The sequence below is a fragment of the Prionailurus viverrinus genome, chromosome A2, assembly GCF_022837055.1.
Source record: "Prionailurus viverrinus isolate Anna chromosome A2, UM_Priviv_1.0, whole genome shotgun sequence".
Classification (NCBI taxonomy): Eukaryota; Metazoa; Chordata; class Mammalia; order Carnivora; family Felidae; genus Prionailurus; species Prionailurus viverrinus.
The window spans coordinates 6,080,690-6,182,156 of NC_062562.1; the positions used below are offsets into that span (position 1 = coordinate 6,080,690).

Here is a 101,467-nt window from a genome sequence, read left to right on the forward strand (position 1 = left end):
TGTTTAATAAAGTTTCTAATTCTAAAATTTGTGAAGCATTGTTTCCTTATCAAATCAACCCTCTTATTTACAGTCAAGGTTTTACAACCAGGGGAAATCCCAAAGCTATGTCTGAAATCCAGTCTTCTTAACCCTAATTAAGAACTTACACTTCTTAAATCAGCTCCCTGAAGGCAACTTGGACCTCCTGGCAGGTAACAATGTGATTGGAGAAAAATGCAAAAGACCAAAGTACAGAGAATAATATTATAAAAACCTGAATCATTTCTTCATGTATAAGATGGGGACAAAATGGAACTACCTTAGGGGCGCTTGGGTGGCTCAGTCGGTTGAGCATCCAACTTCCACTCAGGTCATGATCTCTGGGTTTGTGAGTTGGAGACCCACATCGGGTTCACTGCTGTCAGTGCAGAACCTGTTTCGGATCCCCCCCCACACTCACTCTGCCCCTCCCCAGCTCACTCACTCTTTCAAAAATAAATGAACACTTTTTAAAAAATGGACATACAGGCCCCCTGGATGGGTCAGTTGGTTAAGTGTCCAACTTTGGCTCAGGTCATGATCTCACAGTTCATGGGTTCAAGCCCTGCATCTGGCTCTTGGCTGACAGAGCAGAACCTGCTTTGGATCATCTGTCTCCCTCTGTCTCTGCTCCTCCCCCACTTGCTTGCTGGTACTCTCTCTCTCAAAAATAAATAAACACTTAAAAAAGGAAATGGAACTACCTTACAGTGCTGTTGTAAAAAATTAAATTTTTTTTAACGCTTATTTATTATTGAGAGACAGAGAGAGACAGACCGTGAGCAGGGGAGGGGCAGAGAGAGATGGAGACAGAGAATCCGAAGCAGGCCCCAGGCTCCAAGCTGTCAGCACAGACTCCAACACGGGGCTCGAACTCACAAACCGTGAGATCATGACCTGAGCCGAAGTTGGATGCTTAACCAACTGAGCCACCCAGACACCCCATAAAAATTAAATTTAAAAGGTGGGTAGGAGAGGGGGGAATACTAAGTGGATTAAGAGTACACTTATCTTGATGAGCACGGAGAAATGTATAGATTGTTGAACCATTATATTGGACACCTGAAACTAATATAACACTGTATGTTAATTATACTGTAATAAAAGTATTAAAAAATGAAATCACACAATAAAAAAATTAAATAATAAAGTGCTTAGGCCAGTGGGTCTCACTCCTCATTGACCATTGTAATTACCTGTATATCTTTTAAAATACCCTGAATAATACAGGAGTACTGATGCATAGGGGCACTTGTACCTCAATGTTCATAGCAGCACTCTCAACAATAGCCAAATTATGGAAAGAGCCTAAATATCCATCAACTGATGAATGGATAAAGAAAGTGTGGTTTATATACACAATGGAATACTATGTGGCAATGAGAAAAAATGAAATATGGCCTTTTGTAGCAACGTGGATGGAACTGGAGAGTGTGATGCTAAGTGAAACAAGCCATACAGAGAAAGACAGATACCATATGGTTTCACTCTTATGTGGATCCTGAGAAACTTAACAGGAACCCATGGGGGAGGGGAAGGAAAAAAAAAAAAGAGGTTAGAGTAGGAGAGAGCCAAAGCATAAGAGACTGTTAAAAACTGAGAACTGAGGGTTGATGGGGGGTGGGAGGGAGGAGAGGGTGGGTGATGGGTATTGAGGAGGGCACCTTTTGGGATGAGCACTGGGTGTTGTATGGAAACCAATTTGTCAATAAATTTCATATATAAAAATAAATAAATAAATAAATAAATAAATAAATAAATAAATAAATAAATAAATAAAATACCCTGAATAGCATGGCTACAGGTTAAATCAGTTAGAACTAGAACCAGTTAAGTAAGAATCTCTACATGTGAGTCTGTTGTAATTGTATAGACTGTTACTATAATTGTAACATAGAGCCACAGTTGAGAATCTTTGCCTTAGAATATTACCACTTGGTAAATGCCCCATTAATTTTATCTACTAATATTAATACCCACTCACTATATTAAAAATGTAAACATTCAGGGGCACCTGGCTGGCTCAGTCGGAAAAGAATGTGACTCTTGATCTCTGGGTTATGACTCTTGATCTCTGGGTTATGAGCCCCGTGTTGCATGTAGAGATTACTTAAATAAATAAAACTTTTAAAAAATGTGAACATTCAGGGGCACGTGGGTGGCTCAGTCCGTTAAGCATCTGACTTGGGCTCAGGTCATGATCTGACAGTTTGTGGGATCGGTCCCTGCATCAGGCTCCATGCTGATAATGTGGAGCCTGCTTGGGTTTCTCTCTCCCCTCTCTCTCTCTGCCCTTATCCCCCACTATCTCTGTCTCTAAGTAAACAAACTTAAAAAAAAAAACATATTTATACAGATTTGCAATATTACCAATAAAATTTCAGTTTTCTTACTCTCCCTTCATGACCTTGTTCCTGGGCATACTTATCCCACAAAGGCAACCACTGTCATGAATTTGGCAGGTATATTTTTCCTGCCAATGTTTCCATGGTGTTAGGATTGAGTTCATATCCATAAACAGTCTTCCTGAAAACATAGCTGAAAAGTATCATACTACACATGTTGTCCCTGAAATATTCTCATTAAACTTTAAATGTTTCTGTGAAAGACTTCTGTGACCTATCTGGTTCAAACACTTTAGTGATGCATAGTTCTGCCAGAGGAATAGACTTATTTTTATTTTTCAATTCCTTCCTATGAAAATTCTGTGTAATTATCAAAATGGGGTGTCTGAATTCTTTAGCCACTTGAATCAGATTTACTTTTGTAAGTGATACTTTTCTGTTACCTGGATGGATTTTGTATCCATTATATTCTAACCTGTAACTTATATCAATTTACCATCTGTTGCCATTAAAAAAGTGTTCATAGGGGCATCTAGGTAGCTCAGTTGGTTAAGGCTGACTCTTGATTTAGGCTCAGGTCATGATCTCACGGTTCGTGAGTTTGAACCCTTCACGAGGCTCCATGATGACACTGTGGAGCCTACTTGAGATTCTCTCTCTCTCTCTCTCTCTCTCTCTCCCTCTGTGCCCCTCCCAGGCTCGCTCGCTCTCTCTCTCTCGCTCTCTCTCAAAATAAATAAACTTAAAAAAAAATTGTAAGTGTTCATAATGCCAAAAAAAACCCCATTCTTTTACTTCTCCATTATCACACAACTGAGAATATCTATAATAGATACATATATACATACATATTCATATATATATGAAGTATAGTTGTTTGCATTGTACAAATCAGTGCACATTTAATTTTCCTATTTGGTGCCTACATTTTTACTTCTGAGATATAGAATCAGGAATATCCCTAAAGTCTATCTAGTAATCTCATTCCATGATAGCTCACATGAAATTCTCAACTTGTAGAGGAAACAATATTTGCACATCTCAGATTTTCATAGTGAGATGGAAATAACATTACTCTTCATAGAAAATCCTATTAACTACAATATTCATGCCAGAAAGACCTCTATGAACCACTTAGCGCATTCTGCTAATTCACAGATAACCTCACTGAGTCATAAGATGAGAAACCAATGGTTCTGTCTCCATTTGTTCCTCTGGGACAAAGCAAGCTTGAAAAAATATATATTTATTCAGCTTTAATGTAAGAGACATAGCCCTGAGACAGGAGTCAGGAGACCAAAGTCTGAGCCCCACATCTTTCACACACTAAATTTGGAGTATGCATAAATGTCTCAACCTCTTTCTGATAGCATTCTTTACCAGAAATGGGGAAAATGATATTTCCGGAAGTTTGGCTTTTAATATTCAGTTATGGTATTTTAATCAGTATTAAGTGACTTTTCAGTAGCTGGTTTGATGAAATTTAATCTTGAGAAATATTTAATAACTTTTATTTAATGACATGACAGAGAGGTCAAAGCTTTTCTTGTCCGAGGGAACTTGAGCGTGGTATGATCCTATATCCTAAATGTGAAATCCTAAAAGTGTCTCTGTTCATAAAGTAAAATTTATCTTCTCTTTCTCCCTCTTTTAAACCTTTCATTGTTTAAAATACCCACAAATTTTTGATAACTGAATGATGTATATATTACAAAAAGAAAATAAGAGGTTCATAGAAAGTCCATGCCGTGGAAACACATAAGCCTACTCTATCTTGTCTGTAGTCCTGTGGGATATTGCTGAAAAAGATAAACGCCCAGGCAAGAAAGCATCCAGTGGGTATAAACCATAATCGCCGACTCTACGTTCATGTGAACTAAGGGGCTATGTAATGTTTAACAGAGATTTTTATTTGTTTTTGTTGCCAGTTCTGTGCTAAAGACCAAAAATCAGAAATGAGACTCGAGTCATTTCCCTTCACTCAGTATACTCAGTATACTTGTACAAGGACAAAATAAAATGCCGTGTCAGATACCCAGGGAAATCCGTACCTTGAGATTACAGGATATTTTAATAAAATAGTATGAAACTAGCCTGTTAATCATAAGAATATCTAAACTTTATTTTGACGTTTCTATACACATTCATCACATATACAGTTTCTAATATACCATTTAATCCTTGCAACTAGCACAAAGGAGGAAGATAGTTTAAGGAAAATCTAGGAGCAGGGACAAGAGAGCGAGCTTCCCTGAATAACAAGCAGCTGATCCTTCTATGATCCCTACCTTGATCTCAGCTATCTTTCCTACAGCTTGTTACTATAGTCTAGCTGGTGCAGCAAGGGGTACCTATTACTCTCCCCTTAGGTCTACTGGAAACCACCAAAGGGAAAAGCACTGGGGGGGGGGGGGGGGGGAGGCTCTGCCTGAAGTGATCCAGCAAGTAAAATGACAGACTGGGTTAGTAGGAGGGAATAATGGCTAGGTGTCCTATGTCTGGAGTCTGGATGTGAGGATTCAAATCTGAATTCATACCCATTTTATTTCATGGCTTAATACAAGTTACATTTAAATACCGTGTCCTCTTATTTATCTGTAAAATGATAATGTGTGTTCCTGTTTCTTGGGGCGTCGTTATACAGATGCAATGAAACAATCTACACAAAACACTTAGCTCACAGCCTGCCGCTTAGGAAACCAATGAAAATTAATATCATACTTACTGTCTTCATCATCATCATCACTTTGTGATTTTGGAGTACTCAAGGGACAGTTTAGAAAGACCTGATCATGCCATGTGGGAGTAATGCCTATGGGAGCTAGAACCAGTGTGGGAGGAAGGCAGAACACTGAATGAGAGTAAACCTCATATTGCTTGGAGTGGAAACTTTGCATGTTGGTGCCCTAACATCTGTCTAACCCAAATGTCCTGCTTGTCCTGACAATAAGGAAACTATGCTCCCCCAGTGCCTCCTCCATCCACTATCTGTCATGGCACTCACTGGCTACGCTGTGACTTTGCTGGTGCATGACCAAGGAGGGACAGTGTGCTGCCCCTCTCCTGCCTGGTGAGTGGTAATGGCAGAGGGTTTGTCCCCAGGACTGGCAGACAGACAGACTCCAGCCAGGCCTCCTGATGGAGATTACTACTCTGCGAGGAGATACAGGTATGAAGCCCACTAGACAGGGACTAGCAACCTGAAAGATTGGAGACACAGGCTGATTATGGTATTGTGGCCTTGAGAGCTGGATGCAGAGCTCATAATTAGCTGAAGTGGTTCACGAACTCCATTCCCTGTAGACTTCACAATCCTGGACAACCAGAGGAGAAAACGTGTCCTTGGTCCAGCTCAATTACTTCTGAGTCCCACCTCTTCCCAGGGGAAGTTCATCTGGCCTCCTCTAGTCATATACCCACAAGGAAGGCTCTTCCTGTAAAGACTTTTTCCACTTAAAATTTCCATTGCAATTTTGATTTATTGAACATTGATGATGAAATGATACCAGGAATATTGGCATCTTTATTGTTAACATTTCCCATGCTAGAACCTGAAAACATCTCTATATTTGAACGTATCTTTTTTTAATTTAAACTGTTTCTTTCCATTATCTAGCACTCTTGTTTATTCTGAGTGTTTCTAGTTGTTTGAGTAGAATTATTTTATCTGAAATTACTCATCACTGTGAACAGTAAACACATTACAGCTATAAGGTGTTTCAAGTAGTATCTGATGTAATTACCCAATAAACCTTTTAGTTAAATCAAGCTGTCAATATTTATATAATGCTAACAATGTGCCACATGTTTTCAAAGATAAAGCAAGGTTGGTCTTTCACATTTTATGAATTGGATTCTCTCCTTCCCTTATAACCACACTCCTTCCATAACATGGGGAGCTCATGTCATATGGATGGCTGAGAAGATACTTGGTGCTTGCCTAAAAGATGTCAAGTGAGGTTTACACTAGAATGTTGCTCTCAGCCCCATCTGACCCCAATAGCTGTCTAGACTCTTCAAAACTCTTTGGTCTCTGGAGGCAGTATAGTTTAGTATTAAAAATCATGGGTTCTGGATTCAAACATAGTTCTACCACATACCATGTAATTCCAGGCAATTAATGAGCTCATTTGTAACTCTATTTCACCATGTATATTATGTTGATAATAGGTACCCAACTCATGAAATCTTTGTGATCAAATAAGTTAATACATGGAAGTTAAAACAGTGAATGACACAGAATAAAAGCTCACTAAAGGTTAAATACTTCCTTTTACCTCTTCTCTTTTCATAAAACCAGGGCAGCCCCTTCTCTTCAAGTCATCTCTGAAACAAATCTTTGTCCTTTAAACTCTTCCAGAGTCTAAAAACGTGGGGGCAGTGAAGGAAGTGTTTCTGATCCAACAGAATGGATGTGATCCCTGCTCCATCCAAGCCACTCGACCAGTACTTTCTATCTGTATCTCTTATGTTGCTGAATGGCTTTGGTTTATGGCCAATGTTGATAATATATCTGCCTTAGACTAAACACAAAAACTTGTTTCTTGTTCCTTGCCTATTTTTAACACCTTACAGATTTAATATATTAGCCTTAAAATAGATTTCATAATTGAGAAAGTAACAGAAAAGCAACTATTAGTAAACTGAATCCACCAATCACCATGACTGGAGATGTCGTCCAGATGTGCAAGACTGGTCCATTATTTGAAAATCAGTGTGATCTACTGCATCGACTAGGCTAGGATATCAGTTGATACAGAAAAGGCATCTGACAAAATCCAAAACCTATATTCATGATTAAAAAAAAAAAAACCTCTGCAAACTAGGAAGAGGAGAACTTAATTTGATGAAAAGCAAACACACTGTTAGCAATAAAAAAGGACACAGCTTCACACAACTTGGATGGATCTCAAAGGGATTATGCTGAGTGAAAAAAAGTCTATCTCCAGAAGGTTACATACTGTATGATTTCATTTATATAATATTCTTGAAAAAACAAGATTACACAGATGGAGAACATATTGTACTTGTTGAGGCTAGTGATGTAGAGGTTTGGGTCTGAATACAAAGTAGTTTAAAGGAGTTCTTTTGTGCTGATGAAACAGTTCTGTATCTTGACTGTGGTAGTAGGTCCATTCATCTACACAAGTGCTCAAACTGCAAAGAAACACACACACACACACACACACACACACACACACACACTCCATTCATATTGGTGAAATCTGAATAAGCTCTTGGATTTCTACTGGGGAAAACTGAGTGAGGGATACATGGGATTTTCCCATACATATTTTTTTTTTTACTTTGAATCTATAATTATTTCAGTAAAAAAGAATTTATACACACATACCCCAAACTCAGGATGAGAAAGCTTAAGTGGCTTTTTAAAAGTCATAGAGGTAGGGTCGAAAATTGAATACTAGGAATTAGGTGTCTGCATTCCCCAGTCCAGTTTTCTTTCCATTCCACCAAGGAAGACCCAGGACCTTAGGATAACAGACACATAAACAGTATTTTTCTGCACATATCTCAAACATATTGCTACTGATAATGTTAATGGTAGAAAGTTCTGACTGGATAGGCTTATAAGTAGACTGGGCATAGCAGAAGACAGGCCCTGATACAAGTATCTATCTCAAAAAACTAGAATTAAATTAAACCCAAATATAATAGAAGGGAATAAAACCAGAAATTAAAGAATCAGAAAGAAGAGTAAAGTTCTCCTTTCTTTGAAAAAATTAATATATCTTAAGTTTCTTTGAAAAAATATCTAAATCCCTAACAGGATGAAGAAAAAGGAAGAAAACACACATATTACCACCATCAGAAATGAAAAGGGGATAGAATTACAGCTTTCAGACATTAAAAAGGAATTAAAGGCTATTATCAACAAATTTATGTCAACATGTTTGAAAAGTTATGAAATGGACAGATACAATTTGGCAAAACTAACACAAAAACAAATAAAAAAACCTGAATAACCTTTGTCATATATAAATAATTTGGTGTAATTCATCAGTGAAACTATCTTAAGAAAACTTTTGTGAAGAAAACCCAAAAGATTCACTGGTGAATTATTCCAAACATAAAAGGCCTAACAGGTCCAATTTTACACAAAGTGTTTCAGAACAGTTTCTAGCTCCTTTTAAGAGGCAATATAAATCTGATATAAAACACAGACAAGTATATTAAAAGAAACTACAAGATAAGCCTCTAATTACCAGACATAACTAATTCTAGCAAAGTGAAAAGGCTAATTGGCTAATATATACCACGTCCAAGTGTGGCTCATTCCAGATACACATGTTATTTTACCATCTGAAAATCAAGGAATGTAGTTAATTCACCATATTAATAAACTGAAGGATTTTTGTTGTTGTTGTTAAGACCATGATTCATGCAGAAAAGGCACTGGATAAATATCAATATTCACTCACAACAATAAGAAAATACTCGACAAATTGGGGATAAAATGAAATCGCCTTCATTATTATTTTTTGAAAGACATTCTTTTTTTTTTTTTTTAACATTTTTGTTTAAGTAATCTCTACACCCAACGTGGGGCTCAAACTCATGACCCTGAGACCAAGAGTCAGATGCTCTTATGGTCAGAGGAGGAGCCAAGATGGCAGAACAGCATGGAAGCTTTTTTTGCATCTCACGTCCATGAAATGCAGCCAGATCAACACTGAACCATCCTGCACACCTAGAAAACTGATTTGAGGATTAACACAATAATCCACACAATCTGAACCACAGAACTCAGCAGGTATGTGGCACGGAGAGGTGAACTGGGGGAGAGAGAAGCCACAGAAAGCAGGGAGCTGTTTTTGCTTATGCAGAGAGGACACAGATGTGGGGAGTATGGGAAAAGCACCCTTCCCCCCAAAGCAGCTGCAGAGAAAGTGGAAAAGTGGAAACAGCCACAGGGGCTGAACTAAAAAGGGAGAAAGGAGAAAGGAGAGGGTTTAAATTCCACTAAAACTCTACAAACAGGGAGCGCAGAGTCTGAAACTCTCCAGTTCCATACCTGGGGGTGCTCTGGTGGGAAGGGCGAGTCCCCAGGAGCAGAGTGGATTCCGGGGGGGCTTCGGGCCACACGGGGAGAGGCGGTTCCCCTGCTGGGAGGACAGCTGGTAGAGGCTGTGTGGCCCCCACAAGGCAAAGGTGCCAGCAGACCGGAGAACAACATTTGCTGGTGCTGGAACAAGGGCGTTAAGGGGGAAGCCCGGTGCCAGACGCGTGCTGCGATTTCCCATAATCCCTGAAACAGGAACTTTTTCTGGGGCGGGTGGGCACCCGGCCACAGTCTCTGAGCATCGGCGGCAGCACAGTCCCTCGAATGTTCCTGGGTGCTGCTAGGACCCGCCATTGTTCGGTGAGACCCTCCCCCTGAAGGTCTGAGTGGGGGGGAGGGGGAGCCGCATTCCTTCATAAGTAAGGGGTCTGGAAACACAGCCGCGTCTGGGATAAAACTCAGTAGGGAGGTGCCTCCTGGCAACCTGATGGCTTGCTCACGGACAGTGTAAAAGCAGGGAGTGGACGGAAGCCAGAGACAAAGGACAGGTACACGATTGCTGGTTGGGTAGAACAGAGTTCTGATACTAGTCTGACTAGCTGGATGACGCCATTTTCACCCCGCTCGCGCATGTGCATACACACCTACAGGCGCCACAACAAACGACCCTAGTAAATTAAGCAGCGCCACCTAGTGGAGAACAGAGCCTTTACACTAAACCCCGCCCAACCGGGCCAACCTCGCTCTTCAGAAACACCACAAGTCTCTCTGCCCGCTTAGTTTACATACTGTAAATTGCTTCATAGTTTGATGTTAGGGGAAAATGATGTAATTTAAATTGTATTTCTATCTGTTTGCTGGTCCACCTATTCAATTTTTTTCTTCTTTTTCATTTCTTTTTCTTTAATACAGAAACAGAAAAATTTTATTTTCAATTTTTATTAAAAATATTTTTCTTTAACTTTTTCTACTATATTTTTTACATTTTTGTAAATTTTTCAAAATCTATTTTACTTCCATCATTTCACTTTATCCTATTTTATTGAATTCATTTTTTTCAAATTTTCAGGTTTTCCCTCCCCCCACCCCCTTTTTCTCTAATCTATCAAGCTCCTTTCAACAACCAGACCAAAACACATCTAGGATCTAGCAACATTTATTTGACTTGTGTGTGTGTGTGTTTTTAAATTTTTATCTTATTAACTTCACCATTCTAAATGATGAAGTAAAGGAATTTACCCCCAAAAGAAAGAGCAGGAAGAAACAAGACCCAGGGACTTAACCAACACAGGTACAAGCAAGATATCCAAACCAGAACTTAGAATCATAATAGTAAGAATACTAGCTGGGGCCGATAATAGATTAGAATGCCTCTCTGCAGAGATAAAAGAAGTAAAAGCTAGCCAGGATGAAATAAAAAATGCTATAACTGAGCTGCACTTTCCAATGGATACCATGGTGGCAAGGATAGAGGAGTCAGAGCAGCAAATCAGCCATACAGAAAACAAACTTATGGAGAATAATGAAGCAAAAAAAAAAAAAAAAAAAAAAAAAAAAGAGGAGACAAGGCCAAAGAACACAATTAAAGACTGACAGAAATCAGTGACTCATTAAAAAGGAATAACATCAGGGGGCGCCTGGGTGGCGCAGTCGGTTAAGCGTCCGACTTCAGCCAGGTCACGATCTCGCGGTCTGTGAGTTCGAGCCCCGCGTCAGGCTCTGGGCTGATGGCTCAGAGCCTGGAGCCTGTTTCCGATTCTGTGTCTCCCTCTCTCTGCCCCTCCCCCATTCATGCTCTGTCTTTCTCTGTCCCCAAAATAAATAAACGTTGAAAAAAAAAAATTTTAAAAAGGAATAACATCAGAATCACAGGGGTCCCAGAAGATGAAGAGACAGTAAAAGGGGTAGAGGGTTATGTGAGAAAATCATGCAGAAAACTTTCCTAACCCAGGGAAAGACAGACATCAAATTCCAGAAAGCACAGAAGAGCCCTATTAGATTCAACAAAAACTGACCATCAGCTAGGTATATGATAGTCAAACAAAATACTCAGGCAAGGAAAGAATCATGAAAGCAGCAAGGGAAAAACAGTCCCTAACCTACAAGGGAAGACAGTTCAGGTTTGCAGCAGACCTATCCACAGAAAATTGGCAGGCCAGAAAGGAGAAGCAGGATATATTCAATGTGCTGAATCGGAAAAATATGCAGCCAAGAATTCTTCATCCAGCAATGCAGTCATTCAAAATAGAAGAGATTAAAAATTTCCCAAACAAAAATTAAAGGGGTTTGTGACCACTAAACCAGCACTGCAAGAAATTTTAAGGGGGAGAGAAGACGGGAAGAGGGGAGAAACGATGGGGGAAAAAAAAAAAGGACCAAAAGCAAAAAAGACTAAAAAGGACCAGAGAACACCAGAAACTCCAACTCTACAAGAAACATAATGGTAATAAACTCTATCTTTAGTACTCACTCTAAACATCAATGGACTAAATGCTCCAATCAAAACACACAGGGTAACAGAATGGATGAGAAAACAAGATCCATCTATATGCTGTTTACAAGACACCCATTTTAGACCTAAAGACACCTTCAGATTGAAAGGGGACGAAGAACCATCTATCATGCTAATGTCACCAAAAGAAAGCTGGAGTAGCCATACTTATATCAGACAATCTAGACTTTAAAATAAGGACTTTAACAAGAGATGAAGAAGGGTATTATATCATAATTAAGGGGACTAAGAAGACCTAACAATTTTAAATATTTATGCTCTAAATGTGAAGCGCCCAAATATATAAATCAATCACAAACATAAACAAACTCATTGATGATAATACCATAATAGTAGGGACTTCAACACCTCACTTACAGCAATGGACAGATATCTAAACAGAAAATCAACAGGAAACAATGGCTTTGAATGACACACTGGACCAGATGGACTTAACAGATATATTCAGAACATTTCATCCTAAAGCAAGGGAATATACATTCTTCTGCAGTGTACATGGAACGTTCTCCAGAATAGATCACATACTGGGACACAAACAAGCCCTCAACAAGTACAAAAGGATCAAGATCACACTGTGCATATCTTCAGACCACAAAGCTATGAAACTCAAAATCAGCCAGAAGAAAAAATTTGGAAAAACAAACACTTGTAGACTAAAGAACATCCTAGTAAAGAATGAATGGGCTAAACAAGAAATTAAAGAGGAAATTAAAAAGTACATGGAAGCCAATGAAAATGATAACACCACAGCCCAAAACCTCTGGGATGCAACAAAGGCATCATAAGAGGGAAGTATATAGCAATCCAGGCCTTCCTAAAGAAAGAAGAAAGGTCTCAATGTACGACCTAACCTTACACCCTAAAGAGCTGGAAAAAGAACAGCAAATAAAACCCCAAACCAGCAGATGACAGGAAATAATAAAGATTAGAGCAGAAATCAATGCTTTTGAAACCAAAACAAAAAACAAAACAAAACAAAAAAACAAAACAAAAAAAAACAGTACAACAGATCAACGAAACCAGAAGCTGGTTCTTTGAAAGAATTAAAAAAATTGATAACCCCCTAGCAAGTTTGAGCAAAAAAAAAAAAAAAAGGGGGAAAGGACCCAAATAAATAAAATCAAGAATGAAAGAGGAGAGATCACAACAAACACTGCAGATAATAATAATAAACAATAATAGAATATTATACGAGCAACTATACGCCAATAAAATGGGCAATCTAGAAGAAATTGACAAATTCCTAGAAACCTATAAACTACCAAAACTGAAACAAGAAGAAATAGAAAATTTGAATTGACCCATAAACAGTAAAGAAATCAAATTAGTAATCAAAAATCTTCCAAAAAACAAGAGTCCAGGGCCAGATGGCTTTCCAGAGGAATTCTACCAAACATTCAAGCAAGAGTTAACACTTCTTCTCTTGAAGCTGTACCAAGAAATAGAAATGGAAGGAAAACTTCCAAACTCATTCTATGAAGCCAGCATTACCTTGATTCCAAAACCAGACAAAGATTCCACTAAAAAAAGAACTATAGACCAATTTCCCTGATGAACATAGATTCAAAATTTCTCAACAAGATATTAACCAACCGGATCCTACATTAAAAAAATGATTTACCACAACCAAGTGGGATTTATATCTGGGTTGCAGGACTGGTTCAATATCCACAAAACAATCAACGTGATTCATCATATCAATAAAACAAAGGACAAGAACCACATGATCCTCTCAATAGATGCAGAGAAAGCATTTGACCAAATACAGCATTATTACTTGATAAAAACCCTCAAGAAAGTAGGGATAGAAGGATCATATCTCAAGATCATAAAAGCCATATATGAGAGAACAACTGCTAATATCATCCTCAATGGGGAAAAACTGAGAGCTTTCCCCCTAAGGTCAGGAACAAGACAGGGATGTCCATTCTCGCCACTGTTATTCAACATAGTATTGGAAGTCTTAGCCTCAGCAATCAGACAACGCAAAAAAATAAAAGGCATCCAAATCAGCCAGGAGGAGGTCAAATTTTCACTCTTCACAGATGACATGATACTTTATGTGGAAACCCAAAAGATTCCACAAAAAAACCTGCTAGAACTGATCCATGAATTCAGTACAGTCTCAGGATATAAAATCAATGTACAGAAATCGGTTGCATTCCTATACACCAATAATGAAGCAACAGAAAGAGAAAGCAAGGAATCGATCCCATTTACCATTGCACCAAAAACCATAAAATATGTAGGAATAAATCTAACCAAAGAGGTAAAAAATCTATACACTGAAAACCATAGAAAGGTTATGACAGAAATTGAAGAAGACACAAAAAAAGGAAAAATATTCCATGCTCCTGGATAGGAAGAACAAATATTGTTAAAATGTCAATACCACCCAAAGCAATATGCATATTTAATGCAATACCTATCAAAATAACACCAGCATTCTTCACAGAGCTAGAACAAACAATCCTAAAATGTGTGTGGAACCAGCAAAGACCCTGAATAGCCACAGCAATCTTGAAAAAAAAAAAAAAAAAAAAAAAAAAAAAACCCCAAAGCAGAAGGCATCACAATCCCGGACTTCAAGCTGTATTACAAAGCTGTAATCATCAAGAAACTATGGTACTGGCACAAAAACACTCAATGGAACAGAACAGAAAACCCAGAAATGGACCCACAAACGTATGGCCAACTAATCTTTGATTTGGCAGGAAAGAATATCCAATGGAATAAAGACAGTCCCTTCAGCAAGTGGCGCTGGGAAAATAAACTCAAAATGGATGAAAGACCTAAACATAAGACAGGAAGCCATCAAAATCTCAAAGAGAAAGCAGGCAAAAACCTCTTTGACCTTGGCTGCAGCAACTTCTTACTCAACACGTCTCCAGATGCAAAGGAAACAAAAGCAAAAATGAACTATTGGGACCTCATCAAAATAAAAAGCTTCTGCACAGTGAAGGAAACATCAGCAAAACTAAAAGGCAACCGACGGAATGGGAGAAGATATTTGCAAATGACATATCAGATAAAGGGTTAGTATCCAAAATCTATTAAGAACTTCTCAAACTCAACACCCAAAAAACAACTAATCCAGTGAAGAAATGGGCAAAAGACATGAATAGACACTTCTCCAAAGAAGACATCCTTGGCCTTGTCATCCATGGCCAACTGACACATGAAAAAATGGTCAACATGACTCATCATCAGGAAAATAGAAATCAAAATCACAATGAGATACCACCTCACACCTGTCAGAATGGCTAACATTAACAACTCAGGCAACAAAAGTTGTTGGCGAGATGCAGAGAAAGATGATCTCTTTTGCACTGCTGGTGGGAATGCAAACTGGTGCAGCCAATCTGGGAAACAGTATGGAATTTCCTCAAAAAATTAAAAATAGAACTACCCTTTGACCCAGCCACTGCACTAATAGGTATTCATCCAAGGGACACAGATATGCTGTTTTGAAGGGACACATGCACCCCAATGTTTATAGCAGCACTATCAACAATAACCAAAGTATGAAAAGAGCCCAAATGTCCATCGACAGATGAATGGATGAAGATGTGGTATATATATAGACAATGGAGTATTACTCAGCAATCAAAAAGAATGAAATCTTGCCATTTGCAACTATGTGGATGAAACTAGAAGGTATTATGGTAAGCAAAATTAGAGAAAAACAAGTATCATATGACTTCACTCATATGAGAACTTTATGATACAAAACAGATGGACATAAGAGAAGGGAAGCAAAAATCATATAGAAACAGAGAGGGGGACAAAACATAAGAGACTCTTAAATATGGAGAAAAAACTGAGGGTTATTGGAGGGGTTGTGGGAGGGGGTATGGGCTAAATGGGTAAGGGGCATTAAGGAATCTACTGAAATCATTGTTGCCTTATCTGATAACTAATGAATGTAAATTTAAAAAAAATAATAAATTAATAAAATTAATCTATGAAAACTATAGTTATTATTTTTTTTAATTTTTTAACGTTTTTTATTTATTTTTGAGACAAGGAGAGACAGAGCATGAACAGGGGAGGGTCAGAGAGAGGGAGACACAGAATCTGAAACAGGATCCAGGCTCTGAGCTGTCAGCACAGAGCCCGACGCGGGGCTCGAACTCACGGACCGCGAGATCATGACCTGAGCCGAAGTCGGCCGCTCAACCGACTGAGCCACCCAGGCGCCCCTGAAAACTATAGTTATTATTATACTTCTGAAATATGGCACATTTCCCCCTAAGATCAGGAACAGGACAAAGATGCTCATATTCATCATTTCTATTCATCATTATAAAGCAATGAGGTGAAAAGAAAAAAACCCACAAAGTTTAGAAACCAAGTTAAGACGTTTTGGGGTGCCTGGATGGCTCAGTCAGTTAAGCATCCAACTCTTGATCTCAAGGTCATGAGTTGAATCCCTGCGTTGGGCTCCACACTGGGCGTGGAGCCTACTTAAAAAAAGAAAAGGGAGGGGGAGAATCAAGTAAGACTTTCTTTCGTAACTGACAGGATTGTATACACAGAAAATCCAAAATAATCCACAAACTATTTGAATAATATTTCAAATAATAATTTAATTTATGAATGTCATTGGATAAAAAGATCAAAGTACAAAAAGAAATTGCAATTCGCGCTAGCTGAAAAATCAAAAAGGAAATAAATAAAAATATTTACAAAGCAAAACATACCACATACCTAGAAATAAATTAAAAATATTCAAGACCTCTACAATTAAACCATGAAATACTGTTAAGAGAAATTACAGACAACCTTGGTAAATGGATGATTATATTATGTTCAATTGGAAGACTCAGTATCATAAAGATGTCAATTTCATTCAGGTTATTGCATCAAGTCAATGCCAATTCCAAGCATACTCTCAGCGTATTTGTGAAAATTGATAAGGAAATTCTAAAAATATAGAAACAAATGAAGAATAAAAAAATTGTGTCTCACTCCCAGATTTCCCTACATACTACAAAGCAACATAGAGATTGAGAAGCCATCTTTAGCAATCTAAAGATATGTTAACAGATGGCATCTAACCTTTATGAAAGGATTTCTACAATTACTTAGCCCTTGTTGAGTTACCAGACTTCAGTTCGCCACTATTGCTAAGACCACAGTAAGCACAACATGCTAGCAGACAAGATTACCTCTATTCCCATATCCGCACTTGCCCACTGCTGCCTCCTCCCCTCTCTGTATACATGACAACTGTCAGGACTCTGACTCAGTGCAGACTCTACTCTGGTTTCTGGATGAGCATGGGAGCCTGCCTTAAACAAATCGGGACACTGCACTGTGACTCGATAACAATTAGCAAGTGAGCCAGTCAGATTCTATTATAATCAACATATTGGAGTTATTCAAAAAAGGCCATCGATTCTTTTCTCCCTGAGACTTCAACATGGAAAGAAAGAGCCTGGATCTTCTGGGACCTACAGCAGAGAGAAATAGCCTGCCAGGAAGAATAGCTAACCCAAAATGCACAGTCAAGACACACAGACAGAATTCGTCAAGATAATAAACTCTTTATAGCTTACAAAAATGAGAAGAGTGAAAAGAGAAGCCAGAGACTGGGAAATGTTATTTGTAATATATGTATATATAATATACATAACATATATACACACACATATATAAAGGTTTTATATATGTATGTACATGTACTTAGATATAGAGATACACATACATACAATCAAGGATAAATACCTAGAAACCCTTCAAATAAAAAAGGAACCAAGCATGGGTGAAATGCTTCAACAGGATGCCCTCATAAAAGGTATCCAACAAGCACGTAAAACGTACTTCTCATCCTTACATATCAGGTAACTGCAAACTAAAACCAAAGCAGGATGTTACCATATCCTCTGCTGGATGGCTGAAATTAGAAAGTTTGGCCAGCTAAATGGAATAACCGCAATTTCCACACATTGCTTTTAGGATGATAGGTGTAATCTGCCTTTTTGAAAAACTGCAGTAACTATCGAAACTAAAGATAAAGTCTACCCAGTGATCTCATTCCTACATACAAAACGTATATCAAGAGAAATGAGTGTTAAGTCTGTGAAAGGAGCAATTAAAACGTAAACCAGACACCACACTAAGAAACCAAACACGTAATTGTACATATTGTATTTAAGCACTTAGATAAAGATCAAGAAAATCAAGAATAAGCAAACCTAATAAATTGAATGAAAAGTCAAAATTGTGGTTTCCTTTGTGGAACAATTATTGACAAGGCAGATAAATAAACTTTCTGGAATCCTGGGAATATTCTGATTATCAGGGTGTGTACATAAGAAAAATTTCATCAAGTTATACACTTAGGAGTAGCACACTTCATGCATATTGGTATATATATGTTTTACTAAAAGAGCAGAAAATGATAAAGAGAAAGCGCCATAGGTATACTTTCAGAAATAAAGTGGAAATGTAACGGAAGGGAGAAGTATAGCTAAATGTACCTGAAGAAGCATAAACTAAAGAACTCCTCTTTCTCAAAAAAGCAGAAAAATGTTTGAAGGTGTCAAATATACATCTTCCTCCAGTAAAATAGGATGACACCCTGTCTGATGCTTACAATTATAACTAATCTTCCCTGCCGTCCACAGCTCTTCTCACTTGAGGTCCCAGGGGATTTACATAGCTGTCTTTCCCCTTGAGCAAAGTGACATGATGGATTGGACCACAGATAACAATCCTGCTCCAAAATGGCGCCAATTCTACATATTCAGTTGATGTGCCAGAGGGACTATAGTATCAGCAAAATGACAGTGCTGGAACTTGCCAGAAAATCTAAGAAGCTGTGTATGACCATGATGGAGGAACTCATGGAGAGGTCTACAGAGCTGCTGTCTCTGAGGTTACTGAAGTGAAAACATATAATGTTCTGTTTCAAGCTAGAATTGATTGGTGGGTCCAGTAATCAGGAAAATGAGCCGGAAACTGAAGCCCACCTGGCCCCTATGCATCTGTCTTCATTGGATGGCTCCACTAAATGAAGAATAATGGCTTCTTCTGCCTTCCCATTTCATGCAAACTACTTTCAACAACTCTAACCTGGAACTGGATGAAGGGAATGACTTTGAGAAATGAAGTCCCAACCATGTCCAACACATACAAGCCAGCTCAACCAACTTTACTCTAGCTTTCTTCTCACAAGGTCTCTTTTTAAACTCAAAACACTGGGTCCAACTCCCAGCCTTGAGTAAGGACAAAGAACAACATACAAAAACAAGGTTATCAGAGGCGACTCTTCTTTGGAGAACTTCGCACTTATTAATTTCTGCTGAAATTGCGTATTAGACAGGAAAAGCTTTTAATAGTAAAAACCGATAACATCAAAAACTAGAAGTTCTTAGTTAAAAAAAAAAGAAAGAAAGAAAGAAAGAAAGAAAGAAAGAAAGAAAGAAAGAAAGAAAAAGAAAAGGAGCACCTGAGTGGCTCAGTCCGTTAAACATCTGACTTCAGCTCAGATCATCATCTCAAGGGTTGTGGGTTCAAGCCCCACATCGGGCTCACAGCTGTCAGCCGGTCAGCACAAAGCCCGCTTCAGATACTCTATTCTCCTTCTCTGTGCCCCTCCCCCACTTGCGCTCTCCCCAAAATAAATAAGTATGAAAAAAGAAAAAAGAGAAAAGAAAAAAATACCGAGTAGGCAATTTCCAGTATCTACCATGCTGGATCAAAATGAAACTACCAATTACAAGAAAAAAATTACAAAAGAAATCACAAATACCAAAGTGTTGATACCATAATGTTCGTATACTTGGAGAACAATGAGCATTAATTAGAAACTAATTAAAAAAAAAAAAAAACACTCCTGCCTGCCTATGAAAAACACCTCAAATCCCCTTATGGGTCCAAAAGATTTTGTTATGAAGAACATTTACGTCTCAGCCCAAATAAAAGTACCTCACAATTTAAGCATGGTTAGAGCTGAAAAAGTATTAGAGGAAAACTTATCACTTTAAATATTCACACCAGAAAACAGAAAGTGAAAATCAATGAGCCAGCAGTCCACTTTCAAGGTGAGTCACTGATCTGCGCTTCTAGTTAAGCTTCCTTATCCAGTTAAGTGATGTTCATTGAAGGTATTACCACAAGGTTTACATACACAGGTTTCTCTCAGCTGTGAGTTCTCGAGTCTTCAAACAGATAAGCAACAACTTCCTGCTTTCTTACATTCATAGGGTATCTCCGCAATGTTAGACGGAGGATGTGAAAATGCCTTGAAGACACTCCCATATTTCTGACATTTATGTATTTTCTCTGCTGTGAGTTTTCACATGTCTTCGAAAGTAGGCAGGGCACACAAAGGCTTTCCCACATTCCTTACATTCATAGGGTTTCTCTCCAGTGTGGCTTCTTACATGTCTTCGAAAGGATGAGGGACAACTGAAGGCTTTCCCACACTCCAGACATTCAAAGGGCTTCTCTCCAGTGTGCATTCTTGCATGGACAGTAAGGTATGAAGAATGGCGAAAGGCTTTCCCACATTCCTTACATTCATAGGGCTTCTCCCCAGTGTGTGTTCTCATGTGGATCCTAAGGGCTGAGGGATAAATGAAGGCTTTTCCACATTTCTTACATTCATAAGGTTTCTCTCCAGTGTGAGTTCTTATATGTACTGTAAGGTGGGAGGAACTAATAAAGGCTTTCCCACATTCCTTACATTCATAAGGCTTCTCTCCACTGTGAGTTCTTAAATGTTCCGTGAGGGATGAAGAACGGCTAAAGGCCTTCCCACATTCCTTACATTCATATTGTATCTTTCCAGTGTGATCTCTCACGTGTGCTCTGAAGGATGAGGGACAACTGAAGGCTTTTCCACATTCCTTACATTCATAGGGTTTCTCTCTACTTTGATTTTTCACGTGTGTATTCAGGGAAGTGGGAAGATAGAAGGCTTTTCCACATTCCAGACATTCATAGGGTTTCTCTCCAGTGTGTTTTCTCATGTGGATACTTAAGGAGGAGGGACAATTGTAGGCTTTCCCACATTCCTTACATTTATATGGTTTGTCTCCTGTGTGTGTTCTGACGTGGACAGTGAGTTTTGAGGACTCACTGAAGGCCTTCCCACACTCTTTACATTCGTAAGGCTTCTCTCCAGTATGAATTCTTATGTGTATTATAAGGTGAGAGGAAGAACTAAAGGCCTTCCCACATTCCTTACATTCATATGGCTTATCTCCACTATGAATCCTCTTGTGTTTGGAGAGTGAGGAGGAACAACTAAAGGCCTTCCCACATTCCCGACATTCATAAGGCTTATCTCCACTATGAATCCTTTTGTGTTCCGTGAGGGATGAAGAACAGCTAAAGGTCTTTCCACATTCCTTACATTCATAGTTGGTCTTTCCAGTGTGAATCTTCATATGTGCCCTAAAGAATGAAGAACAAGCGAAGGCTTTCATACACTCCTTACATTCATAGGGTTTCCCTTCAGTGGGAGTTTTCACATGCTTCTTAAAACAAGCAAGAAAATGAAAAGCTTTCCCACATTCTTTACACTGATAGGGTTTGCTTCCGGCGTGAGACCTGATGTGATTTTTAAGGGATAAATGATCTGCGAAGGCCGTTTTACACTCGCGGCATTCATAGGACTTTACTTCAGTAGTTCTCTTCAGTATATTCAGATGTGAGATTTGGCCGAAGGTTTGTCCACGCCGATTTTCTTCACTGTGTTCATTGACGTTCTCCACCACGGGGCTTCTTTTAAAAATAAAAAGCACACTATTAGTGGTAAATAAATTTTTACCATTTTCAGGGATTATGTACATTTTCTGCCCCATCAAATTACAAGTTCAAAGTTCTCCCAGAGGGCTCTACCATAGCCAATATTATCAATGAGTTGTTTTGACTTATATAATTTTTCTGATAATTGCTTACAACTGAACTATGTGTCAAATAGTGAAGATCTCAATGTAATTTTCAAAAAAAAAATCTTGGAAAAATTCTTTATGAATTCACAATTTTTGACCAAGTTCTATATACATGTTTTTTTAAGTTTTATGACATTTTAAGATCCTCTCCTCAGGCACTACTTTTTCTTACTTACCTCAAATGTCTCTCACGGTTTTTGTTCTGATAATAAATACCCCGGTATTCCCCGTTTTTGTGTAAAATGGATGACGAAGAATCATTCCTTTTGAATCTAACTATCTTCTGTTCATTGGATATTTTTTGTCCATAAGTATCTTGTGGAGTAACTGATTCTCTAGTTTTAAGTTGAGTCTCAAAACCTGAAACAAAAAAGTAAAGGCACCTATAAGCAAAGGACTTCTGGAAGTGTGGCTGTTTCAGGACTTTGGTAATAATATGCACAATGGTCAAAATGGTATGCAACTAAGAAATGATTCTATGAAGACTAGGACTGATAGTGACACAAATAGAGAATTATTAGGAGAACAAAACACAAAGGAACCGGATAAAGTGCACATGGCCAAATACTAACTTACAAGAGGAAATACAGATCTGTCCAAGAACAAGGACACTGTGAGAATACTGATAAAAAATCAAAACAAGGAATCTGGAAGATCAGACCCCTCAAACAAAACAAAATTTTGCTCTGCTTTTATTTGATTTTTCCAAACGTAATATCCCCCCAACCAGGATGGTTTCTCCCAAGGATTCTTGCCTTCCTGGTGCTCCCCCTGGATAGGTCCTCTTTCCACTGTTTCCAGGTCCTCCTCTTGTTTCCACTGGGAGATCAGATACGGAGTGTGGAGTGGATACCCTAGTAATGCAGAAAGGCTTATCATGATGGAAAACAATGACGAACCATGAACATTTCCATGACAGTCAAAATTTTGCTCTTCTGATACTCTATGGGCAAGGTAAATTTAATTTCAACAAGACGTCAAAAAAGTTTTTCAAGTGGGGGCATGGTAGGGGGGGTTGACAGTGACAGAGACAATGACACAGCCTCTGATTTCTAGAACCAATGTGACAATCATATCTAAACTTCAATATTAGAAGCTGGTCTGATACTCAGGACCCTTTGTTCTCCTGTTGAATATAAAAATCTCACAGAATACCAATCTTAAACAAGGTTATGCTGAGACCATGATAAAATTAAGCAAAACAAGGCCACTATGTAATTTAATCTAAGGGTGACCCCCCCCACCCCCGCAATACACACACACTACTCCATAATAAAATTTCTACCTCTTTTTGTCAGCACCCAATCTAAAGTGACCACCTGTGGACTGAACAGTGTCCCTTGAAAATTTATGTCCAAACAGGTCAATGAAACAGAACAGAGAGCCCAGAAATAGACCTACATAAACAGTCAACTGATCTTTGACAAAGGAGCAAAGGTAATAGAGAAGATAGTCTTTTCAACAAAGACTGAAACAACTAGACCTCAACATGGAAAAAAATTAACCTAGACACAGACTTTTACACTTTTCACAAAAATCAACTCAAAAAGGGATCACATGGATCAAAGACCTAAATGTAAAATGCAAAACTATGAAATACCTGGAAGAAAACATAGGAGAAAATCTAGATGACCTAGGGTCTGGAGATGACTTCTTAGATACAACACCAAAGGCATGACCCATAAGAGAAATTCACAAGCTGGACTACATTAAAATTAAAAAAGTATTGCTCTGCAAAAGACACTGGCAAGAGAATGAAAAGATAAGCCACAGACTGGGAGAAAACATCTAGAAAAGACACATCTGATAAAGGACTGTTATCCAAAATAAATAATTTTTTAAAAGTTTATTTATTAAAGTAATCTCTACACCCATGTGGGACTCAAACTCACAACCCCGAGATCAAGAGCCACATGCTCTACTGACTAAGCCAGCCAGGCACCCCCATAAACAAAGAACTCTTAAAATTCAACAATAAGAAAACAAACAACCTGAGTAAAAAGCAGGCCAAAGACCTCAACAGACACCTCACCAAAGAAGAGATACAGATGACAAATAAACATATGAAAATATAGTTCAAAATGTCATCAGGAAAACACAAATTGAAACATGAGATACTACCACACGCTTATGAGAACAGCTAATATCCAGAACACTGACACCAACAAACGCTGGCAAGGAACTCTCTCTCATTCGTTGCTGGAGGGAATGCAAATAGGGACACCCACTTTGGAAGATAGTATGATAGGGCAATCACACTTCTTGGAATTTACCCAAAGGAGATGAAAACATGTCCACACAAAAACCTGCACACACAGGTTTACCGCAGCTTTATTCAAAACTGCCCAAGCATCAAAACAATTAAGATGTCCTTCATGGGCTCCTGGGTTGCTCAGTCGGTTGAGCATCCGACTTCGGCTCAGGTTATGATCTCGCAGTTCATGAGTTCGAGCCCCGAGTCGGGCTCTGTGCTGACAGCTTGGAGCCTGGAGCCTGCTTCCGATTCTGTGTCTCCCTCTCTCTGCCCCTTCCCCACTCATGCTCTGTCTCTCTCTGTTTCTCAAAGATGAATAAACGTTAAAAAAAATAAAATTAAATAAAAATTTAAAAAAAGATGTCATTCAGTGGGTGGATGGATAACTAAAACTGTGGTACATCCAGACAATGAAATATCATTCAGAACTAAAAAGAAATGAACTATCAAGCCACAAAAAGACATGGAAGAATCATAAAGGCATATTACTAAGTGAAAGAAGCCATGGGAAAACTGATACGATTTGGTCCATATGATTCCAACTACATGACATTCTGGAAAAGCCAAAACTATGAAGACAGTAAAAAGATCAGTGGCTGCCACAGGTTAGAGGGGAAGAAGAGATGAACTGACAAAGCAAAGAGAATTTTAAGGCAGTTAAACCACTCTGTATGATACTATAATGATTGATGTATATACCATTATGTATTTGTCCAAACCACATAATGTATAACACCAAGAGTGAATCCTAATGTAAACTATGGATGCAGGGTGATGATGATGTGTCAATTCAGGTTTATCAGTTGTAACAAACGTACCACTCTGGTAGATGTTGACAGCAGAAGACACACTGTACCTGTACAGGGGCAGGGCATATATGAGAAATCTCTGCATCTACTGCTCCATTCTGCTGTGAATCTACAACTGCTCTAAAAAAAAAGTGTCTTAAAACAAAATGTCAGGGACACCTGGGTGGCTCAGTCGGTTAAGTGACTCTTGATTTCAGCTCAGGTCAGGATCCCAGCCAGGGTCATGGGATCAGGCCTCTCGTCAGGCTCCTCGCTGAGCATGGAGCCTGCTTAAGATTTTCTCTCCCTCTCCCTCTCCCCCGCCCCTTCCTCTCCCCCACTAGCGTGCGTTCTGTCTAAAATTTAAAAAAAAAAGTCATGTTCACTTGAAACCTCAGAATGTTACTTTGGAAATAGGGTCTTTGTAGATATAATCAAGTAAAGATGAAGTTACACTGGATTGAAGTGGGTCTTCAATCCATTGACTAGTGTCCTTATAAGGATTAACATAAAAAGGGAAAAAGGCCATGTGAAGATAAAGGCAAAGATTAGAGGGGCACGTGGGTTGCTCAGTCGATTGAATGTCCGACTTTGGCTCAGGTCATGATCTCACAGTTCATGAGTTCGAGCCCCACATAGGGCTCTCTGCTGTCAGCACAAAGCCTGCTTTGGACCCTATTTCCCTCTTTCCCTCTGTACCTCCCCAGCTCCTGCTCTGTCTCTCTCTTAAAAATTAATAAACATTTTCTTTTAAAAAAGGCAAAGATTAGAATGAGAGAGCTGCATGGGGCACCTGGCTGGCTCAGTTGGTGGAGCATGCAACTTTTGATCATGGGGTTATGGGTCTGAGCCCCACATTGGGTGGAGAGATTATTTAAAAAAAAAAATCTTAAAAAAAAAAAAAAAAAGATATGCTGTGTACCAAGAAACACCCAGGATTGCTGGCAACCACCAGAAGCTGGGAAGAGACAGGAGAAATTTTCCCATAGAGCCTTCAAAAGGAGTCTGGCCTTATACTTCCAGTGTCCAGAAATATGAAATAAGTCTCTGCTGTTTTTAGCCACAGTTTGTGGTACTTTGTTATGAAAGGCCTAGGAAACTAATACAGCCAGCTTCCACAGGCCCATCCCCAAATCACTCAACCAAAGCACAAACCCTATAATATGTACTTTTAACACCTTTCTGAGACATACCACAGCTCCCCAGGTCACTGAGTAATAAACCCCACTTGTTTACAGGTATGTTCCTGGTAGTCTCTGAGTAAAGAACACTGACATCAATAAAATTATCCTAAGGACCGAAACCACAAACCTCCCTAAGACCCAAAGGGATGCCCGAAGTCTATGCCCACACTTTCAACACGTAATAAGCATCAATGCTTTTAACCACAAGAAAAAGACAGTTCACTACACAGATGTTTATTTTCATGATGAAACCACTAGACGCAGTAAGTTCCTTGGGGTCAGTGAGTGTCTGTCGTATTTACCACTATATTCTAATTCCTCAGTCCAAATCCTAGAACAAGGTCAATTAGTAAAATTGTTTTCTCAACAACTAAATGAAGGAATGTTGCCACTCTTACCTAATGAGGCCAGGTTCTGGAAGTTTTCCAGCATCACATCTCTGTAGAGGTTCCTCTGAGCAAGATCCAGCAAAGCCCACTCCTCCTGGGTAAAGTCCACAGCCACATCCTCAAAGACCACTGAGTCCTAAAACACACCACACATATTCTCTTCAGGAAGGTACCAACTCTCCCCATATATGCAGAACTGATGAGGTTGATAACACTGGGGAACTGAGAACTAACTAACTCACAGTAAGTTCTGAAGATACTATGGTCTCCTGACATCTACCCCAGAATGCAGTCATCAGATCTTTTGCTCTCCCCGTAACTCTCTTCCTAACTGATCCAATCCTGTCTCCCGCATCTCACTACACTTCTAAAATGTTAAATTTATCTCTTCCACAGTTTGATGGTGACCAATTCCAGTCTTATAATAATCCAGAACAGTCCAGAGCATATGGCTGAAATGAAATGCTCTAGAAATGAAATAAATTCCACATTGACACCAGCAATTACTTGTCACAGAAACAATTTCACCTGCTTCCTTCTTTCCCACCATAGCACTGAGCACAACATGAAACACTGGGTCATATCGGAATGAGGTTTAAATGCATAAAACACACCGAGGAACAGAGAGCCCTTCTTTTTTTCACTAACCTGAGACCCAGGGGACTGCAGAAATACAACTTTCATCTCAGGCCCACAGCTAGCCCTATTTTCTTGTCCTCTAGGCCAGGGGTCAGCAAACTACAGCACATGGGCTAAATCCAGCCTACTACTTGCTTGCGTACGTAAAGTTTTCCTGGACCACAATAAAACATTTAAGTACCGTCTGGGGCTGCTTTAGGCTAAATTGGCAGTTCAATTGCAATAGAGACTCTATAGCCTTCAGAGCCTAAAATAGTTACTATGCGGCCCAACAGAAAAGCAGACTGCTGACCACTGCTCCACACAATTAGGAGGTCAATGACCTGGCGGAATGGAAAATTCTTTTGGCGAATTATTAGCCCCTACTTACCTGCGTCATATTTTTCTGCAACTCAGCAGCGCTTTCTTCTTTCATGTTCCCTTCATGAAGAAAGCCAGAGTACTGAGAAGTTAGAGCTGAAGCAAGAGAAAGAAGACACGAGAATCCAGATCTCCCCACAACTCACGAGGCGAGATGCTACGGCAGGTCCATTATGAGGAACCACTCCCCTCAAAACAAACACACGCGCACAGCCCCAAGATACCCAACCAAACACACACTGATCTGCTAAGAAGGTGAAGTAATCTTATCTCCTCTAGAGCTAGAAACTCTTTAGAGCTAGAAACCACTGCTGTGGTCCATGTTGATCATTAAAAAAAAAAAAGAAAAAGGTTAATCGTCCCATTTTGTAAGTTAATTGAAATTTTTAAAAGTTTAGCTGTCAATTTTCCCATGATAATGAAAAGCAAAACCTATGACACGATGCCTTCAACCATAAAAATACACATGGTGTCAAATCCAAAACAGCACTTATATATCCAACTTCTGGGGGCTCCACTCCCGACATTTCTTCTGCACTCCTGGCAGGCTAACAGGCATTGCTCCCCAGCCTCTGACCACCGAATCCTCCCTCCAGGGGCTGCAGGGTCTCTGAAACTTGGTTTTTGAGAAAGAGCATCAACCGACTCAATTCCACGTGTCGGAGGCAGTGAAGACTGCCATGCTTGACTCTCTTGCTAAAGTTTGCCTGTACAGAGGACCGCAGCAGCAGGGCAAGAACACCGAAAGTTAGCAAAATACGTCATCTCCGATGGCGTTCTCTGCAGCTGTTACGCAAACTTAAAATAACAAAAACGCAACCGTTTTGTCCGTGCAGTGGATCCAGCAGTATGTTTTAAATCTAGTAAAAACTGCAACATCCTTTACTACATTAGTAATGTGCCATTTGAGCAACCATGATGTGAGCATGACTTTGCCAAGAGCTTTCCTCTCATAGAAGCTCTGCAAACCAGATATTACAACTAGTTTAGAGTTGAGAAATCTTAGCATCAATTAACCACATACTCAATGCTACTCAGTCAGAAAGGGCGTATATACTACATATACAGGCGTGTGAATGCAGGCCTATTTTCCTTCAGAGCCTAAAATCCCAATGAGCGTATTTCTGAACACAGACCTTACAATTTAGTTGTTAATGAGGCTGTTATTACTAACATTACCAGAGTCTGGCCTGGAACCCTGCTGTGCACTCTGGAGAGTACACAAACGAAGTATTCTACTGAAATGTTTTATCTTCGTGAGCTCCTTCTCTTGACTAAGCCTCCTGTCTTGAGCAAGGACACTTCCCTTAAGGCCCTTACCTCTTGCTTCTTTATTTCATATTTACTTAGGTAATATTTACCCTGATCCCACTACATACAGTCACAGGGGATATAGCACTAAACAGAACAGAAAAGTCCTGAACCACAGGGATGTTATAATCTTTTAAGGGAGGGGAATAAACAGAGAAACATATCAGGTAGTGGTACATGATACATAATAATGTAGCCAGCACATTATAGGGATGGAGAGGCACACACATATTTATCTTTAGTGAGTCAGGACTACTTTTGTGGCAGGGAAGAAGGAGAAAATTAAAAGAAGTGTTTCAGGTGCACCTGGGTGGCTCAGTGGGTTAAGCTTGCAACTCTTAATTTTGGCTCAGGTCATGATCTCACAGTTGTGAGATGAAGCCTCACATGCGGGCTCGACGCTAAGCGTGGAGCAGGCTTAGGATTCTCTTTCTCCCTTTCTGCCCCTCTCGCTCATGCTCGCTCTCTCTAAATAAACATTAAAAAAAAAAAAAAAAAGAAGTGTTTCAGAGAACACTGGAAATCCACAGCTGGTGTGATTTATATATTTATAAATATCATCAACTCCAGACGAAAAAAAATCAGTAATGGTGGGCTAATGATTAATCTAAAGGTTGGAAAAAGAACAGCACAAACGTTCAGAAAAATGAAAATAAGACAAAATTAATGATATGTTTTAAAATTAATAAAAAGAGGGGCGCCTGGGTGGCTCAGTCAGTTAAGTGTCCAACTTCAGCTCAGGTCATGATCTCAGGGTCCGTGAGCTCAAGCCCCATGTCAGACTCTGTGCTGACAACTCGGAGCCTGCTTCAGATTCTGTGTCTCCCTCTCTCTCTGCCCCTCCCCCACTCACGCTCTGTCTCTCAAAAATAAATAAACGCTAAAAAAATTTTTTTTAATAAAAAGAATAAAAACTAAAAATGTGCCCTTTGAAAACTAATGAAATCAACATACCTTTAGCAATTTTAATAGAATTATGAATGGGTCACAACCACAGATGTTGCAGGGAGAATATAACCAAAATATTAAGGAAACATATATGAAAATGTAAGACATGAATGAATTTCTAAAAGAAGTATAACTTTCTGGCGACATTCTTTTTTTTTTTTTAAACGTTTATTTATTAATGAGAAACAGAGATACAGAGCATGAGCAGGGGAGGGGTAGAGAGATGGGGAGACACAGAATCTGAAGTAGGCTCCAGGCTCCAAGCTGTCAGCACAGAGCCCGCGACGCGGGGCTCGAACTCACGAACTGGGAGATCATGACCTGAGCCGAGGTTGGTCACCTAACCAACTGAGCCACCCAGGCGCCCCTTTCTGGCAACATTCTAAAATAAATACAAAACTTGATTACAACCAGCCCTTAATTAAACAAAACAGTAGTTTAAAACATGCCCCACAAAGGAAATATAAATTACAAATTGTTTCACAGGCAAGTTCACCAAATAAGTAAAGGGTTCCTAATTCCATTGCAGGGGTGGAAAATACGATTTTCCTGAATGTTTCCAAGACCAGAAAAGTACAACTCAAAACAAAATAGGCAAGATCTCATTCATACATATGAATGCAAGGTAATATAAAAATATTAGTGCAGTCAAGAAATGAATAGTGGTTAAAAACTGAATCTTCAATTAATGTAATCATCACATTAACAGAAAACCATGACTATTCCTCTTAGATACAAAATAGTCACTGATCTCTATGAATATCCATTGGTGATAATTTAACCCATCAAAATTAGAGAACAGCTTTAGTTGGAAAAAAATAATTATTATCTACAAACATCTACAGCAAACATCCTATTTAACTGCTGAAATGATAGAATAAGTCTGGGATCAGGAACAAAGCAAGGATGCAAATTATACACTATTCTAGTACTGTCTGTCTACCGTAGTGGAAGTCCTAGCAAATACCCTAAAGAAATAAAAGGAAGGGGCGCCTGGGTGGCTCAGTCGGTTAAGCCACTGGCTCTAGATTTCCGCTGAGGTCATGATCTCAGGGATGGGGAGATCCAGATCCGGCCCCTACGTTGAGAGCAAAGAGTCTGCTTGGGATATTCTCTGTCTCTGTCTCTCTCTCTCTCTCTCTGCCCCTCACCTGTTCGTGCTTTCTCTCTCAAACAAATAAACATTAAAAAGAAAGAAGGAAAGAAAGAAAGAAAAAGGAATGCAAGGTACAAGAATAAAAGAGAAAATGCTGAGAATGGCACAAGACCGCACTCTCGGTATGAAATTCAAAACAATCTACAGATAAATGATTAAAATTTATAGCTGCATTCCACGAGGGAGGGGTAACAGGGATAGTAAGTAATCAGTTCACATTTATGTACCTGGATATAATGTATCAAATTGATGCCCACAGGCAAGGTAAAGTTCACCGATCAAATATCTCCTGCCCCAGGAGGGGAGAGATGGGAACGGAGTTGAAGCAAATGTCACCACCCCGTGCTCACCGAACACGCTGAAATCCAGACCACCGTACAGACGAGGTGGAGGCGCTCGTCCCCGTAACCCGAATGGCAGGGATGCTTTTACTTTCTGAGAAGACACCAAAAGATGCTTTGAAAGGCCGATTAAATACGAAGGTGGTTCTCTAACTCTAACCTACAGCCGACTCACCCCGGCTGCTGGACGCAGCCCAGAGCTCCGGATTCAGTGAGTTCGGGACGAACGGCGGCCTGCCGCTGGGTTCCAGCGGGGATAGGAGGCACGGCCGAGAGGCCGTCCTGTAAATGCCGACCTCTCCGCCTCCAGCGGGTCGGACCTGGCGCTGGCCAGGGGCAGCCGGGAAGGACACGAACCGAGGTAATTAACTACCTCAGACTCGAGACTGGGACCGAAGAGATATGGCCGCCAGCTCGCGCAGGCGCATGAGTCCACTTCTGCTTCCGGTTTCTGGGCCTCGCACAGCGTAAGGGGCGGAGCCTCGGTAGCTGAGCCGTAAGATTACGAGGGGTGGTCGGGCGGGAGGCGTCTCTTTCTCGGGCCGCGAGTGGAAGAGAAATGCTAGTTTTCTTCTGGGGAGAGAGGCGGTTTGGCCCTGGGGGCGAATCAGCGCAGGATTTGGAACTGGACGGGACTGGGGGGACATCAGGTCCGTGGCGGGGTTTGGTTGACTAGGACTGTGGGGCGGAGCTGGGTCGAGACAACGCCTAGGGGCGTGGCTTAGTTGACTATTCCGAAGGGCACGGTTTACGGTGGAACCAGGTGGAGGGGCGAGACTTGGTTGGCAATTCTTGGGGAGCTGAGGTCTAGGGGGCGGGGCTGCGGGGATAGGGTTAGGGGCTCCCATTCAGGCTCCGAAGCCAGACATCTGGATGCTCAATTGCGTTTTTTTGAATTTATACCCTTCTCCACTTTGTTATGCACAGAACACGGTAGTTATAACTTTAAGCCTATACCACTTCCTAAGATCTCCCTTCCATTAATTCAGTCCTTTCTTAGGTCTTTAGTTTTCCCTTTCATTGTTTTATTGATTACTGCTCTTGTAGAGAAAGGCGATTGATAATTGTTTATGCAAGTCCAGTTACCTGGAAACCTGGCTCTCCTCTAATAGTTGTCATTACATTATTTGATTTTCCGTATAAATACAGTTTTCTGTCCCTGTTTTTTTCTTGTTCTAATACTACCTCGTTTCTTTGTGCAGGACCTCTCAAACTGTTGTAAAGTCAGAAAGAAATCAAGCATTCTTGTCTTGGTCGGTAATGATTATCAAGGATGCTAGGTAAGCTATTTGCTGTAGATTGTGTTTGTTTTTTTTTTTTTTTTACACGCTTATGCATCGAGATGTATTCATTCATCCATCATTCTATTTAAAATAGATTTTACAGGGGCGCCTGGGTGGCGCAGTCGGTTAAGCGTCTGACTTCAGCCAGGTCACGATCTCGCGGTTCGTGAGTTCGAGCCCCGCGTCGGGCTCTGGGCTGATGGCTCAGAGCCTGGAGCCTGTTTCCGATTCTGTGTCTCCCTCTCTCTGCCCCTGCCCCATTCATGCTCTGTCTCTCTCCCAAAAATAAATAAACGTTGAAAAAAAAAATTTTTTTTAAATAGATTTTACATAAAATTGACAAATTTTGAAACTTACAACAAACTGAAGCTGTGAAAAGAAGTTGAAGAGCTACATAGTCCTGAATCTATTAAAGGAAGTATATTTACAGTTTCCCTTGACTTTACAATGGGGCTATGCCCTGACAAACCCATCCCAGGTAGAAAATACCATTAAGTCTAGAATGCATTTAATACACCTAACCTAGCTAACATCATAGCTTAGCCTAGCCTACTTGGAGCGTGCCTAGAATACCTACATTAGCCTACAGTTGGGCAAAATTATCTAACACAAAGCTTATTTTATCTTTTATAAAGTGTTAAGTATCTCGTGCAATTTATTAAGCAGTGTACTGAACTTGAACAACAGAAAGGGTATATGGACATAGAATGGTTTTAAGTGTACTGGTGGTTTATTCTCATGATCTCATGGCTGACTGGGGTTGCAGCTGGCTACCCCCGCCCAGCATCAAAAGAGAGTATCATACCACCTATCAGTAGCCTGGGATGTGATCAAAATTAAAAATTCAAAGTATGGTTTCTACTGAATGCATATTACTTTCACACCATCATAAAGTCAAAAAACTTTAAATCTAACATCTTAAGCCAGGAACCATCTGTATCCCTGCTGGATTCTGTGGTTCAGGTTGTGCAGATCGTTGTGTTAATCCTCAGATCAGTTTTCTAGGTGTGCAGGATGGTTTAGTATTGGTCTGGCTGTACTTCATGGACATGAGACACAAAAAACTCAGATTGTGTTCTTTATGTTTTGTGTCTTTAAGTTAATGAAGTACCTTTTAAAATCTGGTTTATGAAGATGTATTATCAGTTTTTGATCAATGTAATCAAATGTTCATGCATCTATTAACTGATAACATAACTTTGCTTCTTTAACTTTATGATGTCATATCTGTATACAATATTTAATTTTACATAACCCAATAGTCTATACTTTTGAGTCTATACTTTTTTGTTTAATGTTTATTTATTTTTTGAGAGAGACAGAGTACAAGTGGGGAGGGGAAGGGAGAGAGGGAGACCCAGAATCTGAAGCAGGCTCCAGGCTCTGAGCCCTGACTTGGGGCTCAAACCCACAACCGTGAGATCATGACCAGAGCCAAAGTCAGATGTTTAACTGACTGAGCCACTCAGGCACCCCGAGTCTATACTTTTTTTTTTTTTAATGTTTATTTAATTTTGAGAGAGAGAGAGAGAGAGAGAATGAGCAGTAAGGAGGGAGCATAAGGCAAGCTGACAGGCTGCAAACACCCCAGGTAGGATATGTGTGATATTCCTCCGACACTCCTGGCTGCCCAAGAACAAAGGAAAAGGAAAAACAAATGGTTATCTGATAGAGATCATAGTCCTGCAGGACCTAAGTCTCCATCACTCCTCCATAGTAAAGTGGTAAACAAAGGCAGAAGGAAATGGCAGATAGAAATAAATTTCCCTATAACCTCCAGCCCATTGACAAATACTTGAGGCCGGCAGATTAAAATGTTTCTACAGGAACTCCATGGGGCGCCTGGGTGGCGCAGTCGGTTAAGCGTCCGACTTCAGCCAGGTCACGATCTCGCGGTCCGTGAGTTCGAGCCCCGCGTCGGGCTCAGGGCTGGTGGCTCAGAGCCTGGAGCCTGTTTCCGATTCTGTGTCTCCCTCTCTCTCTACCCCTCCCCCGTTCATGCTCTGTCTCTCTCTGTCCCAAAAATAAATAAACGTTGAAAAAAAAAATGTTTCTACAGGAACTCCTTATGGTCTTAATGCTAATGCTTTGCTAGAGGGAAAAACAACCCTAGCTTGACAATGGCTGGGCCTCCACTATTCTGTGAGTCTTCTTTAGCCTATGAAAATCTCACTGAAAACTTCCCCTGGACTTTACCTCTCCCAACCCCATAGTATATAACCAGTCTCTCCCCATGGTCCCTGGGCAGCTCTTCCTGCCCATGGGTCCTGTTCCCGTGCTTCAATAAAATCACCTTTTTGCACCAAAAACGTCTTCAAAATTTCTTTCTTTCTTGGTCATCAAACCTGGATCCCACAAGCCCCACTATCACCCCCAAAAAACCTCACGAAGCGGGAGAGGGCAGAGAGAAAGTGAGAATCCCAAGCAGGCTCCACTCTGACAGTGCAGAGCCTGATGTAGGGCTCAAACTCATGAACTGTGAGATCATGACCTGAGCCAAAATCAGGAATCTGGAGCTTAACCTACTGAGCCACTCAGGCGCCCAAGCCTATACTTTTTAAAGAATGTTTTCGGGGCGCCTGGGTGGCGCAGTCGGTTAAGCGTCCGACTTCAGCCAGGTCACGATCTCGCGGTCCGTGAGTTCGAGCCCCGCGTCGGGCTCTGGGCTGATGGCTCAGAGCCTGGAGCTTGTTTCTGATTCTGTGTCTCCCTCTCTCTCTGCCCCTCCCCCGTTCATGCTCTGTCTCTCTCTGTCCCAAAAATAAATAAACGTTGAAAAAAAAAATTTTTTAAAAAAAGAATGTTTTCTGGGTTTCCTAGGTTGCTTTTTTTTTTTTCGCTCTTTTTTTTTTTTTGCTTTTTTTTTTAAGCAGGGGGGCCTTGAACTCACAACCCTGAGATCAAGACCTGAGCTGAGATCAAGAGTCAGAGGCTTAACCAACTGGCCCACCCAGGTGCCCTTCCTAGCTTGCTTTTAAATCTTCCTAAACTCTAGAGTATAAAAGTTATTTTCCTAATTTTCTTCCACATTTTATTATTTTTAAAACTTCTCAATGTTTACTCCTCAAGGAATTCATTTTAGTGTGTAGTGTGAGATAAAGGTCTGTTATGCTAATAAGCCACTCTGTGTATTGGCCTTTGGGTTGTTTATTTCTTCACTGTGACCCATTAACTCAAAAGCCCTCTGGGGCCAAACTCAAACTTTTGCATATCCAACTTTTAAAATAGCCCAACAAGCATATTTTTAGCCATTCAGAGCCTCCCTGCTTTGGATACTGTGAAAATGTCACCCAGCATCTACTGAACACTGATAAGACATAGAGCCTAGTAAAACACCAAGCTGCTGTGGCCTTTCAGAGCTCTCTGACTCCTCCATTGTGCTGAGCAAAGTCACCTAGACAGTAAGACCACTCCCAGATGCCCTTTTCCCCCAGGGGTTCCCTTGCCCTCCTCCCCTTCTGGATGGTGGCTTCTGTGCCCTAAGCCTTTGGATGGTCTCATGTTGGGACTTCCCCTGTCACACAACCCTGTCCAAGAGCCACCCTGTTGAAGAAAAACAGTGGTGGACTTAAAGTGGTAAAACCGATTTTATTCAGCACTATCACAACAGGGGAAAAGAGACCTTAGTATAAAAGCAGGTTCAAATCCAAGTATCTTATGGGTAAATGACAATTTATCAGCAAGAGGTACGGTGGATGGTACAGTGGATGGTAAATCTTTGTCAACCCAGTAAAGGTCATTGGATTTTCTACCTCTTGTGGTCCTGTCTTCTCCCTAGATCAGTCCTCAAATCTCTCAAATTCCCTCCAGGTGATCAGGATGCGACTGAGGTAATCAGGAAATAGATAATAGGGACCACCAGTCAACAGGACAATCGATTGACAAAACTATACTGGACAGTTTCAAGCGGTTGAAACTCTAAAATACCTGTGTGTCAGTTTGACATGGTGTTGTTCTGTGCTGTTTTGCTCTGCGTGTTTTGTTATTTTTTGAAGTTTATTTGTTTTGAGAGAGCAAGCAAGCAGGGGAGTGGCAGAGAGCTAGGGAGAGGGAGTCCTATGTGGGCTCCAAGTAGACAGCACAGAGCCCAATGCAAGGCTTGAACACTTGAACTGTGAGATCATGACCTAAGATGAAATCAAGAGCTGGTTGCTTAACCGACTAAGCCACGCAGGCACCCCTTGCTCTGTATATTTTTTGGGATCTCCCACTATGTCTCATTAGCCTCAACAAGTGGTAGCCTCAACAAGATGCAGGCAGGGTGGGCCCAGGGACCTAGAGGAGGGTACCACAGGACCAGTGAAGGGGGCCTTTGGCTTCTCACAGGATTGAAATCAAATGGAAGCCAGAGAAAGTAAAAACAGAGTTTCTTGAATAATTGCATCGGTGATGGAGAATGGCAGACCGAGTGTCTGGGAGACTAGGAAAGGAAAAGAGAATTGGGGTTAGGGATTTATATTGGAAAAGGGCCTAGAGTACATTTTTCTTCAGGAATCCAGGGTAGGGTCCAGTCAAAGGAAAGTGTCAGGTGAGCAGTAGACTCCACAAATTACTAAAGGTAGGGGTATTGATGCCATTATCAACCAAGGCTTGTTCAAAGCTAATGTCCTGGAACATGTTTGGGATCTGGCTCTTCTTAGGTGTTATCAGGTATTTGGGGCCTAGGATGAAACTCAAAGAATGATTAACTCTCTTGCCTTCCCCCTGAATGGGAACATAGCTTTTTTGTCTTATTCAGAGGCAAAATATTGAACATGAGTAAATGGGGCCAAGCAGAAAAACAGCAGAGATGAGGTCATTCTCAAATGGAGTCCTGGGGCTCCTGGGGCACTCAGTCAGTTAAGTGTCCAACTTAGCTCAGGTCATGATCTCATGATTCATGAGTTCCAGCCCCGTGTCAGGCTCTGTGCTGACGGCTCAGTGCCTGGAGCCTGCTTTGGATTCTGTCTCCCTCTCTCTCTGCCCCTCCCCCACTCGTGCTCTCCCTCTCAAAAATAAATAAAAACATTTTTAAACATTTATAAATATAAATAAATAAAATGGAGTCCCTTCAGCTTCCCTACCTCATAGGTATTTGAGTGAACATCATTGGAACTGACTTTTGGGGTCAGAGGTGCAGCAGCTTGGGGAGAGAGGTAAGCCTGCCTGCTTGGTCCCCCACTAAGCAGCTCTGGACCCTGTAAGACTTCCGGGCCCAAGCAGGAAAAGGGGAGAAGTGCCTAAGTCTGGACCAAGGGTGGGCTGCCTCTGACCCCATCATGGGCTGTAGCGAGAGGAGGTCCCCATGGCCAACTGGCGTTTTGGGATACTCTGAGACTAGACAAGTCCCTAGGAATTGCTACAACAGGTTCATAAGCCCATAAGGCAGGGATGGCAGGTCTCCTAAGCACAGTTGGGGGAGGTCCCTTTGTCCACAGCCAGCAGGCTTTAGCTGTAGTCCCACTCAGATCTACTGTTGAAAAGAACAGCTTTTAATCCAAATGACTGCCCTGCCTTAGTTTAAAGCTAAAGTTCTCTTTTCTGCTTATTATAGATCTTTTTTTTTTAATTTTTTTTCAATGTTTATTTATTTTTGGGACAGAAAGAGACAGAGCATGAACGGGGAAGGGGCAGAGAGAGAGGGAGACACAGAATCAGAAACAGGCTCCAGGCTCTGAGCCATCAGCCCAGAGCCCGACGCGGGGCTCAAACTCACGGACCTCGAGATCGTGACCTGGCTGAAGTCGGACGCTTAACCGACTGCGCCACCCAGGCGCCCCTATTATAGATCTTTGATAAGAAATACAATTGCTGAGAAGTCTGTTTTGCTTGCTGTTTGCTACGAGCATTGTAAAACCTTTCCTGAATGTGAAACCTTTCCTGAATGTAACCCGCTGTGTAATAGAATGGATTGTAAACCTACCTAAATGTAATCTGATATGTGATAAAATGAGTAATTGCACATAAACTAACCGGCATTTCTCGCTTCTGTAAACCTGCTTGCTTAACACATTCCTCACCTACCCTACCCCCTTCCCCCTTCCCCCTTTCTCCTCCCACCACAAGTAATGGACAAAGCCTTCCCGCCAAAGGACAGACAAAGGACGCCCAATCAGAGAACAACAAATGTCCTTACTTTAAAATCAACCAATCAGGCACCTCATAATTTAAAACCTCCCCTGTGCTACTTGTCTCTGTCCATAAAAGCGCTGTACCAACCCTGATCGTGGCCTCTTGCGTTACCTGCGACGAGTGCGCAGAGGACCAGGTTCGAACCTGCAATAAACGACCCTTGCCGCTTGGCTTTGACTTACAACTCTGGTGGACTTTTGTGGGAGGATTCGGAACTTCGGGCATTACATTTGGAGGTCCCACCGAGATCTGCCCCGAGCCCACCAGACTTCTGGTCAACAGGTCCTTTCTGATTCCGATCAGTAAGTAAGCCGGCTCTAACGTTCTTCCTTTTCTCTCTGATCTGTGTTTCTTCCCTGGAGAACCGGTTCTGTCTGGAAGCTGGTGTGACCCTGGCGGACGCGCTATAGGGCACCCAGCCAGGGTCAGTTGGAGACGTCCACTGACATCTGGGGGCCTTCTTGGCCCATCTGGGGGCCTTCTTGGCCCATCAGGGGACCTTCTTGGTCCATCGGGGGGCCTTTTTTGGCCCATCAGGATTCTTTTCTGTGGGCTGCTTACGCCCAACGCGCCTGCGAACTAAGTACTTTCATTTTCTCTATGAACTTCCAGAGTGCTAAAGAAATATCTCTAGGCGTCTAAAAAAAAAAAAAAAAAAACAAAAAACATCTAGGCATGCCAATTGTTACTCATATTTTGATGTAATGTGTGTCTGTGTGTCTGTCTGTTAAATCGACTGGAATGATTGTTGGGAGTCAGGGGCACGCGCCTGACTTCCCCTATGTGTAGTCCCACGGCATAAGCTACGGGATTCGAGTGGGCTCTAACCCGACTTCCACAGTGATCCTCATACGGCTTAAGGTGGTCAAAATTTATTTTGATCCAAGCAGGGGGTTTATACCTGCCCGCCCATGCTAAGAGGCACCTAAGTTCCCGCGAGGGACGCGGACGGGCGAGTACGCGAGTGCTTCTATGTCAGTCTAAATGTATTGTCACCCCTGGGCCCTTGTAATTACCGCCGTTCTAACCATAACCCTTTCTGTTGGGCTGGCCGAGACGGCACCAGAAAGTTGGAACCGCTACGAAAGATTCTTGTTAGTTCTTGTTTTTCTTTCATGGGTCGGATGTTTTGTTGGAATTAAGTGTTTCCTCCGCTGATCAGAATTAATTATTCCATCCTTTGTTCTTCTCTCCTCCTTCCTCAGCTCCCTGCGGCTTTCCCTCCCGCCCCCTGGCCAGCAGCGCCCCCTCCCCCACGTCCGTGCTGCCCGCGCCCCCCCTCTCTTCTCCTCTTCCTCAGAATCATAACATGGGCCAAACACAGAGCACCCCTCTCTCCCTCCTTCTCGCCAACTTCAGGGACGTAAAAGCTAGAGGACACAACTTAAGCCTAGACATTCGCAAAGGGAAGTTGATCACCTATTGCCGCTCTGAATGGCCCACCTTTGGGGTTAATTGGCCTATGGAGGGAACCTTCTGCCTCCCTGTGGTCCTTAAAGTAAAATCAAAGATTTTCCTATCAGGGAAAGAAGGCCCCCCGGATCAGATTCCCTACATTTTAGTATGGCAAGATCTAGTAGAAAACCCACCTCCCTGGATGGCCTCCTTCGTAACAACAGGGCCATGCAACATTCTGGCGGCTAAACCTATCAACCCTCCCAAGCCACCAACTCCAACTGCACCCTCTGTCCTCCCCGACAGCCAAGACTTACTTTCCCTTGACCCTCCCCCTTACCAGGTTCCCCCTCTTATTCCGCAAGCTGCCCCTATCCCTGCCGCGCCGGCAGAGCCTCCCGTAGCTCAGCCCATAGGAGGACTAGAAGATAGGGAGGCTCAACCCGTGCCCATGCCTAGTGGGGGCGAAATCCAAGGGCCAGCTGGACGTACCCGTAGGCGAGCCCCACATGAGTCAGGGCTCCACCTTCCTGACTCCACCATAGCTCTACCCTTACGAGAAATAGGGCCTCCCGACGATACGGGGAACCCCCGACTTCAATACTGGCCCTTCTCTACCAGTGATCTATATAACTGGAAAACCCAAAATGCCCGATTTTCTGACAACCCTAAAGATTTAATAAGTCTCTTAGACAGTGTTATGTTTACCCACCAACCCACCTGGGATGATTGTCAGCAGCTCCTCCGAATCCTGTTCACCACCGAGGAGTGAGAAAGAATTTAATTGGAAGCAAGAAAGCTGGTTCCTGGAGACGATGGCCAACCCACTGCTAACCTTGATCTCATTAATGCAGCTTTTCCCTTGACTTGACCCCCACAGGATGGCTGGGATTACAACACGGCAGAAGGTAGGGGACAGCTGCGCATTTATCACCAGACTCTAATGGCGGGTCTCCGGGCTGCTGCACGCAAGCCCACTAATTTGGCAAAAGTGTATTCAGTAATACAAGGTAAGACAGAGAGCCCTGCCGCTTATTTAGAAAGATTAATGAAAACCTTCAGACAGTATACCCCCATGGACCCTGAGGCCCCCTAAAACCAAGCTGCTGTTGTAATGGCCTTTGTAAATCAGGCAGCCACTGATATTAAAAAGAAACTCCAGAAATTAGAGGACCTGGAGGGAGAACAGATTCAGGACTTACTCCGCATTACCCAGCGTGTCTATAATAATAGAGAGACTCCAGAGGACAGGCAACTTAAAGTCACCAAGGAAATGACCAAAGTCCTGGCCTCTGTTGTCCAAAAGCCCCTGGATAAACAAAAGCCCCTAGATAAGGACCAATGTGCCTATTGCAAAGAAAAAGGCCATTGGGCCCGAGAATGCCCTAAAAAGAAAAAGCCACGTCATGATCAAAAACCGTGGCAGCCGGGGCGCCTGGGTGGCGCAGTCGGTTAAGCGTCCGACTTCAGCCAGGTCACGATCTCGAGGTCCGTGAGTTCGAGCCCCGCGTCAGGCTCTGGGCTGATGGCTCAGAGCCTGGAGCCTGTTTCCGATTCTGTGTCTCCCTCTCTCTCTGCCCCTCCCCCGTTCATACTCTGTCTCTCTCTGTCCCAAAAATAAATAAACGTTGAAAAAAAAAATTAAAAAAAAAAAAAAACCGTGGCAGCCAAAAACCACACCTGCCCTCTTCACTCAAGATGCAGAATAGGGGAGACGGGGTTTGGATCCCCTCCCCGAACCTAGGGTAACGCTACAAGTGGAGGGGAACCCAGTTCAATTCCTAGTCAACACAGGGGCACAACATTCGGTCTTGATCAGACCCCATGGAAAAATTTCTAAAAAATCTTCCTGGGTCCAAGGGGCTACCAGGATAAAAAAAATATCCCTGGACCACCCAGAGGACTGTGGACCTAGGAAATGGAAAGGTCACCCATTCCTTCCTAGTCATCCCCAACAGCCCATGCCCCTTATTAGGAAGAGACTTACTCACTAAAATGGGGGCCCAGATTCATTTTACGCCAGGGGGCCCCCAAGTGACTGGCCCTCACAACCAACCCATTACCATACTTACTCTAAGATTAGAAGATGAATATCGACTCCATCAGGGGCCACCCTCACAAAGTCAAAACATAGAGCCCTGGCTCCAGCAGTTTCCAGAAGCATGGGCTGAAACCGGAGGTATGGGGTTGGCTAAACCGCCCAGCTCTATTCATAGAGCTGAAACCAGGGGCAGATCCAGTTCGGGTCCGACAATACCCGATGTCAATGGAGGCCAGAAATGGCATCACGCCACATATCCGTCGCCTCCTAGACTTAGGCATTTGTGCCCCTGCCATTCAGCCTGGAACACCCCCCTGCTGCCTGTACGAAAACCTAACAGTACGGACTACCATCCGGTACAAGATTTGAGAGAAGTTAACCGCCGAGTCATGGACATACACCCAACAGTACCCAACCCCTATACCCTCCTAAGTGCCCTCAGCCCAGAAAGACAATGATATACTGTCCTTGATTTAAAAGATGCTTTTTTCAGCCTGCCTCTGGCCCCCAAAAGCCAAGAGCTCTTCGCCTTCGAGTGGTCCGACCCTGAGAGAGGCATAAATGGGCAACTCACCTGGACCTGGCTCCCCCAAGGATTTAAAAACTCACCCACCTTGTTCGATGAGGCACTTCACGAAGATCTGGGTGAGTACCGGAATCAAAACCCCAAAGTAACTCTCTTGCAGTACGTTGATGATCTTTTAATCGCCGCTGAGACTGCTGAAGCTTGCTTACAAGGCACCAAAAACCTCCTCCGGACACTTGGTGCCCTGGGGTACCGGGCTTCAGCAAAGAAAGCCCAAATTTGCAAATCCGAGGTAACCTACTTGGGGTATCTGTTAAGAGAAGGCCAGCGATGGCTCACTGATGCACGGAAGGAAACCGTCCTCCGCATCCCCCCACCCACAACGCGAAGGCAGGTAAGAGAATTCCTGGGATCGGCCGGGTTCTGCCGCTTGTGGATACGTCAGTTCGCCGAGATGGCTAAGCCTCTTTACCTGGTCACCCGAGAACAAGTGCCCTTTGAATGGACAGAGGAAACTGAGCAGGCTTTCCAGCAAATTAAACTCGCCCTGTTGTCGGCACCAGCCTTAGGGCTCCCCGATGTCTCCAAACCCTTTCATCTCTTCGTAGATGAAAATAAAGGGGTAGCCAAAGCAGTGCTGACGCAACTCCTTGGCCCATGGCCCAGGCCCATTGCCTATCTTTCAAAAAGACTGGACCCAGTAGCGGCTGGCTGGCCTCCTTGCCTCCGTATGATCGCTGCTACAGCTCTAATGGTAAAGGATGCTGATAAGTTAACTATGGGACAAGAGTTACATGTTACAACCCCTCATGCCATCGAGGGAGTCCTCAAACAACCTCCTGACCGATGGATAAGTAACGCCCGACTGGTTCACTACCAGGGACTATTACTAAATCCCCTCAGAACACTAAACCCTGCCTCCCTGTTACCAGACCCGGACTTGGATACCCCCCTCCATGACTGCGCTGAGATATTGGCACAGGTTCATGGAGTTCGGGAAGATTTACAGGATCACCCGCTACCAGATGCCAAAGTTACCTGGTTCACTGACGGCAGTAGCTTTGTACATCAGGGTCAAAGGTATGCGGGGGCAGCAGTCACAACTGAAACTGAGACTGTTTGGGCAGAGCCTTTGCCAGCTGGCACCTCTGCCCAACGGGCTGAACTTGTGGCCTTAACCAAGGCACTGACTTTGGGAAAAGGCAAAAGACTAAACGTGTATACCAATAGCAGATATGCTTTTGCTACAGCCCACATACATGGAGCTATATACAGAGAGAGGGGACTGTTAACTGCAGAGGGGAAAACTATCAAAAACAAAGAAGAAATATTAGCTCTTTTAAAAGCACTCTGGCTGCCTAAACGACTAGCCATCATACATTGCCCAGGCCACCAAAAACCGGTCACACCGGTGGCCAGAGGAAATAATTTGGCTGACCAAGTAGCCCGAGAGGTAGCCCTACAGGTGGACTGTGCTTTAATGACCACCCTACCAGACCCCGGTTCAGCTAGTTTACCAGAAAGTCCCACCTACACTAAAGAAGACCTAAACTGGATCCAAAAATTGCCTATGACTCAGTGCCTTAACGGATGGTGGAGAGCAGCAGACTGTAGCATAATCCTCCCAGAAGAAATGGGAAATAAAGTCTTATCCAAGATGCACCGAGCCACTCATATGGGCACAAGAAAAATGCGAGACTTAATAAGACATGCTAAGATCACCATTAAAAACTCTAAGACAAAAATTGAACAGATAGTTACTAGCTGTAAAGCTTGCCAACTAACTAACGCCACCAACCACGGGGAAAACCCTGGCTCCAGAACCCGCGGAACCAGGCCGGGAGCCTATTGGGAAGTAGACTTCACCGAGGTAAAGCCTGGAAAATATGGATACAAATATTTGTTAGTGTTTATAGATACCTTTTCAGGATGGACGGAGGCCTTCCCCACCAAGCATGAGACTGCGCAGGTAGTAGCAAAGAAAATGTTAGAAGACATCATGCCCAGGTACGGATTCCCTACCCTAATAGGATCAGACAACAGACCAGCATTCATTTCAAAGGTAATACAAGGGATAGCGCAGTTTATTGGGGCCGATTGGAAACTACATTGTGCATATAGACCCCAAAGCTCAGGACAGGTAGAAAGAATGAATAGAACCCTAAAAGAGACCCTAACCAAATTGACCACGGAGACTGGCGCTAACTGGGTAGTCTTACTCCCCTACGCTCCTGTTCAGGGTGTGGAACTCCCCTTACAAACTGGGATTAACCCCCTTTGAAATCATGTATGGAGTGCCCCCCCCCTATAATTCCCAACCTACAGTCTAATGTGTTAACTGAATTTGATGATCATAAACTTCTTATTTCCCTGAGGGAACTCCAGCACGCCCACCAGGAAGTTTGGCCCAGGTTGAGAGCCATTTATGAAAACGGGCCCCCTCCTGAGCCGCATCACTACCGACCCAGAGATTGGGTATACGTGCAGAGACACAAGCAAGAGACCCTCCAACCACGGTGGAAGGAACCCTACATTGTGATCCTGACTACGCCCACTGCTCTCAAAGTCGACGGGATTGCTACCTGGATCCATTACACCCACGCCCGACCAGCTGATCCCTTTGCAATTCGAGAAGACTTCGTGCCAGAAGCCAACACCGCCTGGACGGTTGACCTGAGTGAGACCCACCCTTTAAAATTAACTCTGCGTCGAAAACGACCCCAGAGACCAAACCCGCAACCTTAGCCCCCCCACCCCCAACCTAATCTCGCACCATACTCTCCTTAAACATGATCAGGGTATTAATCTCTATTCTGCTGGCCCTAAACTTCAGACCCTTAAAAGGAGGACTAAATGCCCCCGTTGACAAACGGAAATTATATGAAGCTCTGTATGGAAGGCCCTGTGATTGCAGAGGTGGCATAGTTAAAATCCTTACCCTGCCACATGGTAAAAGACTAAAAACCATAGCCGGCTCTAAAGGAAAGGGTGGTCACTATCAGCAAATATATACTCAAACCCAAGACTGTGGGACCACAATTGCTCACTTAACCCGGACCTATGACATCACAGGACCCCAAAAACAGCAATGGATATGTGTTAACAAACCTAAACCCCTGCCCCCCACAGCAAAATGCCCTTGCTCTACTTTCCAGGAATCGATGCATAGCTCTTGTTATGACTCCTATCAGCAATGTATGGGGCCAGACAATTCCACAACCTACTTTACAGCTATCTTACAGAGTACCAGGGCCGCAAAAGTTAGTGATAATAATATGCAACTTCAAGCTGGCTGCCATGGTTTAGTTGGAGAAGCCGTCTGCTGGAACCCTCGAGCCCCTATACATGTGTCTGACGGCGGAGGACCCCAAGACACTGCCAGACAGATAGAAACACAAGCGAAACTTGAAAAAATTGCAAAACATATGTATCCACAGCTTAACTACCACCCCCTAATTCTCCCTAAGCACAGCCCTTACGAGTTAGACCCTCAGACGATGTCTGTCCTAGAAACCACTCTCTCGCTCTTAAACACCACTAACCCAATTTTAGCCCAAGATTGCTGGCTGTGCCTACCCCAACAAGCTCCCCGACCCATCGCCATCCCCGCCATACTTAATATTAGTATAACCGACGACTGCTTCCCTTCCTCCTTACCTCCACCTTTCCCTGTTCAGTTTATCAGTCCATTCAACACTTCTTGCTTCATAAACAACTTTACCTCTCAGAACAACAGCATAGATGTAGGAATCACGTCCCTTGCCCAATGCCACCAGTACATCACTATCAACTCCTCCCTATGCAGTACTAATACTACTGTATTCGTCTGCGGGAACAACCTAGCTTACACCTACCTTCCCCATAATTGGACCGGAATATGTGTCCTAGCCACCTTGCTACCCGATATCGACTTGGTTGCAGGAGAAACCCCCATGCCCATTCCTAGCCTGGATTTTGTAGCTGGCAGATCCAAACGAGCTGTAACTATTATTCCCCTCCTGGCAGGTCTGGGAATTACAGGCACTCTAGCTGCAGGGACAGCAGGGTTAGGAGTCTCTATACACTCCTATCAGCAACTCTCCCAACAGCTAATCAACGATGTCGAGACCTTGTCAGGGACAATCCAAGATCTGCAAGATCAGCTAGATTCCCTGGCAGAGGTAATGTTACAGAACAGGAGGGGATTAGATCTGCTAACCGCAGAACAAGGTGGCATTTGCTTAGCCCTGCAAGAAAAATGTTGCTTTTATGCCAATAAATCGGGAATAGTTCGAACCAAAATCAAACAGCTCCAAGAGGACCTCGCACGCCGACGGAAAGAAATGGCCGAAAACCCACTGTGGTCAGCACTCCATGGGTTTCTACCTTACCTTCTCCCCCTTCTAGGCCCCCTACTAGGTCTTCTCCTCCTTCTTGCCGTCGGCCCTATTATATTCAACAAAATAATGAACTTTATCAGAGATAGACTAAACGCCATTCAGGTTATGGTCCTTAGGCCGCAATATCAACTCCTAGATATAAAAAGCGAGCTCAATTAAATAACGCTGGAGGGCCCAAGATTGGGTCCCCAGGTACTTGAGACAGGGGGGAATGAAAAGAACAGCTTTTAATCCAAATGACTGCCCTGCCTTAGTTTAAAGCTAAAGTTCTCTTTTCTGCTTATTATAGATCTTTTTTTTTTTAATTTTTTTTTCAATGTTTATTTATTTTTGGGACAGAAATAGACAGAGCATGAATGGGGAAGGGGCAGAGAGAGAGGGAGACACAGAATCGGAAACAGGCTCCAGGCTCTGAGCCATCAGCCCAGAGCCCGACGCGGGGCTCAAACTCCCCGCGAGATCGTGACCTGGCTGAAGTCGGACGCTTAACCGACTGCGCCACCCAGGCGCCCCTATTGTAGATCTTTGATAAGAAATACAATTGCTGAGAAGTCTGTTTTGCTTGCTGTTTGCTACGAGCATTGTAAAACCTTTCCTGAATGTGAAACCTTTCCTGAATGTAACCCGCTGTGTAATAGAATGGATTGTAAACCTACCTAAATGTAATCTGATATGTGATAAAATGAGTAATTGCACATAAACTAACCGGCATTTCTCGCTTCTGTAAACCTGCTTGCTTAACACATTCCTCACCTACCCTACCCCCTTCCCCCTTCCCCCTTTCTCCTCCCGCCACAAGTAATGGACAAAGCCTTCCCGCCAAAGGACAGATAAAGGACGCCCAATCAGAGAACAACAAATGTCCTTACTTTAAAATCAACCAATCAGGCACCTCATAATTTAAAACCTCCCCTGTGCTACTTGTCTCTGTCCATAAAAGCGCTGTACCAACCCTGATCGTGGCCTCTTGGCGTTACCTGCGACGAGTGCGCAGAGGACCAGGTTCGAACCTGCAATAAACGACCCTTGCCACTTGGCTTTGACTTACAACTCTGGTGGACTTTTGTGGGAGGATTCGGAACTTCGGGCATTACACTGTCTAGGATGGCATTCCAGCCCCTCCCCAGAGGGCCATTGAGACCCCCAACTCTTGGGCCCAGCCAGCCAAAACATTAAAGTAACTAAAGTCAAAGAAGTTTATATCCTTGCCTTTCCCAGGAGCCCAAAGAAGGTGGCTGTTTTACTGAAAAAATGTTCTGAACCACGAGATGGGTGTTGCGTCCTGCTTATCACAACTTCATACCACCCAGAGGAGGAAAGAGCCCAAGCTCCTGGGGGAAATGAGACAGGACAGAGTGAAGGATCCTGGGGGGAAAAAAAATGACTGACATTCTCTGCTAGAAAAAAAATGCAGTGTCACCACTGTAAGAACGAAGACATTTTATCCTCCACTTTGCCAGTGACCATCCAAAAACTTGTAAAAGACCAAAAGGCAAAAGGGGAAGGCAAAAAAAAAAAAAAAAAAAAAAAAAAAGGGTTGACTCTTGGAGGAAGTAATACGCATCATCTCTCTTCTTAAGGGCCTAACCCTTTCCCCAGCCCCAGGAAGTGAATACCTTGGGAGGAGGATTAACAAAAAGGGCAGGAACCAACTTAACTGTTAAAATCGGGCACTTTGGCTACAAGATTCTGTCCTGGGTGTTCCAGACAATCACCTTTTCCCATGATTAGAATGGGACCTGCTGAGCCACCCTCATGAAATGAGCCTAAAGCTTTTTGCTGTTGGTGGGCACCAGCTGTTAAGAACCAGTTAACCAGTGGAGGTTGGTGGTCAATATGCTGCAATAATTACTGGCCAAGCAAAGGCTCTGAAAGGGTATAGATTCCTGCCATTTCACCTTTTAATTCCCTGGTCGGCCTGTGCTTAGAGCCACTAAGCATCAATGAGGCTGACGGTAGACTATAGTTAAACATGATTATTCCCTTCATTAGAGCACCCCTCCCAGATATCACCGCCTAGATGGATGACATTTGATTTGAAGTTCTACATTTGGCTAAAATGTTCTGTTGTGTAAAAGTTTCACAGGAGAGACAGGCAAGTACCCGGGAAGTAGAACTCATGCCTTCAGACTACACAGATAACATCATTTTGGCATACTCCCCGGGGGCAGGGTGGGGAGGTTCCTCTACTGGCGGACACAGAGACCATCAACTTTAACCTGTACTCTTTGTGCCGCTTCCCCATAGCTGAAGAGCCCAATCTAGACTGCGACCAAGCAGTTTTACGTTCTACACTTCTGTTCTGAATGGGGCAGGGCAAAAAACTCCCTTACTTCCTCAGAACCTAAGAGGCAAGGAGAAACTGTCCTCTGACAGTTTCCCAGGGGAGGTAAGTGGGAGGTGGCCTCATAGTAGCTCCTTACTTCCAGGCCTCCCATCCCTCATGTTCTGGGAAGATCGCAGGGCGTTCTGCCGACACTCAGATTTGCCACGGTCAGGCCCTTTGCCTGCATGGCCTATGTGGATAGATACAAAGTCTCAAGGGCACTGTGGCAGAGCCATTTCTCTACAACTCTGGCCCCTGATTTTTCGTGTATCTAGCCAAGAATTCTTTGTAGATGCTTTGTGCGGTAGGCAGAGTAATGCCCCTGCCAAAGATGTCCATGCCCTAATCCCCAGAACCTGTGAATATATTCCTTTGTATGCCAAAGGGGACTATGCAGGTGTGGCTAAATTAAGGTTCTTGAGATGGGGGGGGGGCACCCCAGGTTATTAAGGTGGGCTGAGTGTAATCACAGGGACCTTTCTAAGCAAAAGTGGGAGGCTGTAGGGTCAGAGTCAGAGGAAGAGATGTGAGAATGGAAGCAGTGATCAGAGTGATTTATGGCCACAAGCCAGGGAATGGAGACAGCCTCTGGATGCTGGAAAGACAAGGAAATGAATTCTCCCCTACAGCCTCCAGAAAAAACACAGCCTGTGGATACCCTGAATGTACCCCAGTGAGACCCATTTCAGATGCCTGACCTTCACAATTACGAGACCGTACATTTGTTTTGTTTTAAGCTACTAAGTTTCTGGTAACTTGTTACAGCAGCAAGAGGAGACTAACACAGATATTGTAATTAACTGTAGCCATAGGGGCTTATACCAAATTGATTCTGTTCTTTTAGGGAACTTCAGACAAGACTGACCAGGACCATGACTCCCGGCAGGGTAATGAGGGGGACATGGCTTCAGCTAGGCTCCCCATGCAGACCCAAGCCAATTAAATCAGTAAGCCGGGTACAGCAAGATGTGTCAGCAGCGAAACATACCCTGCTTCAGCTGGCCAGCAGGAGGTCCAGGGTAACACAGTTGTTCATTACCACTCACACTAGAGTGTTTAGAACATTGTCATCACCTGTGGGAAATGTACAAAATAAGCCAATAATAATAGGATGAGGCCAAAGGGAATCATATAGTGTCCAGAAAGTTAATTTTGTGCTGTTAATTCAAGTTCAGTATCAAGGGAACTGCTTCTCCCTGGAGGTTCTTTGAAGTGTCTAAATGTCTTCATTTCAGAGGTTATCTTGAGGCACAGAGAGAAAGTTTATGGATTGACACCTTGTTAAAGTTCATTACAATTCAGCCTCATTTTGCTGCAGTTAAACTCACATTTTCCTGTTTCCAGAAATCCTGGAGACCAAAACATTGGCCGGATCTCATAAAGATTTGTTTCCCTACAGAGTTTCTGTTTGGGATGGTGAAAATTTTTTGGAGATGGACAGTGGGGATCGTCGGACAACTTTCTAAATGTACTGAATGCCACTGAGTTGTACACTTAAAGATGGCTAAAGTGGTTAATTTTATGTATATTTTACTGCATTTTAAAAACATTTGTTGTCCTTCACGCCTTACCTCATTGTGTGCATTTTTCTCTGACCAGTGTGTTGGCTACACACGCTCTTTCTGATCTCCCAAGTAGGAGAAAAGGGAGGAGCTGGGGACAGTGTACGAAGGTTTTTTTGGGAATAGCAGAGAATTGTAATTTGGGACAAGCAACCTACAGCAAAAACCATAGGCTAGTTCAACAAAGAGGAGGAACATTATTTTATGGAGCAGGAGAAAGTTGGGAGGGGTTGTTTCCAACGGGTCCATTGGAGAAAAGGAAGAGTTCAGGTTGATGATGGTTTCTCATTGGCTAAATTGCTGGGGTAGTCTATTTCTTGTAGGAGATGTACATCTGTTGGGGGCTGTAATTTCCTATTGCAGTTCTTCTTTTGGGGGGGCCTATAATTGATAATTCTTACTGTGATTAAGGAGTGGTACCCTGTGAGAGTTCCCCCTCTGGCCTCCTGACTGCATTTTAGTAAGGTTCCTTTTCCCACAAGACAAAGTTTCTGAGAATAAATTACAATTCTGTCAGACCAGCAGGTTCACTACCTAGTCCATGACATATCCCTGGGAAGCAAATCCCTGAAACCAAGAAAAATTACAGCCATTCAAAATTCCCTCCCCTTTCACTAAAAGATAATGTAGAGGATTCCTAAGACTTATTGTAGACCGTCCATTGCCAACTTAATGATTTATCTGCCTCCTTCTAGGAAATGACTAATGACACCCCTGAAGCTCTGCCATAGGAGGTCACTGTAGCCTTAGCCTTAAGGCCAACTCAAGGCTAATAATAGGGAGAACTCTCCCACTCTGGGTCTCCCAAATGGTAAGCCGTTTCCTTTTAGTTGGTACCTGAAAGGGATGGCCAAGCTCTTAAAACTTTTTAACTCAAAATCATAATGGAAATCAGAGGCTCATGAGGCATAACAGTTGCTCTCCTAACCCAGTAAAGAAGACATGTAGCATCAGCCACACATCTAGACAAGCCATTTCATTTAAACTTAGGTCACCTCTTCACCTCCAGTGTAGTGTCAGCGACTTCAGACTGAGACGCTGTAGCGTTTCTCCCTCTTGTCTCAAGTGTAGTTTGCAGCTCCCTTCACAAACAGGAGGCTGAACTACATTGAAAAAATGAATCACGCATAGTGCCCTAGGAAAAGGTCAAGTGCAGCTATGTAGCGATTGTATTCATGATCTCCGCGGGGAACGTGCAGGCACAGTTGTGCAATGAAGAGGACGGTTCACGTATGCACCAAAATTTGAAAGCAACTGTCATCCAGGTAAGACGGGTTAGAGCACCGCGCCGGCCCAGGACCACAACCCCACCTTCCGCTCCAGCTCCTTCCGAGCGGCTCCCCGCCTCCCGGCAGGAGGAAAACTGCCTCTCTCAGCTAGCGGGCGCGAGAAGAGGCGTCGGCGCGGCCCGCCCAGCTTCCGAGGCCCCGCCCCTCGCGCCGTTTGCGGAGACCGGAAAAGCGCGTGCGCGGGGCGGCGGCCATCTTGGCCGCGCGCCACTCCCGCGTCGGAGGGAGAGTCATTGCTTGTCGCCGCCCGGCCTCTGAGTGGATACGTAGGAAGGGGGGAGCCCAAGAGAGAGGCGCGGAGTCAAAAGCCCCTTCCTCCGAGAGCCTGGGCCGGCTGGGCCCCCGAGGCGGGGAGCAGCCCCGGGGGAGGCGTGGGAGCCAGGCCTTTCCTGGTCGCGGCGACTCCGGCCCCGACGTCCCCGCCCCCCCCCCCCCCCCCCCAGCGTGGCGGTTGTGTCGCATCCTGGCGGGCACGCGGTGCTCTTGGCGTTGTCAGTTATCGACGTTAAACGCCTTGAGTGAGTGAATTCGCGTTAAGTTAGAAAACTCAGCGCGGCAGAGCCTTGCAAATGCCCGAAGCTTCGACTGTAGCAGAGCGCAAAGACGCGGCGGGCCGGTTGCCGTTAGCTGGAATTGAATTCACCCTAAGTAGGGTGAAGTTTTGACAGGTAGGTTTTTCTTTCGGGTGTCCGTGTAGAAATTCTTCCTTAAAATCTGCAGCGCCGCTATAACGAACATCCGTGGAACCTTCATCCACGTTCGCTAATTGTTAAGATTTTGTCTCTAGTCCTGTGTATTCTTAACGATGAGCCGTTTAATGGTAAATTGCAGACATTCGCTTCACCTTTTAATCGTAAGCGTGCATCCTCTGAGAATCAGGACAGTCTTCTAACATCAAAACTCCACTGTCCGTCCAAGAAAGTAGACTTTCTCCAGTTTTCCGAAAGTATCTATTACAGTTGTCGGGGTTTTTGGAGCTAGAACCCGAACAAGATTGCAAAATGCACATTGCATTTTGCTTTCGCTCTCTCGTCCCTAAAACAGTTGCCTGCATTTAAAGCTGAAATTAATTTTGGTTCTTGAAGGCTCCAGGAAAGTTATATCGTAAAATGTTGGCATTCAGATACGATGTTGTTCTCTTATGGTTTTATTTAATTATCTAATTAACTTGACTGTTCCTTGTAAAGTGGTCGTTGGGTCTAGAGACGTACTGTCTCCTAGAAATATAAGGTGAGGTACAGATGTAATTTTTTATAATTCTTAATAGCCAAGTAAAAACTTTAAATGTACCTGGGAAATCATTTCTAATATGTTTTGTTTAACCCAATTTATCCAGCTATCAGTTTCAAATTAGTGGAATTAATGACAAATGCAGCTAATAGGGAATTCTTAATGAGAAATTTTATGTTTCTTTTGTAATAAGTTGCTGGAATCTGGCGTGTATGCCGGATCTCCGTGTGGATGCTGAATTTTCATTGGGAATTCTTGATCTGTATTTAGCTTTTACTGTTTTACTGTTGAAAAAGGTCTCCAAACCGAGATTGTTGGAACATACTGAAAAGTGGTGGTTTTTTTTTTTTTTTAAGTAACTGAATCAATTTTATTTCTAAAATCTAATTAATTAAAAGTAAATAAAGTTGAGAATGTAGCTTCTCAGTCACACTAGCCACGTTACATGTTCATGGTAGCCACAGAGAACCCCCCAGTGGCTCCTGGGTTAGACGGCAAGTTTAGACACTGGAACGTTTCTGTGTACTTTGTATTGTATTCCATTCAGGAAGCACGTCCCATTAGGAGGGATGAGAAGCATTTAGTTAAGGTGCCCTTCTGTCTCATATAGGCACACTTTTTTTTTTTTTTTTTTTTTTTTTGTAATCCTTGGGTAATACTTGGCAACAGAGGGATATTCTGTTCCCCAACAGCCTTTCATCTAAGGGTTTCAACATCACTTGTCAATCTTTGCCTCAACCTATTTTTACATGGCGGGCATGGGGGGGAGGTTACAAAGTGATGTTTTTGCTAATTGTGTCAATCCTTCTCCATTCTTTAGCTGAGCAGCTTTCCGTCCCCACTTCCCCTGCCCTCTATACTTTTTTTCTTTTTGGAGTATCACAACATATTCTTGGGCTTTTCTTTCATTCACTATTTTATAATCAATTCCTGTCATTTATTTTGATGCTCCAGCTGCCCCACATTTGCCTTTTGAATCAGTGTCCGTTCAACATGAATCCTATTAGCCTTTAAACACAACCCTATTAGTCTTTAAGTGTAAAACAAAGCCTCAGTTCACTTTGTACTTTCTTGTTACAAAGCTGTAACCAATGATTTCTCCAGAAAGCCTGTTTCCTCTTAGACACCAAGGTTGGTGTGATAATGGGCTCCGTGCTACTTGGGTATAATCCTGTCTAGGCCTTTCAGTGGATGTCTAAAGTACATGTTTCCTTACTCGTAAATTTGTACTCATTCCCAGTAAAAATTTAATATGGGATTTTTTTTGTTTGCTTTATCTTATTTTATACTCGTACCTCTTTTCTGTTATAATAAACACTAGCATTAATATATTGTTTTATGCTACAGTATGTGTATAGTGGTTTCAAAAAGTGTAATACCAATGTTACTATCAACTGTAGACTTAGTAAACTATTAAATTTATTTGCATTTCTTTTTGTCCTTATAGCTTATATTAAGGATATAAAGTTCAGAGTACTCTGCTCAAATATTTGCATGTACTCTGAGTCTTTTCTCTGCATGGTTAGGTGATCAATTTGATACACTTCAGAGGTGAAGGCAAATTGCAGCTGAGAGGCTATTTAAATAGGCACTGAACAGCAGAAACATGTTAGCCCAGTCTGTAAGAGCAAAATATTTACTGGTTGTTGATTGGATGGAGCCAGGATTTTTAATAATATTGAATGTTGGGTACGGGGGCCCTAATTGGATGGAACCACAGTGTTACAGTTCTCGTAATACATCATAAGGCACCTTTTATTTTCTCCAGGTTTAAGAAGAGGCAAAATTGGGCTGTCAAATGGAAAAGTTGTTGCAAATAATCACCCCTTTATTAATTAGGTTTTATATCATGAGTTTCCCCCCTTGAAGACCCTCTTTTAAATTACATTGGTCCTATTAACTATTTTACCTGGGGGTCCATGGGATTACATTTTAATAAGCCAATCCATGACTGCTAAAGATTGAATTTTAATTTATCATTCATTATGTTAGAGCATCTGTCTAATATGGAATGTTTTAGGGCACTGGGTATTATGACTAGGGGAGATTTAGGCAAGGTGTTCAAGAAAAAAATATTCAGTGACATTTGTTAAAGATGGTAAGGCAAACTTTTCTTGGGGCATTGAGATAGGTGTAGGAATCACTGCAATGGGAATTTACAGCGTGGGTGAGAGCTCGGGCTCTACTCCAACTGAGTACCGCATAAGTGGAAATCTATAGCCAGGGACCGGAATCTATAGCCAGGTTAAAGAATAGAAAATTATTAAGAGGAAACATCTGAGGTAAAGGGGATTCTGGCTAAAATGACCTAACATGGTTCTTACTGAAGACAGATCAGCGGGTGCCTGGGTGGCTCAGTCGGTTAAGTATCTGACCCTTGATTTTGGCTCAGGTCAAACCTCACAGTTTCATGGGTTCAAGCCCTGCATCGGGCTCTGCGCTAGCAGCGTGGAACCTGCTTGAGATTCATTCTCTCCCCCCGCCCCCCTGCCAGTCCTCCACCCATGCTGTCTCTGTCTCAAAATAAATAAACTTAAAAACAAAAGACAGGGGGACCTGGGTGAATCAGTTGGTTAAGCATCTGACTTCAGCTCAGGTCATGATCTCACCCCGGTCAGGCTGTGTGCTGACAGCCGGGAGCCTGGAGCCTGCTTCAGATTTTAACTGCCTCTCCCTGCCCTTCCTCTTGCGTGTGTGCGTTCGCACCTGCGCTGTCTGTGTGTCTGTCTGTCTGTCTCTCTCTGTCATATAAATAAACATTAAAAATAAATAATAAATAAAGGAGTGATCAGACATCACCTGGGAAATGGTAGAGGATTGGGAACTTGATCAGATATTGAGGGTGATCATGTAATTAAACTGACTTAATTAGGGTTCTTGCTAAAACTAGATTTTACAAGGAAGTGCACAGATAGTCCTAGGACACTGAATGGCAAATGCTAGACACAAATTAATGCACACCATATGATTTGATATGAAGTTCAAAAACAGGCAGAGTTACAGTTTTATAAGGCAGAATAGTGCTTCCATTTGGAGAGGAGAAAGGAGTAATTTAGATGAGGCATATGAGTGCTTCGGGTCAAGAAATTCATGATAGTGTACGGTACACTTATAATTCTGAACTTGTTTGAATGTATAATTCAAAATGTTTGAAAAAGGAACTCAACTGTAATTTCTAAATGTTTGAAAGGACCAACGAAATGAACATAAAGCATAGGTAAAGAAGGAATAAAAAAGGCAAAATATAATGGAAAAAAAAGTGAGGTTTTTTTCAAAAAATTAATACATAAATAAACTTTGGGCAAAGTCTGATTTAGCACTCCACCTACTCCATCCATCTTATACCTGTAAGACCTAGGGGAGAGGGTCACATCTTTTATGTGAGGGGTTTCTAAGCTGATTGATTCCCCATTGAAGTAGAGCAGTATTTGAAATGTATTCTGAGTTTATTTTGTTTATTTTGTTTGTTTGAATTATGCTAGTGCTTTAGATCAAAAGTTGAATCTCACTTTTTAGGCAAGTCAGATGTTAGTTTTCAAGAGTTTTCTGAAAAATGATTGTTTTCCTGTTCTGTCTTTATCTTTCCCAGAGCTAGTCCTAAGTTTGATAAGAAAAATCCTTGGGTGTATGTGTATGTGTTGGGGGAGGCAGAGGATAATATTCCTGATCTGTTCATATTTTTTCCCTAGCACTTATCACCAGCTGATAGAATACAAATTTATGTGTTTATTATCTGCTTGGCCCTTGGAAAGTGATAAAAAATCTAAGGTATGGGGCATTTTCTGTTCACTGCTCTCTCCTCATTGCCTACTGTGTTATGTTGCAAAGAGAAGGACCTTCAAGATACTTGGCATAATGAATGAAGGCATAGGCTGATGTAAGGATTTGAAGGCAACTGGGGCTAGGTGGTTTTGCCAGCTGGATGAGCTCAAAGATGTCTGAATTAAATAAACCATTTGTGCTGGGGATCCTCAAGAACACCCTTACGCTCTGCAATGCAGTAGGATGCACAAGACTCCTGCTGTTAAACCCGTTATGGTTTATTACAACCAAAGGATACAGATTAGAATCAGCAAAGGGATAAGTAAGACACAGGATTAATTCCAGGACAAACCAGGCACAAGCATCCAGGTGTCTTTTCCCAGTGCAGTCAAATGGGCATTGCTTAATATTCCTAGTAATAATAAATTACCAAGGAAGCTCACCTGATACAGTAGGCTGTTCAGTTGGGCTGTGGTACCAAAAATATAGATTGGGTGGCTTGTCAACAACAGAAGTTTCTCACAGTTCTGAAGGCTGGGAAAACTCAAGATCAAGATGCCAGCAGATGTGGTGTCAGGTTAGGGCCTACTTACTGATTAATGAAGGCAGTCTTCTCACTGTGTCATCACATGGCAGAAGGGGCAAGGTAGCTCTTTGGGGTCTCTCACAAAGGCACTAATCCCATAATTACCTCTCAGAGTCTTCACCTCCACAAACTGTCACACTGGGGATTAGGTTTCAATATATGAAGATGCAGGGAGGTGCAAACATTCAGTCTATAGCACCTGAGCTCTGGGGTCCTAAGGTTTTATCATGGGTCAGTCCTGTAGGCCTACACCACCTGCATGACTGACTTCAGCCACTTAAGCTCCAGCCTGAGTTCAAACTGTTAGAACATTGCCCAAAGCCTCAGGCGTATAAAAACATGTTTACCATAAATCACGTTGTTAGCCTAAACTATCTGGAATTCACCCAGACTGGTATTATGTGACCCAAGGCCTCAGGCATACAAAAACATTCTTACCAGGCAGGATAGTCCATGGATGTCTCCCACAAGCCCAGCCTAGAGTAGGTCTGAAGACAGGCCTTTCTCAGGAAAGTGCAGGATTTGAGCAACCCAGACCTGGGTTAATCATTTTTGCACATCACCTTGTCACGGTCATCCAGGTATGTTAGAGAGTAACAGTAACCTCAGGAGTTCAGGCTTTTGAGGTAGAGTAACCTGTATTCAGACTCTGGCTCTTCCTAATTGGTGATCTTGGGTCAGTGGCTACTCCTGTCTCAATGTAGGTTGCCTCAGCTGTTAAATGGCAGTAATAGTAACTATGTTGGTAATCCTTTGAGCTACCACTGCTTGTGGCACAGAATAGGTACTCCGTAAATGGCGATTGTTATGTATATTTCTGTAGTATACTACTCTACAGTTTCTAACGGCTTTTATGTAATACAGCTTTATCTTTTGCAGAGAGCTGACTAATGAATAATGCTGCATGATAGCTGAGTGATGCCTGTTGCTTAAAGATTGATGGTACGTGGCGAGAATCCACTGGTACTTAATCAAGAGGAATTGAGATTGACCTCTCTGCTAAATTCAGACACCATCTTGAGGGACTTTGGGAACGAGAAGGGTTCAGTCAGATTTTACTGTCACACCCACAGGATGCCAGCCATTGATCTTTTCTCCTGTGGTAAGTCCTTTTTGATGCTCCTGTCAGGGACTGGTTTAAACTGGCCTGTGAACGGCCTGTCTTGTCAAGGTCTAAGCAGTCCTGTTTCTGTGCTAAGAGAGGGCTTAAGTAGATAAGAACATCCTGATGTCTGAATCCTTAGATTGGGAAGGAGGGATAAGGATGTGGGAGATGTTCTGCTTAATCAACATGAGATTCTTTTTTTTACGTGAGATTCATTATTGTTGGCCAAAGAAAACAACAACTTTGGGGCACCTGGGTGGTCCAACTTCAGCTCAGGTCATAATCTCACAGTTCATGAGTTCAAGCCCCACGTTGGGATTCTCTCTCTCTCCCTCTCTCTGCCCCTGCCCCACTTCTGCTCTCTATCTCTGTCTCTGTCTCTCTCAAAATAAATAAATAAACTTAGAAAAGAAAACAACATCTTTACCTGTCTAAACTTTAAATTTCATTGTCTGTAAAATGGGAATATTAAACTCTTCCTCCCAAAGCCCAAACCCCCCTCTGGTTTCAGATGAGGCAGGCTGCTTAGCATGTGTGTCAACTCTGGAGTGGCTTCTAGGCTTGAGTAGAAACTTTGGGTAGCCTGGGTTCTCAGGTTTTATTTCTTCCTAAGGTCATCTTTTTCAAGATTTTTTCTGTCTTCATGAGGAGAAATCAGAGGGAGAAAGGACAGTGTCTAGGTGTCTGACAAATTATTCTCAGGTAAGTAGGAAGTTTATTCTTTTATAAAAGTACATGTTCTTCCTGCCAGATAGACATGTTTTTTTCTAATAGAACACAGAGTTTCTTTGTGCATATAGGGCCTGCATAGGGACTGAATACCCAGCTAAATTTCCTCAGGTTTCAGGATATTTTATATGGTTGACAGATGACATAAGGAGATGATACTATTATCGCAGTATCTACTCATTCAGTCCAACTCTCATTCATGTTGATTGTGTGCTCTTGTCTTGCTTTGATACTCTATGAGGGAGTGGACATGTGTTTTTCAGAATTTGTGCTGTCCCTGGAGGAATGATTCATTCATTGCCAGCATTTATTGTGTCTGTAATGTACTCAGACCATGGTAAATCCTGTCATTAGAGAAAAATAAGATTAGAAAAGAGTACAATGTAGCTGTGGTGAGATACCTGCAGTCAGGTGAATGAGGTGCTCTTAAAACTACATGACTGGGGCGCCTGGGTGGCGCAGTCGGTTAAGCGTCCGACTTCAGCCAGGTCACGATCTCACGGTCCGTGAGTTCGAGCCCCGCGTCAGGCTCTGGGCGGATGGCTCGGAGCCTGGAGCCTGTTTCCGATTCTGTGTCTCCCTCTCTCTCTGCCCCTCCCCCGTTCATGCTCTGTCTCTCTCTGTCCCAAAAATAAATTAAAAAAAAAAAAAAAAAAAAAAAAAAAAAACTACATGACTGGATGAGCTCACCAGTGAATATGTCCAGGTAGAGAGGAGAATGGGCATGAGGACCATCAAGCCCTGGAAGAGATGATGGGAGAACATGGAAACCTGTCTAAGCTTTGGGTCTCCCATTCTCTTTCTCCAGTGAACATTGGTTTAGATGGCAATTGCTTGATGCCAGAATGTTTGTGATGGTTTAGGATCTGGTGATCCTTGAGGATGTGGCTGTGGAATTCACCCAGGAGGAGTGGACTTTGCTGGATCCAACTCAGAGAAACCTGTACAGAGATGTGATGCTGGGGAACCACAAGAATCTGGTTGCAGTAGGTAAGGCTGATACCATTTCTTCATTTAGCTTTTTCTGGAAGAAATCTTTACTTTTTTTTTTTTTTTTTTTTTTTTTTTTTTAAAGGTAGGCTCCAGGCCCATTGTGGGGCTTAAACTCAAGACCCTGAGATCAAGGGTCGCATGCTCTACCGACTGAGCCAGCCAGGCCCCCCTTGCTTAACTGTGTCCTAGTGTCTGTGCTGACTACTGGCAATGCAGTGGTAAAAAGAGCAGATGTTGTTTCTGCTCTCACTGACCTTACCTTGAAGTGACTTCCTCTTGAAAACGAAGATCTATTCATTGTACTGGCCTTATTGTCTGTATGGATTGAAAGGCTTAGGACTTAAAAAACTTGTATACAAGTTTGAGCCTGGGTTTTAGGGGAAAGATCGACACCTCTTTTGGTGAGCAATGAGGAAGTGTGTGCTTGTATTTTAGTTTCATTTGAAAGTTTATTGGTTTGAAAAAAAAAAAAGTTTATTGGTTTGATAAAGTTGGCACAAACATTTTGTTTCTCAAGTTCTACCTGACCGTATCTGGTGTCCCTGCAGAGCAGAATCTTGGTCCTGGTTTGTGGAACTATTTGTCATCCCTTGCATGTTCTTCTTACATCAAGTGTCTTCTTCTGAGAGCCAGGTGCTAGCTATGCAGACCTGTTCTGATCTTTCAGGTGGAACAAGAAGGAAAGCTGAGGATAGTGGGAGAAGTTCTGCAAAGTAAGGGAAAAGGGAGATGTGATTCTTTATGAAAAACAGCAGGAATCCATGAGAGCTGCAGTCCATTTGGAAATGTTAAACAGGAAGCTTTTTTTTTTTTTTTTTAATTTTTTTTTTCAACGTTTTTATTTATTTTTGGGACAGAGAGAGAGCATGAACGGTGGGGGGGGCAGAGAGAGAGGGAGACACAGAATCGGAAACAGGCTCCAGGCTCCAAGCCATCAGCCCAGAGCCTGACGCGGGGCTCGAACTCACGGACCGCGAGATCGTGACCTGGCTGAAGTCGGACGCTTAACCGACTGCGCCACCCAGGCGCCCCTTAAACAGGAAGCTTTTGAAGATGGATTTTTCCTGAGAATGCTGGTGCCTTTGGTTTCTGAGGTTCCTTGGGTCCTTCAAACTTCTCTTTAACTTTTCATCTACTTTCTGAAATTTCCTTTTGACCTGACAGTAAGATCTATTTCTTCTTTAAATTCTGCATTTAGTTCTTCATTCATTTTCTTTCAACTTTGTTTTCCCGGTTATGCTGCTCTCTGTTCACCATCAGTCTCGACATGTATAGAATCGTTTCTTAGAGAATCACCTACCAGTTTGACCAGCACCCTTTTTCTTTGCCAAACTCTTAATATAGTCAGACTTTTCAATCTCTATATGTTCATGTCTTTTTTATTTTGTAATCTATATTAAGTCAGTCTTTGAAAATAAATAGGCATTGGTCTTTATTTTTAATAACTTCTTTCCATCATTTATTCCTCCAAGACCTTAATTTTTTTTTAAATCTTATTTCAGATGGGGAGATTTGTCTTAATACCAAATGGTCAGCACCTCAGCAGAATATTTTGCAGGGGAAAACACCCAATGGGTAGAAATGGTAAAATTCACAGTGTGTAATTCCTTGCCTTCCACAACAGTGGAAGTTTGGAAATTCCATAAGATAGAAAAGCAGCACAAAACCATAACAGACACTTGGGGCTAGTGTTATTCATCCTAAATGAAACTGTTTCTCATAGAGTCTCTGAGCATTATGAATTTGACAAGTACTTTAAACACTCCCCAAAATACATTCACACATTGTTAGCTCAATATTTCATATATAGAACTCAGATAAGTAATTTCATCTTGATCAGTTATCAGCTAAATGCTATAAGAATCCCTGTGAAAGTAAAGACTACAAAAGGAAAAAAAAAGACTACAAAAGAACTTTTTAGCAGAATGGTCTCTTCATTCTGCTTGAAAGCACTCAGGTCTGGAACCATGCGTTGCATACAGTGAAAATGGAAGAGAAAACAAAAAACTTTAGTCATACTGATTGGTTTCCTCTATAGTATAACAATTCAAGGCAGAGGGGAGGATCTCTGAATGTAATAAAGCTGGAAAACTTTTATAAGACCTCACCAATCTGTTCATCAACAGGAGAGAAACACATTGGAGAGGAATTGTTTAACCATTGGGAAGAAACCTTGAGTGAACACTGCTGCTTTAAGACTTACAAGAGAGCTCACAATAGAAAGAAAACTTGTGTGATCAGTGTGTAAAAGCCTTTACAAAGAACTCTGCCTTTAATCCATACAACAAAACTGATAATGGAGAGAACCCTCCTAACTGTAATCAGTGTGAAACACCTTAAGCCAAAATGCACATCTGGTTCACAAGAAACCTTGTACTCCAAAGAAACCTTATAAATGCACTGTCAGAAAGGAATTCCTTCTTCCTCACACCTTAGAGAATATGTAAGAATTCGTAGTGAAGAGAGGCCATTTACCTTTAAGAAATGTGGGAAAGCTATTTATCATTGTACAAGCCTTTTTGTACATGTGCAGATTTGCAATAGAAAAAAGGTCCTATAAATCTAAAGAATGTGGGAAAACCTTTAGTTGATCTTCATATCTTCTTCAACATTTAAGAACTCAAAGTGAATTAATGCCTGTGGAATGTAAGAAATTTGACAAAGCTTTTTCTTGTTCCCTAGATCTTGCTAAATGTGTACAATTTTATACTAGAGAGTAACATTATGTTTGCAAAGAGTGTAGTAAAGAGTTTACTTGTTTATCAAAACTGAATACTCACATGCGAAATCACACTGGAGAAAAACCACAAGTGTAGTAAATGTGAGAAAACCTTCACTGATTCTTCAGGTCTTAAAAAACACAGAGGAACTTGCACTGGAGAGAAGCCTTATCAATGTGAGGAATGTGGAGAAGCGTTTGTTAGGTCATCACACTTTACTGTACATATAAGAACTCACACTGGTGAGAAGCCTTATCAATGTAAGGAATGTGGGAAAGAAAGCCTTTAGTAACTCATCTTGCTTTGAAAATCCCATGCAAACTCACCCTGAAATGAAACCCTATGATTGTAAGCAGTGTGGTAAAGCCTTTATTTGATCCTCCTTTCTTATTCAGCATCTAAAAATTCACAGTGTAGAAAGACATTTTGAGTGTGAGGAATGTGGGAAATCACTTAGATATTCCTCATACGTTAGTCAACATGAAAGAACACATACTGGAGAGAAGCCATATGAATGTAAAAAATGTGGGAGAGCCTTCACTGTTTCATCAGGCCTCACAGTACGTGTGAGAACTCACACTGGTGAACGACCTTTTGAATGTAAGGAATGTGGGAAAGCCTTTACTCAACCCACATATCTTATTTGACATTTAAGAACTCACAGTGGGGAAAAGCCATATATAGATGAGGAATGTGGGGAAACGTTTAGTACTTCATGCCTTACTAAACGCATAAGAATTCACGCTTGAGAGAAGCTTATGCTTGCAGAGAATGTGGGAAAGCCTTAAATACTTTCTCTTTTTAACTTGTACTAATTCATTATAAAGGTAACCTTATTATGAGGAATGTAGGAAGCCTTTAGCTCTGTCTTGTATTTTACTGTTCAGCTATGATTTCACAGTTGTGAAAAATCTTACAAATGTAAGAAGGGTAGGGGTTTTTGTTTTGTTTTGTTTTGTTTGTTTGTTTTTTAGTTTTATCCTTCATTTGGGGGAAATATGAAAGCACACATTTGGTTTGAAAATGTGTACACACATTTGAAAGCACACATAGGATTTGAAGAGATCCTGTGACTGAAAGAGATAGAGGAATGTCTTTGATCTTTGTTATTAGGAAACACAACTCACTGGACAGGAATGGTAAATTATAAATGTAGGGAATGTGGAAAAAGGCTTTGTTAATTTTATTTTACATGTAGTAAGTCATGTTAGATTATGAATGTAAAAGCAATACTTTCAGTAAATAACTTACATATATTTTTATAAAAATTGAAATCCTAAAAGGGTTTTTAAAATGAAAAGCCTTTGCTACAATGGGTTTTTAAACAAAATCTAAGAGTATAAAAATTTTGGTAAAGTATAGAGTACAAATTTTCACTTACTGCATATAAGAAAATTGATACTTGAAAAGAAAACCAAGAAAAGCATTTTTATTTAAATGAGTTGTCTTTCTGTGTGTATGTCTTTTTTTCAAAGTAGACCCACAGTTTTAAAGACTAATGATGTTGAACATCTTTTCATGTACTTATCATCCATTCATTGTTGATGAAGTGTATGTTCAATATCTTTTTTCTTGTTAGAGTCTTTGGTTATTATTAAGTTTGGTTTTCTTAACAGGTTTATTGAGGTATAATTGCCATGCAACAGATTGCACATATTTTAAGTGTACAGTTTAAGTTTTAATGCATGCACATATCCATGAAACCATCAGTTGTTTTCCTGTACACTAACAATGAACAAATAGAATTTGAAATTGCAAACACAATACTGTTCACACAACAAAATATGTACTAGATCTCTCTAGATCTAGAGGAATACTGCAAAATTCTGATGAACAAAATCAAAGAACTGAATGAATGGAGAGATATTTAATGTTCATGGATATATTCAGTAATTGTCAAGGTGTTAGTTCTTCCCAATCTCACTAATGGGTTCAATCCAGACAAAATTCCAGCAACTTATTTTGTGGGTATTGACAAGCTGATTCTGATGTTTATATGAAGAAGCAAAAGACCCAGAATAGCTAACACAGCATTGAAAGAGAAGAACAAAGTTGGAGGGCTGAAACTGCCTGCCTTCAAGACTTACTATAAACCTTGGGGCAGCTGGCTGCTTCACTAAGAAGAATGTGATCTTGGGGTCATGAGTTTGAGCCCCACGTTGGGTGTAGAGATTACTTAAGATTAAAAAACTAGATTTACTATAAATCTACATTAATTAAAACAGTGTGGTATTGATAAAAGAATAGATCAATGGAACAGAACAGAGAGCTCAAATAGGCCACATAAATAGTCAACTGATCTCTGACAGAGGAGCAAAGGCAGTGGAATGGAGTAAAGATAATTCTTTCCAACATATGGTGCTGGAACAACCAGAAATCCACATGCAAAACCATGAATCTTTGCAGTCTGTATTTATAAAGATTAATTCAAGATGCATTATAGACTTAAGTAGAAAACACAAAACTATGAACTCCTAGAAGATAACATAGGAGAAAACCTGGATGTCCTTGGGTGTGGCAATCCTTTTAAAATATAACACCAAAATAAATAAGTAAATAAACAAACAAGCAAAACAAAACACCAAAGGCATGATCCATAAAAAGAAATAATTGATAAACTGGACTTTATTAAAATTTAATATGCTCTGTGAAAGACATTGTCAAGCAAGTGAGAAGATGCACAGGTTGGGAGAAAATATTTGCAAAAGACGTATTTGAGTAAAGGACTGTTATCCAAAGTATACAAAGAATATTAAAACAACAGTGAGAAAATAGCCTATTGGGGCGCCTGGGTGGCGCAGTCGGTTAAGCGTCCGACTTCAGCCAGGTCACGATCTCGCGGTCCGTGAGTTCGAGCCCCGCGTCAGGCTCTGGGCTGATGGCTCAGAGCCTGGAGCCTGTTTCCGATTCTGTGTCTCCCTCTCTCTCTGCCCCTCCCCCGTTCATGCTCTGTCTCTCTCTGTCCCCCCCCAAAAAAATAAACGTTGAAAAAAAAAAAGAAAAGAAAAGAAAATAGCCTATTAATAATTGGTCAAAGACCTTAACAGACACTTCTCCACAGAAGATGGCAAATAAGCATTTATGAAAAGAGGCTCCACACCATCTGTCACCAGAAAAATACAAGTTAAAAGGAGATCCCACTACACGTCTATGAGAATGGCCAAAATCTGGAACACTAACAGCGCCAAATGCTTTGCTGGTGGGAATACAAAATCGTACAGCCAGTTTGGAATAGTTTGGTGGTTTCTTATAAAACTAAACATACTCTTACCAAATGATCCAGTATCTAGGGTCCTTGGTATTTCCCCAGAGAAGTTGAAAACTTCTGTCCGTTCAGAAACCAGCACATGCATGGTGTTGGATTTTTTTTGTTTTGTTTGGTCATGGATGTTTATAGCAGTTCTATTCCTAATTGCCAAAACTTCAGTAGGCAAATGAATATCTTCAGTAGGTAAATAAACTGGTGCATCCAGACAATGGAATATCCAGCATTTGAAAGGAATGAACTATCAGGATTTGTAAAGACCTGGACGCACCTTTCATACACATTACTAAATGAAAGAAGCCAATCTGGAAAGGTTATATCCTTTATGATTCCAACTCTATGACATCCTGGAAAAGGCAAACTTGGAGATCAGTGGTTGTCAAGAGTGGAGGAAGGTGGCTGGGGGTATGAATGGGCAAAGCACCTGGGATTTTGAAGGCAGTGAAAATACCTTGTATGATGCTATAGTGGTGAATATGTCATTCTATATTTGTCGAAACCATAGAATGCACACCAAAAGTGAACCCCAGGGGACTGCCTGATTATGACATGTCAATGTTGGCTCATCAGTTGTATCAAATTAACCACTCAGGTATGAGATGTTAGTAATGGTAGAGGTTATGCATGTGTGGGGGCAGGGGTATTTGGGAAATCTGTGTACCTTGCCCAGTTTCACTGAACCTAAAACTTGTTTTAAAAAAAAGTCTTAAAGTGAATAGAGATCTTGAACCCCCAAACTGTGGGCAGGGAGCAAGATGAAATAGGTCTCTAAAACTCCTCAGTTAAAAATATGGTCCTACAGGAAAGCAAGTATGATTCAGGTAGCAGAACTCTGCAAAGAATCAATCATTCCTGTGGCTCAGTAGTGCCCCTTAAGGAATAGGCAAGATGTTCCTGTTTGACTTTCAGAATTGCTATGGACCATTGGCTGCAGTGGGTCTTCCATTCTTCCCACCGACTCACCCCCTTTCTTTCTATGATAAGCAGCCAGCATTTTATTATTTTTTTTAAGTTTATTATTTTTTTTCAGTCTTCTCTTCCCCTAGTGGGGCTCAAACTCCCGACCCCAAGATCAAGAGTCATGTGCTCTTCCAACTGAGTTAGCCAGGTGCCTCCCACCCATTTCTTATATGAATATCTCTTCTGATTATCCTTTCCTTCTCTCACAATTATATGTTGAGTGTGTGGGGAGTAAATAGCTTGTCTCTTTACTTCACAAATCTTGAAACTGAGAATAACATACTCAAGCCAAACCTTTTAAAATAGCCTTTTCCAGATTGGCCCTGACTTGGATGTTAAGATTCTGGACATAGAACTTGAGTCTGATACTATAGGCACAAGATTTTGGCATGGTTTTAATAGGCAATGACTATTGTATGTGTGGAGGTACATACAAAATTTGTGGCAGATTGATGGTTTTAAAACATGGCCCACAAATTCTTTGACATTGTTGCCTTCCCTTGACTTTTACCTAGAGGAGTACAATATAAATGATGCCATATAATTTCCCAGTCTAGGCCATAAGGGGCCATGCAATTCCCTCCTGGTTATCTTCGCATGTTCTCTTTTGGGATACTCCCAGTTAGTATTCTTCCCTTGGAAACAGGGAGTTATACTGTAACATGGAGGGGCTACATGGAGATGCTTCTCTCAGCCGTCCAGCTGCTCTCAGCCTTCTAGCCATTTCAAGGAAGGCACCAGATGCATGTATGAGTCCCCAGATGACTCCAGCCCTTGGCTTGAGCTGTGTGAGTCTTCCCAGGTAAGGAAGGCCCTGGTCATTGTAGGGCAGAGACAAGCCATTCATTCATTCCCACTGCATCTTGTCCAAATTCCTGACCTATGATCTGTGAAAATAACAGAATGGTGGTGGTTCCACACCAGCACTTTTCAAACTTTTTGGCTTCAGGACTTCTTTATACTCTAAAATTGAGCATCTTTATTTTATGGGCATTGTATCTATGAGTATTTGACATATTAGAAAATAAGACATGTTTTAAATTTTTATAACTAATTTCATAGTGTACCTAACATTTATGAATAACTTTTTCAAAATGATAACAAATGTGAGAAGTGAGAATCTCTTCTTGTCCAAACTTCAGGGAGGGTCCTGAACCTTCTCCTGGGTCCATCCGTGCACTTCCTTGTAAAATCCAATTATAGCAAGAACCATGCTAACTCAGCAAGAGTTTCCCATTTTCCATTAATGAGCATTCTTGATACCTAGTTGGGTTCCTCATCCTCCACCATCCTTCAGGTGGTTTCTAATCACCCAGGCCTGTCTTCAGCAAAGATTCTGTTAGGTCAGTTCAGCCAGAATCCCCCTTACCCCTGATCTTTTCTCAATAATTTTCCACCCACCTGTGTATCCTGTTCCTTGGCTGTAAGTTCCAACTTACCCATGCTGTATTCAGACCTAAGCCCAATCACTCCCCCTCCCCCTCACTGCAAAGTCTTGTTGCAGTGGTCCCTATACCTGTCTCAATGGTTGAAAAAAGTCCACTTTACCATCTTTAACAGGTGTTAAGTATTTTTTCTTCCTTACCAGATGAGTGACAAGTTTTACAAAAAAATTTTATAAATCATTTTGCCTAGCTTAATGACAATTGGAGTCTCGTACCTGCTTCTGAATTCAATTTTTTCCCGTAAGTTGTTTCAGGTGAAGTATATATAGAAAATTCGGTTTCAGTGAGATATATAATCGGAAAAAAGAAGTATTTTCAGATAATTTTGGATATTTGGTACTTCACCAAAACTCAACGAATGTAGTTTCTTAAAGATTAGTTGCACTGTGGAGTATGAAGTTCTGTCAGTGAATTCTTCCTGTTCTGTTACATTAAAGTCCATTGATTTTTCTTGTATTTTGAATCAATATTTTACCCACACGCGACCTTGTGCCATCACGTGTTAGTCATATGGGAAATAGTTCACTACATTATGCATATTTTTCAAATGTTGGCCTATTTTATTATCCAGCATCAAGCATCATACACTAATACAATTATTGATCATAGCAGAAAGGTTTGTAAATGTTAAGAAACAGCCAACATCATGGTCCCAGGTATATATTTTCTAAATTTTCTGTTGCCTCAAGGACATTTTTAAGGAAAACTGGATTTTTTATTTCTCATGAATATGTGGCAATAAGGAATACAATGTGGCACTTGCCGCCACTGCCTTGATTTCTGCTAAGGTGCCAGCACTTTTACCCACCATTGCTTTTATATCATCAATACAAATGTCAACACGATGAAAAGGTAAATAATAGAACTATTTTAACAATAGTCTTGGCCTCACAGACTGAAAGTGTCTGGGGTCCCTCAGCAGGCTGGTAATTGCATTTTGAGACCCGCTCTTATGTATGACCATGTTTGGAGTGGTTTGTTATACTGCAGAAATAACTATAACAGCCTTAACTCTCTTCTTCATTATTAGTCTCTTCAGTGGTCTAAACTATTAACTGGGAAAATCCCAGGGTTCCAGTGTGCTTCAGAAATTGGCTTTCTTTTTGCCCAAGTAGAGTATGTGTGTTACGGGCTCAGTCTGGAGCCTGACTAGAGCTGGAGTGTGGGTCCTCTCCCTTGTTGCTTTTGAGCTGTGTGTTTGGGGTACTTCCTTAGCCTCTCCTAAGCCCCATTTCCCTTTGTTAAATGAGATCATTAATACGTCAGATGCTTTTGTTACTAAATGCCACAGAAACAGATTTCTAACAGTCTTGACTTAAAAGGGCTGGTGAGAGCTCACAGTTATTTTGCACTTACTGTATGCCCTGAAAGCTTTCCATGGATTGAGTCACTTCATCACAGCTCTCTGAGGGAGCCTCTGTTCTTATTCTATATGATTTATATGACATGAAGTATCCTCTATCATTTCTGTTGGATTCTAGTTCATTGTTTCACTTTAAATCATGCAGTTTTTAGAGCTAACAGGAACCCTAGTCACTGACTCCAGGCTTTGTGGCCTCACCCAGAATTAACAATAGCCAAATTGTGTTCCTCCAGGTTCTATATTACAAGTGGACAGATTTTCAGAATTATTGTGTTCCTCTGGGCAGAGAACTCACAATTAGAACACAGGTATCTCCACACAGAAACCCATTGTTGATGTTGCAGCTGACCCAGAACTGCCAGCAGAACTGAATCTGCCCTTGCTTTCAAGATGTGGCCAACAACTGATTGTAAAGAATGTGAAACACGCATTTTGACGAAAGTGAATAGTTAGGACAGTAGACAGTCGTAGGCTGGGTCTTGACAGGAATGAAGACAAGCCCGTGGTTTTGCAGCTGTGAATGAATAATTTTTATGAGTTTTTTTTAATAGTTTTAATAATTTTTATCTCCCTATTTTACTCCTCCCGTTTATTTCCCCTCTCTTATTGTGGAAATTACACAGCAAATTTCATCCATTTGATTTCACATCATGTACAGTCTTTTTGTTGTTTTTCTAAGTTTATTTTGAGAGAGAGAGAGACAATGTGAGTGGGGGAGAGGCAGAGAGCAAGGAGGAGAGAATCCCAAGCAGGCTCCCTTCTGTCAGCGCAGAGCCCGATGTGGGTCTCCATCTCTATGAAACTGAGATCATGACCTGAGCCTAAACCAAGAGTCGGACCCTCAACCAACCGAGCCACCCACATGTCCCTATACGGTCTTGTTAGACATCAAATATTTCAGAATATGAGTATGACAATAATTAAGGACATGATTTTATTATTATTAAACAAGGACATTACTATTATTAAGCCACTTACTCACTAGATCCCAAGATAAACCTGAAAACTCCCCCCAGTGGTTGGTCGCAGAGACCTATTAAGTCAGAGTAAAATCATATCAGAACAAGACTGACCTTTTTGCTTCTTAGTAGTTGTTCAGATTTAGAGCCACAAAAACTCCAGGAGAAATAAAAGGGATGTATATTTTCTCCTTTGTTTTGGCACTAGTAACAGTACAAATGATTTAATTTCAGGTTATCCCAGTTATATGTGTTGATTTTCAGGAATCTCAAGAAAATGAAAAATTTGTTACTGTCATCAAGAGTACATGTGTCTATTATAAAAAAAAACTTAGCATTTGACAAGGGAAGGTAGATAATTTTAAAGTATACATGAGCATTTAATGAAGCCAGAAGTTTTAGTTTTGGAATCCTGAAATCCCTCATGTTTAGTTTCTGGAAATTTGTATTGAAATACGTCTCCGGGGGCGCCTGGGTGGCGCAGTCGGTTAAGCGTCCAACTTCAGCCAGGTCACGATCTCGCGGTCCATGAGTTCGAGCCCCGCGTCAGGCTCTGGGCTGATGGCTTGGAGCCTGGAGCCTGTTTCCGATTCTGTGTCTCCCTCTCTGTCTGCCCCTCCCCTGTTCATGCTCTGTCTCTCTCTGTCCCCAAAAATAAATAAATGTTGAAGAAAAAAAATTTTTTAAAGAAAATTCTAAAGTAGAATTTTTTTTTTTTTTGATCTGAAAATTTGGTCAGTAATAATGCACAGATTGGAAATGCAGAGGTTTCTAATCAAAGAAGAGTTACCCATTGAGATTGAAGGCTTGTTTTCAGTTTGAGGTCCTTTTTTTTTTTTTTTTTTTTTTTTTTAAAGAGATCAAAGATTCTAGGCAAATGCATGGCAAAGTGTTCCTGGATTTGTAGGAGCCTATGGTGGGTTGGTATAAATGCAGTTATTCTAACATGACTTTTACAAATGCTTGTGAGGAAATCTCCAGCATTTCTACACTGCTTATTACCCCAAACCTAACTGGACTGTCAAAGCCCATAAGGTTCCCAGTAAGAGAAGCCTATGTCATTAGTTCTCAAATGAGATTCATACAAATGGGAAATTCACATCTGGTGCAGTAGTTTTATGCCAACCCCATTCATGTCCCCAGGTTCTGCTTGGCACTTTGAAGCCATCTTGTGTGGGTTCCCTCCACTTACCTTTGACATAAAAATTGGTGCAACACCCCACACCCACTCCCCTGCCCCAAATGTTTGCATCCATGGGAGGTGGGGTCAGCCCTTGGTAGTCTTTTGAGTAGAAGAACATTGAGGTGAGGGTCCAGGATTGTTCACTGTAGCAGAAGGGAGCAGAGCAGGCAGTGAGAAGAGACATTTCACTGAATTTCTGGACCATTTGGTTCTCTGGAATTTCCTTCCTCCCCGCCCCCCCTCAGAAAAAGTTAAATCAAGGAAGCCGATTTCATTAGTGAACTCTTACCTAGCTGTATTTTTATGAATAAACAGCCTGACCTCTGCATCTGCAGGTGCACCTCTGTCACGACCTCTAGAAATGAGAGGTCCTGGGTTTCCAGTGCAGTGCATAAACACAGATGGTCAGGATAGAGTTACTGGCCAAAGCTGTGTGTTGGCGGGGAGCTCATGAGGGCTAGGGCATTTTACTTCTGTCACAAAATATTCTCTGTCCACAGAACAAAGCCAAGAATCAGTGATCAGTAAATGTGTGTAAGCATCCTCATAGTTCACCTAACAGTACCGTGTCTCACTATGCTCATTATGTAGTGAAGAAAAGAACCTAGCCTCTTCAAAATCTTTTTTTGGGGGGGGGGGGTGGGGGGGTGGGGGGGTGGAATGTAGGTTGAAAATTTTCCTTTTTTTTTTTAAAGATTTAAAAACTTTTGAAGTTTAAATAATCTCTATACCCACCGAGGTGCTTGACTTTACAACTTCGAGATTGAGTCACATGCTCCACTGACTGAGCCTGCCAGGCTCCAGAAAACTTGCCATTTTAAAAACATGGTTCTGATCTGTAAGCTTAATATTAGTAATAGAGTCCCTGGCGCTTAAAGGGCCTTCAGTTTACTGGCAGGTATTTTCTGGAGCTGGTCTGCCTGAGAAGCACAGCCCACCAGGAGGTATTGAGATTTCTTTTAACCACAGATCTCTACTTCTAGGTACCACCATTAAATAATATTAACAATAGTCCTCTTAATTATTCTTAAATCCTTCTGTGTCCAGGCAGATGTTCTATTCATGGGGGTGTCAAGAAAAGGCTCAACAAGGGGCTATGGAGGTTTTTATAAATCCTGAGTTTGGAGTGTCTAAATGTAGTAATAACCCCAAAGCACCTTAAAAATGTATCCTTTTCTCTACTACCAGATTGGGATTTTTTTTACTTTTAAGTGTTTATTATTTTTGAAAGAGCACAAGCATGAGAGGGCCAGAAAGTGGGTGACAGAGGATCTGAAATGGGCCTGACTACAGTGAACCCTATGTGGGGTTTGAATTCATGAACCCCGAGATCATGACCTCAGCTGAAGATGCTCAACCAAGTGAGCCACCCAATGCCCCGGGATTTTCACTTTTGGATCATAGTCTCTGATTATGCAGATTTAAATCAATCCTCAGTCCTCACGCCCCTGATAAAATACCATTTCTTGGGGTTGTAAAGCACTGATTGAGACCCAAAGTTTACAGCGTTATTTTAAGTCTAGTTTTAAGATACATGCTTTTAAATGTTTATTTTTGAGAAGGGGGGGGGGGGGGGAGGCGGAGAGCGATGGAGACAGCATTCCAAGCAGGCTTCATGGTGTTAATGCAGAGTCCGAGGTGGGGCTTGATCTCACGAACATGACCTGGGCCAAAATCAAGAGCCCAAGGCTTAACCAACTGAGCCATCCAGGCCCCTCCGCCCCCCGCCTTTTTGGTTTTTAATTTTTGCTTTTTGTTTTAAAATACCACTGTATAAATTGTTCAGATTGAATCTAGACAAAAAGGTCTCTGACCTTGATGGGGACTTTTGACTTCAGTGGGACTTTATTTTGGTTAGGAAGATAGGGGCAGTGGCCTCTTAAGAAACTCCATAGTGGTTTAGAAATGAGGTTTAGACTCATTTTCCTTTGCAGCTGCTAAATCCCTTTTTCAAAGTCTTGGGGCACTCCTACTTTTTCCTTTTGGGGAGACCGTATGGCGTCAAAGAAGGTTCGAGTTCCTGTTTTATCTCTGTGATCAAGAGCAAGTTGCTCCACTCTTCAAGTTGCCTTCAAGTTTCCTCTTTTTAAGTCAAAAGCTGCTTTCCTGCATTCGGCCTACCCCACAGCTTCTGCTTCGACCACGCCCCCCAGCCCTGCCCCCCCCCCCCCCCAGCCCTGCCACCACCGCCCCCCCTCCAGCCCTGCCACCACCGCCCCCCCTCCAGCCCTGCCACCACCCACCCCCCCACACAGTGCGTCCGCCTATTGCAGGGCCCCAGGGCAGGGCAGCTGGAGACCGGAAGCGGAAAAGCGGCCGGGGCGGTGTTCTTCCGGTGTTACTGCGGAAGCTGAGGACACGTTTTTCATTCCTTGGCGGCCTTCCCCTTCCAGCTGTAGCCCAGGTGTCAGCGAGTCCAAGAGAGCTGTGTGGGGTTGGGGAGCGGTCAAGGGCACGGTTCCCAGCGCCAGCCGCTCCCGGACCTCGGCACCTCCCGACGGTTTCGCGCGTGTCCACGCTGAGGGCCTCCAGCCGTCCCGGCCTTTTGTCTCAGGGCCCAGACCCCCTTCATGCGTGGGTCCTCGCGTTCCGGCCACTCGGGACGTCGGGCCCCGGGAGGAGGCAGATCAGGAGATGCGCTCAGGAGGGTCGGCGAGGCCTTAAAATTATGCCCTGTACACCTCTTCAAAATTCTCTCCCGAGTTTGCTTTTCCACAAGAAAATTGCCTTTCCTGTACCTCACATCCATCCTGAAATACTCATCAGTTCACTCGAAGCCACGTCGGCTTAGAGTTGTTGTTATGCGGATGCACTCTAGTCCCCTATGGACAGACAATTGAGTTGTTCCCTCTATGGACTTGTGCATGTTTCTTCCCATTTCTGGACCAGGGTCGTGTGCGATATTCTTAGATCTTGCCAACCGCCCGGTCGGTGGGGCTTGTTCTGTTTTGAACCTTCAGTGTGTTTATTTTGTATCCAACAAGCTGCAGACCTCTTTTGGTTTTCAAATAATTCATTTGTAGATTCTTCTGATTTAAAAAAAAAATTTTTTTAACGTTCATTTATTCTTGAGACACAGAGCGGGAGCAGAGGAGGGTAGGCATAGACTCTGAAGTAGGCTCCAGGCCCTGAGCTGTCAGCACAGAGCCTGACGCCGGGCTCGAACTCACAAGCTGCGAGAACTCACAAACTGCGAGATCATGACCAGAGCCGAAGTCGGTGGCTTAACCAACTGAGCCACCCAGGCGCCCTTACCTGTAGATTCTTTTAAATGTTTACATAATGGTCCTATCATCTATGAATAGTGGCAGGTGTATTTTTCCTCTGTAATCTTCCAAGCTATAATGTCTCTCTATCCTTGTCTCCCCATCCCACCCCCAAATCTCTTCCCAGCCCTCCCCGTTACAAGACACTGGCCAAGACTTCCAAACCTGATTGCAGGAGTCACCTTGGTCTTATTCCATGTCTCAAAGTAAAGGCCTTCATAGTAAGATGTTTGCTCTACATTTTTGATAACATTTTCTGGTTAAAGACATTCCTTTCTATTTTTTCTTTTCTGTGTTTACTAAGATTGTTTTTTATAATAGATTAATTGACATGTAATTCGCATGGAACTCTTCCATTAAAAATATACAAGTCAGTGGATTTTAGTAATTATAGGAGCATCAGAATTTAATTTAGTACTTCTGTGTTACTCCCCAAAAAAGCAAACCCATTAGAATTCACTCTCCATTCCTCCCTCCCTTCCAGACTCAGGTGACCACTAATCTTTTTTTGACTTTATAGATTTGTCCATTCTGGATATTTCATATAAATGGAATCACACAATATGTGGTCTTTTGCCCCTGTCTTCTTAAACGTACCATAATGTTTTCAAGGTTCATCTATGTTGTAGTTTATATCAGTATTTAATTTCTTTTTGTGGCTAAGTAATATTCCGTTATATGGCTATATCACATTTTATCTACTCATCATTTGATGCACATTTGGGTTATTTCCACTTTTTGGATATTATAAATAATGCTCCTGTGAACATTCATGTATAAGTTTCTGTGTGGACTTTTCATTTCTCTTGAATATATAACTGGAAGTAGAATGGCTGGTTCATATGATAACCGTATATTTAATGTTTTGAAGAACTGCAGACTTTTCTAAAGTGGCTTATATCACTATACTTAACCCATTAGCAAGTATGAGTTCTGATTTTTCCATATCCTCACTAATTGTTATTTGTCCTTTTATAACTATCAAAATGGGTCTCAAGTGGCATTCACTTGTGTCTTTTTTTTAACTTTTTAGAAATATATTTATTTTTAAATGTTTATTTTTGAGAGAGACCAGGGGGGTGGTGAGGAGACAGAGGATCCCGAGCAGTCTTTGCACTGACAGCAGAGAGCCCAGTGTGGGTTCTGAACTCACCAAGAGATCATGAACCATGAGATCATGACCTGAACTGAAGTCTGCCACTTAACTACTGAGCCACACAGGTGCCCCATTTCTTTGTGGTTTTGATTTGCATTTCTGTAGTGGCTAATGATAGGCATGTTTTCATATATGCTTAATGGCCATTTGTATTTTCTTCAGACAAATTTGCATTCAGATCTTTTGCCCATTTTTTTTTACTTGAATTGTGTTTTTTAATAGAGTTGGTTAAGATTATTTTGGGTTGGTTATGTGAGATGTTGAGTATTAAATAACACTTTTACTGTGTCATTGAGATGATCACACTGTTTTATCCTTTGATCTATTAATAAAATAAATTTTAATAATTGATTTTCTTTTTTAAGTTTATTTTGAGAGAGTGTGGCCAGGGGAGGGTCAGAGAGAGACAGTGAGAGAGAGAGAGAGAGAGAGAGAGAGAGAGAGAGAGAGAGAGAATGAATCTCAAGCAGGCTGCACATTGTCAGCACAGAGCCCCATGCTGGACTCAAAAATTGTGAGGGTATGACCTGAGCTGAAATCAAAAGTGAGACCCTTAACTGACTAAGCATTCAGGCGCCCCTATATTAATTGATTCTCTAATAAGCCTCTGTGGTATTCCTGGATAAACTCAGGTTGGTTCTGATGTATTAATGTCTTCATTTACTGATATATTTGGTTTGAACTTTAGGTTATTTATATTTGTGTTTATTAATGAGATTTGCCTGTTATTTTGTTTCTTATCGTGGCTGTGTCACATCTGATGTCAATATTCTACCAATCACACAGAACTTTCTTCTTCCCTTTATACCCTTAGACAAGGTAATCCCTTTCATAAGTCAAACCATTTTGTAAACTTGTTATAAAAGTGGCACGTCCATCTCCTCATTTCTCCCCTGTGCTAATTGCATAAGGTATTAGAATAATCGGAATGTAAACATGATGTTTTGGATCATACACAATTCTGGAGTTTTGCATGATGGCAAAATTCATAAATAAAACCTTCCAAATATGTAATGCTTCCTTATAAATTCAATAAATTATTTCTACTAATGTTTAGTAATACGCAAATATGTGGCAAACACACTGAAGTATAGTTTAAGTAACCAAAGTCGTCTTTTCTTTTTTTTTTTTTTTTAATTTTTTTTCCACGTTTTTATTTATTTTTGGGACAGAGAGAGACAGAGCATGAACGGGGGAGGGGCAGAGAGAGAGGGAGACACAGAATCGGAAACAGGCTCCAGGCTCCGAGCCATCAGCCCAGAGCCCGACGCGGGGCTCGAACTCACGGACCGCGAGATCGTGACCTGGCTGAAGTCGGACGCTTAACCGACTGCGCCACCCAGGCGCCCCAGTAACCAAAGTCTTTATAAGTTTGTCTAATCCCTGGAAAATTTTGAGTCAGTTTGGATTTTTCTCTCTTCTTTGAATGGCAGAACTGACTTATACAACCCATGTCTGGTGCTTTCTTTGTGGGGAAATTTAAACACCTAGTTCTTTATTTTTGTTTTGTTTTGTTTTGTTTTGTTTTTGTTTTGTTTTGTGAAAGGAATCTATCCTGGCAGTAATTGGGGCTGAGGAGACCTGGAATCTCTCTGAGAAGGTCAACAGCTCCAGATTATTTTGGGGTTTTCTGCATTTTTTTTTTTTTTTTTTTTGAGAGAGAGAATGAGAGAGTACATATGTGCACCAGTGGGAGAGGGGCAGAGAGAGAGAGAGAGAGAGAGAGAGAGAGAGAGAGAGAGAATCCTAAGCAGGCTCTGCATTGTCAGCACAGAGCCTGAATCAGGGCTTGATTTCATGAACCATGAGATTGTGACCTGAGCCGAAATCAAGAGTCAGTCATTTAATCAACTGAGCCACCCAGGCACCCCAGCTTTTTTTTTTATTGTGATAAATATATATATCACATAAAATGTGCCATTGTAACTATTTTTAAACGTACAATTCAGGGGTGTTACTCACATTCACATTGTGATGCGACCATCACCATCTAGTTCATTTTTTGTAACTTTAGGACTACTCGGTTTGTTTATTTCTGTAGTCATTTTTTGTAAGTGTTATTTCTCCAGAAACTGATCTGTTTCCTGTGAGTTTTTGACCTTGATTGACATAAAGTTAATCATAATGTCTTACATGTTTAATCTCTGCAGCATCTGTAATTCTGGGTGTTTTTTTCTTAATTTTCTTTGAGCCTCCTCCCTTCTTGAATAATCTTGCATAACTTTTTCCTGTTTTATCAATTTCAAAGAACCAGGCTTTTTTTTGCTTGGTCAATCTCTATTTTTTGTTTTCTAGTTCATCATTTATTTGGGTTTTTTTTTTCTCTAAAATCTTTAACTGGGAACTTAGATTGATTTTTAACTTCATTTTTTCTCTAATATAAGTATATGAAGTTTACTTTTTTCCCCTAAGGACTACATTAGCTGCAGCTTACTTACAAGTTTTGGTACTTAGAACTGATCAATAGCCATAGTATTATGTATATTCTAACTTCCAATTTAATTTATTAATTATATATTTTATTCATTAGTTATTCATAAAAGTGATGGTCTCTAAACTCCAAATGTATGGCCTTTGTCTTTTAGATTGAACCATATGAAACTGCCAACTTTCCACCATTTTTTGACCTAAAGAAATGGTAGTGTCATGTGGCTCAACGTTATAGTTTTCTTTTGTTATATAACTTAATTTCATTTTGGTCAAGGAGTGTTTCTGTGTATAAATTCTTTGAAAGCCTTAAGACTAGATGTATAGTATAGGAAGAGAGCTAGTTTTTGAAAAACTCCACATGTGCTTGGAAAAAAATACATGTATTCTTCATTTATTGAGTGAAGGGTCTGTGTTTTAGGTGAAGCTTGTTCATTTTACTATTCAATTCTTTATATATCCTCTTTTTTCCCCTCTGATTTCTGCATAGCTGACAGTAGTTTGTGAAAGTCTCTCGTGCTGATGGTGATTTGTCTATTTCTCCTTTAATTCTGTTAGCTTTCATGAGGCTATGAGTGTACACAACTTCAGAATTTTTGTATCTTCCTAGTGAATTGAACCTTATATGCTAACATAGTTGTCTTTTGTAATGCCTTTTGTTTAAAAATATGTGAGGGTGCCTGGATGACTCAGTTAGTTAAGCATCTGGCTCTTGATTTCAGCTCATATCATGATCTCATGGTTTGTGAGATCAAGCCCCGCTTCGGGCTCCACAGTGAGCTCGGAGCCTACTTGGGATTCTCTCTCCCCACTTCCCACTCCCATGCATACATGCCCTTGTGCACGCTCGCTCGCCCTCCCTCCCTCTCTGTCTCTCAAAATAAACATTTAAAAATAAATAAAATGTGTGGGATCAGTTATGGTTTTATTTGCCTGGTATATCATTTTTATTTTTTAGATTCAGCTCTACTGTGTTATTTTGGTTGTTAATGCTTCTCATGGAAGAGCACAGAGCTGGAATTGATCTTACTCTCTAACATGTCAGTCTTTGCTTTTAAATTGTAGAATGGGCATTTACCGGTGCATTCATTGGGACTATTGATACAATATTTTCTGCCATCTTGCATTGTGCTCTTTATTTTACCTGCTGCTTTTTGTTTCTTTTCCCCACTTAGCTGTCTTGCTTTTAGAATAATTGACTTTTTCTTTCTCATTCCTTTCTTTCTTATAGACAGTGAGTTAAAACCCACGGAGTCCATTCCTTCAGTGGTCACCTTAGCTATCCTAGCAGGCATAAAGTCAAAAGCTAATCAACGTTTTTTTATTTTTCCTTTTAATTCTAGTTAGTTAACATACAGTGCATATTTGTTTCAGGAGTAGAATTCAGTGATTCCTCAGCTACATACAACACGCAGTGCTCAACACAACAACTACCCTCCTTAATACCCATCCCCTGTCTAGCCCATCCCCACCCACCTCCCTCCATTAACCCTCAGTTTATTCTCTGTATTTAAGAGTCTATTATGGTTTGTTTACCTCCCTCTTTTTTTCTTTTTCCCCCCTCCCATATGTCCATCTGTTTCTTAAAATCCACATAGGAGTGAAATCATATGATATTTGTCTTTCTCTGACTTACTTCACTTAACATAATACATACTAGCTCTATCCACGTCATTGCAAATGACAAGATTTCATTCATTTTTATGGCTGAGTAATATTCCATTATGATGGACATTTGGGCTTTTTCCATAATTTGATTATTGTAGATAATGCTGTTATAAACATTGGGGTGCATGTATCCCTTCAAATCTGTATTTTGTATCCTTTGGGTAAATACATAGTACTGCAGTTGTTGAATCATAAGGCTAATTAACGTCTTTATTCCCTCCTGGAAAAATACAAGGAACATACAACTACAATCACCTCCCTCCCAGTTTATGTATTTTTATTATTCAGTATTAGGATTCTAGCCTGCTATCCCATCTCACGAGTTAGATATTATCATTACCATTTTATATGATCAAGGTCCATTTAGTTTTACCCATTTGATTTTTGTTCATTCTCCTTCTTTAACATATTAGGTGTACAAATTTCAATTTCATGGGATACTGAGAATTTACTTTAGTGATGATCTTTTGATGGGTAAACTCTCTCAAGTCTTTACTTAAAAATGTCTTTGGGGCGCCTGGGTGGTTCAGTCGGTGAAACGTCCAACTCTTGATTTCTTCTCAGGTCATGATTTCATGTTTCGTGAGTTTGAGCCCCGCTAACAGTGTGGAGCCTGCTTGGGATTCTCTCACTCTCTCGCTCTTTCGCGCGCTCTCTCTCTCTCTCTCTCTCTCTCTCTCTCTCTCTCTCAAGTAAATAAACATTTTTAAAATGCCTTTATTTTACCTTCTTTTACATTTTTAAGCTTTTCATATGGGAATTTTGAAGCACACACAAAAATAGTATAGTGCATCCTCCAGTCATCAACACTCAGCTGTGACAATTACCAATATTTTACCAATCTCGGATCATCTTGACCTGACTGTATAATACACTATACACTTGTGGCTATTTAATTTTTTTGAGATTTTATTTTTGAGTAATCTCTACACCTAATGTGGGGCTCAAACTTGCAACCCCAAGATCAAGAGTCACACGCTCCACCGACAGACCCAGCAGGGCACCCCTTTGGCTATTTAAGTTAAAATATCAATTACTTAAATCGCACTAGCCTCATTTCAAGGGCTCAAAGCCGTATGTGACTGGTGGCTACTGTATTAGGGCAGGTAATCATGTTGGACAGTGCTGGTAACCTGTCCACCTGCTTTTTCTTATTTCTGGAGATTTAAAAAAAAATTTTTTTAAGCAAATTTCAGAAATCATGTCCTTTCATCAGTACTATGCATCTGTTTTCTCATCTGGCAAACTCCAAATTTCCCTGATTGTATCCAGAATATCTTTTTACAGTCGGTTTATTCAAATCAGGATGGTATCAGGGCCACCACATTTTTTCATTTAAATTCAAGTTACTTAACATATAGTGTAGTATTGGTTTCAGGGGTAGATTCATCACTTACATTTACATAAGTGCCCTCCTTAATGCCCGTCACCCATTTAGTCCATCCCCCAAACCATCTCCCCTCCAGGAACCCTCAGTTCTCTGTAGTTAAGAGTCTCTTATGGTTTGCTTCCCTCTCTCTTTTTATCTTCTTTTTTTCCTTCCTTTCCCCTATGTTCATCTGTTGTGTTTCTTAAATTCCATATATGAGGGAAATTATATATTTGTCTTTCTCTGACTGACTGATTTCACTTAGCATTATACTCTAGTTCCATCTATGTTGTTGTAAATGGAAAGATTTCAAATTTTTTTGACTGCTAAGTAATATTCCACTGTATGCACATACCACATCTTCTTTATCCATTCACCCATCGATGGACATTTGGACTCTTTCCATCCTTTCGCTATTGTTGATAGTGCTGGTATAAACACTGGGGTGCATGTGCCCCTTCGAAACAGCATAGCTGTATCCCTTGGATAAATACCTAGTAGCGCAATTGCTGGGTCAATTCAATAGGGTAGTTCTATTTTTAATTTTTTGAGGAACCTCCATACTGTTCTCCAGAGTGACTGCACCAGTTTGCATTCCCACCAACAGTGCAAAAGGATTCCACTTTCTCCGAATCCTTTCCAACATCTGTTGCTCCTTGAGTTGTTAATTTTAGCCATTCTGACAGGTATGAGGTGATATCTCATTGTGGTTTTGATTTGTATTTCCCTGATGATGACTGATGTTGAACATCTCTTCATGTGTCTGTTGTAGCATCTGGATTCTTCTTTGGAAAAGTGTCTGTTTATGTCTTCTGCCCATTTCTTCACTGGATTATTTGTTTTCTGGGTGTTGAATTTCTTAAATTCTTTATACACTTTGGATACTAACCCTTTATCCAATTTGTCATTTGCAAATATTTTCTTCTATTCCATAGGTTGCCTTTTAGTTTTGTTGATTGTTTCTTTCCCTGTGCAAAAGTTTTTTGTCTTGATGAGATCCCAATAGTTCATTTTTACTTTTGTTTCCCTTGCCTCCTGAGACTTGTCTAGTGAGAAGTTGCTGTGGCTGAGGTCAAAGAGGTTGCTGCCTATGTTCTCCCCTAGGATTTTGATGGTTTCCTGTCTCATATTTAGGTCTTTCATCCATTTTGAATTTATTTTTGTGTATGATGTAAGAGCGTGGTCCAGTTTCATTCTTCTGCATGTCTCAGTCCAGTTTTCCCAGCACCATTTGCTGAAGAGACTGTCTTTTTTCCATTAGATATTTCTTTCCTGCTTTGTCAAAGATTAGTTGGGGGGGCGCCTGGGTGGCGCAGTCGGTTGAGCGTCCGACTTCAGCCAGGTCACAATCTCGCGGTCCGGGAGTTCGAGCCCCGCGTCAGGCTCTGGGCTGATGGCTCAGAGCCTGGAGCCTGTTTCCGAATCTGTGTCTCCCTCTCTCTCTGCCCCTCGCCCATTCATGCTCTGTATCTCTCTGTCCCAAAAATGAATAAATGTTGTAAAAAAAAAAAAAAAGAAAAGAAAAGAAAAAAAAAAAGATTAGTTGGGCATACATTTCTGGGTTCTCTATTCTGTTCTTGATCTCTGTGTCTCATTTTATGCTACTACTATACTGTCTTGATAATTATAGCTTTATAATACAGCTTGAAGACCAGAATTATGATGCCTCCAGCTTTGGTTTTCTTTTTCATCATTACTTGACTATTTGGGGTCTTTTGTGGTTCCATACAAATTTTAGAATTGTTTGTTCTAGCTCTGTGAAGAATCCTGGTGTTATTTTGATAGGGATTGCATTGAGTGTGTAGATTGCTTTGGGTAGTATTGGGATTTTAACAATATTTGTTATTCTAATCCATGAGCATGGAATGTTTTTGTTTTTTTTTTTTTTTTCATTTCTTTGTGTCTCCTTCAGTTTCTTTCATAAGCTTTCTATAGTTTTCAGCATACAGCTCTTGTACCTCTTTGGTTAGGTTTATTCCCAAGTATCTTTCGGTTTTTGATGTAATTGTAAATGGGATCAATTCCTTGATTTCTCTTTCTGCTGCTCTATTATTGGTGTATAGAAATGCAGGTGATTTCTGTAGACTGATTTTATAGTCTGCGACTTTAGTGAATTAATGTATCAGCTCTTGCAGTCTTTTGGTGGAGTCTTTCGAGCTTCCCATGTAGAGTATCATGTCATCTGCAGAGTGAAAGTTTGACTTCTTGGCTGCCAATTAGATGCCTTTTATTTCTTTTTGTTGTCTGATTGCTGAGGCTAGGACTTCCAGTACTATGTTGAACAACAGTGGTGAAAGTGGATATCCCTGTCGTGTTCCTGACCTTAGAGGGAAAGCTCTCAGTTTTTCCCCATTCAGGATGATATTAACTGTGGGTCTTTCATATATTGCCTTTATGCTCTTAATGTATGTTCCTTCTATCCCTACTCTCTTGAGGGTTTTTATCAAGAAAGGATGTTGTATTTTGTCAAATGCTTTTTCTGCATCTATTGAGAGAATCATGTTTCTTATCCTTTCTTTTATTAATGTGGTGTATCACTTTGATTGACTTGCAAATACTGAATCAGTCCTGCAGCCCAGGAATAAACCCCACTTGATCATGGTGTGGATAATTAATTTAATGTACTGTTGAATTTATTTTGTTAGTATCTTGTCAAGAATTTTTGCACCCAGGATCATCAGGGATATTGGCCTGTAATTCTCCTTTTCAGTGGGGTCTAAGTCTGGTTTTGGAATCAAGATAATGCTGGTTTCATAGAATGAATTTGGAAGCTTTCTTTCCATTTCTGTTTTTGGAACCGTTTAAGAATAGGTATTAACTCTGCTTTAAATGTCTGATAGAATTCCCCTGGGAAGCCATCTGGCCCAGGACTCTTGTTTGTTGGGAGATTTTAGATAACTAATTCATTTATTTTCTGGTTATGGGCCTGTTCAAATTTTCTATTTCTTCCTGTTTCAGTTTTGATAGTTTGTATGTTTCTAGGAATTTGTCCATTTCTTCCAGATTGCCCAGTTTGTTGGCATATAATTTTTCATAGTGTTCTCTTATAATTGTTTGTATTTCTGTGGTGTTGTTTGTGATCTCTCCTCTTTCACTTCTGATTTTGTCAATTTGGGTCCTTTCTCATTTTGAGAAGTCTGGCTAGGAGTTTATCAATTTTGTTGATTCTTTCTTTTTTTTTTTTTAATTTTTAAATTAAAAAAAATTTTTTTAATTTATTTTTGAAGGAGAGAGAGACAGAGCATGAGCGAGGGAAGGGCAGAGAGAGAGAGGGAGACACAGAATTCGAAGCAGGCTCCAGGCTCTGAGCTGTCAGTACAGAGCCCAATATGGGACTTGAACTCACGAAATGTGAGATCATGACCTGAGCAGAAGTTGGACATTTAACCGGCTGAGCCACCTAGGTGCCCCTAAATTTTTTTTAATGTTTATTTATTTTTGAGAGACAGAGAGAGAGTACGAGCAGGGGAGAGGCAGAGAGAGAGAGAGGGAGACACAGAATCTGAAGCAGGCTCCAGGCTCTGAGCTGTCAGCACAGAGCCGGACCCGGGGCTTGAACTCACAAACCATGAGATCATGACCTGAACCGAGGTCCGCCACTTAACTGACTGAGTACCCCGATTTTGTCAATTCTTTGAAAGAACCAACCAACAACCAGTTTTGTTGATCTGGTTTTCCTATTTCTATATTATTTATTTCTGCTCTAATCCTTATAATTTCCCTCCTGCTGGCTTTAGGCTTTATTTGCTGTTCTTTTTCTAGCTCCTTCAGGTGTAAGGTTAGATTGTGTATTTGGGACCTTTCTCACTTCTTGAGATAGGCCTGAATTGCAATACACTTTCTTCTTAGGATTGTATTTGCTGCATTCCAAAGGGTTTGGATTGTCGTGTTTTCATTTTCATTGGTTTCCATGTACTTTTATTCTTGAATTTCCTGGTTAACCCATTCACTCTTTAGTAAGATGTTATTGAACCTCCATGTATTTGAGGGCTTTCAAAATTTTTTCTTGTGGTTGACTTCATGTTCAGAGTATTGTGATCTAATAATATGAATGGTATGATCTCAATCTTTTTGTACCTGTTTAGGACTGACTTGTGATCCAGTATGTGATCTATTCTGGAGAATGTTTCATGTGCACTTGAGAAAAATGTGTATTCTGCTGTTTTAGGATGAAATGTTATGAATATATCTATGAAGTCTCTCCAGCCCTGTGTGTCATCCAAAGCCAGTTTCCTTGTTGATTTTCTGCTTAGATGATCTGTCCATTGTTGTAAGTGGGGTGTTGAAGTCCTCTACTATTATTGTATTATTATCAACTAGTTTCTTCATGTTTGTGATCAATTGATTTATATATGTGGTTTCTCCCACTTTGGGGGCATAAATATTTACAGTTGTTAGATCTTCTTGATGAATAGACCCCTTAGTTATGATATAATGCCCTTCTTCATCTCTTGTTATAGTCTTTGTTTTAGAATCTAGTTTGTCTGATATAAGTATGGCTACTCTGGCTTTCCTTTGACATCCATTAGCATGATAGATGGTTCTCCATCCCCTCACTTTCAATCTGCAGGTGTCTTTAGGTCTAAACTGAGTCTCTTGTAGGCAACAAATAGATGGATTTTTTTTAATCCATTCTGATACACGTGTCTTTTGATTGGAGCATTTAGTCCATTACATTCAAAGCGATTATTGAAAGATATGAATTTAGTGCCATTGTGTTGCTTGCAGAGTTGGTGGTTTTGGTGATGTTCTCTGGTCCTTTGTAGCTTTTTCGCTTTGGTTTTTTTTTTTTTTTTTTTTTCCTTCCACTCAAAGAGTCCCCCTTAAAATTTCTTACTGATTTAGTGGTCACAACTCCTTTAGCCTTTGTTTGGGAAAATTCTTTATCTCTCCTTCTATTCTGAATGACAGCCTTACTGGATAAAGGATTCTCGGTTGCATATTTTTCCTATCAGCACATTGAATATTCCCTGCCACTCCCTTCTGGCCTGCCAAGTTTCTGTGGACAAGTCTTCTGCTAACCTTATGTGTCTACCCTTCTAGGTTAAGGACTTTTTGTCCCTAGCTGCTTTCAGAATTCTCATTTTATCTTTGTATTTTGTAAGTTTCACTATGATATGTCATGGTGTTGACTTGTTTTTGATTTTGAGGGGAGTTCTCTGTGCCTCTTGGACTTGAATGCCTATGTCCTTCCCCAGATTAGGGAAGTTCTCAGTTATAATTTGTTCAAATTAAACTTCTACCCCCTCTTCCTGCTGTTCTGGGACTTCTGTGATATGGATATTGTTTCATTTTATAGAATCACTAAGTTCCCTAAGCCTACCTTCACCATCTAACAGCTTTCTTTCCCTCTTCAGCTTTATTATTTTCCATTTTTGTCTCCTATATCATATATTCTCTCCTCTGCTTTTTCAGTCCTTGTTATGACTGTATCCAGTTGGTTTTGCATCTCAGTTATAGCATTTTTTTTATTTCAACCTGACTTTAGTTTGTAGGTCTTTGATCCTTGAAGCAAGGAATTCTCTGGTGTCTTCTGTGCTTTTTTCAGGCCCAGCTAGTTGTCTCCATGACTGTTGTTCTAAATTTCTGTTCAGATAGCAAGTCCCTTGCTGGGGTTTCTTTTGACCTTTCTTTTGGGGAAAATTCCTCCTTCTTGTCATTTTTGCTAAGTTTCTGTCTTTTGTGTGTTTTGAAAGCTTGTTATGTATCCTGCACCTGAGAATAATGCTGTATTAGAAAGGGGTCATACACTGCCCAGGGCCTGACACTTCAGGAAGTGTTTCTGGTATATGCTGTGTGCAGTCTGTTGTTGCATTTTGGCTGCTCTTTCCCATTGGTCTTCCTCTGCAGAGCTCCTCCTTGCTTGGAGTGGGGAGTGTTTGGACCTTTACCTAGGTATGCTTTGATTCTTTGTTAGAATAAGCGGGAGGGGGGGGGGGGAGGAAAGCCTGATCCCAACAAAAGAAAAGGGAATAAAGAAAAACAAATAGAGAATCAAAAACATGTAAGACTGATTCCAAAGAAAAAGGGGAGGGGAGGAGGGGAGAAAGAAAATCAAAATTCAAGCCTGATCCAAAAAAGAAAGAAAAGGAAATGAAACAAACAAACAAGAAACCCTGAGCCTGATTCCAAAAGAAAAAAAAAGAAGAAAGAAAAAAAGTAAGCCCAGGGGCTCCTGGGTGGCTCAGTAGGTTGAGCGTCTGACTTTGGCTCAGGTCATGATCTCACACTCCGTGAGTTCGAGCCCCGCATCGGGCTCTGTGCTGACAGCTCAGCCTGGAGCCTGTTTCAGATTCTGTGTCTCCCTCTCTCTCTCTGACCCTCCCCTGTTCAAGCTCTGTCTCTGTCTGTCTCAAAAAATAAATAAATAAACAAACAAACAAACAAACAAACAAACGTTAAAAAGAATTCTGTGTGTGTGTGTCTCTCTGCCCCTTCCCCACTCACACACTCTGCCTCTCTCTCTCTCTCTCTCTCAAAAATAAACATTAAAAAAAAAAAAAAAAGAAAAGAAAAAAAGTAAGCCTGGTCCTATTTCCACCAGAACTGCAGGTGTCATTTTGAAGCACTTGATTTTCAGTACACTTGGTGCATGCAGGGTGCTGGCCATGCTGGTCTGATGTAGGAGAGTCCCACTGCGTTGGCTCAGCGTCAGTCTTGGCCCAGTAAATAAGCAGTTGCTGGGCCCAGGGGGGTGGAGTTTGGTGTAAGCAGGGCCCACCTCCACTGGGGGCCGCTTTGCTGCCCTCCGAAGTCCCACCCTGCTGGTGTTGGGGGTAAATGGCGCCACCCCAATCTCATCCCTGAACAGAGGATCTCACAGCCTCCGCTGTTCAGGCAGCCCTCACAGAATAGCAAGGGCAGTCAGCTTGCCCTGCGCCACAGCTCTCCTGCTTTTTTTCTTTGGTGTGACTGGCATTCAGAACTCGAAGTCTTAAAGGACCTAGCACCACACGGATCCACTCCCCTCTTCTGGTGTAGAACCTCTCCACGCTCTGCCTGAAGTCCTTTGTCCCTGAATAATAGTACCATGTCTGCTGCCTGCACAGTGCATAGAATCTATGATGTAGCACCACTAAAATCAGCAAAGGTTAGGGGCATCTGGGTGGCTGAGTCGGTTGAGTGACTGACTTCGGCCTAGGTCATGATCTTGCCGTTCCTGAGTTCAAGCCCCGCATCAGGCTCTGTGCTGACATCTCAGAGCCTGGAGCCTGCTTTGGATTCTGTCTCCCTCTCTCTCTCCATCTCTCTCTCTCTCTCTCTCTCTCTCTCTCTCTCTCTCTCTCTCTCTCAAAAATAAATAAACATTTTAAAAATAATAAATAATAATTAAAATCAGCAAAGGTTAAATTTCCTCAGGGTGTGCCCCTGTCCCCTGCAATGAAAGGCCTTTTGCTGCCGCCTGCAGGGTCTTTTGTCCTTGAGGATAAGTATGCTACAAGTATGCCAGGAAAGGAAATGTTTTTTCCCAGTGTGCCCCAAAATCACTACCCCATGCTGTGCACTCTGGGGGCCAGCCCCCTCTCCCTAGGAGCACGCACCACAGCTCCACTCTGAAGAAAGTTGCACACTTCCAAAACCTCAGAATGTGAGCTCCAAACACTGTTTGCAAAAAAAAAAAAAAAACAAAAAACCTGTGACTGTCAGTACTTGCTCCCCAGTCTGTGGTCCACAGAGGTTTTCCTGCACTCTCTTAGCCCCTCTCTCTTTCTCCATTTTGTCTCTCCAGGGAAAGGGTTTCCTCCCTCTCCACCGCACCAATTTTTCCTCTCCCCCATTTCACTTCCATGCACCTCACACCTGCCATACTGTCTCCCTCCAGCGGTGGAGATCCTTCTGCCACGTCTGCAGATTGATTTCCTGGGTGTTCCAATTGATCTGACCTGAATACAACTGTGATTGAGGGACAAGGAAAGCCCCGGATTCCCCTACTTCTCCACCATCTTAACTCTTCCCCCCATATTGTTTTTGAAGTATGTATCACTTTGGTTTTTGTTCTTCCCCCTCTCCTTTCTCCTTTTTATTTTCTTTTTAATTCCATTGACTTAGTGGAGATACTAAGTCATTTGTCCTTAAAATGTTCTCCATTATATATTTGGCTGATATCGTGTCTTTGTGTTTAACTTGTTGATCCCTGTATTTCCTGTTAAAAGTAGCTAGTCTAGAAGCTTGACTAGATTCAGGCTTGATGTCATAAATTCGCTCTTAAACTAACGGAGATGTTTTAACTGGATTTAGGATTCTAAGTTGATGGTTATTTTTTCTTGGCACAGTGAGGGTACTGTTCTGCTCTTGTGTGACATCCATTATTGCTGTCGGAACTGGGTCGTCGCTTGTTTTTCCTTTTTGGATGATTTTTGTTTTCCCCTGGCTGCTCTTAAGATGGTGGGCAAAAAATTAAACACCGAAGAAGAAAAAAATTACAATGAATCTAGGTGTGGATTTCTTTTTATTCATCCAGCTTGGGATTTATTGTGCTTTCAGAATCTAAAGGTTAGTGTCGTTTACTAATACTAGGAAATTTGTAGCTAGTTTCTTATCAAACGGTGCTAACAAAGTTCTAATCTGGTTAGAACTTTGCATTGAGTTTCTTTCTGACTTCATGAGTATATTTTTCCTTTCCAGAAGTTATATTAGCTTTCTTAAATTGCTTGACCATCTTTATAGCATCTTACTCCATATTCATCTGAGTTTCTCTTAATTTAACAGTTTTTTATATTCCCTGTCTAAAAAGTTGAATATCTGAAGTAGTATTTTTTGCCTTTACTTCCTGCTGTGTTTTTGGCTGCTTTTCTTTCATGGTACATTGTGTATTTGCATTTATAACATTTTAAAGTGTGGCTTTCTCAATTTATGTACAACTTTATGTGAGGGAATTTTTTGAGGCTTGGCTTGAAGTTGAGTTTTCCAGAGATAAGTCCATTTGCTCATACTAATTGCAATTAGTGTGGCAATGCCACCTAGGACCCTCCTGAAATGAAATTATGCTTTTTAAAAAAATTGTTTAATGTTTATTTATTTTTGAGAGAGAGAGAGAGAATACGAGCAGAGAGGGGCAGAGAGAGAGAGAGAGAGGGAAACACAGAACTCAAAGCAAGCTCTGGGCTCCAGGCTCCACCCTGTCAGCACAAAGCCCGGCACAGGGCTCAAACTCACAAACTGTGAGATCATGACCTGAGCTGAAGTCGGATGCTTAACTGACTGAGCCACCCAGGCGCCCTCGAAATGAAATTATTCTTGGTGTTTTCTGGACTACACGAAGAATGTGAATTTGGACTAAAACCTAAGATTTGCTTTTGCTACTGAATCTGATGCCAGGGTCTAGACAGGTGCACATCCTCAATGTCCCTTTCTGCATGGAAGTTTTTTTTTTCTTTTCCTTAAAAGTTTTAATTATGGACTTTCAAACATACTCAGGAGTCAAGAGTGCTATGATAAAATCTCCCTGTACTCATCACCCAGCTTCAGTGATTACCACTGCTTGCCATTCTTATAATGTCTGTTCCTCCCTTTGTATATTATTACTGAGTTTTATTTTCCTGTTAGAACAAATATCAGACATCATATCATTTTACCCATAATTTGAGTTGTCTCTCTAATAAGAGAAAAGGACGTGTAGGGCGCCTGGGTGGCTTAGTTGGTTAAGCATCCAGCTCTTCTTTTCAGCTCAGGTCATGATCTCACGGTTGGTGGGATCAATCCCTGCATCGGGCCCTGTCCCAACAGCACTGAGCCTGCTTGGGATTTTCTCTCTCCCTCTCTCTGACCCTCCCCTGCTCATGTTCCCTTGCTCGCTCTGTCTCTCAAAATAAATAAACATTAAAGAAATAATAATAATAATGGGGCACCTGGGTGGCGTAGTTGGTTAAGCATCCAACTCTTGGTTTCAGTTTAGGGCATGACCTCACAGTTGATGACTTCAAGCCCTGCGTCAGGCTCTGTGCTGACAGTGCAGGGAGTGCTGACTCCCTCTCTCTCTGCTTCTTTCTGCCTCTCTCTCTCTCCAAATAAATAAATGAACTTTAAAATTTTTAAATAATAATAATAAAGTAAAAGGAAAGGACAGCATGAGGATATAACTACCTAACCCGGTTTGGGGCTAAACGAGGAAGGGAGAGCTGTTACAGATCAAGAGACTAAGGAGGCAATCCATTAATAAAAATAAATGTTTAACAGAAGTTTTTAGCATTGTCACAATACCGTTATCACACTCCCTAAATGAACATTTCTTGATATTTTCAGTGGTCTTTGGCTACAAGTAGTTGCACAGGTTGGGTCTATCACTCCTTGCAGCAAGGCAGAATGCACAGCATTGTGCACCGGGGGACCTCTCAGTCCAAGGGTGTTAGACCTCCAGGGTGTGAGCTCGTGGCAGGTGCTCTTGGTGGAGGGTTCCAGATTAGATGTTGTCAGGAAGTGAGGGCAATTCTGCCATCGAATTTATTAGTAAAGCTTACCAAGAAGGAGGGAAAATAAACCAGGGTGAAGCTGTAATTGATAAGGAAGCAGCGTTGTTCATTTTGGCCAGAAAGGGGGGACACTGAGTCATTTCTGAGCCCTAGATAATGTTCTGTGTTCAGACATGACTACAGAACAGCCCTGTTGTGTCTTCGTATGCCGTGGTCAGAGTGGCCGTGTCTGCTGTTGCTGTTCTGTGACGTCGTTCATGTTCAATAGGAGAACACACAGGCCTCGCTGATGGTCCCAGGGCTGCTCCTGGATGTCAGGGGCTGCTTTTCTCTTTGCCAGTATCATCTAATACCCAGTCTGTGTTCAGTTCCCTCGGAATGTCTCAACTGTTTCTGCAGTTGGTGTTACTGGAATCGAGATGGAAGGTCCACACGTTTCTGTGAGCTGTTACAAGTCCTTCCTGTCTGTCCCCCAGACTGGGTTTGGCTGCTTGTATCTTCATGATATCATCTTATATCTTCATGATGTTAACATGTCCCCTCAGACTCTTCTGTAAACTGCTAATTAGATTAAAGGATTTGTCAGCGTTTTTTTTGTTGTTGTTTTTTTTTTTTTTTTTGGCAAAAGTACTTTATAGATGGTGCTGTTTCTTTTTACATTATATCAGAACTTACCTGCTATCCAGACATCGTCTTTGTGATGTTAAGATTTATCACTTGGTTCCAGTGTCAGCTTGATCCTTCCTTGATAAAGGTTCCCAGCTTATCTATACAGTCTCCAATTATCCCCCTAGTTAATAAGACTCCTCATTAATTACAAAAGGAGAAAATGGTAACTTCATAGAAAAACCTGTGGCATGCCACCTTAACCAACTGACCATAGTTCTCACCTATAATGAGACAGACTGGCACCTAAGGCCTCCTAAGGTGGCACGCTGAGAAGAACACTCATCAGTCAGGTAGTCCTTCATCCAAAACTCAACTTCCTGGGGCACCTGGGTGGCTCAGTTGGTTGAGCATCCGACTTCAGCTCAGGTCATGATCTCACAGCTCATGAGTTCGAGACCCGCGTCAGGCTCTGTGCTGACAGCTCAGAGCCTGGAGCCTGTTTCAGATTCTGTGTCTCCCTCTCTCTCTGCCCCAACCCACTCACATTCTGTTTCTGTCTCTCTCAAAAATAAATAAACATCAAAAATTAAAAAAAAAAAAAACTGAACTTCCTGAATCTAATCATGAGAAAACATCAGAAAAGCCAAAACTGAGGTGGAATCCGTCAAACATCGGATTTGGACTCTTTGTATCTTGAAAGATGAAGAAAGGCTGAGGGATGGGTCCCGATTAAAGAAGCATAAAGAACCATGGTTTGAGGGCATGATGCCGTATGGGAAATTTAAAAAGTGATTGCTGGAGGGGCACCCAGCTGGCTCAGTCAGTTGAGCGGCCAACTCTTGATTTCAGCCCAGCTCATGATCTCACAGTTCATGAGATCGAGCCCCACTGCGCTGTGCCTGCTTTGGATTCTCTGTCGCCCTCTCTCTCTGCCCCTCCCCCCCAATAAATAAATACACTTTTAAAAAGGTGATTGCTGGAGCACCTGGGTGGCTATCAATTAAGCGTCCGGCCTAGGCTCCGGTCATGAGCTCACGGTTCGTGAGTTCAAGCCCCACGTTGGGCTTTGTGCTGACAGCTCAGAGCCTGAAGCCGGCTTTGGATTCTGTGTCTCCTTCTCTGTCTCTGCCCTACCCCTGCTTGCACTCTGTCTCTCTCTGTCTCTCAAAAATGAATAAACGTTAAAAAAACTGAACAACAACAAAAAAATGTATTGCTATAAAGGATATTACTGGACCAGTTAGTGATATTCTGCATAGAGAGTGATTAATATTAAATCCATGTTTAAATGTTCCTGATTTTGATCACTGCGGTTATGTTAGAGAATGTCCAAGTTCCTGGGCCACTCTGAAGTATGTAGGAGAAAAGGGTCATGGAATCTGATATTTCTTCTTGAATAGATTCTTCTCAATAACATTCTTGCTGAAGCACAGAGGAAATTGGGGCGGGGGGGGCGGAGAGAAGACAAATTTTAATGGCAAAGAATCTGTGGAAGTCTATCATATTCACACAGATCTTTCTTCCTTTTAGTTTTAACATATTTTCAAAATTGAAAACTATAAGTAAACATCCCCATTCTCTTTTCCCCTAATAATTGAGTAACCACTGATTGTTATTGCTTAGATTCATTAATTTACTATTGGTTGCAAAGGTGACTTTGTGACTCTAGCATTTTCTTTATAATAAACAAAGCTTATAAAGCGTGTACAATTCTTGTATAAAGAAGAACTCTTCCCCATCACAACAACTTAGCAGTCGTAAACTATTGTTCATAAAGGAGAGAGAGAGACATGCTTGATTCTTGCCTCTCATGAATTTTCAGAATTATGACTTGATATGCTGGCCTTCTCCAATACTGACCATTAAGGTTTTTTTTAAATATCATTATGAACTCATGATTTTGTTTTACATTTGATGATTTCAATTGACTGCAGTCATTATTTATTAAATTGTTCTTTTCTTTTTTAAGATTTTATTTTTTTGAGTAATCTCTACACCCAGCATGGGGCTCAAACTCACAACCCTGAGATCAAGAGTCACACGCTCTTCTGACTGAGCCAGCCGGGGGCTCCTAAATTATTCCATCTTAAGCCAAGGAGAGCTCCTTTAAGTTTTCTCCTGTGTATTTTTGACACAACTCCATTAGCCTTTGCTGGGATTCTTTCTGCTATAAGATATTCCAGACTTGGGGCACCTGGGTGGCTCAGTCGGTTAAGCGTCCGACTTCAGCTCAGGTCATGATCTCGCAGTTTGTGAGTTCGAGCCCTGCATCAGGCTCCATGCTGACAGCTGAGCCTGGAGCCTGCTTCAGATTCTTTGTCTCTCTCTCTCTCTCTGCCCCTTCCCCATTCACACTCTGTCTCTCCCTCTCTCTCTCAAATAGATAAATAAACATTAAAAAAAATAACTTAAAAAAGATGTTCCAGACTCACCTTGAACACTTCACGTTCTGCACTGGACTCAGCTATTTCTCAAATGAGCCTTGGTTTCTTTCATGGGCAAGTGACATTTAGAGGCATTCTGGAACTAGTGGGGGCTCATTGCTCCTTGCAATGCCTATTGGCCCTAGACATTTTTAGGAGTTTGGCCCAGAAAAAAGTTTAAAAAGAAAAAGAACATATTAGATTTCTAATTCCTAGTTGGTCTTGGATAGGGAGATAAAGTCTTAAGGTGAACTGTACTGTGTGTGTGGGTGTGTGGTCCCTCTGAAGCTAGTATGAGGAAGCTTCTAGGTTGTAAGCGTTGAATATCTGTCAAGCCTAGGCTTTCGTGGCTTCTGTCTTCTCTAGGTCGGCTTGCTCAGAACCCTGTCTGGTGACGAGGGAGACACACAAGAGGAAGAATGGCTGCAGGATTGCTGACCACCTGGTCACAGGTATATAGGAAATTATTGTTTCAAAGAAAAAAACGCCGTTTCCAAAGGATACGTGTCTTGCCCACAACCCACAGCTTCCAGCGGGCTGGCCTCAGGCTTTCCCAGTTCTTTGGGCGTCTCAGAACAAGAGAAAGAATGCCTTTGGAAAGGCTTCTATTACTACAACATTTGTAAATTTTTTGTTTTTTTCCAGATATTCCTCCAGGTTGAGTATTCGTTCCATATTCTGCAGGGTGCTTATGAAGGAAAAGAGATTTTTCACTAGGAAAATCATTCATTCATTTTCCAAGTATTTTTCTCCTCCTGCAGTATGGTCAGTCTGTACTGGATCTTGACTAAGACTGGAAGGGTCCTCACAACCTACTGGGTGGAAATATCAGGTCAACTCTGTGTTAGAAAAGCTGCTAAAAGCTTGAGTCTGGATGAGGTGGTCCAGGCAAGGAGAGCAAAAGAGGAGAGTTCCAAGAACTGAGCCTTGGGGTAGATAACAAGAGACCTTCAGAGCACAACTGCACTTCCCAAGCAGTGCGCTGGTCTCCTTCCCCGGTCCTGGCAGCCTCCCCCACCATTCTTTTGCTACCTAGTTAGAAATGGGCCTTGGCTGAGCCTGAATGTGTGCAATGTTTCAGGATTCAGTGACCTTTGAGGAAGTGGCGGTGGATTTCTCCCAGGAGGAGTGGGCACTTCTGGACCCTACTCAGAAAATCCTATACAGAGACGTGATGCTGGAGAACTACAGGAACCTGGCCTCTGTAGGTGAGACTGGCCTCCTTCCTTCATTTTTCCGTTTTTTCACGCAGCAGGTAGTCCTTCATCACACACCGTGTTCTGGGTTTTGTGAAAAGAACGGCAATACACAGTCAACACGAAATGAGTGGCCCCTGCTCTTGTGGGAATCTCGTGGCTTCCAGTAAAAATGCATTGATTTCATTTTCACTACTATTACAACATTTAGGTAATTGCAGTGTGTATTTGTTCTTGGGTTTGGGTGTCAAGGGTCTGTTCCATGAGGACAGGGTGTTATGTAGGTGTTTGTTTGGGGGACCTTGTGGAAAAGTTTGGATCTGATTCCTTTGTCACTCCTGAAGTGGTACTTGCCTGGCTTCAGAATCCTTTAGTATCAAAGTATTGGAACCACTTTTGTGGGCAGACTTCTTGTCTCCTTCACAGTCCTCCCACCTCACGTGTCTTTCTCTACGAGCAGGGTACCCTCTCTGCAAGCACAGTCTGATCACTGAGGTGGGGCAGGAGGCACAGAGCACAGAGGAGAGAGGAATGCTCCAAGGTGCCTGTGTAGGTGAGTCCCAGGCAGAAGGGAGTCATTGTGTGGAGCAGCCATAGCTGATGTGGGATGGTCCTTTTAGGAATGTCGATTTGTGTTGACAACACTGAGGCCATTATTTGAACTTTCCCTCCTTGACCATCTCTCCCCTCATTCATATCTTCGTGTGGTCTCAGAGGAAAAAAAAACTGGGTTTTTTTTCTTCTTTTTTTTAATATTTCTTTTTGAGAGAGCATAAGCAGGGGAGGGCCAGAGAGAGAAGGAGAGAGAGGATCCAAAGCGGGGCTTCGGGGCTCAAACTCATGAACCGTGAGATCATGACCTGTACCAGAGTCAGACAGTCAACCAACTAAGCCACCCAGGCGCCCTGAGAAAAATACTGTTTTAATTCCTCTGTAAATTTTACTTTTCTTTGCATACTTTTTGTGCCATTCTCCCTACTTTGCTTTCCAGATAATACACTCTCCTATTGTCTCAAACCTCCAGAATCCTTTCTAAGTAAAACACTTCCCATTCCATTGCTCATTCCTATCAATGGCATCTTCTCAAAGAGCCACGTTCCTAGAATAATTTCTCTGGTCATGGGTTACATCTTCTGTTTCACATTTCCTCTCTATATTTAGTGTTATTGAAAACACATCCATGGGGCGCCTGTGTCCTTTCTTCTGTTATCCCTATTTTTTTATCCCAATAGTTATAAAAATTTTCAATTTCAGGCTTGGATATTCAACTGAAATCAAAAGATGCATTTCCTGTACAGAATGTTCCTAGAGAAAAAACTTGCAATGACATAAAGACGGTAAGATTCACTAGGAATGATTCCTGGTCTTTTACAGGAGGAGAAGTCTGTGAATGTCATGGAGTTAAAGCACTAGCTTCCAAATGAGGAGAGACAGTGAGGCAGGTGGCATTCACTCACCATAAAGCTGTCTTGGGAAAGTATTCCTGAATCTCATAAAATTAGAGGAATCTCTAAACTTGGCTCAACATTTGCTGTTTCACAGAGAATGCCAAAAAGTAAACATTTATTTAAATATGATTCCATTGTGAAGTATTTAATACATAATTGATTCAGTCTTTACTCATTGTTGGCAAAACTCCGTATTTAGGATGTCCTTTATTAGGGATGATGGAGTCCTGGGTTGGAGCTGATACAACTTGAAAGAATAGAGCAAAAAAAAAATCACGTACATGCACTGAAAAATAGTAAAAATGTCAGTCGTAATCGTGTGTTTCCTGTGTATGGCCAAATCCACTTGGAAGAGAATTCCCATGAATGTAAAGAAAGTGAGGAAATCTTTACTTACTTACTCCTTGTTCAGCAGGTACCAACTCAACCCAGCAAGAAACCCTTGGAATTTGATCGTTGTGGAAAATTCTTCAGAAAGAACTGTCGCTTGATGTGTACAAGACATTGCAAGGGAGAGAAATGCCACAAATATAAGGATAATGGGAAAGACCTTGGCCACCCCTCAGTTCCTAGGAGTCATGTAAGTACTCACAGTGGAGAGAAGACCTTTGAGTTTAAGGATTGTGGCAAAGCTTTCAATCAAGAGTCCTCCCTTAGGAAACACTTAAGGACTGTCACAGGAGAGAAACCTCACGAGTGTAACCAGTGTCTTTTGTCCCTCAGCATACACTCTTCCTTTCCAGTATATGACCAGATACCTACTGGAGAGAAGCTCTGTGAATGCAGTGATTATAGAGAAAGAGCTTTGCTTAGCACCCACCAAAAACTGTGTACTGTGGAGGAAAGCTCAGAACGTAATGAGCGTGGGAAAGTGTTCGCTGGCCCCTTGTCCCTTCAGAAATGTGTGAGACCTCACACTGGAGAGAAGCCTTATGAATGCAGTGACTGTGGGAAAGCCTTCATTTTTCAGTCTTCCCTTAAAAAACATGTGAGATCTCACACTGGAGAGAAACCTTATGAGTGTAATCACTGCGGAAAGTCCTTCAGCCAGAGCTCCCATCTTAACGTGCACAGAAGGACTCACACTGGAGAGAAACCCTATGACTGTAAGGAATGTGGCAAGGCTTTCACTGTTCCTTCATCCCTTCAGAAGCACATGAGAACCCACACCGGAGAGAAACCCTACGAATGCAGTGACTGTGGGAAGGCCTTCATTGATCAGTCATCCCTTAAGAAACATACACGATCTCACACTGGAGAGAAACCTTACGAGTGTAGTCAGTGTGGAAAATCCTTCAGCACGGGCTCTTACCTCATTGTGCACAAGAGAACTCACACTGGAGAGAAAACCTATGAGTGTAAAGAATGTGGGAAGGCCTTTAGGAATTCCTCTTGCCTGAGGGTGCATGTGAGAACTCACACAGGAGAGAAGCCCTATAAATGTACTCAGTGTGGAAAAGCATTCAGCACCAGCACTAACCTTATAATGCACAAGCGAATACACACTGGGCCGAAAGTATGAATGAAATAACTACAGGAAAGCCTTTACTGATCCTTGATGCTTCATTCCTCATTGTAGAAGTCACACTGGAGAGCAGCCCTGTTGTGACCAATGTAGAAAGCCTCCAGGCACAATTCCTGACTTCCTGGGACCAATCTTACAAATGTTATGGGTCTGTGATTGTCTTTATCAGCGAGTGTTTCATCCTGAAAGAGCAACACCATGTTAACTGTTAAGTATTAAAGGTTATAGGGTGCTCTATAGTCCCCTTAATCTACGTCACAGAAGTGTTGATAAATAATGTTTTCACCGTAATTTACTACTAAATGTTTTCCAGTCCTCATCAAGATGTCTTGGACCTATAGTTTATTTAGAAATGTATTTTTTAATGTGAAGACTCCATGCATATGTTATTTTTGATAGATTTCTAACTTAATTGCATTATACACAAAATGCATGGTCTTCATGATACAGATTCTGTATGACATAGATTCAAACAGAAAATTGTTGGAGACTTTCTGTGTGGGCTAATGTGTCAGATACAATGAGTTGCTATCCCCAGATCTATCCCACCCTTCTTTTCCTAAAGTAACAAACTATATAATTGTATTCAAGTTGGCAGTGTGGACAGTTTTTTAAGGATTCATCTCCCAACTTCTTTGCCACTTTGCCCATAAGCCCATAGTTCTGGCCTGTGAGAAATAGAGGTCACTGCTTGTGGGTTCTAGAAAAGCTCATGGAAATGGGAATGTCTCATCTGGAATTTTCTCTCTACCATTTGCCCTCTATTCTATCTCTTCTTCTTTCCTAGAAGATAGACCAAGAGGATGACAGTCAGAGGCTACTGATGATATGTCAGGGATATATACAGTATTATTTGTCTGTACTAACCCTGGATTGCCTATTTCTGGACTTCCTGTAACACAAGAAAAAATAAATTCCTAACTGGTTTAAACCACTCTGGAGGGAAGATTCTGTTAAAACAGATTTCAGTTAACTAATAAATTTCAATTTTTCTTAAGGTGTATTTCATTTTGAGAGAGAGAGAGACAGAGACAGAGTGTGAGCAGGGAGGGGAAGAGAGAGAGGGAGACACATCATCTGAAGCAGGTTCCAGGCTATGAGCTGTCAGCACAGAGCCCAATGTGGGGCTTGAACCCATGAGATCATGAACTACGAGATCATGACCTGAGCCAAAGTCAGACACTTAACCAACTGAGCCACCCAGGTGCCCCTAACTAATACATTTCATGTGTAGTCAAGTTTTATGAATCCTTTAAGTGTGGTTGGAAACACCACCTCTTCTGTAATTATTTGGTATAATTGACTGTCAGTGCATCTGTTGGATGAATCTTACTGTTTTTAAAATTTGTGTCGTTACGGGGCGCCTGGGTGGCGCAGTCGGTTAAGCGTCCGACTTCAGCCAGGTCACGATCTCGCGGTCCGTGAGTTCGAGCCCCGCGTCGGGCTCTGGGCTGATGGCTCAGAGCCTGGAGCCTGTTTCCGATTCTGTGTCTCCCTCTCTCTCTGCCCCTCCCCCGTTCATGCTCTGTCTCTCTCTGTCCCAAAAATAAAAATAAAAAAAAAAAAAGTTGAAAAAAAAATT

General features: G+C 41.6%; 4 protein-coding genes, 1 long non-coding RNA gene and 1 pseudogene across 5 annotated transcripts; 5 read left to right on the forward strand and 1 right to left on the reverse strand.

Moving 5' to 3' along the window:
* Positions 1–19,452: 19,452 nt before the first annotated feature.
* ZNF699 (zinc finger protein 699) lies at positions 19,453–31,659 on the reverse strand. The gene is made up of 7 exons (XM_047828848.1): positions 31,353–31,659; positions 31,187–31,271; positions 27,432–27,517; positions 26,432–26,558; positions 22,563–22,661; positions 21,984–22,167; positions 19,453–21,637 (listed from the first exon to the last, which is right to left on the reverse strand). Exons 3-7 carry the CDS (start codon positions 27,474–27,476, stop codon positions 20,179–20,181), a joined length of 1,914 nt encoding a protein of 637 aa, XP_047684804.1. The 5' UTR covers positions 27,477–27,517; positions 31,187–31,271; positions 31,353–31,659; the 3' UTR covers positions 19,453–20,178.
* Positions 31,660–31,662: 3 nt separating this feature from the next.
* On the forward strand, positions 31,663–38,089 carry LOC125150093 (uncharacterized). Its single transcript, XR_007146185.1, has 3 exons — positions 31,663–31,827; positions 32,380–32,457; positions 38,042–38,089. It is a non-coding gene; the product is annotated as an uncharacterized LOC125150093 (long non-coding RNA).
* An 889-nt stretch (positions 38,090–38,978) lies between these two features.
* On the forward strand, positions 38,979–41,675 carry LOC125148105 (uncharacterized; annotated as a pseudogene).
* A 551-nt stretch (positions 41,676–42,226) lies between these two features.
* LOC125148148 (uncharacterized) lies at positions 42,227–45,278 on the forward strand. The gene is given in 4 exon segments (XM_047825947.1): positions 42,227–42,363; positions 42,501–44,763; positions 44,765–44,860; positions 44,862–45,278. Coding segments are annotated over 4 exon segments (2,913 nt in total).
* A 13,328-nt stretch (positions 45,279–58,606) lies between these two features.
* Positions 58,607–65,956, forward strand: ZNF559 (zinc finger protein 559). The gene is given in 12 exon segments (XM_053447889.1): positions 58,607–58,769; positions 59,386–59,474; positions 60,365–60,491; positions 61,997–62,069; positions 62,547–62,722; positions 62,725–62,826; positions 62,829–62,891; positions 62,894–63,048; positions 63,050–63,300; positions 63,302–63,488; positions 63,490–63,967; positions 63,970–65,956. Coding segments are annotated over 12 exon segments (1,914 nt in total). The 3' UTR covers positions 64,020–65,956.
* ZNF177 (zinc finger protein 177) lies at positions 60,366–100,208 on the forward strand. The gene is made up of 6 exons (XM_047829025.1): positions 60,366–60,491; positions 96,083–96,168; positions 96,798–96,924; positions 97,373–97,465; positions 98,167–98,249; positions 98,773–100,208. Exons 2-6 carry the CDS (start codon positions 96,136–96,138, stop codon positions 99,880–99,882), a joined length of 1,446 nt encoding a protein of 481 aa, XP_047684981.1. The 5' UTR covers positions 60,366–60,491; positions 96,083–96,135; the 3' UTR covers positions 99,883–100,208.
* The last annotated feature ends 1,259 nt before the right edge of the window (positions 100,209–101,467 follow it).

What these genes read in the sequence shown, in the direction of transcription:
- ZNF699 (XM_047828848.1), bottom strand. Translation starts at nt 27,476, where the DNA reads ATGAAAGAAGAAAGCGCTGCTGAGTTGCAGAAAAATATGACGCAG. An exon ending in CCAGGGGGAGCACCAGGAAG is followed by an intron (nt 22,168 to 22,562) that starts GCAAGAATCCTT and finishes TTTTTGTTTCAG; the next exon opens with GTTTTGAGACTCAACTTAAA. An exon ending in AACCGTGAGAGACATTTGAG is followed by an intron (nt 21,638 to 21,983) that starts GTAAGTAAGAAA and finishes TATTTTTAAAAG; the next exon opens with AAGCCCCGTGGTGGAGAACG.
- ZNF177 (XM_047829025.1), top strand. Translation starts at nt 96,136, where the DNA reads ATGGCTGCAGGATTGCTGACCACCTGGTCACAG. An exon ending in GCTCCAAGGTGCCTGTGTAG is followed by an intron (nt 97,466 to 98,166) that starts GTGAGTCCCAGG and finishes TTTCAATTTCAG; the next exon opens with GCTTGGATATTCAACTGAAA. An exon ending in CTTGCAATGACATAAAGACG is followed by an intron (nt 98,250 to 98,772) that starts GTAAGATTCACT and finishes CTCCTTGTTCAG; the next exon opens with CAGGTACCAACTCAACCCAG.